Source organism: Lolium rigidum, chromosome 6 (assembly GCF_022539505.1).
Source record: "Lolium rigidum isolate FL_2022 chromosome 6, APGP_CSIRO_Lrig_0.1, whole genome shotgun sequence".
In the NCBI taxonomy this organism is placed as follows: domain Eukaryota; kingdom Viridiplantae; phylum Streptophyta; class Magnoliopsida; order Poales; family Poaceae; genus Lolium; species Lolium rigidum.
This window is the reverse complement of record NC_061513.1, coordinates 293,195,154-293,319,505: the sequence shown is the minus strand read 5'-3', so window position 1 is coordinate 293,319,505 and position 124,352 is coordinate 293,195,154. Positions and strand designations below refer to the sequence as shown.

General features: G+C 45.6%; 8 protein-coding genes and 3 long non-coding RNA genes across 11 annotated transcripts; 2 read left to right on the top strand and 9 right to left on the bottom strand.

Moving 5' to 3' along the window:
• Positions 1-2,841: 2,841 nt before the first annotated feature.
• Positions 2,842-6,043, bottom strand: LOC124664380. The gene is made up of 4 exons (XM_047201915.1): positions 5,824-6,043; positions 5,550-5,680; positions 3,075-3,116; positions 2,842-2,938 (listed from the first exon to the last, which is right to left on the bottom strand). Exons 1-4 carry the CDS (start codon positions 5,905-5,907, stop codon positions 2,842-2,844), a joined length of 354 nt encoding a protein of 117 aa, XP_047057871.1. The 5' UTR covers positions 5,908-6,043.
• Positions 6,044-7,832: 1,789 nt separating this feature from the next.
• LOC124664379 lies at positions 7,833-8,669 on the bottom strand. Its single transcript, XM_047201914.1, has 5 exons — positions 8,546-8,669; positions 8,409-8,474; positions 8,188-8,307; positions 7,970-8,097; positions 7,833-7,886 (listed from the first exon to the last, which is right to left on the bottom strand). The coding sequence occupies exons 1-5, from the start codon at positions 8,667-8,669 to the stop codon at positions 7,833-7,835; spliced, it is 492 nt and encodes a 163-aa protein (XP_047057870.1).
• An 11,335-nt stretch (positions 8,670-20,004) lies between these two features.
• On the bottom strand, positions 20,005-21,094 carry LOC124658857. The gene is made up of 3 exons (XR_006989367.1): positions 21,052-21,094; positions 20,736-20,878; positions 20,005-20,192 (listed from the first exon to the last, which is right to left on the bottom strand). It is a non-coding gene; the product is annotated as an uncharacterized LOC124658857 (long non-coding RNA).
• Positions 21,095-21,443: 349 nt separating this feature from the next.
• Positions 21,444-22,109, bottom strand: LOC124658856. Its single transcript, XR_006989366.1, has 3 exons — positions 22,003-22,109; positions 21,669-21,745; positions 21,444-21,579 (listed from the first exon to the last, which is right to left on the bottom strand). It is a non-coding gene; the product is annotated as an uncharacterized LOC124658856 (long non-coding RNA).
• Positions 22,110-25,448: 3,339 nt separating this feature from the next.
• On the bottom strand, positions 25,449-27,825 carry LOC124666129 (RHOMBOID-like protein 1). Its single transcript, XM_047203484.1, has 7 exons — positions 27,778-27,825; positions 27,656-27,738; positions 27,107-27,270; positions 26,837-27,000; positions 26,493-26,752; positions 26,273-26,399; positions 25,449-25,809 (listed from the first exon to the last, which is right to left on the bottom strand). The coding sequence occupies exons 1-7, from the start codon at positions 27,808-27,810 to the stop codon at positions 25,684-25,686; spliced, it is 957 nt and encodes a 318-aa protein (XP_047059440.1). The 5' UTR covers positions 27,811-27,825; the 3' UTR covers positions 25,449-25,683.
• A 1,533-nt stretch (positions 27,826-29,358) lies between these two features.
• LOC124661518 (protein IWS1 homolog 1) lies at positions 29,359-33,429 on the bottom strand. Its single transcript, XM_047199382.1, has 11 exons — positions 33,407-33,429; positions 32,766-33,321; positions 31,972-32,091; positions 31,200-31,417; positions 30,959-31,088; positions 30,781-30,843; positions 30,610-30,687; positions 30,424-30,518; positions 30,242-30,301; positions 29,979-30,129; positions 29,359-29,881 (listed from the first exon to the last, which is right to left on the bottom strand). Exons 1-11 carry the CDS (start codon positions 33,412-33,414, stop codon positions 29,783-29,785), a joined length of 1,578 nt encoding a protein of 525 aa, XP_047055338.1. The 5' UTR covers positions 33,415-33,429; the 3' UTR covers positions 29,359-29,782.
• A 6,672-nt stretch (positions 33,430-40,101) lies between these two features.
• On the bottom strand, positions 40,102-42,417 carry LOC124666417. The gene is made up of 4 exons (XR_006990896.1): positions 42,199-42,417; positions 41,861-42,108; positions 41,024-41,271; positions 40,102-40,926 (listed from the first exon to the last, which is right to left on the bottom strand). It is a non-coding gene; the product is annotated as an uncharacterized LOC124666417 (long non-coding RNA).
• A 1,631-nt stretch (positions 42,418-44,048) lies between these two features.
• Positions 44,049-51,391, top strand: LOC124664378. Its single transcript, XM_047201913.1, has 15 exons — positions 44,049-44,319; positions 47,077-47,253; positions 47,413-47,540; positions 47,661-47,738; positions 48,102-48,244; positions 48,826-48,878; positions 49,183-49,260; positions 49,342-49,407; positions 49,479-49,544; positions 49,646-49,765; positions 49,857-49,984; positions 50,064-50,339; positions 50,483-50,613; positions 51,118-51,159; positions 51,295-51,391. Exons 1-15 carry the CDS (start codon positions 44,049-44,051, stop codon positions 51,389-51,391), a joined length of 1,854 nt encoding a protein of 617 aa, XP_047057869.1.
• Positions 51,392-53,019: 1,628 nt separating this feature from the next.
• LOC124660720 lies at positions 53,020-58,587 on the bottom strand. Its single transcript, XM_047198534.1, has 16 exons — positions 58,502-58,587; positions 58,258-58,354; positions 58,010-58,156; positions 57,788-57,924; positions 57,438-57,704; positions 57,089-57,228; positions 55,509-55,573; positions 55,145-55,222; positions 55,004-55,069; positions 54,865-54,924; positions 54,639-54,758; positions 54,424-54,551; positions 54,050-54,325; positions 53,791-53,921; positions 53,306-53,338; positions 53,020-53,241 (listed from the first exon to the last, which is right to left on the bottom strand). The coding sequence occupies exons 2-16, from the start codon at positions 58,328-58,330 to the stop codon at positions 53,139-53,141; spliced, it is 1,824 nt and encodes a 607-aa protein (XP_047054490.1). The 5' UTR covers positions 58,331-58,354; positions 58,502-58,587; the 3' UTR covers positions 53,020-53,138.
• A 21,530-nt stretch (positions 58,588-80,117) lies between these two features.
• LOC124665502 (E3 ubiquitin-protein ligase PRT6) lies at positions 80,118-91,712 on the bottom strand. Its single transcript, XM_047202907.1, has 17 exons — positions 91,614-91,712; positions 89,565-90,662; positions 87,715-88,940; positions 87,501-87,641; positions 86,911-87,154; positions 86,062-86,823; positions 85,487-85,681; positions 84,667-85,295; positions 83,960-84,011; positions 83,248-83,890; positions 82,777-82,985; positions 81,819-82,354; positions 81,604-81,708; positions 81,447-81,513; positions 81,259-81,336; positions 80,683-80,751; positions 80,118-80,592 (listed from the first exon to the last, which is right to left on the bottom strand). The coding sequence occupies exons 1-17, from the start codon at positions 91,695-91,697 to the stop codon at positions 80,518-80,520; spliced, it is 6,213 nt and encodes a 2,070-aa protein (XP_047058863.1). The 5' UTR covers positions 91,698-91,712; the 3' UTR covers positions 80,118-80,517.
• Positions 91,713-101,384: 9,672 nt separating this feature from the next.
• On the top strand, positions 101,385-104,472 carry LOC124660956 (triosephosphate isomerase, cytosolic). The gene is made up of 9 exons (XM_047198808.1): positions 101,385-101,507; positions 102,109-102,181; positions 102,375-102,498; positions 102,868-102,952; positions 103,130-103,262; positions 103,685-103,779; positions 103,900-103,978; positions 104,057-104,139; positions 104,230-104,472. Exons 1-9 carry the CDS (start codon positions 101,469-101,471, stop codon positions 104,275-104,277), a joined length of 759 nt encoding a protein of 252 aa, XP_047054764.1. The 5' UTR covers positions 101,385-101,468; the 3' UTR covers positions 104,278-104,472.
• Positions 104,473-124,352: the final 19,880 nt, after the last annotated feature.

Sequence of the window (124,352 nt, the reverse complement as noted above, 5' to 3'; positions counted from 1 at the left end):
TGATGACCCACAAGTATAGGGGTGTATCGTAGTATCTTCGATAAGTAAGAATGTCGATCCCAACGAGGAGCAGTAAGGTGTTGACAGGTAGTTTTGATGAAGGATTCACCGTAAATGCTCACAAACAAGTATTCAGGGGGTTTTGATGTAACGTATGAATAAAGTACGAGTAAGTAAAATGCGAGAGAAATAATTGCAGCGAGTGGCCCAATCCTTTTTAGCACAAAGGACAAGCCGGTTTGTTTACTTATAATGACCAAACGTTCTCGAGGACACACGGGATTTTAGTCTAGTGCTTTCGCTACATACAGCTTGATTAATCTTCATTGTTTTGATAAGTGTTGTGTGGGTGAACCTATGCTAATGTACCGCCCTTCCTAGGACTAATACATACTTGTGATTATACCCCTTGCAAGCATCCGCAACTACAAGAAAGTAATTAAGATAAATCTAACCACAGACCTTAAACTCGAGATCTTGCGATCCCTCCCGCATCGATATACCAACAGGGGTTTAGGTTTCGTCACTCCGGCAACCCCGCAATTGGCAAACGAGTACAAGATGCATTCCCCTAGGCCCATAAATGGTGAAGTGTCGTGTAGTCGACGTTCACACGACACCACTAGAAGAATAACACCACAACTTAAATATCATAACATTGAATATTACTCAACCATAGTTCACTACTAACATTTAGACTTCACCCATGTCCTCAAGAACTAAACGAAATACTCACGAGACATCATATGGAACATGATCAGGGGTGATATGATGATGAATAACAATCTGAACATAGACCTTGGTTCAATGGTTTCACTCAATAGCATCAACAACAAGTAGAAATCAGTATCGGGAGAGTTTCCCCTATCAAACAATCAAGATCAAACCCAAATTGCTACAGCGGTGACGATGTCCAGCGGTGGAGATGGCGGTGATGATGGTGGAGATGATGATGATGGTGATGGAGATGATGTCCAGCTCGATGGCGGTGACGATGGCGTCGATTTCCCCTCCGGGAGGGAATTTCCCCGGCGGATTCCTGCCCGCCGGAGAGCTCTTTTTCTCTCGGTGTTCTCCGCCCGCGCAGGCGGCCGTAACCCTTCGTGAGGATTCCTCTCGTGGCTTAGGTCTTCGGGACGAAGGGTTTCGCGAAGAAAAGGAGGCGAAAGAGGCCGAGGGGGCCCCACACCACATGGTGGCGCGGCCAGTGCCATGGGCCGCGCCACCCTATGGTGTGGGCCCACCTTGGGTCCATCTCGGCTCCCCTTCGGCTTCCTTCGTCATCCGGAAAAATAGGATTTTTGGTAAAACTTCCTTCTTCACGCTTGATCTTCCGAAATATTGCATCCCGACGGTGCTTTTTCCAGACAGAATCCCGGCTCCGGTGCTCGATCTCCAAATAATCATGAAACATGCAAAATAGATGAAATAACATAAGTATTGTGTCCCAATATGAAATATATTAATGAATAACAGCAAATTATGATATATAATAGTGATGCAAATTGGACGTATCAGAGCCCTCTCAGAAGAAATCATTTGCTTGAATATTGCCGTCTTTATGTTGATCATGGATATGTGAAAATATGATGAAGAAGAGGCTCTCCCTTAGTGGAGTATGGGCGCAATCCACAAGACTTTACCAAGCAAGCACAATCAAAAAAAATTGTACCATCTTGGTGCGGTCAAGATCGTTATCATCTAGATCAAGTGGAATTATGCTTGATAGGCTTTCTCTTTTATCGGTCTCTTATTGTTGTTGGGAAACCTTATTTTAGGATCGCAACCATACTATCAAGAGAGCCCTCGAATAAGTAACTTGATGTGAGAGAGATCAAACCCGTACATGTTTGGCATCATATTTCTTGGTTGTTTCTTGATTCTTATCCAAGAGATGCTTTAGATCTTGTGTTTTCTCTCATGACAAGTTATACTTTACCGAAAACGGATTTCGTACAAAAAACTTGTTGCGGTTTCAATATCTGAGTTTTTACCTGTTCTTCGTGATGACATGTTTCACCTCTAAATTCGTGAAAATCTCCCCTACTTTTGTGAGGCAGTTATTTTCGTTATCCTTCCAAAAAAATTGGTTTCACCTCAATCGAAATTTTCATTCTCAAGCTATTGCAGTTTTCGTGAAAAGAGTTTTGAACCAGAAGTTGCTGGTCGCTACTATCGCCCGCTCTTATTTGGCACCTTATTCCTAGGCTTTACATGTGTAGGCCGGTAGTTTTCCGGTACTACCGGTGTCTTGGAAACACCGTTTTTGGCTATGGAATGGTTCTGCGAGCAATTTGTATCTTTCGGACGTTTATAGGTTTCACCTCTAAACGTAGGCCTGTAGTACCTACTTCTGCACCTTGTTTACCGTTGGGCTGCTTTTCTACCTGGTCGGTGGTACCACCCCCTAGAAGGAGAACTTCCGGCCCTACGTTTTCTTTCGAGGTACCTATTTAAGAGGGTTTCTTTCCCAAAGGTATCCATCTTGGAGAGCTTCTTCTCACCCCATTGTTGATTTTCTTTGAGCTTCCTACCTCACTTTTCCTTTCATGATTTTTCTCCCACTTGAGAAAAAAAAAAGAGAAAATCTAGATCTACAATCCTACCAATCCAAAAACCTTGAGTTTCCACAAAACCAAAGGGTGAGAGCAAACAGATTAATCAATATAGACATGGATTTTGCATAGGGAAAAGTCCATTACCATAGTACCACCTGGACTAGTTCACACAAGTCCACATTACGAGTACGCGACGAGGTGACTATTTCAGGATTCAAATTTTCAGAGAGCTAAACAGAGGAGCTTCACTTGAAACAATATAGACATGGCCAAACAAGTCACATTAATCAAATTCTTCCTCAAATAATTCCAATATGTCTACCTCCTCCAGCTCGTCATGCCATGACGGATAACGCCAATACGGCTTAGGCACATGCCACCTGTTAAGATGAATATAAATAAGTTAATGAATAGTGTAAATCTGAATCAACTACATGGCATGCATGGTACTATGGTAGGCTATGTAAAAATCTTGTATATAATAAACCAAGTGCACACTCGATATGGTAAAATTACCTGTTTGGGTTAGGGACTTCAGTAAAATCAGCGTCAACAGTCCTACAAATAAGACAAAAGTAGTTTTAGCATACATGAACATCTCCAGATCATGCGACTTTGACAAAATTCATTCATATGTCCAGACAAGAAGAGGCGAAATGAAAAGCGCAAAATCAAGTTAAGGCTTACGAACCGGCATGAGTTCTTTTTTTAATAGAAGGCCCTCCAGCCCAGCTTTATATATAAAGCCACACATGGGATCATCAAGGTTCGATACAACTCCACACACACGCGCCATCGAATGTTCAAATACCAGTTCTTACACACACCTAGCTCCCAGCAACACATGACATGGTAAAGCACAAACACCCCGGCCCCTCAAAGTAGCCAAAGCCTCGTCGTGTGTGATCACGGTCGAGGTGTCGTCCTCATGTCGACTCAGACCGCGTCCGAGCGTAGAGCCTCCTGACGTCGCCCACCGCCAAGTCCAGCAAGTCCCTGTCCCTCGGTCTGACCAGAACCCTCCAGCACTGCATATGTAAAGACAATTGGTAGAAGATATCAGCCGGGTTGCCGATCAGCTTTCCCTCTATAGCTAGCTTATTCCGTATGTTCCAAAGTGTCCAACATTGCGCCGCAAACGTGAACCAAGCTAGCCTACGGAGGGGGTTACTCAGGCCCTGAGTGAGTGCAATGAAGTCCCCTGCCCCTGCAGGGTTCCAGTCGCAAGAAAGGAGCTCCCTCACCCTAGCCCACATCAGTCTCGCGGTAGGGCAGGTGAAGAAGATATGATTGCAGTCCTCCCATGCACCGCAAAGCGCGCACCTCCCATTGGAAGGTCCATGCCGCTTGAGCAGCTGCTCGCCCGAGGGCAGCCGCCCACGAATCAATTGCCAAAGAAACACCTTTATCTTCGGTGGTACTCTGGTTCTCCAAACATCCTTGAAGGACGCGGTAGTTGCCCCTTGCGCCAAGCTTGCATAAACAGAGCTAGTGGAGAAGATGCCCGAAGGCTCTAGGGCCCAGGACACCTCATCATCCTCCGGGCTAGTGGGGATTCCCTGTACCTCCCTGCATAGGTTGTCCCACTCCATGGTCTCGGCAAGCCCAAACTGCCGCCGGAAGCGGAGGCGCCATTCCCCTGGCACCCCATCGAGCACCCTTGCCCCATCGACGGTGATGAACGGAGACTCACATCAGCTGAAGAGCCTGGGAAATCTCGCCCTAAGTGGGCCGTTCCCAGTCCACCACTCCGTCCAGAAATAGGTCATTCTCCCGTTCCGGACCCTATGCTTAGCCCCCAGCTTGAAGTGCCATTTAACCTTTTGTATCGCATTCCAAAACTGGGATCCGTGGGTTGGGACCCCTCCCGCATAGAGGTCCCTACCCCGCAGATACTTGGCCCTGATCAGGTCTGCCCACAGACCGTCCGCACCTTGATAAAGCTTCCAAATCCATTTCACCATGAGGGCAATATTCATGAACTTGGTGTTCATAACCCCGAGACCCCCCAGCGCCTTAGGTTTACACACCGTGGCCCAATCCACCATGTGATACTTGCGTTTGTCCCCGACGCCCTCCCAGAGGAAGCGTGAACGCGGTCTGTCCATAGCCTTGTGTGTTCCGTCATGAAGCAAGTACATGCTCATGGCGAACAAAGGCAGGCTAGACAAGCAGGAGTTAGTAAGCTCCAGGCGCCCTGCTGCCCCGAGATACAGCCCCTGCCACGGCTCGACCCTCCGAGCAACCACCTCCGGAAGGAAGCCCCAATCCGCTACCCTAAGCGGCTTATCACTGATAGGTAGTCCGAGATAAGTGATAGGGAATTTGCCCAGGCGACAATTCAACAGGTTGGCAACCCGCTGGTCGAGGTCGAGAACCCGCATGTGGTCGTGGAGACCCCCATGACCACGACCTCGCTCTTGTCGAAGTTTATCTTTAGACCCGACATGTTCTCGAAACAGAGTAGCAGGGTCTTCAGATTTGCGATCCCCTCCCCTGTGGGTTCCACCAAAATCATGGTGTCGTCCGCGTATTGCAATTGTGTCACCCCCCGGGATGAGGTGCGGCACAAGCCCCTTGACATGTCCTGCGGCATTGGCCTTGGTAATGCGTTCAAACTAACAGTAACATGAACATGCAAGATATATAAACAAACTACTAAAACCGAGCCCAGATTTAGCCAGTATGAATTCAAGGTAAACTTTTGCTATGCACAGGATACTATCAATATGATATATATGTTCTATCAGACATATTCAGGCTGTAAGCAACAGCCAGTTTATTCATATGATGGCTTAATCGCATTTTATGTAGTTTACAATATGCCACTTCTGTTCCAAGGCGTAATGACCATTCAATTATATAAGATAAAAATGGTAGCAAATATCTTTTGGACGCAAGTGCATTTCACTCAAAGGCCTGAATGTTATGTATGCACATGAAAAACGCATGCATGCTACAAGAGATTCTACATAATTGCAGAAAACATACCCTTCTGCATCAAAATTCGTCAGAAGTTTCAAAATTATATCCTTTGGCATGTATGGAGTTTCTTCCAAGCCATAGAAGTTCATACCAATAAAGTTCCCATTGAAGTCAATAAGAGGCCCTCCAATCCCAGCCTAGCACAAAACAAAGTAATCAGTAGAAATTACGATAATCATAATCTATATACGTATGTTGATGGATTAAGTTTCATCTATTCTGGTGTTACTATTTGTTTCCACCACACATATAAAATATTGTAGAAACTTGCACAGCATACCTTGGAGATTTCACAAGTGGAGATCTTAAGATCATCGCATTCAAGTTCCCTCTTTTTGTCAAACAATGTCCCACTTGCAGCCATTAATTTGCCTGATTCATAAACGCGCCCTATGGCTATTGCCTCCGAAAGAGTGCCAGTTTTCACATTATTGTCGATATTTTCTGTCCGAGTACAGCGAAATTTCTCGATGCTGACCACAGCAACATTATAATGCAGATTGTAAGAGCATCTCCAGTCGTGTCCCCCAAACCGTCCCCCAAAGGGATTTGGGGCGCGCCGGACAAAAAAAGAGTTCCAGCCGCGTCCCCCAAAGCCCATTTTTGTCCGGCGCGGCCCGATACGGTGTCCGGCGCCCCGAGCCCGTCCCCGTCCCCGTCCCCGTCCCACAGGGGACGCTCCGGGGACGCCGGACACAACGAAAAGCGAGGCCAACCGACGCGGGCCCGACCCGTCAGCGGCACGGAAGGCTAAAACCCCGTCGCCTACCTTTGGTCAAGCGACGTTAATGGCGTCCCTGTTTTCCCAGGCGACGCAGGGACGCGTCTCGTCGTGCATGGCCGCGTGGCCGTCCGCGCCGGAGTTATTGCGTGCAACCACCCGCTGCCGCCGCTGTTTTAAGACGCCCGCAGTTATCGCCGCTCACCATAATCCTTCTCGTCGCCGCCGCCTCCCCCCTCCCAGATCCTCTCCTCGCCACTCAAAAAATGTCGAGCTCGTCCTCCCGCAAGATCGCCGCGGCGAACGGCTTCGGACGCGGCAGCCTCACCGTGGCGGAGGCGTGGGCGCTGTACCACGCCCGGTATCCAGTCCCGCCGGACATGCGGCTGCCAAGCAGCGGCGGCTGGAAGATGGCCGTGAACGGCATTGGCGTTCCGCCGCCGCCGAAGCCGAAGACGGACCAATGGAGGGACGCCATCAAGGCCCGTCGGGCTCAACTCACCGCCGAGGAGCGGTTGGATCCGACGTGGGCGGTCAACGACAACGACGCTCGGTGGACGACGTACTTCCAGGCGAAGTACGACGTCGGGATGCACAGCACCGACAACCTCGTCGGCGGCCCCAACAGCTGGAACAGGGAAGGCCGCGCCCTGTTCTGGGGCGTTCTGGGGCGCACCCTCGAGAACATCATCCGCGGCCTCCGCAATGGCGCTCCAAGGCTGGAGATGCCGTCGTCGCCGCCGCCGTCTCCTCAATGGCAGCCGAGGAGGACGACGTACTCGTCCTCCTCGCACTCTTCTTCCTTGGGACCGGCGTGATCGACGCCGTCCTCGTCGTACCGGTCGGCGCCCTACACCGTCCCCAAACGGGAGGTCAAGGAGGAGCCGGCGACGCCCGTCAACACGAGGCGTGGCGGTAGCGGCAGCGGGCGGCAGCAAGGGAGGCGCGGCGGCGCCCTCCTCATCCCGAAGCCGGAGGTGAAGGAGGAGCCGGAGGAAGCGTCGCAGCGGCGCTGCTCGGCGGAGTACGAGCGGCGGCAGCCGGCTCATCGCCAGCAGCCGACGACCCCGAGGACCGCCCAGGGCTGCGGGCGGCATTCTTGGCGTCCATGGACGACAAGGACGCCCTGGAGGGGCGACCTGGACGCGGCGATCGCCATGTCCATCCGCGACTCCGGCAAGCCGCCGGTGGACCTCACCGACGACGGCGAGGCGGGACCAAGCGGCTTGGTGAAGGACGAGCCCGTGGACGAGCCCGTCGACGAGCGCGTCAAGCAGGAGGTCGTCACCGACGAGATGTACAACTTCCAAGCAGTACTACGATGCCTCCGGCCGCCGCAAGTGGTTCTAGATTAGGTTTAGTTTTAAAGTTAGTCAAATTTCGTTCGAATCTATGTAAGTTTGGACGAATCTAATCGAATCTAGTTAAGTTTAAAATTTGCGAAATTTTGTTTGGGGGACGCGACTGGGGAGCGACGTCCCCCAAACGCGGCACGAACGAAACACGTCCCCCAAACGCTCAATCCCGCGCGGTTTGGGGACGGTTTGGGGGACGCGACTGGAGATGCTCTAATGTTGCAACGTCCCTGGGACATGTCGTTTATCTGGAAGGCCCACCTCAATCTGCAATTAATGATATGGGAAGGGTAAACCACTATTCAAATGAACAAGTAAAATGGGTAATTTTTTTTTGGCAGATTAACAACCTTTAAGTCATCAGCAACCTTGCTTTCATGGATACAACTTCTAACCAAACTTCCCGAGGTCAGAACTCTTGTGGTGGACCCGTTGCAGTCTATGGATACACCTGTGCAAGCAAAAAGCCTTGCTCCACCTACAAAAGTAATAATTCTGATCATCAATTACTGATGAAATATAAAAAACAATATAACAAAAGTAATAGGTTTATAATGAGTATGATTACCACTGAATGAAGCCAATGCGACAACACTTCGAGACATATTTGAAGCTACTCTTTTTGCGAGTTTGCTCCAGATATCTTCACTAAATTGATCCTCAAAATTATAACGCAATTCCATGCCACCTGTAACACAAACATGGCACATTAGTTGAGCGAGTGCTGGAAATAGTAGTCAAATGTGCAATAAAATAGAATAATAGGTGATAAAGAAATAACTAACTCACAATCCTCCAAAACTGGTAAGGGGTAACCACGGGACTTGAACTTGTCTATTCTAGACTCCACTGATACTGCGCAACATGGTAAAGATTGATGACCAATGTGTTAATGATAGTGAATAGAACAGAAAGAAACGACTCACCAAAACCCCAGTCATGCGGCCACCGATAAAGTCGAGGCAGCCTCTTCACTAATCTATCCTCTCGAGTTCTGGTGCCACAGGGACAGGGTGAAGCAATCAGTGACACTGGTAGAAAAACGGCCATTGGTCGCGGTTTGCAACTGCCATTAGTCGCGGTTGCGCAACCGCGATCAATTAAGCGCGACTAAAGGCCCCCCCCCCCCCTTTAGTCGCGGTTCCTTACGAACCGCGACTAAAGGCACGTCCACGTGGCCGCCAGCAGTCCGTAGGGGCGGAGGACCTTTAGTCGCGGTTCTCCTGCCAACCGCGACTAAAGGCCGCAGCAGGTTTAGGGTTTTAGCCCCCCCTAAACCTGGTTTTTTTTAATTTGTATTGTTTTATTTCTTTTGGGTTTTAATTTTGAAGGAGTTTTACATATTCTACGGTACTACATACATGTATATGAATGTACAATTTCAAACAAATTTGAAATTAGAACCAAAAAGAATTCAAGAGGAATATACAATATATATTCGATATCGGATGACCATATACAATTTTGAACAAGTTTCCATCCATAATTTAGTGCATATAAAGTTCTACGTCCTCTACGTAGTGTTCTCCTCTAGGATCGATGACTTCCCTCGCGAACCATCCAGCTAGTTTCTCTTGAAGTGGTCGGAAGCGAGCTTCTGGACTAAGCGTCTTCCGGAGGTTATTCCTCTTGATGTTGTTCTCAGACGGCTGGTCCCGCTCATCGGTGTATCTCCGGATCCTCTCACAAACATAGTATCCACATAGATTGATCCCCGGTGGCTGAATATCCCCAGTCCCAGGCACTACCCTTTTAAATTGTAGCTCTTTTTTGAATTCACCGACCTTTTCATTTACGAACCGTCTCCAAACCCTACGAGGCAAAGAAAATTATTTGAACAAGAGAGTTATTAATTAGTTACTTGATATTAGGAAATGAACGAAATATGCCGATCGATATAGAACGCAAATGAATGAAAATAATTACTTTTGCATCATTTTTCTCATGTCGGCCCAAAGCGCCGGATCCATATTCAGAGAGTCGTGGATGAGAACTGTGGAGGTGTGAAATTGAATTACTAGCAGAATCCAGTGGAACCTGCGGACACGATACATGCACAGTCATGCATAACTCATCGATTAGGCACATACCATGCATGGAGTAAACAAAAGAGAATGTGCTCAAGACAGAAACACTCACCCAAAATGGTAAGGAAATAGAATATCACTTTTGAGTTCTTGTTTTCTAAGAAACCGCCACATGTCTTCCTCCACGTCGGCGGGGTGGTGTTCTAACACATATGAATTAACGATGTGTGGGTCAATGAACCCAACATCATGGATGTTCCTTATTCGAATTTCCCGCTTCTTCATTCTGCATAATAGCGTACACAACAACATAGTTAGGACAATATATATATATATATATATATATATATATATATATATATATATATAATGAACGAGATGGGGTAGAAATTAATAATAGCAACTGATGATAGATTTGTCGAGATCGCGCAGATTGAACAGCTGGAACAATTCACTCCGATGAATTGTTATATAGTAATGTTTGAAGTGATGCTCATGTCTAACTTCCGCATAAATATAGTCTTTGGCATTTTTAAGTTTTATGTAACCCTTCTACCAATTTAGCAGACCTTTCATTTGTCGAGGTAGATCCTCTTCCTGCGCAGGCTCGACGAGAGGCCCATTCTGCACATATGTAAATACTACGTCATTCATTGGCGCCTCATCAAGGCCTAACACTGCACGAAGAGTGATACCTAAGTTGGCCGCTTGTTCTCTGGCACTCGTTACAGTCAATCCCTGTGCTGCTGCAGCTGCTATGATATCGGGGGCATCCGGACCGGCGGCTTTCACTATGAGCGGGGCAATCGATTGTTTACTTTGTTCCCCGAGAGCTGGGCAACTGGTTTCCCGCTTTTTGTACTTTCTAATTCTTTCTCGGCCTCCTCCAAGGCTTTCTTCTCCTGCTTCTCCGCCCGCTCTTTCTTCTCCTTCAACATGAGTGCCTGCCTACGAAGTTCACGTGCATAGTCGTCGAGCAGATTCTTCGCGGCTTGGGACGGTGTGCTCAAAAATGACTTAGCCCACTTCTTTTGCTCATCAGAAAATACTGGCTTGGGCTCGGGCTCTCTTTTCTTCTTGCAGTCCGCCTTCCATTTCTCATAATCAGCAGTCGCGACCGCGTTGACTTCCTCGGCACTACGTTCCCAAGACCTTGTGGTGAGAGGCTTCAGTGATGGCTCCGGTACCTTTGTGGTCTTAGGTACATAAGGGTCCGGGTTGATAGTCCAGGACTGCTTCTGCTTCTTCGCCGGAGGTGGATTGGGGGGCGGCGTCTGCTTACCCGCCCAGGGCGGACTGGGGGGCGGCGGCTGCTTACCCGCCGGAGGTGAATTGGGGGGCGGCGTCAGCTCACGTGAAGGAGGTGTAGGTGAAGCACCACCACCACCACCACCACCACCACCACCACCGCCACCACCACCCGAGGGGGGTGGACTTGTTTTCCTTGGCGCCTCGCCTGGAAACTTGATTAACTTCTTTTTCCATAGAATGAACTGGCGCTTGACACCTCCAAGTCTTCTCTCCCCTTCGGGTGTAGGAATGTCAATCTCCAGTTCCTCAAACCCTGGGACTATTTCCTCCACCGTGACACGAGCATAGCCATCCGGAATGGGGTTGTTGTGGTGGAGTGCTCCGAGGCTCACATGGTAAAGCACTGCCGATGGCTACCTTCGTGGACATGTTCCCAATTGGATAATGCAGATGACATTCTTTCATCTCCTTTACATCGTCCACGGGGTAGCGAGGAGGCTCCGGTGCAGTAATTTCGATCGCCGGAGGCTCCGGTGCAGTAATCTCGATCGTCGGTGCATGTGCACTAGCCGGTGGGGCCTCCGTGGAAGCCACGCTGCTTCTCCGCTGCTGGCTTCCGAGATCCAATGGATGATCTTCATGCTGCGCCCGAGCTGCATCTCTTTCGGCTACTAGTACACTCACGGTTTTCTTCATCACATCCATTTCCGATGCCAACCGCGCCACAACATCTGCTTCCCGATCCATCTTTCTCTTACGGCTTCTGTAACCGTACGGGTCATCGTTCTGGGAGAACCCTATTTTCCACGGAATGTGCCCCATGCCTCGTACACGTCCTCCGTGTTCAGGATTCCCGAGGGCTTTTGTCAGCGCGTCGTTCTCTCTGTTGAACTTGATCTTCCCCTCTTGAGTATCCCTCATTGCGTCAATAAGGGCTTGGGTGGGTTTAATTATTTTGCCCCGGTAAACACACTCCCTCGTCTCCGGGTTCAGCGTTCCCCCATGCCCGTACCACCAGCTTTTGGCCCTTGGGTCCCATCCCTCCGTACCTGGACGGATTCCTCGCGCCCTCAGCTCGTTCTCCATCTTCTCCCACCTAGGCTCCCAAAGGCGATACCCTCCCGGCCCCATAATATGATTGTACTCCTTCTTAGCCGCATTTTCCTTATTTTTTCGATATTTGAATGAACTGCTCCGATTTCTTTTGCTTCACAAATTCTGGCCAATCATGTTTCAGTTTCTCATATTGTCCTTTGAAATCCGGAGTCTTGTTCTCGTTGACATAGTCACGGGCTAGATTTTGCTTGAATTTCCGGAATGCGTCGGCCATCTTATGAAGAGCGAACTGTTTGACTAGCCTCCTCCTCTCCTTGTTTTCCTCAATCTTGTTACCCTCCTCATCGAATTTGTTGTATTCCGGAGGTAGAACGAAATGTTCCATAAGCTTTTTGAAGCAATCTTTTTTTGTTCTCTTATCGACAAAAGTGAAACCAATTCGTGCCTTCTTTGGCTCATTCCACTCCTGGACGGTGATCGAGACGTTGTCTCTAACAACGGCTCCGCATTGGTTGATAAACTTGGTGGCGTTCTTGCTGGGCTCCAGCGGCCTGCCGGTTGCACTGTCGACAACCTCGATGGTACATGTTTCTCCTTGTTTCATCGTCTTGGTTGCGCCACGCTTTGACGACATACTCGATTGTTTCGACGATCCGGCCGAGGGCTAAAATAAGAAAGAGAGTCGCGCGCGTTAGTACACACATATTTATTCAAATCAGTTAGTTCACCAGAGGCTCAATGTATATATATACCTCGGCGCCGGAGGTGGTTGCTACTTCCATTTGAAGATCGTCGTTTATCGATGTTTGTTCGGCATCATCTTGCTGACGGCGCCCTTCATCTTCACCGTCAAGGTTCAGATAAGAAGAGATATCATCTTCTTCTTGTTCGGTCGGCACATATATAATATCGCCGTTTATGATGCCGAACATATGGTCTTCAGCGTCCGGATCATAGTTGTCCAGTAATCGGGTCAGCTCTATCGTCCGCCATATGTCGATCCCGAAAACATGTAGTAAAAACAAATTAATTAAGTGAAGAAGGGGGGCGGTGGCGGTGGCGAAAGGGCGGTGGCAAAAGGGGAGTCCGACTACGACTTGGCCAGCATTATCAAATCTCTTCTACATATAAAGAGAGAGGGCGACGAGGGAGACGAGAGGGGGGACGCGTATTAGATGTGTATATGCGGACGATCGACCTCGCCTCGCAGTGACCGCGTGACCGAGAGACCGGTGGAGGTGGCGAAAGGGCGGTGGCGAAAGGGCGGCGGTGGCAAAAGGGCGGTGGCGGTGCCGAGGATAACACACATAACCCTCGCCTCGCAGTGACCGCGTGACCGGTGGCGGTGGCGAAAGGGCGGTGGCGAAAGGGCGGCGGTGGCGAAAGGGCAGTGGCGGTGCCGAGGATAACACACATAACCCTCGCTGCCCCCTCTCGATCCCAAAAAAAAACACCGCGCGTATACAGAGGGGGCGACGAGGGGCTCGCTGCCCCCTCCGTATACGCGCGGTGGTTAAGTCAAATTTGAGTTCTTTTTTAAGTGAATTTTTTGTTCTTTTTTAAGTCAAATTGTAGTTATTTTTTGAGACAAAAATTTCAAGTCAATTTTTAGTTTTTTTTAAGTCAAATTTTAGTTCTTTTTTTACACAATCTTTTTTAAGTCAAATTGTAGTTCTTTTTACACAATCTTTTTTACACAATCAGTACATCATTTTTACACAATCTTTTTTACACAATCAGTACATCAATCTTTTTTACACAATCTTTTTTAAGTCAAAATTTTAAGTCAATTTTTAGTTTATTTTGAGACAAAATTTTTAAGTCAATTTTTAGTTTTTTAAAGTCAAATTGTAGTTTTTTTTTACACAATCATTTTTAAGTCAAATTTTAGTTATTTTTTGTTTTAAAATTAACAAGAAAAAAAACTAAAAAAAGAAAAAACGGCCCGCGGCCCCCTTCTCTCTCTCCTCAGATCTCTCTCTCACCGCGCGCGTCGCGCCCCGGCCCCCTCCTTCTCGCTCTCTGGTCGGCGACGCGGCGGCGGCGCCCCTCTACGGACGGACCGGTGGCGGCGGCGCGTTAGAGTGGCGGCGGCGGCGGCTGTCGGGCACGGCGACGACTCGAGGGCGCGGCGGCGCGGCGGCGGTTGTTTGTTTACGCGCGCGGCGCCGGCGGTATGTTTGCGCACGGCGGAAGACGGGCGCGGCACGTACGGCGAGGGCGCGACGGAGGGCGGCGACGAGGGCGCGCGGCTCTGCAGGCGACGGAGTGACGAGGGCGCGCGGCGAAAACGAGAAGAAGAAGAAGAACTGGCGCGGCCGTTCGCGCCCGCCAGTATATATAGGACCCCCCCCCCCTTTAGTCGCGGTTGGGGGGTACCCCTTTAGTCGCGGTTGGGCACCCCAACCGCGACTAAAGGGTATTTTCGCCGGGTTTTCGTTTCCCGCGGAAAAATACCCTTTAGTCGCGGTTGGCGAGACCAACCGCGACTAAAGGTATTTTTCAAATTATTTTTCTTTTTCAAAATGTTAAAAGTACATATAATATATCAATAAATTCAGAAAAATAAAACTAATTCATTTCAAAATCTGAAAAATACAAATAATGTATCAAAAAGTAAAGAAAAATAAAACTAGTTCATTTAAAAATCTTAAAAATACATATAATATATCAATAAATTCAGAAAAATAAAACTAATTCAATTCAAAATCTTAAAAATACCAATAATATATCAAAAAATTCAGAAAAATAAAACTAATTCAATTCAAAATGTTAAAAATACATATAATATATCAAAAAATTCATAAAAATAAAACTAATTCAATTAAAAATCTTAAAAATACAAATATTATATCAATAAATTCAGAAAAATAAAACTAATTCATTTAAAAATCTTAAAAATTCAAATAATATATCAAAAAATTCAGAAAAATAAAACTAATTCATTTAAAAATCTTTCTGCCTCCCTCTTCCCACCAGTTCTTCCCGGTCGCCTCTGTCTTCTCGTTGGCCCCCTCTTCCCGCCTCTTTCTTTCCGCCGACCCCCTCTTCCCGCCTCGTCTTCCCGCCATTTCTTCCCTGTCTTTCCGCCTCTTTCTTCTCGTCTCTTTCTTCCCGCCACTTTCTTCCCGCCACTTTCTTCCCGCCTCCTGTCTTCCCGCTCCCATTTTTCCCGCCATTTCTCACTACATATATGTAGCCCGGCTTGGCCAGCATTATCACATCTCTACAATCTCTCATCACTCTCTCATGGCTTCCACCGCACCCACTCTAACCTACCAGAAGGTGGAGGAGCTTTGCGCCTCGAACTACCCTTGCCCACCGGGCTACCGCGTCCCCGCCGGCCGGGAGCCTAAGCGCCGGCGGCGTGCCGGTCCCTCCCGTCCCTCGGGTACCGCGCGTCGGCGGCCATCACGAACCACTACTACCTCGACCTCACGCCGAAGCAGCGGATGAATCCCCGCCGGCATCCCGATAACCAGCATACTTGGGACACCTTCTTCATCAACCGGCGTGAGAGGGCGCTCGCCGTGTAGTGAGGAGGACGGTCCGCCTCCCGGGAACTTCCACGAGGCCGGCCGTCGGCTATGGTGGTACGGCCGGACTCCGCAGAGCGTCATGGACTACATCACGGCCGGCGATATCCCCCGCCCGCGCGTACCCTCGCTCGAGCCACGAGCGCCGCCCCGACGACAGCCGACGACAGCAGCGACGACGACGGCGGCAACTTAGAAGGCGACGATTACCGAGACAACGGCGGCGGCTATGAAGACTACGAGTATGCATATTATACGCCTAGGCAGGAGTATGACTAAATCACTCCAAATTTCATGTATCATCGGTGTGGTTTCTCGAATCAATCGAATCATTCGAAAATGGACACCAAACACATCACGGGTAATATAATTCACATGATCCATTCAACAAAGTTTGGTACAATAAATTATTACACATCATTTCTTCCTTGTGTCCCCGCTTGCTTACAATTGTGCCGTATCCATGGAGCATCCTCATCATTTAACTTAATGCTTGGGTCGGTGTTCACTTTGAAGGGCGGAATTTCAGCAAACATATTATAATCTTCTCGACATGTCCGTCTTGTCCTCCACTCCCACGATGTTTCTTTTCCCCGAAAGAACAATGTGGCGCTTTGGATCATCGCATGATGTACCGATCGTTTTCTTATCTTTCCGTTTCCTCGGTTTGCTACTCATGTCCTTCACACAGAAAACCCGAGCGACATCTTTCGCTAGGACGAATGGTTCGTCAAGGTAACCAAGATTGTTGAAATCCACCATTGTCATTCCGTATTGCTGGTCCACCTTTACCCCACCTCCCGTTAGCTTGAACCATTTGCACCGGAACAAAGGGACCTTAAAGGAGGGTCCATAGTCAAGCTCCCATATCTCCTCTATGTAACCATAATATGTGACCTTTTGCCCATTCTCGGTTGCCGCATCAAAGCGGACACCACCGTTTTGGTTGGTGCTCTTTTTATCTTGGGCGATCATGTAAAATGTATTCCCATTTATCTCGTACCCTTGGAAAGTCGTTATAGTCGAAGATGGTGTCTTGGCCAACATGTACAGACTGATCTACAACATGATCGTCATTCATTAAATGTTTTCTCAACCAACCGCCGAAAGTCTCCATGTGGGCCTTCCTAATCCAGGATTCAGTGCTTCCCGGGTTGTCCGAGCGTAAAATATTCTTGTGTTTCTCAAAGTACGAAGCCACCAAGCTGGAATTGGTCAGAACTGGTGTGGTGTGCTTCAGCCGGAGAATGGCCGTCCATACATATCGTTGATTTCCTTCCGATCGTGCCTTTTCCACTTAGTCTCCCCTCGTGCCGCGATCGAGGAAGACCAATCGGCTTAAGGTCAGGAACAAAGTCAACACAAAACTCAATTACCTCCTCATTTCCATAGCCCTTGGTGATGCTTCCTTCTGGCCTAGCACGGTTACGAACATATTTCTTTAATACTCCCATGAACCTCTCGAAGGGGAACATATTGTGTAGAAATACAGGACCGAGAATGGAAATCTCTTCGACTAGGTGAACCAGGAGGTGCGTTATAATGTTGAAGAAGGATGGCGGGAACACCAACTCGAAACTGACAAGACATTGGACCACATCGTTCTGTAACCGTGGTAGAACTTCCGGATTGATTACCTTCTCGAGAGATTGCATTGAGGAATGCACATAGCTTCACAATGGCTACTTGAACATTTTCCGGCAGAGCCCCTCAAAGCAATCGGAAGCAATTGCGTCATAATCACGTGGCGGTCGTGAGACTTCAGGTTTTGGAACTTTTTGTCCGCCATGTTTATTATTCCCTTTATATTGGACGAGAATCCGGACGGGACCTTCATACTCGCTCAGCATTCAAAAAAGATGACCTTCTCTTCTTTGGTCGAGTGTAGCCGGCACGACCTTGAAACCATTCCGGATGCCGGTTATCAGGGTCTTTCAAACGTTGCCGGTCCTGCCGTGCTTCCTTTGTATCATTTGTCTTCCCATACACGCCCAAGAAGCTTAGGAGGTTCACGCAAATATTCTTCGTAACGTGCATCACGTCGATTGCAGAGCGGACATCTAGGACTTTCCAATATTCTAGCTCCCATAATATAGATTTCTTCTTCCACATGGCTGCGTGCCCGTCAGCCTCACTTCGGAACCGATTGTCCGCCAGACCCTTTCCAAAGACGACTTTCAAATCCTTCACCATATCAAATACCTCAAGCACCAAGCAGTGCTCCGCGAGCTTCGGCCGGTGATCTGCCTTGCCGTTGTAATGCTTGCCTTTCTTTCTTATCGGATGAATTTTCGGAAGAAATCGACGATGCCCAAGGTACACGTTCTTCTTACAATTTGGCAAATGTACACTTCCAGCCTCATGTAAGCAAGTGCGTGCATGCATTGTATCCCTTATTTGACAGTCCCGAAAGGTTACTAAGAGCAGGCCAATCGTTGATGGTTACGAAAAGCAACGCTCGTAGGTCAAATTCCTCTTCTTTGTGCTCATCCCACACACGGACACCAGGTCTGCCCCACAGCTGTAAAAGTTCATCAACTAATGGCCTTAGGTACACATCGATGTCGTTGCCGGGTTGCTTCGGACCTTGGATGAGCACCGGCATCATAATGAACTTCCGCTTCATGCACAACCAAGGAGGAAGGTTGTAGATGCATAGAGTCACGGGCCAGTGTGCTATGGCTGGAGCTCGCTCGCCAAAAGGATTCATGCCATCCGTACTTAGACCAAATCTTATGTTCCTTGCGTCAGCTGCAAAATCTTTGAACTCTCTGTCGATCTTTCTCCATTGCGTTCCATCTCGCGGGGTGTCTCAACTCCCCGTCCGACTTACGGTCCTCTTTGTGCCATCGCAACAACTTGGCATGCTCTTTGTTCCCGAACAGACGTTTCAACCGTGGTATTATAGGAGCATACCACATCACCTTGGCGGGAACCCTCTTCCCGGGTTTCTCGCCCTCAACATCGTCACCAGGGTCATCGCCTCTCGATCTTATAACGCAATGCAGTGCATACCGGACATTCATTCAAATTCTCGTATTCACCGCGGTAGAGGATGCAGTCGTTGATGCATGCATGTATCTTCATAACCTCTAAACCTAGAGGGCAGACAACCTTCTTTGTTTCGTACGTACTGGCGGGCAACTCGTTATTCTTTGGAAACATATTCTTCAACATTTTCAGCAAGTTTTCAAATGCCGAGTCAGCTACACCTGTCCGTGCCTTCCATTTCAGCAAATCCAGTGTGCAGCCCAGCTTTTTCAGACCATTATCGCATCCGGGGTACAACGACTTTCTCGTGATCCTCTAACATGCGATCCAAATTCTCCCTCTCCTTTTCAGTTTCGCAGTTGTCTCCGTGCATCAGCAATGGTCCGACCAAGATCATCAACGGGCTCATCACGTGCCTCTTCTTCACCTTCCCCTTCACCTTCAAGCATCCTCCATGAAAGTATCACCGAAATAAGCAAGATAGTTTTCATCGATGAAATCATCCCCTTCTTCATCTTCTTCCATTATAACCCCTCTTTCTCCATGCTTGGTCCAACAATTATAGCTTGGCATGAAACCGTGCCAAAGCAGGTGCAGTGAACTTCTCTTGAGGAAGAGTAACCCTTCGATTCTTACAGCTCAACACATGGACAGATAACAAAACCCTTCGCTTGTTCGCATTATCCACTACGAGGAAATCTTTCAAACCCGTAGTGAACTCGCCGGAGAGTCGGTTACCGTACATCCATTGCCGATTCATCCGCATTATTATAATATAAAATATATAATTAACCATCATGCATTTGTTAAACTAACTAGCTACAAACAATAGAAATTAAACAATGAACTACACACATGCATATTTTATCAATGACACATATATATGAAAGGTTCAAGTTGCTAACCGCGATCGAGGAGGAAAAAATAAATGAGGAAGCTCAAGTGTTGCTCCGACACTTCATATCATGTTTGTTTCATGCTCTTGGGGCATTTCATCAAACACTTTGTGTGCATAAGAGGAGCCAAAAGCAAACCTACACCCCCTTGTGAAGTTTGTGAAGAGAAGTGGCACCAAATGGCTAAGTGATGTGGGCTGAACGGTATATGTAGGGGTGGGGCTTTAGTCGCGGTTGGCCTGGCCAACCGCGACTAAAGCGCCTCACGTGCACCAGCTGGCCACCGAGCGCCCTGGACCCAGGCCTTTAGTCGCGGTTCGGGAGGCGAACCGCGACTAAAGACTCCATTAGTCACGGTTCCTATACTTTTGCGACTAGTGGGGCTGGACGGAAGCCTCTTTTTCTACCAGTGTGACCATGTGCGACCAATGATCAACATGTAACATTAGAAGTGACCCAACCTGATTGGCATTCTGGATCACATATAGTACATATGGAAGGTTTCAGCTTCTTATTTTTCATCTCCAGGCTCAAGCTGCCTAAAATGGAAAAGATGGGATCAGGAATAAACAGAATTTAGAACACTGAAAAGCACTACGCAGAACAATATATGATAGTATTATAAGAAGTACAAGCTTAAAAGAAAATTGTGTACTGCTCGGAAGGACACCAAAATGATCATCGAAAAATAGCATTGATGATGATGAATTGGCTGATAGTGCATACTTTAACTGTCTTTAGGGAATGAGCAGGCCTTCCTCACCTTCTAAATCAGACTCTTAAGATTCAGGAGACTCTCGTGCCCTGCTTTTGTCCCTGCAGAATGTGATAAACTCATGAGTAAATCCACAAAAGTAAGACATGGATCATGTGTACGCATCTTGTCAAACAATGGCAAGATGGAAAAAATAGGGATTGGACCCAGAAGGTACTACAAATTTTATCTACAACAGAAAATATGGAGAAAATCTTATGTCAAGACTAAATGAACTCTGACTAGCTAGTTTTCATTTTTTAAAGTATAATACATTCAACATGGACACCAGAGACAAGACAGGTGTTATGGAAGTAAGTGTTAAGGTAACACTGCTACTTGTTGGACTCAGATGTAGCAAGCAACCAATTTGTTATCAAGACAGATGCTCTCAAATTCAGATCACCTACCAACTGCCGTTATAACCTTAAAATCTTCAAACAGCTAATGAGCCATCGTATTGGCGCATATAGTTCTACAAATTAGTTGTAAGCCCTGCTTCAGTTGGGAGGATAACATGGGGCAGGAGATCAGTGTTCAGGTAAGCAGATATAAGCCAATCAGATATGATATGGCTCAAGCTCAAGTGAGTTCAGAAGGCATACCAGCAGCGCGGAGGTGTAGTCTTAAACCGTGCCAAGAGATCCAGAATTTTATCACTCGGTAGGAAGGGAGTCTCTTCCTTAGCATAAAAGTTCATCCCAACGAAGTCCCCTTTAAAATCGACGAGGGGCCCTCCAACTACAGTCTAGCAATAAGAATAAGTAGAACTCAGACAAGCACATAAATAATTAGCAATGCAGAACAAGGTTTGCTCAACTGGAAAAAGGCCCCCAGACCCCAGTGCATATGGTGGCATATTAAGGCATTATCTATTTATTATTTCACGCAGAGAAGTTAGAAGAGAAATGAACGGCGCACCATGGTGATTTCACAAGTGGAGACCCCAAGCTCCTCGCGATAAGTTAAAGCAGCACAAGATGCATAGACACACACATCAGTTAGGATGAGGATTACCATGCATGATCACAGATAAGCAAGTTACAGAGTATAGAAAAATTGATATCACCAACCCTCAAATCGTGCAAGATCTTGCTGTCATCATCGATAGATCTAACCAGACTCAACGAGGTCAAAAAACTCGTGCTAGTTTTGTTGCTCTTTATGATCACGCCAGTGCATGCGAAAAACAATGAACTTCCTGCATATATTCGCAATGAACTTCCTGCGCAAGATTGCAATCTCAACCACTATCGACTAGTGATGATTAGATGTAAAAATTTGCAACTAATTAACCTGTATGGTCACCAGCGTGGAACGTAGCGACCGATATGACGCTGTCATCTATGTGCTCTGCGACCTCTTTGCTGAGTAGTCTCCAAACGCCTCCGCCGGACTCACTCGCGCTGCCGAACTCCTCCTCGTGAGCGTTGACCCGCACCAAATTTTCTGTCTCATTATGAAGCATATAAATATAAACTATATAAAACACGGTGATGTAGAGAACGAAAGTAGTGAGATTGGAATCGATTCCTCACCGCTAGGTACGCAGATTTTCAGTCTTTTGCCGCGTCGATGGATAAGCATCTTCTTCCTGACCGGCCTAGAGAAAAAGCTGCAGGAAATTTATTACTCAGTACTTAGCAGTGCCACAAAACATTGCAAAGAGTTGGTACACGTGCTAGATACGTTTCTGCAACTTGGACACTGGTATATACGAAATTAAGTCTGCGCATGTGCGCGATTAGACGAGAGAGTATCTAAGCGGGTACTAGCGGCAAAAACCTAAAATTAGGGTTACTTCATTTTAGACGAGAGAGTATCTAGATTGTTGATTAGAGTGAGGAAAGAGCTTAAACTAGGGTGACTTACCAGACGAGTTAATCACGGCGGCGGCGGCGGAGCTGGGGAGCAGATGATGGCCGGAGGAGACCGCGTGGAGGAGGCGCTCGGTCCGGGGTCAGGAGGGTGGAAACCCTTTTTCCGGCTGGAGGCGCCGCTCGCGTTACAGAGCGATTGGCTTACCAGGCTTTGATGACAGTTTGACAAGGCCCCGATGGAGAGGTGCCTGCAAAGCTGCGCGGGCCTAAATTATCATGGTTGGTTAGCACGGTATGTTGTTGGCTACTTTAAATGGTAGTACGTACTTATTTGTGTTTTTATTTTATACTGTTTTTTTAGGAACCGTGAGCTTTATTATTTAGGCAATAGATTCTTAAATCATTTGCAACCAAAGTCGACACAGAAGCCGGCATTGAGTCACATAACACAGTACAATGGCACGATGATCATCTTCCGGTTCTAAGTCACATATTGCACAGGTTGGATCCACAGTAGAGATGCGCCGGTGTAGGCCCTCCTTCACTGCCAAGGAATTAGTTGATGCTCGCCAAGCAAACATTCGCAGCTTTTGTGGGACTTTTGCTTGCCAAACAAAACTCCACACCTTGCGATCGCCATGGATTGGTCGTGCGAGCTCGATCATGATCTGGTTTTTGATGTAAATTTTGGTTTTGGTTGATCCTTCGATTGCTTGCTAGAGCTGAGAACCATGGTTGACAAGATCGTGCTGGAGATGAACTGTGAGGTAGAGGAGAATGGGGAAGATCAAGGCGTCATTGGAGAAATGTGTTCCACAATCTCGGCTGAGAAGGTCTGAAATACAGTTTTACATTTGAATAAATCATGTACAGCATATTCTCAGGATTCAGTAACAGAGAGAGAGCTGCCCTTCTTACAAGCTAACATGGTTCTCACCTCTAGAACAGGTCACTTCCAGCCTTTCAGAGTGCTGTATTTTTACCTGAACTTTCTCAGATGGTCGTTTAAAAATCAATACCGATATCAGTAGTTATAAGAAGAAAATATACTGATAGTAAATATATTAGGCTGAAAAAAGGCACCAAGTGCGTTTTCACAGCCAAATATTTCTGTATAGATCATGGACAGCATATGATCATAGAGACAGTAAAGAAAAAAAAAAGCAGATGTAAACTTGCCCTGCTTACAAGCTAACATAGTGTACATGTAGCTGGTAGAAAAATACAGTATAAATTCAAATAATATATCCTTACTCCCTTTCACTACAGATGCAGCTGCCACTCAGGCAGTGAGCAAATGGTAGGTCATAGTTCCTCTATATATCAGGAATCTTCAGTTTAAGAGGATTTCAGTGTAAATTCTACATATTTATACGAATATTGTCCTTTTGATCTTGATAATTGTTACATTCATACACCTGACATAAACAACAGAATCTCCTCTCTGCGCATATGATCCAAGCTTATCACCATCTTGATCTAACCTGGATTCTTAGAACAGTGTTACTTTCTGTCTTTCAGAGTGCTGAACTTTTACCTGAACTCTGGTGTGGTTTTTGCAAATTTACACCAATGTCGATAGACAATGATAAATACAGATAGTAATGTCGAATGTGCAAAATATGACTGAAAGGGGTGTAAAATGGAATTTTGTAGCCAAGAATCACAACTGAATGTTGAATTATATTCTGTTCAGAGAGTCGGTAACAGTAAGCAATTGTCCTGCTCAAACAAAGCTTACAAGTCAACATGGTACACATGCAGCTCAGCAGCTGGGAGCAAATGAAATGACGTATAGTTTCAATTCATCTATCTCTGCTGTCAATGTAAAATGTTAGGGCAGAATCACCCCAAATTAATACAAGGAAGCTTCAGTTTAAGTGGACTAAGTTTTACAAATTTACACAAATATTGGCCCTTTTTAGCTCGATCATTGGTATATTCACAGCCAGCACTCGGTCCAAATTATGTGTTTGCCATCTTGATCAGGATGCCTTTTATTGTCTCAGGATTCATTGGGCATCAGCACACTGGATCAGGCAGGTCCAGAGTGCAAGGTGGATGGCCATGCTCTGATGCTGCATGAAAAACACAAGGTTTCTTCTCCTCTTTGAACAGAAACCAACCCATACTCATAAAAAAATTCATATATGCATGCGCTTTCTAGCAAGAGATCGAAGCCATTAATGCTAAGAGAGCTGAACTCGAGGAGCAGCTGGAGCAAAGGGAAACATTAACGGAAGCACTAATGTTCGTGACGCAGCAGCTGAACAGGAAACTACAAGCAGGAGAGAAGCTCACAGACACAGTGGCAGACCATCAGCGTATTTACACTTACACTGCAACAATATATCTAGAGGATGAACGAGAAAGGTTGAAAGCTTTAAAAGAAGCAGATGAACCATGAGGAGCTTCAAAAGAATCGCCAAGAGTTGATTCAGGTAAAATATGATAATTTCTAATACTTCTCATTGCTCTCTTTGGGGGGATTTACATTGTTGCTAAAAGTTTTTTCTTATTGAAATGATCATAATTTTGCAGGGTTTTTTTTTTGGAGAATATGCTGATTAGCTGGCGTGTCGCTGTTGGAATCAAACGGATGGGACAACTTGATGAAAGGCCTTTTCAGGTTGCCTGCAAGAGGAATACATGGATGATGATCCAGAGGGCAAAGCTGCAAGCTTGGCCTCAAGTTGGCAGGAGGAAATACAGAAGCCATCCTGCATCCGTTCACAATTGTTCAAGTCGATGGAGAAGTTAAGGTGTCTATCCAATTTTCTCTACAGCATTCATACACTTGTGTTGTGTTAAGAATCAATGGCTCCAACCTCTTGGGTTTCTGGACAACTGCAGGAGGTTATAGATGATGATGATCCAAAACTGAGGCCGCTGCGGCTCGAGTGTGGCGACAACGCCTACCATGCAATGGTGGCTGCCCTAAGCGAGCTCAACAAGTATAGTCCTCACGGACGGCAAATCATGAATGAGATCTGGAAATTCCAGGAAGGCAGAAGGCAACGATGACCAAGGCGATCACGTTCATTTTGGAGCAGCTAACAGTGGCAGACACAGGACTGGGAGGATGGGAATTCAATGTTCCCCCAGGAAATGTTCAGCTTCAATCTGACCAGCTAGTTACGGCTGCTTTGTTGTATAATCCGGTACCAGTGAGATACATGCTTGGCGAGTGAAGAATAGGACTGATACCACTAACCTATACATGCATATGAGCAGCTCAATGACAGAAGTTGTAGTTTTCTACAGCATAGGATTGATACCGCAAACATAAATCGACACTACTATGGTCTAGACATAGTATTGATGTAATTGATTGGTTTAAATTTAATCGGCAGTTTATACTTAATATGTTTTCCATGCAGTTTTCCTCTCTCTGTAGTTAATATATTGGACAATAATATTAGACATGGTGTAGCTCATCTAGTGTTAAATTTTGTTCACCAAATTTTCCTTCTCTTGACACAACAGTTTAAGCTCAACATTCATAACGCAAGATAAAAATGCAAGTGATCAGTTAAGATTTCAGAAACTACTGCCTCAAAGCATTCATCTTTCATAACTGCCAACTGACATTTGCAATACACGGTGTACAGTGAAGGGAACTATTAGAAGCCCAAAAGCATTACCCGAGGTCTCACTGAACATTTGGCTTCTACTTGCCTTCCAAAAGTCTGCTGATATCAATCACTTTTCATGAAAATCCATGCATTTTCCATCAACTGCAAAGGCCAAGACAGAGGTGTTTTAACGCTTCCGCATTGGCTGGGCTGTTGATAACATATGTTTCAGTCTTCCCAGTGCTTTGACAGGTCAGATTTAATTGATCTCCAAGCTGTGAGGACTGCAGGAGAAGTTTAGTATTAGTAAACTGATTGTAAAACTAAAATAAAAACTCTAGTTATGATTACAGATTGAACAGCCAAAAAACAATGCCAGGTATTTGTTTCACACAAAAAAAAGCTAGTCAATTATACAGAAAAATAATGCTAAAACATAGTCCTATGTAGTCTGCTGATGGCACGATAGTTGAAAGCCAACTGAGGCAACCATTTTACTGTAATAATATGGCATTGGCTCATAGCAGCATGCACTCATTGATGCTCTAGTTGTTTTCATTCAAGATATTTTTATGAAGATAAAACTTCTCAGAAGTATGTGAATATCCGGTGTTTATATAGTAATTTTTATTTACCATTAGACACATCTATCTTGAATGCCACAAAAGAACTACTATATAGCAACTAGTGATTGCCACATCAGATGCTATACAAGGGTTGATGACATTTCTTATATAAAGAACTTACTACGCAATAGTTACTCGGTGCTTTGCAACTCCACTTTGAAGTAGGAACACAGCTCAGATAATGGCACCAAGAACATTGCTCGCTAGCATTGAACCCTTTCATTAGCAATACAAAGCCAATGATGAACCTGCCAATAATAATAAAGCTTTAGCAAAGGCAGTTGAAACCTAGTGAACAAATAGATCATTATTTTGGTTCTGCCGACGGGGAAGATACTTACCCACAAATTAATATCACCAGAGCAATCACCAAAAGTATAATCTGATATATCTTGTACTTGCGTTTAGCTGTGCCTGAGGAAACTCCAAGAGGAGAGTTCTTTTGGTTGATGTATTGGAACTGGGGCCGGATTAGGAGAACAAAACCAAGAAAGAAACCCGATATAAATCCTCCGATATGAGCAAAGTTGTCAACGTGTGGAAGGATCCCGACAGCTAAGTTGATAGCAATGATTATAACAAGAGTCAATAGAGCCGCAAACTGTATTTTTAAACAAACAATGAAATTAGACACAAAAGATATAGTAAAGCTTGTAAAACCATTTCTATAGATTTTAGAACCGGCCTTATTCTCGTATATTGTCCAGTTTGTTATCAGCTCCGACAGCATGGAGCCCAGTAATCCAAACAGTGCACCTGAGGCGCCAACAGAGATATTTGACACCATAAATAGAGCAGACAACAAGCTGCCACCAACCCCCGAGATCAAATAGAGTGTGCCAATCCTCACTGCAATAAACAAATATTGATCCATGGTCAAGTTATATATAGGCACTAACTCTTCAGTGGAACTAAGAATTGAAGAAGTTTGATGCAAAATTATCATGACACTTACAGAAACCAAATTCCTTCTCGAGCCTGATTCCAATCAATAGGAGACTCAACATATTGGCGAGTATGTGGATGACACCGGCATGCAACCAAATGCAGGTGATGAGGCGATACCATTCGTGATCTTTTGCAACTTTACTCGTTTCTAGCGCCCCCATTTCCAGCAGCCTGTGAAATTGGTGTACATGTCAGTTGCCATTTATCAGACAATACCAACTAGCAAGGGTGAAAATAACATGTTGCAGATTTTTTTTCATATACTATTATCAGACAAGAAGTGACAATGAAGGAACACCATCTGAATTATGCAATAGTTAGTAATAGCAAATTTTTAAACCGTTGCAGTAGTAAGAAAGAAAAAATATATCATACGAAATCACGAGCTCCTAAATTTGTTTGGAAAATTGGAAATTAACTGCAGAATCTATTTTGAAAGTGATGCACAAAACGATCAAAATTAGGCGCATATCTGAACAGTTCCAAGCAATGAAGGAAGCAAATGCAACAACAGGAGGACTCAATGATCCGAACTTTATCGGCAGCATTTTCTTACGTTGCGGAGGAGGGCCCGACGAGGGGGTTCTCCCTGTATGGCTGGAAGGCGAACCTGCCGAGGTCCTGCTGGAGCAGGCACCCCTGCGCCTGCGCGGCCCCGCCGATCGCGGCGTCGGCGGCGGCGGCGTGTGCGGGGCAGTCGTTCACGTACATGGTGAGGACGAAGAGCCCGACGTTGGCGGCCACGAAGAGCGGGACCAGGAACGGGAACCAGCGCCTGAACGGCCGGAACTCCTGCGCCGGCGGGCGCGGACGGTGGCCGTTCTTGGGCCTCCTGTGGCCGGCGCCGTCCGCGTCGATGGGGACCACCGCCGTGTCGCCCCGCCGCGGCATGGCGCCGCCGCCGGCTCGTGCGGGGAGCGTGGAATGCGCGCAGGGAATGCGGGATTCTGCGGCGAAGGAGGGTTGAGCTCGTGGAAAATGAGATGGTTTTGGAGGTGGAGGAGAGGCCGGCGAGAGGTGGAAGAAACAGGAGAGACCACTCTATTCTTAGTATTTTTCCCAAAAGGGAAACAAATACAGCTTTCAGATAGCAGGGGATTTCTTTCTGTCTTGCCCAAATGTGGATCCTTTTTCACTGCTGCAGAAATTTTGAGAGGAATTTATGAAGCTATCAATCAATTGAATATGTTTCCAAGTTCCACCGACTACATCTGCCTTGTGATTTTTATTCTGAAACTGAGCTAATATGAAGTGTGCACATGTTATCATACTCGGACATAATTTGTACACAAACATTAAGGATATTTTTGGGCTTCTATATCATGAAATGGGATCTTCATCTTTTTCTTCAACAAACTAGCAGTGCACCTTTCCTTGAACGGTTCGATCCTCTTCTTTCTCTCGGACATGCGGATGACACACCACTGTTGTTATCTCTCTATCGTCAGAGCTAGTCAGTCATTGTTGGTTTGGGACGGGAAGTCACCAAGGCCAAAGTCATGGACCTGCGGAAAAATCGATAGATTCAAGATCCCAACCTCCAAAAAAAATCCACATATGTCTTAATTGACAGGATAAAGGTAGAAGAAGAAAAAGGTGAGACCTGGTTCAGATGACAGGAATTTTCTATTTGTATTGCTGCATCTGGGATTGCTTTGGTTGCACTCTCCGCTCACAAACTTGGCCGCCGCCGGAGCCGCCACGAGCAGAGAGGACCAGCGCGAGCACCGCCTCTGTCTAACCACCGATTGGGATCGAGCGAGCTGTGTACTCAGGAATCAGGACTATACGAGCTAGGTAGGAGATGGATGACAGAGCGAGGTCGCCGGGCGAGAGGCGCCTGTCTAAATAGCTAAGCAAGGCCGGGCGACTGGCTGGAGATTTTTCAAATTTCAATTGTTGTGGAGAGATGGAGTTAGCTGTGAGGACTGACTATTGCGTTCCTCGCGATGGCGTTACCTAGTACAGTACTGATTTGGAGTAGATGAGATTACGTACAAGTATCCTAGCCTCTCACTTCAACCTCACATGCACCTACGCATGGGTTTCTCTTTCCTTCTACACCAAGCATGATTCTGAACTCCATAGTCCACCATCAGTTCAGAGTTTGCACCACCATGCATGCAAGCATACATGTAAATATCAGATCAGGTCAGGTCAACATGCATCCATACCATTTCAACTCTGACCAACAACCCAATCAGGCCCGTCAATTCCATACATTTTGTGTACAGTAAAAACAACACAGCAAACAGCAAGTTGAGAAAAGTTTCATTCATCTTATATCTTCATCTTGGAAACGCTAAACAACAAGCAGTCTGTTATTGATTTAATATTTCGATTCCACAGTAATGTGTTGGGTCCTTCAAACACAGCTAGGGGCACATCGCCAGACAGTTCCGGCTCAGCTCACGGCCCAGTCATGGCACAGCATTTGTACAGTAAAGGCGCCCGCAACTCTGACTGAAACAAGCTATAAATCAATCCATAATAACAGGCAGCATCTACAAGCCTCTGGTAAATACACAAAGCACCTAAGTCTCAGAAGCTTGCCCAATGTACCCTGCCACGCTTTGCAAATTTTTGGAACAAGAATACTATGTTTGGCAATCAATTCGAACGACTACCCTCCTGCTGAAGAGCGCACCGTCGGGCGCATCGCGGGACTGTTGGAGTGGGAAGTTCACAAGTACTTCACCATCCCACGGCCTTCCACGCTGAGCTTTGAAGCCTGGAGGTTCTTCTTCTTTGGCGCCTTCAGCTGCTGCAGTTTCTTGTTCATCTGCATGCCCAAGATGAAGTGATTAGCCATGTTGTACATAACACACGCCAGCTTATAAAGAAAAGCAATCAATGCAGAAGGTGGGGGCAGACAGAACCTTGAGCCGGCGCTGGTCTTGGACAACTTGCTTGGCACGAGCCCGTATCTGTTCGGGGTCAACCTTGGACTGCGGACGGATGACGAAGTCCAGAGGCGATGCTTCTGGCCTAGACGCATGTTGCCTAGAACCACTTTGCCCAGACTTGCGCCTGTTGTCAGAGGACAGAACAAATTAGTGAAGAAAAGGGAATGGCGTGCACCCTGCACAAGATGGCAATCGTGGCATATTCAACAAAAAATATGACATGTGACAAGACTTACTGAGAGAAGTCAGCATCAAGATCATCATCTCTAGCTTCCATTCCAGAACTACTCGAAGGCCTAAATGAGAAGAAAGCGTAACCAAGAACGAATTGAGTTAGAACAGAGAACTCAAATTAGAATATTGCCATTTGGATGATATTGCCATCTTATAGTGCATAATAAAAAAGTGCACTACTCACTTCTTCATTTGAGGCCTCCTGTAAGGAGGAGGTCTTTCATCATCATATCTCCTCATATCCTCAAATCGTGTGCTCTTTTGGAATATTGGTCGACTCTGTTTTTTTTTCACAGTTAGTCATATATAGATAGATAGACCAAGAACCTTCAGCATCAAATGCAAATGGTTAGAAAGAACAAGAAATTACCCATTTATCAACCAGTTCCTTGGCTAATTTTCTATTCGAAGTAGTCTCCTCATCAGATTTTGACAAAAACATGATAACCTGCATATCAATAATGAGATACAGTTGGCAGTTAAGTACATTGTAGATAATCTGCAAGAACCATCCAGAATGCAATTTTTTTCTAAGCATTACCTTTCCCAGGCCACTTTTCTTAAGCTGCTCTCTTCTGTCGAATTGTTCAAGATCAATTGGGAACTGTGTAAATAGACAGAAACATTCAATAAGAAAGTAGGTCCAGAAGTAAAGCAGTGCTTCTATGCTACAAATAATGTGATTCCACACTTCAGAAGGGAAAAAATATTTCGCCTACATCAGATAGTAACTTCAGTACAGCAGTTCGAATATTCATATTCGGCATGCTTCCATCAGGTAAAGGTTCAAGCCAGTTTTTCAGAAGAGTGAGAATTCCATGATCAAGGAATTCCTGCTGGAGATTCTTCCTGCAAGGAGTCATACACAAATGATAATAATCAGAACTAGCTGCAATAGACAGGAAATGGATTCACTAGAGAAGTTTTGATGCCAGTAATGCCTACATACAAATATCTTACTTTGAGAGAACCTCTATGAGCAGTGGAAGCTTCATAAGTTTGTTAATGGCCGGTTTGGATTGCCTATTTAGGTTTGCATCTTCTTCAGATGCTACTTCGAACTCAGCAATGAACTGCTCAACGATAAGACCAATATCTGCTCGTGGCCGATCATTCTTCTTCTTTTTCTTACTACTAAAGAGCCGCTCAATTTCATCATCCTCTTCAGCTTCCTCTGCCTATAATAAAAGTAAGAATTTCACATCGTGCTTACACAAGCAAGAAACAAATATAGGATCAATACAATATTCACTAATAACTCATATGAAATGTAAAGCATGTCATTTTTATTGGGAAGAGAGCAAGGCCCCTATACTGCCTGAAACTACTACTCCATATATATTCCCACAGGGTTATGCCATTACATATCAGGTCTATAGTATACTAAACATCATTCTTCTAACTGAATACCAGCACTCCTTAAATGAATTATAGCACATGACCATATGTATATTCAACTATTCAAAGAGGGGTTCAATAATCTTCCCAGCTCAGAAGTCACATTATAAGCCCATTGAAGGGATGACTTCAGTAAAGAACACAATATTATATGGCATATTCATTATCTTCTCATTTCATTAGTAATACACTTGGTTTAGAGCAATTTTGTTAATGGTGGGAATCACCTAGAACTAATGAGACGTTTGATATTTGACCCTTGTGATAATTTGTCCAAAAAAAAAATGGAAGTGACAGAATTACAAATGGCACATGAGCAATTTAGTACGAGCACCTGTGCATAATGTCGAGGAGAGTGGCCATCATTATCATTGTCATAACGGTCAGCTGGATCAACCCCAGTATCATCGATGAAGTTATCATCATCTAGAGTTCTAACACCTTCTTGATCATCCTGTTCCGTGAGAATCAGTCAGTTCATTTGTCCAAGGCTATGCTTACATAATGGAGCAAAGACGAACTCAATTGTCATAGCATGCATGAGTAAGAGATTAGCAAAGAAAGCACCATTTGAAAAAACAAAATCAGCATGTAGAATTCACTTGAGAATAAAATGTTGGCGCAGTTAGTTAAGTTGCCCAAGGCTGTCTCACTAAAAATGGGGCGAAAATGAACTCAACTATCATGGCATGAGTACGAGATTAGCAAGCAAGCATCATTGAAAGACATTATTTGAACAGCGTTCCAAAGTAGTAGCACCAGAGCAGCAGTTGAAAAAACAGTCTTGGCATCCAGTAGCATCAGAACAGATCAAGGAGAACAGTTTGCTATCCTAAGCAGAAACGTGGCATGGTGATGGACCCAGAAAAGATGCCTTGCCTATGCACAGCTGATTCGTCAAAGTTAAGCAAGCATTTTAAGTTTTTTTTTAACTCAGAAACAACCCCAATTAAATCATGTTCAACCGATAGAACCATCACTCACACAGCCAGTAGTATAATCAAAATTGACCAAGAACCCTTGGAACCCGATCTCGTGAGAATTAACAGCAAACAAGAGTGGTTTTTCCTACTGCAACGTACGCGATCCTGCATCATGTAAAAGAAGATTGGGAGCAAGGGTGGTTACCTCTGAGCCGCCTTCCCCGGCGATGGTATCCCAGAGCTCCCGGATCTCCCTCTCCCCTTCATCATCCTCCCCGCCACCACCACCACCGCCGCCCTTCCCGCCGGATGACGACCCCGAGCCCCTCTTCTCCCTGACCATGCCGCCCCTATCCTCCTTCCTCCGCTTCTTCTCGTGCCTCTCCTTGCCGCCGCTCCCGCCCTTGGCGAGGTCCCTGAGGCTGGACGACCCCTTCCTTTTCCCCGCCGCGTCCGGGTCCGGCAGCCCGTCCGCGCCCCAGTCCTCGAGCTCGTCCGCGGGCGTACCGCCGGCGCCGCCGGAGTCCCCCTTGCCGCCCTTCTTGAGGAGGCGCTTGCGGGGCCTGGCGGAGGACCCGGCGCCGTCGCCGTCGCCGTGGACGGGGGTAGGCGAGCGGTCGCGGTTCCAGCCGGCGTCGTTGACGTCGGCGTCGCCGAGGTCGTCCTCGAGGTCGTCGTAGGGCTGCGGCTGCGGCTCCGGGGAGGGGGAGGGGTCCCGCGCGTCCGGGTCCATGAGCTGCTCGCCGTCCTCGTCGTAGAAGCTGCGAGAGATCGGAGAGGGGGTTAGCGTCGGAGGGGAGTAGGGAGATGGATGGGGAGTGGGGGAAGAGGTGCGCGCGTGCTTACTCGTCCATGGCGGCGACGGCGGCGGCGGCTGGCGAGATGCGGATCGGAACCCTAGGCTGGTCGTGGGGTGGGTGGCAGGGGAGGAGCTGGAGAGGAAGAAGGAGGAAGAAGAGGGGATTGGGAGGGGGAGACTGGGCCGGGCCCTGGGCTTTGGCCTACTTAGAGCATCTCTAGCAGGGTCCCTATTTTTTTGAACCGGAAACTCGGAGTTCCGTCTCCCGAATTTTTTTCAGTTTCGATATGTCGCCGCGCAGAATAGAAACCGAGAACGCGGGAAACTCAAAACGGAACTCAGGTCCAGATGCTCCCTATATTTGCGCCAATCAATTGCTGCCAGATGGGTGCTGGTAGGTGTATTTTGTGTTGTACTAGTTGAATGCCCGTGCGTTGCTACGGGTTCTCAATTTTTTTTATGTACCACGTGGTTATAAATTACCGATAAAATTGAATAAAAAAGCAAATTCAACATAGAAAATCAACTTTTGTCTTTGGTAAATTTTAATACTCCATCCATCTACTAATGTAGGATGTTTTAGCTTTTTAAAAATTGTTTATTTTTATCCGTATCTAGTGTAATTTTAGTATTTAGATAGATTCACTTATTTTGATCCATACCTAGTTCACTTTAAAATATCTATAAGGTCTTACATTTGTGAACCAAGGGAGTATTATCTTATTATTCTCTTGCTTTTTGGAGTTTTAGTTAGACTTTTGTATGTACTATTTTGGCGGTTTCATAATATTATTTTCGTGATTATTTTTTGCTTGTTCTTGTATTCTCGCATATTCTCTAACCAAATGTATCTGGCATATACATACGACAAAAAAATACAGGTGGTGATGGATATTGCATTGTTTTCTATCTACAACCCGGTTTCCAAAACAAGGAAATGTTATATAGACAAGCACACGTCATTTTCCAGAGCAACATGACTAACCTTTTATCCTTCACTCCAAAGTAACATAAGGATGAAGATACTATTGCTGGAAGATAAATAAAATGCATAACACTTTCATATAATAGGCCAAAAATACCAATTAAAAATATTTTAGATGTCGGATATCTTAACTAAACTGTGTAAAGCATAACATGAGAGCCGATAGTTCACCTCATAAAACAACTCCCGACATAGGATTAAGCTAATCCATGCAGAAAGAAATCCCTTGACAAAAAATATTCTCCTAATCTTTTATTTTAACCCTCTAACAACCACACACTAACTTAGATTAATTTTACAGAAGATAACTTTATTAACTGAAAGAACTACTAAAACCTTTATGAACATAAACAAAAGGAAAATAAGGAGCTAATATTCAAGCCAAAGCATTTATTGAACATAATCTCTGCATACATCCTAATTTCACTTTTGCACATGCTTTGCTTATTGCAGTACATGTATTATATATTCATCTTCATTTAATCATATACACTCGATTATGAAATCTTCTATTTTCCTGTTTTTCTAGATGTGTTTGTGTTTTCAACAGATCTACAACAACCATTTAGACACTGGGTAGCATATAAGGTAGCAAATTTCGAGAGTATATTTTATTCATAATTTTCTCTCAACAATGACGCCTTACATTGGTATCTCAACTCACAAAGGCTATATCATTATTTTGTATGATTCCTGTCTAATGAACTCTTTCTCTGCCACCTCAAGAAAGGTGCATGCATCACCCAGCAGCCTTTCCTTTCCAGGGATTGCTGAGTCCTTGCCAAATATGTTGTAGGCTTCGATCACTTGGATGTAACTAAAGCCCTTTCCTAGAAGAAACTGCATGTTGCGAGATGGCACGGTGTCAGGTAGTACAAAACAATTATCAGTACCTTTATCCACCACCGCGGCCAAACAAGAGGACCCACTAACTACAGACTTAGAAAGCATCCTAGTTTCAGGTAAACGGCTAATCAGTAGAACATTACAAATTTCATTAGTCGGCGAGAGAACTATGCTCACTTACATTAGAAGATGTATGTGCCACTTACCTTGATGATCCTACGAACTTAACCTACTATCCATTACGATACTATTCTCTGAGAGACCTCCATCACAGTCCCTGAAAGTCAAGCTAATAGGGCAGCACAAATTTCCCTGAAATTGATAAAGCTGACTTAGTGAACTATAGTTGGAGCCTACAAATGAAATAAGGTCCAAGCCAAACGAGCACATGTGAAAGCATAATTCAGTTATGGATAACCAAATATCAACATTTGTCACTGAAGACATTCTTTGATGAAGGTGGCATAAAAAATCTGTAAGGTATCTTCATGCTCTCCAAATAAAGTCATGTGAGTTGTATAAAACTTCTAAAACTGTTTTTCCCAAAATAAAACTTCAAATTTTTTTCTCACTCAAATAGCAGTGCAATCTAAGTATTATAAACCCCCTGACTTTCATGGCATGCAAAATTAAGAGAATAAATGTAACAGTGCTTGCTGCTACTATTGTTTGAATTTCACGTGCATAAAATAAGAGATTTATATGCTGGACTTATTCAATGTCATATGTAAGAACAAAATAATACACCTTTGCTTAATTTTGAATGTTAAAACCTGGAAAAGAGCTTGGATTGCAGTATATTAGTCATTCGGATAAAAAAAGAATTCTATAGACAGCTACAAGATCACACTCAGGCCGTCGGCTGCCTAGACCCCATATTTGGAATTCCCATCTCCCATAGAAAACCAATATTCTCCTGCACCACACACTCTGCAGTAGCACAACGAAACAGAGGAAGCCGGGTCATATTTGCGGATGACAACACAATTATGAATTCTTCCATCACATTGACTATTAGACATGATTCTGTATACAACAATATTGTTGTGCCTCAGGTTGTTTTCAAGAAATTGGAAATTTCTAACCCTGCATGATGATTAAAAAAAATCAGAACTGCCAATCAACAATATTATTTTTATCCAACTTGATTCCAAGTACATGACAAACTCAGATCACTTAGGAGAACAGCTCTCGTTGGATACCCCTTCTCTTCTTCACCCAAAGCTCCATGCATTATTTCAAACAATTCGATCTTGCATGAGAGTAGAGATCACAATGCCTCTGATTGGAATAAGCTAAATTGCTATAACATCATCGGGCACAAATTCTTGTAAAAATGGTCAAATAGCTAAATTGTCTGGTGTGAACTCTTTAAATGAAAAAGAAATCATAATAATCGTTTATGACCTACAACAAACGCAAGGATCATGAAAATCAGTAACAAAGAAAAATCACCAAATAAATCAAGAAAGTTCTAGACCTAACATAGAGCTTACAACCAAGACATACGCTAGGCACACAGCCTTATCTCGACAGCAAGAGAACACGAGCACTACTGAAGTATGAATAGAATGATAGAAGATCAAACCTGAAGTGCAGCTTTTTGTGGGATAATACATTTGGTAACAAGTTGAAACTTGAAATATCCCATAAGATCTCCCTCCTGACTTTTAAATCCTCGTTTTCTCTCCCCATGAGTTCCTCCTCCTATAAGAAATTTTAGAAATAAGGCAAAGATTCATACAAGAAAACTGGTTAACAATCTTGAGAAAGTTTTAGAGGACGGCACCAAATTGCAAACTCAAGAACTGTTGAACTCTTAGCGTTGGGAATTGTAACGGACACACTCGCTTGATCCCATTAGACAGGTGTGGGACTACAACCTGCTGTGGGTAGATGGGGTCGTCGAAGTTGAACCAATTCTGGCTTTCTTTTATCTCATCTCCCTCTGGCCGCTTATCCGCCTTTCCCGCATGTAGGTGCTGGAGCACACCATAACTGCAAGGACCTATACCTGCAATCTTCCCTTGCAGAGGTCGATACATAAGCAAATTTTAGTCCTACAATATAAGCTACATACATAAGTGAAGCTTTGACGTCCTGCAATATAAGCTAGTACATACGTAAGTGAAGCTTTGACGTTTTCCTCCTCCCTGATGCTGAACCATGAGTCCAAATTTGTTGGTTCCTCCATTATGAAGCTAGCTGGAACATACTTTTTTTTGACAAACCATACATATACAATTTGAAAAATACATCATTAAATCGAAGAGTTATCTGATCCAAATTAAATGTCAGCCGAATTTATACTAAATTGACCTTCATCAAACCTATTTTAGTGGAAGCGACATAATTACTTTGCTGGTTATAAAAATAGGGTGGGGAAATGAATGGCATCACTACGTACCATGGAGGGGATCATGAGCGCCTATGAAAGACGATGCAGAACGGAACCTTCGCCTCATCGTCAATCTCAGATCTTGGAAAGGGAAGATGGCGATAGGGACCTGGACGGGAGAGAACATGGCTCTGGAGGGGGAGGTGGTGCAGTCCTATACGGGAGGCGGCGGGCTTCATCGGAGACAGCGGCCGCGACCTTCAAACGAGGCGGCGTCAGGCGATGGAGACGTACATGGAAGAGTGGCGCCACCGGGCTGAATGGGGAGAGGAGGTCATAGCTTCAACATGGACGAGGGGAGACCTGGTAGAAGAGAACGGAGGCGGGGGCGGGGGTGGCGGCGGCGGCCATGCTATGGCATGACCTAGAGGAGAGAAAGACGACCGTGGGTCGATCGGATCCAAAATGGCAGATCCGTATGAGCAGACTCGGGTGTGCATTACGAATGGCATCAGCGGGTAATTTTTCATAAGCGGAGGACAGCACGGGATCGGACGGTTCTTTTTGTCTACACAAAATTGAACGGACATGATGCTTTCAATGACGACCACCAAAGTGCGTTGAGTGTCAAACGACCAACTCTCATTTAATAGTAAAGATTTTCAGCTGCAGCCAGAATTAGGAATAGTAAGGTGGCCCACCAACTGAAACACATTTATTGCATTTTTCCGTTGCGACATGCACGGTACAAATGGAGAGGCAACATCCTAGACCTGATTGCTGGACACCGGACCGTGATTTCCTGCTGAATTATTTGCTGGCTGAACTTTCAACGACTTGTTCAATCACCGTTCGCTGACAGATATGTTTCGCTCGCAACAATCCTTCCAGGAGCTAGCGGCAAAAATTGTTTTGCGCAGATCCATAATTTGCTACTGGTAAGAGCATCTCCAGTGGCAGCCAGCCCCGATAGCTATTTAAGGACCGGCGCTATTTTCTGGCTCACACCGTCACGTTCTAAAAAGCATCGACGCGGGTTCGAGCCCAATAGAATTGTCGGTAATCCCGTGCCGACCACTTGGCAAAGGGCGTGAATCAGGCGCGCCAGTGCCAAGTGGCTCTGCCGTTTTCGTAGGTGGGACCGCCTTGACAATGAAAGAAGGCGACGGGTCACGTTAAAAACGACGCGTGCTGGACGGTAGTCGCTTCGCTCAGAAACCGAGGCGGTGACAAGGATGGCGGTGACGGCGAGGAGGCAACTTGCCATGCGGCGTCCCCCCACCTCCCCCACGCGCCTTCAGTGCATGTCTGCCGCCTTTAAAAACCCAGCGACATGTTGTTCTTCTCCCCCGTGGTCCAACCCTAGGCGCCGCCACCAATCTCGGACGCAGCGCGACACATCCACCACCACCTCGCGATGGCGCACAACGCGGAGGCCAACGGCAGCGGGCTTCGGTCGCTGCAGCTGAGCCTCGATGAGCCGACGTCCTCTACTGGTCGTGCATCCCGGTACCGCTGGAGTTCAAGCTGCCGCACGGGTGGCACCTCTCCAACGTCGGTTATGTTGTGCCACCACCGCTTGGATCGGAGATGCGCGCCCTCATCACCGATAGGCGGCTGCACATGACGACGGCCGAGCGAAGCCAGCCGAGCAACGCGCAAAAAAGCCCGGCGTGGACGCGACGTTTCCAAGACGAGTGCGACATCGGCCCCCGAGGCTGGTGGCAAGGCCGTGACATCGGCGTGAACCTGGCGGAGTACGGCTACCGCTCGCGCATCCACGACATCGACCCCATGCGCCTGTCGCTCTTCTACCCCTAGGCGCAAAGCATGGCGCCGAAGGCCCCGCCGCTACAGAGGCCACCAACAAGGACAACATCGGGCCACTCATGCTCCGGGTGTGGCCGCACGCGCTTAGCCGCGTATCCGCCTCCTTCGGGCTGCGTTGTCATCCACGACGACCGACGGCCATCGGGGTCACTTCAACACCGCCGCCCCAAGGAGGAGGACGATGCTGACTCACCACCGCCTCCGCCGACGAGGAAGGAATGGTGGGAGATGTAGGCGGAGGCGGCCTTCTGTGGCGGCGACGGCCCGGAGTTCATGGGGCAACACCTCAACGTCGGCCGGTCCGTTGAGGAAGACTACCGGCAGATCACGCTTAACCAGCGGCAGTCCGAGGTGTGGTGCGCCATGGACCACGACGAGAACTTCGTAGACCTCGCCCGTCCTTCTCAGCCGCCGGCACCAAAGGAGGAGGACGACTGGTCCTTCGGCTTCTCCGACAAGGACGACGGTAGCGATGACGTGGACAACCTCAACTACAGCGCCTTTCGGGGACACCGCTAGTTTTTTTTTTTTGAAGTTTTTAGTTCAAATTCTAGTCACTTTTGTATAAACTAGTCTAAATTCGTTTAAATTTTTTAAAAAATGTTTTTATATTTCAATTTTTTGAGAACTAGGAGGGGTCGGTGGAAAACAGCATCCCCAAATGAAGAATAAATGGAGAATTTTGTACGCGCCGCCCCACGGCCCCAGCCCGCGCAATGGCACCTCAACTTGTCCGCACAAAGCAAACTAATTCATCTCACATTTTTCAGTTTTTCGATGTTACAAAATAAACCAAATTTTTGTCGGAACAATTTACATTCACACCTAGTTACGAGCTAACATTTTCATTACTTATTGTGTTCACAGGAGTGGACACACACAATGTTCTTCGTCAACTGTAACGGAACCCAGGCACCTTACTTACATTTGCTAAGGAATCCAAACTATTTCAAATCTAAATCATTCCCTCACATCCCCACAGATTCGATGATACAGCCGGACACACAAAAAGGAAATATTAGGACGCGGATTGTCCTGACATTTCAGAACATGGTCCACACAACTACACAATTATTCAGAACCCGGCGTTTGTTGATTGTCCTGCCGAGTTGATTCCGCGGAATCAGCGGCCAATGGTACCTCTCCAGGCCAGCCATGCAGCTCCATTGCCCACACCATTCCTGTCCATCAGGTTCCCAAGCACGGCCACACCTGCCGCCACCGGACCAGCGTTCTGCTGACCGAGTCCTCCCCTTGCAGATTCAGCACTGTTGCCTCAGCTGGATACGGCGCATAGATAGGCATATTACGTTTCTGTTGCACAATCAGTAAATTAGCCTCCCCCATGATTCATACCTTTCCCTAAAAATAGATAGGCATATTGCGGTTCCCCCTGGATCATTTTGGAAACGCCAGAATGTTGTCTCACCCCACGTTTTTGTCAGCACATGGTTGTGATTCACCCGATGTTCAGCGATATACCAACCGTTGTCTGCAGATCTCAACAGCCGAATCATCGCAGGGCATTCACAACGACAAGACCTAGTATTTTCGCCTGTTGGCTTCCCCTATAGCAGGATACAAAAAGTCAAATGTACATCACGGATTTTTCTAATTGAGAAAAAAACAAGCATCAAATTCACAGTGGTCGATATAGATACTCACCGAGCACCCACAGACTATATCCTGCATGCATTTCGTCTTCTCCAAATTATTTAACCAGCTCTTTCCATACATGATCCCAAATCCATGTTCCCAGGAATAAAGATTGTAGAAATCTTATGCCTCGCCTATCGAGTCAAAAGTTGTACCCGGATCAATGACTTTTCTACGAAACATCTGACAGATTTCTCCAATGCGCTTTGCCGCTCCGCCCAGCGAGTTTTATCTGGTGGTGCACGCCCGACACAGACCTGCAAAACATAGTTCTTTCCTTAGACAACATAGTTTCCAACTGCTGTCCGCCAGCTTACGAGCTATCACACGCAAGCCAAGTCATACCACAAACTATCCACTTACTGAATAAAACACAAGCAGAGACAGAGAGTAACATGAGCAAAAAAGGCGCATCATTTTTTCTCTCATGTTTTGTTATTACAAAGTTTTTTGGCCATCAGGCGTTTCACAAATCACACACAAAAAAAAAAAGATAACTAAAAATCCAAGCTGCTCTCAGGTGATTACCAAGACACATTGGAAGGTTTATTCTCTTAACGCTCACTGAAATGCAAAACCAACAACCAGTTGTTGTGTTCTGATGCGGTACACGCCACCGTTTAATTCAGAAAACTATACAAGTCCCAGTTATCAAGTGCCATGCAACTGGAACTGCTACGAAGCGCCATGTGCTACTGGTGCGGTAGCGGTACACGCTGCCGTTTAATTCAGAAAATAAGCGAAGTTCAGTTAACTAAACGTAGTTCAACAAACTGCCAAAACGAATTCTCGCACACGATCATTATCAGGGATGAAGAACTACAGCTGAATTTACAAAATGCTTACCTCTTCGTCCAGCCAGGCGACTGAGGATTGCCCTGTCCGGTTGACTCCGCGGAATCTGCAGGCACAGGGCCATCCGCGCCATCCAGTCCGCTTGCAAGATCGCCCACACTCGTCCCCTCCAGGAGGTCCCCCAGCACGGTCAGTCGGTCACACCCGCCGCCGCCGGGCCTGCATTGCTACTGACGCAATCCCTGCCTTGCAAACTCCCCAGTGCTGCCTCAGCCGGGGACGCATCGTATATGGGCAGGCTGCGATTTGGTTCCGAATTTTTTTCATTAGAATCAATCTACGATTCACACACCACGCACCCCGCCAAACAAAAACAAAAAACCGCGCACCTGCTAACCGGATCCAGTGGGAAATCCATGGCTGCGCAGTCCGTCTCTCTCCCGGCGGCGAACAAGAAGAAGTGAAGCCCACTCGAGAATCTGCCCCCGGCCGCCGTCGAGAGGATGGACACAGGAGGAGGGGAGGCGAGGGGAGCACGCGGCCTCTCTCCTGGTCAAAATCGTCCCGGCTGCCGCACGCGAAGAAGAAAGCAGGAGAAGGGAAATTTCATTTATTCGGGGTCTACCCGAATCCTGGACCACGGTCCTCCAACACATGATTAACATGTCCCACTGGTCCAGCTCGGCATCCACGCGGCGAGCCACCAAGAGCCGGCGCGGGCACACGTCCGTCCGTATACGCAGGCCCACCGCCATTATTGCCTACCGTATTTGTTCTGTACCACGATTTTTCGCACGCCGTATCTGCACATGGAACTCTGCTGACATGAATCCCCACATGCAAACAAGCGGTGCAGATAAAAAGATCATCTGAACCCATGTTCCAAAACGTCTCTCCCCCGAGAACGCGAACTGAAAAACGGAATCAAAAGTCGCGGGAAAATTTTCTCCGACGATCATGCGAAATGAAACCAAATCTTGCTCCGATCGAGCTACATTCGAACATAATTTACAGATACTGCTCAAAATACTTCGCTAAACCTACTCCGCCTCGCTAATTTGAGTAGTAAAACCACGAAATTAGCCCCGGGATTGTCACCGGGGCTGTTCTTGCGACGGAGGAGGGTTTTTCCGCGCCGGCGACGCCTATGCCAGGACAAGCGCGGCCACCTCGAACGGCGCCGCCTCCGCTGAGCTCCCGCGGGTGAGAGGCGGCCCATCTACGTCGTCTTCGTCGTTGCCGTCGCGCGTGCGGCGGAAGCGCCGGCAGCGGCGGGCACCTCTGCTTCCCCTTCGCGCGAACCTATGCGGCCACTTGCGTGTCGCCCGCTTCCAAGCTCAGTCGGAGCGCGCCCACCTCGTGCAGTCCGCCTCCGACCGCACACCCGGTGGACGCGGTGGCGACTTCCCGCCGCCGATTCGGCCCCCTCCTCTACCGGCTCGTCTTACGCGCGCCATTGCGGAGGGAGGGGTAGTGGCGGCGGACCGAAAGACACGAAGAAGGCGACGGAATTGCTCATCGGAGGTGGAGCGGAGCGGCGGCAGCGGCGACGGGGGAGTAGGTTTTGGAACCCAACTTGCCCCCGTGCCCTGTATAAATACGGGGAGGCCGTCGATTTTCTCGGTGCCCCGAACTTTGTTTACAGGCCGTGCCGTGAGTTCGGGCTCTATTCTGGGCCTATTTCGGCCCGAACCCGTAAACTCGCCGGAATTTTTCTGTTAGAGTTGCTCTAAGCAGGACAAGTTTACCTCTGCTTTTTTTCTTTACTGTCTCTATGATCATATGCTGTCCATGATCTATACTGAAATACGTGGCTGTGAAAATGCAGTTGGTGCCTTTTTCAGCCGAATATACTTACTATCAGTATATTTTCTTCTTACAACTACTGATATCGGTATTGATTTTTAAACGACCATCTGAATAAAGTTCAGGTAAAAATACGGCACTCTGAAAGAGTGACCTGTTCTGCAGGCTCCTCAAAACGTGTATAATTTCGGCGGTATAGGGGATGAGGGCATTTTGGGCCATCTAGCAGGCCCCGTATTCGGGTCGGCCCGTATCGGCGAAATACGGGGCCCATCAAACCCACCCCGCCGCCCCCTACAAATACAGGGTGTAGGTGCGAGTGAGGGGATCCCTCACTCGCAACCCTAGCATCGCCGTGCGCCGCCGCCTCCCCGCACACACTCCGGCGAGCAATTCGCAGCCGCACGCCGCAGCATTTGCACTGCCGCCGGCCATGTCCGCACGATGGAGGAGTAGCTTGTCGCCCGCCTCCGGATCAAAGCGATCCCGCTCGCCGGACACGCTCGAGGAGGCGTGGCAGCGCCACTGCAAGCTCTCCGCAGACGGGAGTCGGCGTGCGGCGTGCAAGTACGCTGGCGCCCTCTACGTGCCTCCGAAGCTCCGCGAGTTCGCGGTGGGCAGGCACTACTACAAGGCCGATCCGCCGCTCAAGCCGATGAGCGGCGGCGATTTCGACAAATGGCGGAGGGATTGGGAGCAGCAGCGTGCGTGGAAGGCGGCATGGGAGAAGAGCACCAGCGGCGGAGGAGCGCCGCGAGCCGGCGAGGAGGAAGAGGAAACGGAGGAGGGGGAGGACCCCCTCTACTTGCAGGAGGTGGCCGCGTCCATGAAGGATGCCGCCGACAAGGCTCGGGCGGAGGAAGACAAGGCGGCGCAGGCCATCGCCGCCGTGGAGGAGATGGAGGCGCGGGAGGCCGTCGGCAATGCGACAATCGTCATCCTCGACGAATAGGTCGCTTCGTAGAAGTCGCGATCAGGTAGGATCGCGCAATTTTGTAAAATCTCTATCTATGATTTATCTATGAACATGATGAACAATCGAAGAATTTTTCCGGGGTTTGCAATTTTCAAACATACGGGGTGAAATACGGGGTCTGTTAGACGAAATGGTTCTTGCATGAGCATTTTTTGATACAGGGCTCTCTACTCGCGTTTTACGGGGCAGGAAAATAGGGGGTCTGTTAGACGTGCTCTAAGAAAGGCAGCTCTCTCTGTTACTGAATCTTGAGCATATGATGTACATGATCTATACAAATGTAAAACTGTATTTCAGACCTTCTCAGCCGCGATTGCGGTACGCATTTAAACTTTCTAGAATTTCTGATACTGATGCTGATTTGTAAAATGATAGCCTGGAGTTCATGTAAAATTCAGAACTCTCAAAAGACAGAAAGTAGCCCTGTTCTACAATTTAGGTAAGATGTGACGAGAACCTACATTCTCAGATTTTGTAGCTATAAAATCTTCTCCTCCTTCAGCTCGATCTCTTTCATTGCCAACTCCAATGCCGCCTTGCTCTTCCCCATTCTCCTCCTCCACCTCACGGTTCATCTCCTCCCCCCTCCACCTCTAGCAAGCAATTGAAGGATCAACCAAAACCAAAATTTACGTCAAAAACCAGATCATGATCGAGCTCACACGACCAATCCATGGCGCGCGATCGCAAGGTGTCGAGTCTGGTTTGGCAAGCAAAAGTCCCACAAAAGCTGCGAATATTTGCTTGGCGAGCATCAACTCGTTCCTTGGCAGTGAAGGAGGGGCGCATCTCTACTGTGGATCCAACATGTGCAATCTGTGGCTTAGAACCGGAAGATGATCATCATGCCATTGCACTATGTGTCATGCGACTCAATGCCGGCTTCTGTGTCGGCTGGGTCACGGTTCCTGAAAAAACAGTATATAAGACTTGAAAAGAAAACAAATACAGTACGTACTACCTTTTAAAGTAGCTTTGCAGGCACCTCACCATCGGGGGCTTCTCAAACTGCCATCACAGCCTGGTAAGCGAATCGCTCTGTAACGCGCGCGAGCGGCGCCTCCCGCCGGAAAAAGGGTTCCACCCTCCTCACCCCCGACGCTCTCTCCGACCGAGCGCCCTCCTCCATTATCTGCTCCCCAGCTCCGCCGCCGCGATCAACACGCCTGGTACGTAACCCTAGCTAGCAGTTTACGCTCTTTCCTCGCTATAATCACCAATCTAGAAATTTTAGGTTTTTGCCGCAAGTACGGGCTAATACTCTCGATCTCGTCTAATCGCGCACATGCGCATGCCGACTACGTTCACGCGCGGCTTAATTTCGTACATACCAGCAGGTGTTCAAGTTGCAGAAACGTATCTAGTACGTACGTGCACCAACTGCTTTGCAATGTTTTGTAGCACTGCTGATGATCTAGTACCAAACTCTGTTTAAAATATAGCTAGATCGAGGCTTCAAAGGCTGAAACAGAAATAGCCGCTAATAGCCCGACTAAGTCTATTTAGCTCCATAGTTGCTAACTTCTCGCTCCACGAGCCCAAAAGTTTTGGACCGGAAATTTCAGTAGGGCGGCCCATTTGCTCGGCAAAATAGCCACCAAGCTAACCCTAGCGACAAAAATCCCCGTCCCTTGTCTCAAACTAGGCAGGACACGAGGCTACCAGAGCCGACCATGGCGGCGCGTCGTCGCCCATGAAACCAGACGTCCCCGCTGCTGGAGGTGCTCAATCTAGTCACCACGCTGCTAAACATGGAGGTGGCGAGGTTCTCAAGCTCTCCTCGCCGCGATGATGACATTCTCTCCGATGCTTTTTAGCTGACCCAGATTGATTGCATGCATATCTTACTGTGAAGCTGTTGTTAACTTGTTGTATCTGTGAAGACCTTGATCTAGTTATGTAATTTATAGATTATGTCCTGAACCACATAATGATATTGTAATATTTGGACAAAACTATGTATATTTATCTGTGTGTACTATTTCTTGATTATGTGTATCTCTTATGTGAAGATCTTATTTTTTGAAGCACTCACTGAGTTTCCTCACTGCATATTTTTATTTATTTTTGTAAGGGTAAGTAGTGCATGTACAGGCCAAGTGCTATGTGAAGATGTTATTATGTTATGAATTTGTGAATTATTGATATATATATATATATTTATTTATTCATATATTTATATATATATATATATGCTACTATTTTTTCATTATTTACCAAATTGGCTATATGGCTTGAGCCCATTATAGACCGGCTATAGCCCTTCATAGCTTCAAAAATTGTCGCGGCTATCGGCTATAGCCCGCTATTTTAACCAGAGGTAGTAAGTAGTGAGTAATGAATTTCCTGCTTTTTCTCTAGGCCGGTCGGGAAGAAGATGCTTATCCCGCGACGCGGCAAAAGGCTGAAAATCTGCGTACCTAGCGGTGAGGCATCGATTCCGATCTCACCACTTTCCTTCTCTACATTGCCATGTTTTATGTAGTTTATATGCTTCATAATGCGCCAGAAAATTTGGACCGGGTCAATGCCCACGAGGAGGAGTTTGGAAGCGGGAGCGAGTCCGGCGAAGGCGTTTGGCGCCTACTCAGCAAGGAGGTCGCAGAGCACATAGATGACAGCATCATATCGCTCGCTTCGTTCCACCCTGGTGGCCACATAGGTTAGTTGGCTTTAATTAGTTGCAGATTCTCACATCTATAATCATCAATAGTCGATAGTGGTTGAGATTGCAATCTTGTGCAGGAAGTTCATTGCGAATTTCTGCATCTAATCATCGCTAGTAGTGATCATGATTGGAATTACAATCTTGTGCATGTAGGAAGTTCGTTGTTCTTCGCGTGCACTGGCGTGATCATAAAGAGCAATGAAGCTAGCACAAGCTTTGTGACCTCGTTGAGCCTGGTTAGATCTATCGATGATGACAGCAAGATCTTGCACGATTTGAGGGTTGGTGATACCAATTTTTCTATACTCTGTACCTTGCTTATCTGTGATCATGGTAATCATCCTCCTAATTGATGTGTGTGTGTTTATGCATCTCCTGCTGCTTTAACGTTCTTACTACAGATCGAAGTGCGCCTTCCCAACAACTACCTCTGCATTGGAATGCTGGAGCACTACGACTTGGAACACAATGTCGCCGTTGTCAGCGTTCAGCCCTTCTTTGTTTTTTGCACGGCACGTCTGGATTGTCGGCGGCGGTTCAAGATTGGTAGTGAAGTGGTTGCGCTAGGGCGTTGCTTCAACTCGGGCAAATTAATGGCCACCACCGGGGTGTTGACGGAAAATCGGGGGAGGATTTACCACGAGGAGCTTGGGGTCTCCACTTGTGAAATCACTATGGTGCACCGTTTGTTTCTCTTCTTACTTCTCTGCATGAAATAAATAGATGATGCCTTCATATACCACCATATGCACTGGGGTTCTTTTTAAACTTGAGCAAACCTTGTTCTGCATTGCCAGTTATTTATGTGCTTGTCTGAGTTCCACTTTTATTCTTATTGCTAGACTGGAGTTGGAGGACCCCTCGTCGATTTTAAAGGGGACTTTGTTGGGATGAACTTCTATGCTAAGGAAGAGTCTCCCTTCCTACCGAGGGATAAAATTCTGGATCTTTTGACGCGGTTTAAGACTACACCTCCGCGCTGCTGGTATGCCTTCTGAACTCACTTGAGCTTGAGCCACATCATATCTGATTGGCTTATATCTTTTTGTCTGAGCATTGATCTTTTGTCCCATGTTAGTCTCCTTACTGGAGCTTACAACTAGTTTGTATGCACTGAACTATGTGCGCCAATACGATGACTCATTAGCTGTTTCAAGATTATAAGGTTATAACGGCATTTGGTAGGTGATCTGAATTGAAGAGCATCTGACTTGATAACAAATTGGTTGTTTGCTACATCTGAGCTCAACAAGTAGCAGTGTTACCTTAACACTTGCATCCATACCACCTGTCTTGTCTGGCCTGTCTTACAGTTACATACTTACATGTACTCGTCTACTGGTGTCCATGTTGAACGTATTATACTTTTTAAAATTAAAACTAGCTAGTCAGAGTTCATTTAGTCCTTCTGGGTCCAATCCCCTTTTTTCCATCTTGCCATTGTTTTTTTTAGGAGCCATTGTTTAACACCTCAGTTTTTATAGTTTTTTGTTTGTTTGATGCATACATATGATCCATGTCTTACTTTTGTGGATTTACTCATGAGTTTATCACATTCTGCTGCAGGGACAAAAGCAAGGCACGAGAGTCCCATGAATCTCACGAGTCTGATTTAGAAGGTGAGGAAGGCCCGCTCATTCCCTAAAGACGGTTATAGTATGCACTATCGGCCAATTCATCATCATCAATGTTATTTTTCGATGATCATTTTGGAGTCCTTAGGAGCAGCACACATTTTTATTTTCAGCTTGTACTTCTTATCATACTATCATACATTATTCTTTTTTTTTACGGAACCTTGTCAGAGGGCCAGGCATTGCATTGATAGAAGAAAGAGGGTGATCCCGTTTATAAGGAAAACCGTATAGCACTTTTCAGTGTTCTAAATTCTGCTTATTCCTGATGCCAACTTTTCCATTTTAGGCAGTTCGAGCCCGGAGATGAAAAATAAGAAGCTGAAACCTTCCATATGTACTATATGTGATCCAGAATGCCAATCAGGTTGGGTCACTTCTAATGTTATATGTTGATCATTGGTCGCATATGGTCACTGATTGCTTCACCCTGTCCCTATGGCAACAGAACTCGAGGATAGATTAGTGAAGAGGCTGCCCCGAATTTATCGGTGGCCGCATGACTGGGGTTTTGGTGAGTCGTTGCTTTCTGTTCTATTCACTATCATTAACACATTGGTGATCAATCTTTACCATGTTGCGCAGTATCAGTGGAGTCTAGAATAGACAAGTTCAAGTCCCGTGGTTACCCCTTACCAGTTTTGGAGGATTGTGAGTTAGTTATTTCTTTGTCACCGATTATTCTATTTTATTGCACATTTGACTACTAGTTGCAGCACTCGCTCAACTAATGTGCCATGTTTGTGTTACAGGTGGCATGAAATTGCGTTATAATTTTGAGGATCAATTTAGTGAAGATATCTGGAGCAAACTCGCAAAAAGAGTAGCTTCAAATATGTCTCGAAGTGTTGTCGCATTGGCTTCATTCAGTGGTAATCATAATCATTATAAGCCTATTACTTTTATTATATTGTTTTTTTATATTTCATCACTAATTGATGATCGAAATTATTACTTTTGTAGGTGGAGCAAGGCTTTTTGCTTGCACAGGTGTATCCATAGACTGCAACGGGTCCACCACAAGAGTTCTGACCTCGGGAAGTTTGGTTAGAAGTTGTTTCCATGAAAGCAAGGTTGCTGATGACTTAAAGGTTGTTAATCTGCCAAAAAAAAACCATTTTACTTGTTCATTTGAATAGTGGTTTACCCTTGCCGTATCATTAATTGCAGATTGAGGTGCGCCTTCCAGATAAACGACATGTCCCAGGGACGTTGCAACATTACAATATGCATTATAATGTTGCTGTCGTCATCATCGAGAAATTTCGCTGTACTCGGACAGCAAATATCGACAATAATGTGAAAACTGATACTCTTTCGGAGGCAATAGCCATAGGGCGAATTTATGAATCAGGCAAATTAATGGCTGCAAGTGGGACATTGTTTGACAAAAAGAGGGAACTTGACTGCGATGATCTTAAGATCTCCACTTGTGAAATCACCAAGGTATGCTGTGCTAGTTTCAACAATATTTTATATGTGTGGTGGAAACAAATAGTAACACCAGAATAGATGAAACTTAATCCATCAACATACGTGTATAGATTATGATTATCGTAATTTCTACTGATTACTTTGTTTTGTGCTAGGCTGGGATTGGAGGGCCTCTTATTGACTTCAATGGGAACTTTATTGGTATGAACTTCTATGGCTTGGAAGAAACTCCATACATGCCAAAGGATATAATTTTGAAACTTCTGACGAATTTTGATGCAGAAGGGTATGTTTTCTGGAATTATGTAGATTGTCTTGTAGCATACAAGCGTTTTTCATGTGCATACATAACATTCAGGCCTTTGAGTGAAATGCACTTGCGTCCACAAGATATTTGTTACCATTTTTATATTATAATTGAACTTTGGTCATTACGCCTTGGAACAGAAGTGGCATATGGTGGTAAACTACATAAACTGCGATTAGGCCATCATATGAATAAACTGTCTGTTGCTTACAACCTGAATATGTCTGATAGAACATATGCATCATATGATAGTATCCTGTGCATAGCAAAAGTTTACCTGGAATTCATACTGGCTAAATCTGGGCTCGGTTTTAGTAGTTTGTTTATATATCTTGCATGTTCATATTACTGTTAGTTTGAACTCATGCCGGTTCGTAAGCCTTAACTTGATTTTGCGCTTTTCACTTCATGAATGAATTTTGTCAAAGTCGCATGATCTGGAGATGTTCCTATATGCTAAAACTACTTTTGTCTTATTTGTAGGACTGTTGACGCTGATTTTACTGAAGTCCCTAACCCAAACAGGTAATTATACCATATCGAGTGTGCACTTGGTTTATATATACAAGATTTTTGCATAGCCTACCATAGTACCATGCATACAATGTAGTTGATTCAGATTTACACTATTCATTAACTTATTTATATTCATCTTAACAGGTGGCATGTGCCTAAGCCGTATTGGTGTTATCCGTCATGGCACGACGTGATGGAGGAGGTAGACATATTGGAATTATTTGGGGCAGAATTTGATTAGTGTGACTTGTTTGGCCATGTCTATATTGTCTCAAGTGAAGCTCCTCTGTCTAGCACTCTGAAAATTTGAATCCTGAAATAGCCACCTCGTCGCATACGTAATGGACTTGTGTGAACTAGTCCAGGTATGCATGTCATGTTGTTTGTTTAAGTGTTAACATGTAAATATGTAGTTTATTAGATCAACTTGTTGTTGGTCTGGGAAGGACGCAACACTTGCAAACAATAAAATTTCCCTATGCGAAATCCCTGTCTATAGTGATTAATCCGTTTGCTCTCGCCCTTTGGTTTTGTGTCAACTCAAGATTTTTGGATTGGTAGGATTGTAGATCTAGATTTTCTCTCTTTTTTCTCAAGTGAGAGCAAGAATCATGAAAGGGAAAGTGAGGTAGCAAACTCAAAGAAAGTCCACAATAAGGGTAGGAAGAAGCTCTCGAATATGGGATATCTTAATGAAATGACAATTGATATCTGGTTATAATGGAAAAGAATTTGTTAGCACTAATTATGCATTAAGATTTTTGCCATTGATATACACGTGTATCTGACAAGGCAAAATATAGTGCCACCCTCTATCTGCGCACAAAAGTAAATTTTGCGACGTTTGTTCCTCAGGTTCCAACGGCACCACCAATTCGGTCCGCTAGCTATTTGGCATGCTCACCGGAGATAAACAATTTCATTAAGCTGGATGCAATTTACATTAAATTTGATAGAAATTTCATTAAACTGAACCTAATTTACATAGTCTAGAAATAAAATCTATACCCTAGTTTCCAGCGCCGCCGTCCTCTTCATCGTCGGAGAAGAGGTCGACGAAGGGCGGGGGCGTCCACAGCTGCGCCCAAGCAGGGACCTCCAGCGGCTGCGACACGTACTGTGGCTGCTGCGGCGGTTGCACATGATATGGAAGAGGTGGGACCATCTGGCCATCCCATGCTGCATGTGGTGGCGCGTGTGGCGGCAATGGTGGTGGTGGTGGTAGAGAGGCAGCGTGCTCCGCCACCATTGCCGAGAGCTGGACAACGTCCTCCAGCCCTGGCTGGGACCACTACGAGTCCTCGTCAGCCTTTGACGCGACCGGGGCTATGGACGTGCGCCTCCATTCAAAGTGGTTGGAGGCACATCCTCCATCTCGTCGTCCTCCGGCCTCACGTGGTGATTGACTAGGGGATGTTGCCTCCATGAGGTGGGCTTGGCCTTGAAGACATGGTCGTCGTGGAGCAGCTTGAGTAGGCATGGTTGGAGCTGGGAGGATTCTACGGCGTGGTCGCTGGGGCGAGTTGTCCGCGTGGGTGGTGCCGCAAGAACACCTATGCATCGACGAATCCTGGTCGCGATGTCAACGAGATGCTCTGGTGTGTCGCGGCAACACGTGGAGGCAACACGTGGAGGCAGAGCCAGTGGCATCAGAGTGGGGTCTTGTCAGTGAGACACGGCAGCGAGGAATCCTACTCACGCTCACTCCGCGTGACAGGAAGAGAAAAGTCAGGTAGAGAGACGGAAAATTTCTGGTGCTCTTAACAATGCGTGCATTCTGTACATCTTACATTTTCAATGCTATTGTCATATATCTTGGGACGATAATATTTTTTTGCTTCGTCTCATTAGCAAGGAAAATGCTGGTGCTTAGTTAATTAGTTGAAACCAACCTAAAATGATACAATCGTCAACACTGTATAAAGGCAATCCTGCAACGGAAGCGATGGCCTGCTACAAGGGAGCTTAGCTTATCTACATCTATTTCATCAACAGAGGACACGCATTTCGGCTAAAAGTTCATCGAGATCTATTTCTTCATTAGCCTCGTGCCATGTCGGATAGCACCAAAATGGCTTGGGAACGGGCCACCTGTTAAAGAGTTAAAACACAAGAAATCTGAATTTAACAACTTGTTACTGAATATAAACAATACCTGTTCGAGATATGATCGTCAATAGCAACAGTCCTACAGGGAAACCAAAATTGGTTTTAATAATAAAGAATATTGCAAATTGGTAAACCAATCACAAAGGGAATGCATAAATGGGTAAAAGGATTTATTGGCATCGAAGACGGAAAAAAAATGCAGAAGCACTAAGTTGTAGTCTACGGCTAAATTGAATAGCAACCATATTATAACTACAAGCATGTCAATTTTCGGCTGTTATAGATCATTTTTCAGGTACGATTGAACCCACTTCTCAATTCACCTGATTTTGACAAGATTAATTAAGTACCGATTTTCTTAGAATACATTTTTTCAAGTAATGTTCAACTGTAACATTTTCCAACATTACATAATCTTGTGAATTTCAAACGCATTATCGAGGCAAGTAAACTCATCAAGCTTTAATATTATGCACATGAAAAACAATTGCATATTGTACAAATTTTAACACAAATGCAAAAAAAGCATACCCTTCTGCATCAAACTTCCTCAAGAGTTTCAGAATTATATTCATTGGTAGGTACGGAGTTCCTCCCAAGCCATAGAAGTTTATGCCAATTAAATTCCCAGCAAAATCTATAAGAGGCCCTCCAATCCCAGCCTAGCACAAATGCAGAAGTAACAAACATGAAGACATTATTTGTAAGCCACACAGATGTGGTGATGGATTTAATTACTAATATTCTGATGCAACTGTTTATTTCCACCATACCAAAAAACACAACATACCTTGGTGATTTTGCAAGTAGAGATCACAAGCTCTTTGCAACTAAGCTCACTTGTCTTGTCAGTCACTACCCCACTTGTGGCTATTAATTTACCTGAATTGTGGACACGCCCTACAGCCACTACTTCTCCACAAGGTTTAATTTGCACCTTATCATTGATTTGTGCAATCTGAGTGCAGCAGAAATCCGTGATAGTGATGACAGCAATGTTATAATTTAGACTATAATGTTGCAACGTCCCTGAGATATGTCGATTATCCGGAAGGCAGACTACAATCTGCAATGAGTGATATGTTGAGATTAAACCAGCGTTGTAATGAATGAATAATGAATGAATAAAATGGGGAATTACACGATTATTAGCAGAGTAAGAACCTTCAACTTATCATCAACCATGTTTTCGTTGTTGGGAGTTCTAATCAAACTTGCGGAGGTCAAAACTCTTGTTGTGGACTTGTTGGATTCTATGACTACGCCTGTGCAAGCAAAACATCTTCTTTTGCCTACAAGAGTAATGATTCACATGATTTACTGACAAAATAGGAAAAAGATACCAAAAGTAGGTGGGGGCTTAGAGGGAATGCAATTACGAATGAATGAAGCCAGTGCCACAACACTCTGAGGCATATTTGAAGCAACTTTTCTTTTGAGTTTGGTTGACACATCTTCACAAAATTCCTCTTCGAAAGTATTAACCAAACGTCTGCGGACTGGCCACATCAATAAAGGTTCAGTAGTTGAAGGGTGCAAGAAAGAGCAGTCAAATGTTCGACAGAACAGAGCTAACATAAAAAAAGACAAAAGAAATAAACTCACAATCCTCCCAGAGTGGAAAGGGATAACCATTGGACCTCAGCTCAATTTTTTCGTCATCACCTGATCATTACAACATAGTAAAGCGACTGATGACACCATGTGTTAATAATAATTAGGAAAACTGAAAGCAACGACTCACCATAAGGAGAAGAATACGGCCATCGGGCATTAAAATGCTTACAATTTAATATTTTATCCTTGAGTCCTGGTGCCACAGGGTAAAACATCAATCAAGGACTGTGACCAACAATCAATACCCAAACATTAAAAGTGACCAAACCTGGTTGACATTCTGGATCACAGAGAGTACATATGGAAGGTTTCTGGCCCTTATTGTTTTGCTCTCCCCTTGAGCTGCCTATAATGGAGAAGATTGGTGAAGGGGAATGAGCAGAATTTAGAACATGGAAAAGCATTATGATAGAGAGGCGTATATTCTCATATAGCATACCCATGTACTTCGTATGAAATAAGTACGTAGCACACCACGTATATTAGGATGATAATAGGTACAACCATAAAAGTACAGAACTAAATGCATACGGGGATTCTACAAATGGTCATTGAAAATTAACATTGGTGGTGATGAGTTGCTTGATAGCACACTTCTTACCAATCTTAAGGAGTGAGTGTGTTTTTCTCACCTTGTGAATCAGACTCATGAGGTATGGGAAATCTTTTGATTGTGATATCAGGTCCTTTCTTAGCACTGCAGCAGAATGGGATAAACTCGTCAGAGTAACAGAGACACCCACAAACTAACTCACATTCCCTCAGTATTACTACATCCAATCTTGATTAAGGCCATTACTAATTTTTCTTAATCATGTGCAGAAAAATAATAAGATCAATTAGGAGAGGGTAAAAAAAGGGCAGAAGAGTGTAAGGAGACACATACATAAGACATTTAGAGTAATCTTTGCTTAGGAGTTAATCTAGTACCTTCTAGTAGGACTAGCAGGTTCTAGTATTGTAGGTGCTAGTATGTTCTAGTACTATTCATATATAAGCCTTAGGCAGTAGCAGACCCTGCTTAGCAGTAAAAAGTTGTAGAACGTCAGCGGTAGAAAGCTCTAGAAGTCTTTTGAAATCTAGCTGTTGCATCTAGCTTGTATCCTATAAATAGGACAATGCAATACAAGTTGCAGTAGCTTTTGGCAGCCACACTAACAGTGACCTAGCCAGCAACATTGACACCAGGAAGAGCACGAGCGGCACACTATTCTTCCTCGACAACTGCTTGGTGAGTTTGCAATCTCTCAAGCAAAGGGTGGTTTCTCCGTCTTCCTGTGAGGCATAGTATGTCGCAGCCACAATGGCAGCAACTCAAGGAATTTGGCTGGCTTGACTTCTTGGAGAACTTAATGCAAGAAAAACTGAGACAGTTGAGCTAATGATGGACAACTAGTCTGCCCTGGCATTAGCCAAAAATCCAGTCTTCCATTAGCGCAGCAAACATATTGATATTCGTTATCACTTCATCAAAGGTTGCTTGGAAGATGGAAGCATCAGCGCCAGCTTCATCAATACTTCAGATCAGCTCGCTGACATTTTGACAAAGTCACTTGGGCGAGTAAAGTTTCAAAATCTACGTTCTAGAATTGGAATGGTCTAGATCAAGTCAAGCATGAAGAGCAAGGATTAGGAGGAGAACTGTTAGAGTAATCCTTGCTTAGGAGTTAATCTAGTACCTTCTAATAGGACCAGCAGGTTCTAGTAGTATTGTAGGTGCTAGTATGTTCTAGTAGTACTAGTCATATATAAGCCTTAGGCAGTAGCAAACCCTGGTTAGCAGTAAAAAGCTCTAGAAGGCTTTAGAAATCTAGCTGTTGTACCTAGTTTATATCTCATAAATAGGACTATGCAATACAAGTTGCAGTAACTTTTGGCAGCAACATATAGGGTTTGTTTGGATCGTAGCCGGCCATCGCCGAACCAAAATTTTGGCGTTGACTACGGGCGTGGGCGCTCGTTTGGATTGAGACCAACTTTCCGGATCCCTGCCAAAATTTTGGTTCCTGCGTTCACTTTTCAGCCAGCTCCTGGGCGAAACCGCGGCGGCAAAAAGCTTCGCCAAAATATTGGACCGCCCCAATTTTGGTAAGGCTAACGCGGGCACCATCCAAACAGATCCATAGGCTACTTCCTACACACTACCTATGAGCTAACAAGACTAATAAGACAATCGGAAATCTTTGGCTCACCAGGAGTATCAAGGACATACCAGAGCGGGACTCTTTCATTAAACTGCTTCAAGAGTTCAATAATTTTAGTCCTTGGTAAGAATGGAGTCTCTTCCTTGGCATAAAAGTTCATCCCAACGAAGTCCCCGTTAGAATCAATGAGGGCCCCTCCAACTCCAGTCTAGAAAAAGAATAAAGTGGCACTTAGCCAAGCACAAGATTTTGGTGACACTGAAGGAAGATTCTCTAACTGAAAAAGGGAGTAAACTTCAGTGCCCCCCAGAAAATAGTTGAGTGCATATATGATAAATTTAGCCACTCATATCATGACACCATTATTTATTTTTGCTATGTATAGAAATTAAAGAGAGAAATCAACAGTGGACTCACCATAGTAATTTGGCATGTGGAGACCGCACGATAATCTCCACTTGGATTGGCAGTCAACATTCCAGCTGTGGCCATTAATTTTCCAGAGTTGAAGCAACGCCCTACAGCAACTACTTTGCTATGACTCTCGAATTGCCGCTGATTATCTAGACAGGCTACTTGAAGAGTACGGAAGCGAGGTATGTTGATAACAGCAAGGTTGTGTTGTAAATCCCAGAAGTTCAACCATCCCAGCTCAACATTGTTATCTGGAAGGCGCACTTGAATCTGCAACGATAAAGCCAGACAACAAGTATGTCAAAAAGCAAGCAATAGAGAGCAAAAAAAAAAACCAATTTGGCAGTTCCAACCGTCATGTTGTGAAAGATCTTGCTGTCATCTTCAATAGATCTAGCCAAACTTAATGAAGTCAGAAAGCTCGTCATCTTAGTCTCTGGGTCGTTTTTTATAATTATGCCCGTACATGCAAAGAACATCACGTCTCCTGCTACACAAGATGACATTTTCAATCATGGACTAGCGACAATGTATTAGATGGAAATATAAATCCAGGGCTGATTGTGTATAATCACCTTCATCGAATGAAGCGATCGATACAACAGTGTTTGCTAAGTTGGACGCGACTCCTTCGCTCAGTTCCGCCCAGACACCTTGGCCGGAATCGCTTGAGCTGCCGAATTCCTCTTCGAAAGGATTGTCCGGGTCCGGACACGAAGTTCCTTGTTTCAGTAAAGCATTATATTATATGTGGCTGTATATAATAAATCGATCGTGCGAGAAGGGAAAAAAAAAGTAGCGAAATTGAGAATCGGCGGCTCACCTCCGTCGTCTGTGCCAGCCTTTTGCTTTTTGTACGAGCTTCTCGTGCGCACGCCTCCTCGCTTGTTCTTCATCTCTCCGGCCTAGAGGAGGAGCTACAGATCAAGAGAAAGGGTTCAGCACTAGCACAGCGCGGATCTGGTCTAGACTGTGATCAAAAGAAATCGCTTTATCGCAAGAAAAGGGTTTCAGAAATCACTCCATCGCGACCAAAAAGGGGGTTCAACTAATCACCGGATGGAAAGAAACTCGAATAGCCAAAAAAATGGCGCCGGGGCGGATAGCGGCGAGGAACGGCGGATGCCGGTGAGGGTTGGGGGTGGGGAATTGAGGCGTCAGTTCTAGAGCACGCCGTGGTGGCTCGGGTCGGGTCGGCTTGGTATGTCCGGACCCACGGACTCACCTCACGGCAGAGACGACTGTATCCGAGTTTCAAAAACGTGACACAAAAAGTGATTAAACAAAATAATCACTTTTAAATGACTGCTGGTGTATCTGAGTGTAGTTGTGGTTTTTGAAATGAGTTCTTTTAAATGACTGCAGGTGTTGCTTTAATCCCTTTTTGTGTCGTTGTGGTTTTTGAAATTAGTTTTAAGTGCATTTTACAATGTCAAAATAATTCGACAATATGCACGCCACGTAGCAATGTTATCTGGTAAAGTAGGAGTACTTTTGACATGAAAACAATTTCGCCTTTGGAAACACTCCAACCCTAGCCTCCCGCACCCCGCCTCCCAACCCTCCCTTTGGAGTAAAATAACACAACTTGTTAACTTTGATCGATACCGTCACTAGCACTACACCACTGCAGAAGCTTGCTAACCTTGTTGGCATATGGTACTTTTGCCGACAATTATTTAATAGTAAAGGCATATGCCGACAAAAGATAAAGAGTCGGGACAAGAGCAGTCAGCTACTCAAGACATAAGATTTGAGGCATACGGGGATCTCAGAAAACATGTTGACCGAGTTCCGAGGCTCCCTCACCTTTTCTTCCAAGTTCCGAGGCTCGCTCTCTCGGCCGGCCCTCCATCCAAAGTTGTTGGACCTAGGAGGATGACCGCGAGGTTGCCGTATCAGACCTGCCTGCCGGCCCAAGGTATGGTGTTTCTTTTGGGGGAGGGGTATAGAGTAGCCTCGAGAGAGTTGCAACGTCGGGAAGGGAGGTCTGGCCGAGCGACGTCCTCGCCAGCGTTGCTTAGGAGCTCTAGCCGTGCGGCGTCCTCGCCAGCATCGCGCAGGAGCTCTGTCGAGCGGCTCACTCGTGTTTTCTAGAACGAAGATGCGATGACATGTAGCTAGAACTGTTGGTATCTCTAAATATTTATAGTTCCTTGCTCAACCGAGGAGATAGAGAGTAAGAGATATGTGGAAACTTAACTTGATTCTATTCACACAGTGCTTTGTCTCTCCATATTTACTGGTGTTTGTTTAAAAAAATTATTTGGTAGATCGATTGTAGGAGACTAATGTTGCCTTGGGAATTATTGAACTCTGCGGGGGCGCACACAAGAACAACCGGATAATATACAAATATATTGTAGTGAGAATATATATAGATGGATGCTTTTACACTACATCGGCCAGTTTGGTCGTCATTCCAAGGCTTTATTAAGCAGTTCCTCGGGAATGATGGTAAGAATTTCCTCCACTGCTCTCCATTACCGATATATTCATCAAAGCCCTCGTACATCCATAGTTGGTCGTCTCCAAGATATGGCGAATGATGTGGACTGGCGCACTCTCCCCGGCAACCTTATCAAGAAGATCGGTGACATCTTCTTGTCCACACAAGACCTCGACTACTACACCTCCTTTCGTGTAGTCTACGGTTGCTGGCGTTGCACCATACGAGCGCCCAAATTTAAGCCTACCAAGTGGATAAGTTTAGATCACTCCCTTTCTGATGTGCACGATGGTGGCGTCGCATTTTTGCATCTGATCACTGGCCGCTGCCTGCGGTAGAAGATCTTTGGTGCCATTCGTAGGTGATTCTTCGACATATGCAACAACTTCACATATATAGCTTAATTTGCATCTGCACGACTGCAGATTATTGAGTTAATTATTGTTCTATGTTACCTTCAGTTTTGCTTCTTCTTCTAAGATCTGGATGTTCATTTTATTATATATTTATCAATATCAATATTTTTCTTCGAGTAAAGCTCTAATGCTCACCTATATAAATAGGTAGTTTTTTTGTCGGCAAAACGGACGACCTTGTTGTGCTAGGGCAGAGACTGCAGCCATACAAGACTCGGGTGCGGATGACGTTGGGACTCGAAGTGCATAGTGTTGTGCCAACAGAGTATTTTTTCCATAAGAGGTGACTCGAGGGTTTATATCGAACTCTCGGAAAATAGCATAAATAGTTATATCTCCCTCTTTTCTTTTAGCAATCCTGCAAAATAAAATAAAGCCTTATTTTCCCAACTCAACCGTGTGGTTATGAAGCAAAATGTTTCGTGTAAGTAAAAATAAATAAAGTAATAACTTAAGTAAAATAAACTAAGCAACTAAAATAAACTAAGTAAAAGCGTAAAGATTTGTTTGTTTTGGGGTTTTGATTATAAATAAATAAAACACATTTTTATATTTTTTGGATTAAAATAAAGCTATAAATAAAAAGTAAAATAAAAGTGATGGAAAGGTTGACTATTCTCTCTTTTAAGTTGCAGCGGACAATAACAATTCATTATTGAGATATGAAGACAATAACTTCAACATGTAGAAGATAAGCATTCATATAGGCATCCCGTCCTAACATAGAGATGATGCAACACATATCTCTTACACTCCGCAAAGATAGGAATAAACTTCAAACAATCTTGTATTAAGAACTAACAGAGCATAACTATAAAAACTTTGACATGATAACTTTGACATGATGTTTGAATATCAAATATTCTACCTTGAACAAACAAGATCATTATTTTTGTCACATACTAAACATAGCACATGCATTCACTTTATCCCTAGTGAGATAACAAAAGAAAAGGCAAATCCATAATAGATCATGAATTTATTGTCACTATTCAATCAGTAAAACCATGCTATTCCATCTAACACACATCACCCCATACACATTCTTATATACAAGTTGGATCAGAACCAATACTTAAGAACGGGGTACATAATATGCATCTATCAATACATCTTACACAAATTATAGCAAAATCTCATATTATCATATCATAAAATAAAGATCCACCACATAGGTGAAAGGATTGTATGCCGCACCTAGAGGGGGTGATTAGGTGCTACCCAATTTTTCTTTCTTTTTCAATTTAGGCTTGACACAAAGGTAAATTTTCTAGATATGCAACTATGTAAATTTACCTATATGACAGAGTAAACAACTAAGTAAGATATAGCTAGACAAGATATAATAGTGCAATCAAGGGTGGAGGTGACCGAGAGTGGAGCACGCGGAGACACAGAGATGATTCCCGTAGTTCCTTTCTTTTGAGGGAAAGTACGTCTACGTTTGGAGGAGTGTGGTCGCCACAAAGGCCGGACCAACACCATGAATGCCTCACTCGGGTCTCCTGTGAGCAGCGCCACAAAGGCCTAACCCACTTTCACTAAGGGAATTCCTCAAGGCAGAAAACAGGCCTTTATAAAGTTCTTGGGGCACACATCACTAAATTGGAGGCTCTCAATTATCTATAACAACACAACAATAATAACAAGAACAAATCAATCACAAGCAATTAGAGTTTCCAAATGAAACACTAGTAAAGGGGCCCTCAAGCAAATGAGGGGGAAATGTAAATCCCTTCGCAGCGTGTTTGGTTGGAGGGAATTGGAGTTAGGAAATGGGAGTTAGCCAGCGTGGGACTTAAATTCCTATGATTGGTTTGTGGGTTTGGGAGTTCAAGGGGTAAGAGGAAAGGAAATTGAGGAGGTGAACTCCCGCTAATCTATTACCTGGGAGGGGGTAGGTAATTCAGCCGGGGTTAGGGAATTGGATAGTTCTAGCACAAGTTCGACCTCTGCTGCATCATCGTCTACCTCTGTCCTGCCTGTATGCATCAGCGTGGCATTTCACACGACACACCAGTACAGTTACACCGTGCCTTCGCCGGTCTAGCTCGTCCCGGCTGGGTATGACGAGGAGCACGTTGAGCCTCCAGCGCATGGGTCACGCGCCACTAGACGACCGTGCGAGGAGCTAAAATCTGACAAGATGATCTGATCCAAATCGTTCGCTTGTGATTGAATCAAGCAGAAACCTTACAAAGTTACAAGGATCTTTGTGTGTGCCTCGCCGTGCACGTCGGTCTATCTAGTTCTAGTATGACAAGCTACAAGAGCAGCGTCGACACGCCCGGCGGTGAGGCCTCGTCAGCGACTTGCGGCTCTAGATGTTTGTTGTTAGAGGTAACCTACAACACGGACGTCTAAACATGCGTCTAAACTTGCGAACGTCAGAGAAGAAATAGCATGTGTCAAATTCCCTACTAATTCCCACCACCCACCAAATGTGGGACTGGGACTAATCATCAATTTCCCTAACCCAATCCCTTGAAAAACTCCCTCCTCCACACTCCCAATTCCATTCCCACAAAGTTACCAAACACGCTGTCGGTGAAGATGTAGATCGGGGTCTTCTCCTTCAATTCACCAAAGATCATGAGCTTTAGATGGTTGGAGGAGGAGATCTAGTGAATCTTGTGCTTTCTTGTGTGGCTCCAATGGTGGATGAACTTGGGATCAAATGGTCAGCTTGAGCTTGGGTATTTATACCCCTCTCCAAATCAAGCCGTTGCAGGAACCTGGGGCCGGATAATCCGGCCTAAGTATGGGCTAGATAATCCGGCCACCCCGGAATATCTGGGCCTCGACTAAAATATCCGGCAAGAGTCTAGGGGCTTCGGCGCGTAAGGTCCTTAGCCGTTTTTCAGGGGCTGGATATTCTGTAAATATCCGGTCCCAGATTATCCGGCCTGGAGCTCCATTCCTGCTTCCTTCCTTCTTGTTTCTCAACACAAATTCTACCACAACTAATTGCTGCACTATATAAATGCACATTAGTGTATCACATATATTATCATCAAACACACAAAACAGTAATCCGAGAGATGTTCTTTCAATATGTATTACAAATATAATCATAATCATGTTGGAAAGCTCATATGGCACTAAGAACAATAAAAAAAACATGAGAGAAATAGATCAAGCTACTGCCACAAACTCGTAATCCAGGGGTGGACCACTCCTCCTTGATCATGGTGATGATGAGAAAGACGTTGGAGAAGGTGGAGATCCTTCTGGTGGAGATTCCGACGGAGTTTCCCCTTCCAATCTTCGCTGATGTGACCTCTGTTTTTGTGTTTATCTCTTCTTGCGTCCCTCTCCTCCCAAGAACTCTTTGGGGTCATATATAGTGGTTTTTAGGTTAAAATACGTTGGTGGGCAAAAGAATCAAGCAATTTTGATGATCGGTGGCCAAAAAAGAGGGGCGGCGCGCTTGATACCTTCGATTCAGATTACAGATTGTAGCATGATAAGTTTTTTCCCTAGAAGATCTAGGTTTAATCGAACCTTGGAAAGCACTGCTAAATGGTGTGAAGGAAACATCTACAAGACTTGCTAGCGTTGGAACTTCGGTTTTGCACCACGAGTGCAGTTGTGGCTAAAAGCCTTTTCTCACTAGTGGGGGGTCTTTCTTGTAGTGCATGGAGGAGCATAATGTGGATGACGGGTTCATTTACGACTGGGCGAACTAAGAAGATCTAAGAAGATCTCTCGGTCACGTGCATGTAGGTTAAGACATGATTTGCGAGTTTTTTTGTGGAGTTTTCACTGCATTTTATTTGGTCTTTTGCCCATTTAGGTTTAACGTAAGACTTGGCCATGTTGGCCATATTTGTAAGACTTTCAATTTGGTATGAATTATGTTCCACAACACGGTCAGCGGCGCATCCAATGAGGGTGTATAAGAACTCTTTTACCTAGTAGTATTTGGGCAAATAATTTGTGAGGTCAAAACTTCAAACTAGTCAAACAGCCCGTCTATTTTAGACCAAGCGTGAACCGGAATAGGGAATCTTTTTATCTTGGCACCCCCTGATATTGTCCTACATCCGTCACTGGACAGTGGACACAGTGATTATGGGATCATGGTTGTATTCATAGGCGGTATTTCAGACATCTAGTGCAGGATCCCCACAGTCGAATAGCGAGTCAAACAATAAAAGCATGGTTGTTAGCTGAGGTCAATTTATGGCTGTTCAGATGAAAAACGGGGGAAACAACAGATGAGAAGAATTAACAATAATGAAAACTGAAGCATGAATTATTACATACATCGATCTAATGTAGGATCGATGGATGCATATCTTATTTGACAGCGGCAGGCAGCGCATGTGCCTGTAGCTAAAGGGAAGATAACAATAGTACTAGCAGGTAGGAAAACGTAGCAGCAACAAGCAAACGTACAACCGCAACTAGGAACATGTGCATCTTTCTTTAGAGATTCGAGCATTTGAGTCTAATGCACTCGTCTATGGATCTAAATAGACCCCTATCCACTTCGAAATCGCAATTGGCAACGCATGCGACGCATGCGTCGCTTGATTGCTGCAGGAGGGTGCATGCCGCCGCCGGCTCTGCTATCAGCAGCTGTCCGCCGAAGAGGACAAGTAGGAACACGGCAGCCATCTTCACCACCACGGCACAAGCCATTGCGATCAGTCAGAGCGACTGGGAGAGTACTACGCTATGCTTTCAGAAGTGGGTTGCTAGATGGATTGACATGAGCGAACAGGTGATGCTCCTATTTATATACTACCCCCAGCCTAAGCTAGGCTAGGCGCCCAGCCGGCCAGTGATCAGATCTGCCCTAGATCGAGATCACTAGACGATTAATTAAACTAAATTATTGCAGCGAGAGTCAGCGGCATTGATTAACGCGGTCGGTGCCGCGTTTCTCACGATGGAAGAGCTTAAACTATTCGTATTGGTGGTAAATTATATCAAAGAACTGGAGATTCGTTTTGTTCCTTCAAAAGATTAAATTGCTGATGGATTCAAAAAACCTCTTCCAGTTTAAACATAATCTCAACTTGAAAATGTTGTGATTAAGGGAGGGTGATAGAAATAGTTTCAATATAAGGTTTAGGAAACCGTATTAGATTCAGTTTACTTTTCCTCTACCTGGACGACTCGTTTTGTAAAGCTTGATGCCGCAATGCATTGCTAATATAAATAAACATCAAACATGGCTCAATATGTCATCGAGTAAACGCTTCCAAAAAATTCTTCAGGAAGAGTCGCAAGTGATAAATAAGATAAAACATAAATGTCCAAAAAGTAGCATGAACATCATTAAAACACACTAATTATTCGATAAAAATAAATGATTCCATAGTTTCAGCATGGCATTGCAGAGATTCAAAGTAAGCAATTTCTGCAAGTTCTTCAGTACTTCTTGAGGTAATTGAAGATGCAGCTGAGCGCCTCTACAACCGTTGCCTTTCGCCCTTCTCCGAAGTTCCAGAGTTCAGGACAACCATCAGCGGTACTATACTCCCGAAGCTCAGCAGCAGCCACCGTCACCGCACCGAACACGACGTCATCATACTCGTTTCGCAGCTGCATTAGCTTGGCATCATCTACATCCACCACTACCTGCAACAACCAGGATATCCATACTTTCGGTTATGGTTTACAATTAAACAAGGCAATAATTTATCTTTCTGATAATTACCTGAGTTTTGCCATCACCTTCGACGGTCTTGAAAGGTCGCCATGATGGGTCCTTCAGTTATTTCTGCCAAACTGAGAGCAGCATGGAAGCCTTGGCCTCTAGGTCATCTTCATTCCCATACTTTATCCTGCAAGCACATTTGAATGGCAGTTCTTCAAGGAATCCCATCATTTTGATCCCAATGTCTGCTGACTCCTTGCTGATCAGCTTGTACTTCAAAAAGCCCTACGCATATCGTTCAAGATAGATTGATCAACATTTAGTTACACAAACAATAGATGGCGGAAAATGATATATATACCTCTATCAGTGCTTTTCGGGCATCTTGTAGCTCTTCACATGTACAGACTCCCACAAGTTCATTCTGCTTTATTCCGTTCTACGATTATTGCAGACTGAAGGTGTTTCTACATGGTTGAAAATCGAAAGCTTAAAATAGTACCAATGTGGTACTATATATGTACCATGTAACAAAGTGTTATGCAATGGATCATCAAATTTTGGTGCCATTTCTCAAATAAATGAATGAATATGAAAAAGCAACAGGTAATTAATTGACGATATTATTAGATTCATTTCGAGATTACGCACATAAAAAAATATCCTGAAAATTGATGCCTCAACTAATTTTTTATGTTAGCATGCATGTGCCTCCACACATCATTCCTGAAATTGATCTCGATTAAGTTACCGATTCAACTATTTCCTGAAAGAAGAAAATCGCACCTCACGGTCCTCCTTCATCGGTGAGGCGGTGTATCCAAACGATTTTTCCGCCGCCTCGAGATCAGTTACAGCTGACAATACCTCCTCCACCGCCGCTGCCGCCTTCCCTATCACCTCCTTCGACCTATTGAGCACTGCTGCCAACTTCTCCAATTTTTTATCCCTGGGCTCGGCCAGTGCTTTCCTCTTCCCAAGACGTACAGCCTTAAATTGGTCGGCATCATGACCTGTTGTATCTGTGAAATCATCATGGTGTAGTCTACATGTTCACTCAAATATCCAATTTTAATCTACCTCAACCTTCAACAGAGATGGTTATTAACAGGAAAGGGAAACCAAAGATATGACGACCAACTTGCTGACCTCTAGGTATCTCGTCGCTAGCATCGGCCATGGCTGGAAGGGAGAGGGAGATACTTTCGGTTGCAGTTTTTTATTGTTGATTTACTAGCTGAATGCCCGTGCGTTGCCACGGGTTTCATATTTTATTTTGCCACCACAATTTAAACATTATAGCTACATAATGTAGACTTTATATGTATATTATTTTTCTCATCTCTCGGCCGTTTGGTGACTGGATGGCACCCAAGCCCTAAAATAATTGAGGAAATATAACAATGTGCTACTTTCTCTTATTCAAAAAAATTGTCAAAATGGCACCCAGCCCTAAAATAGTTGAGGTCATATAACTATGTGGTACTTTCTCCTATTCAAAATTATTGACAAAAAATGGATGTATTTGCAGGAGGGAGTACTAAATCTTACCATGTCTCACTGTTACCCTCTTCCTAAATCTACCATGAAATTCACCCATATGGATGCTTCTCCCTAGCATCAATGCGATGAAGTTTATCACAATCATATCTCTATCAGCAGTTCTCGTGCTTCTCCCCTGCCACCATCTAAAAAAGACCTTGAATTCCTAAGGATATTTCACCTCCTAGTGGGAACTCCGGGCAGCAAACTTCACTCACCCCTCGGTTGTCCCATCTCTGTCGCTGTTGAGGTAAGGAACGATGTGGGGCTCGGCCTCCAGACCTGTTGCGATCTCGATGGTGCATGAACCTTAGTCTCTTCCTTCCAAACCCTAGGTCTTCGTCTTCTTGGTTGTGGCCGTTGAGTTCTCCTCAGTCCGAGGTTCACCCAGCCGCACTCGATCTTCTGCCTGAATTTTAGGTCGTCGTCTAACAGACGTCGTCACTACAGGTCTAGATCACATCCATGATTTTTGCCTCTTTTTGTTTGGTTTGTTGCTCAAATGTTTTGATTGTAATTTGACTATAAATGACCGATTGTAAGGTGGTTATTACAACCAAAATAGAAACAACTCTAGCATTTGGAATGAAGATAGCTATCTCTCAAGTATTAGTAATTTTTAGCGTTTAATTAGCTCGGCCGTTCCCCGCGCCGCCCTCGCCCGCCACCGCGACCCGCGCCGCCCGCCACGCGGGGGCTCACCAGTCGCGCCGTCCTGGCCCGCGGAGTGCCGCGCGGGGCGCCGTCGCAGGGGCTTGCCGTGCCGCGCCCTCGCCGCCCGCCACGGCCGTGCTCCCATGGCCGCGCCCACCATGGCCGCGCAGGGGCTCGCCGGCCTCGCCACGCCCGCCATGGCCGTGCAGCGCGCGAGGGGCTCCTCGCCAAGCTCGTCTCTGCCTGCCCCGTGTGCGTGTTCGCGCGGAGGTCGCGTGGGCGTCGACGGAGGCCGCCGGGGCGGGGGCGGGGCCGGAGCTGGCTAGGTCTGGTAGTACTAGTAGTTGGCGAAGATGAATAGTAATTTGGGTATCTCTGCGTGTTGGGAAACAAAAACAGCCACGGACGTTCTGGTCTATCCACGTCTCCAGAGGCCGACCCAAACAGCGAAAATCGGACGACCGAATACGTTTGTTTGGATCGTAGCGTTGGAGATGCCCTTACTACCTTCTTTCAATGCCTTCCTTCAATGGTGTTGTAACGCTCTACCACTTCTCCTCCCAGATCCACTATTGCGGTTGGTGCCCGCTCCACCTCGTCCCAGAACATTTCTACGTCTGAGTCTCCTTCCAAGAAAATACTGGAGATGCCTCTTGCTACCTTCCTCTTCCTCACTAATGACCTATGGTTCCACCTTCCCAGATCATTGCACCTCTTTCTTCTACTCTGATTTATTTTTGTTGGTGTAAAAGGTTGAGTCTCCTCCGCGTTTTAATTAACAGGGCGGAACAAGAAAGCCATGGACGATCATTCGCAAAAGATAGAAAGAAATCCCTAGACGATGGCAGCTTCCCTGTATTCACGCATAGGACACCTCGCAGGCTGTTTTTTTTTTAATTTACCTCGCAGGATGTTTTGAAGGCTGGCCACACCAAGACTTTATATTGAAATCTTCGTTAGTATGAAGGGATCTGTTTGGATCAAATCTATTTATAATTTTTCAACTGTTGTACGATGTGCAGGATAAGGTGCAGGTCAGATGTGCTTTAAATTTTGGCTCATTCTGCTTGGGATTTCGGTTCTCTGTATGAATGAAGGAAGGCCACAAAGCTTCTTGGAAAAGGAAGAAAGAGGGTCAGTGTGAGACACGTCGATGTTGCCGGCAACTATTTTATTTTATTGCTATCTGTTCAAGATGATAGTGTGGTAATTAGTACCTAAATCTTGGTGGCGAATATGTTTGGTTATGCTACAACTCCTACACGCACAAAATTTCTGGTACGTCAGTCCCGCTTCTTTTCCAGTCTTTTGCAGGAGAATTTCAGACAGTAGATCCTGCTCTTTTCAGGAACATGTATTCAGTTCTTCTAAACCTCTCCCTGAAATCTAGGGGAGCTCAAATACACCTCTTGGACTATGAAGATTATTATATGCTTCCTCTGAACCTGGCACAGTGGTTATTTTTGTGTATAAATATTTTGAACTGGTGGTTCGCTCTTCTGCCATGTTTCAGAAAATGAATTGGAGTATCACTGTAGTAAGTATTGTAATCTTTGGCTCATTTGTATATTTTTGGTGAACATGCTATTTATTTTTGTATTTATATTTGGCATGGCTAATTGATAATTATATCTTAATTACTGTATTTGGATTATCGTTGTTCACTGAACGGATGTATTTGGATTATCGTTGTTCACTGCATGGAAGTAGACAAGGTGGAGTATCTCTTAATTTTCTGAGCGAGCAAGATGTTTCAGCTGTGACAGTAGACAGTGCATGGAGAAATCAAATCGAATTTAGAATGCTGAATTACCAACAGCGTAGGCAAGTTTTCATAGATGTGTTGGGCTCACCTCAGGAACAAATCTTTTGTTAATAAAAATCCTCTTTATCGAAAAACGGACAAACTATTTGTTCACTCAATTATCATACTCTGTACTTAATTACTTCGAAAAGAGTTTTTATAGGCTAAACATAGTACATTATGGAACAATGGTAGTAGGTTTCATTTCAATTTTATCTAGACAAATATATTTCTACAAGTTCCCGCAGCAACGCGCGGAGCATTATCTATTATCTCTACTTTTCAACACCATGTAACGTCACCCCCATCATTATGCAGCCATTGATCAGCGCTCGGAAGTCTGGCTTTTGAAATATTCCGTGAAGTGAACATTTAGCGGCAACACCATATGGATAATTCACTGTTTCGCAGATTGTATCATAGCGAACTTACTTTTCAATATTGGTGACTTTATACTGGAACTTGAGTGTTCATGTACAAACTGCTGTGTGAGGAAACGAGTATCTTTTGTCTAAGAATTTTTACATGAGACTGCCAAAGATAAAGCATGTTACATTCTAAGTGCATATAACACATTTAATTAAGTTAATTGACGCATAGGTGTGGCGGATGCCAACTTTTTAACGGACTTGATGTTTGGTTGGTGTTGTTGGTAAACTTGCATTTAAGCAAAGTAATGTTTTCTTGTCTAGCTTTCCTTGGAAATATATTGCCGGTAATGCACCTTTCAAATATGTATTGCTTGAGCCTATATATTTCTTTCTTTTGGTTCTTCGCAGAACATTTTTCGTTCAAGCAAGTCCATGCAGAATGGAAGGAGGCGCTACCAAATACACTGTATTTATGAAAGCCTACCTTGAGAAATTAAGTTGTTTCTTTTCCTACGTCCAAGCGATGATAATAAATGGTCATGGTGCATGTAGTGTTGGATTCTCATCATTTGTATTTGACATCTAATCTCCTGGAAAATATTTTTTTAGAAGAGAAGTTCTGGATCTATAATGTATTGTTGTTAGCAATTCATATTAGAAGCATATTATTTGTTGTATCAACAATATTATCTTCTGGAAAATATATTTTAGAAGAGAAGTATTGGATCTATAATTTATTGTTGTTAGCAATTCATATTAGAAGCATATTATTTGTTGTATGAACAATATTGGTAGTGTGTGCTACATGCAAGATTTTACAACTACTATTTTAATCATAATAAGACACACCTTTTTACAGGGCCGTTATTAAGAATTGTTGATATTCGAGCCATGGGATCTTTATATCTTCTCTGTTTGTTATCACCAGAATTTGACCGAGTCAGAGGTGGGCCGCGATCAAGATGAACTTGAAAATATATATATAGAAGAAATACGTGAATCGGCCTTACATGCAAAGTTTGGGCTAGTTTGCCCTTGTATCTGTAACATATTAGATTACGTGTCGATTAGGAGTTAGAGTTTTACCCGTGCACGGTTAGGTGCACGCTTGAGTTAGAAAGTCCCCTGGACTATAAATATGTATCTAGGGTTTATGAAATAAACAACAACCAACGTTCAACACAAACAAATCTCGGCGCATCGCCAACTCCTTCGTCTCGAGGGTTTCTCCGGTAAGCATCATGCTGCCTAGATCGCGATCTAGGCAGCACAAGCCTATCTCGTTGTTCATGCGTTGCTCGTGCTGAAGCCTTTTTGATGGCGAGCAACGTAGTTATCTTAGATGTGTTAGGGTTAGCATTGTTCTTCGTATCATATGCTGTCGTAGTGCAACCCTTATACATCTAGCCGCCCTTACACCTATCTTAGGTGTAGGGGCGGCACCCCGCTTGATCATAGTTTAGTAGATCCGATCCGTTACGGTTGCTCCTTGTTCTGCAAGGATTAGTTTAATATCTGCAATAGTTAGGCCTTACAAAGGGTTGGAGGATCCAGCGGCGTGTAGGGTGTAGTTTGCTAGCCCTAGACAGGATGTTCCGGGGATCAACCTCGTGTTGGTTTTTAGACCCTATCTAGGATCGGCTTACGGACACCGTACGCGAGCGTGAGGCCCAATCGTGAGTAGGATGATCCGATTATGCGGTGAAAACCCTAAATCGTCGTAGATCGTTTTAACTTTATCTTGATCAAGCAGGACCACCATATATTCGGACACCTTGTACGAATCATGGGTGGATCGGCTCTTTGAGCCGATTCACAGGATAACCTCGAGAGCCGATCGAGGCTCGTATTTAACGTTTACGTGTATGCCATGCAGGAAACTAAGCGAGGCATCATCCAACACCTTCCCGACCAGGTATAGGTCAGGTGGCACGCCCTTGCGATAGCATCGGACGTGTGACCGAGGAGGCTTTGCGGGCCGTCGCTGCGAGGGACCGGGGCCAGCCGCAGCCCTAGTTGTTCCCGGCTCTACGGTGTTGCCGGTCGCTGCCCGCCGGTGGGTTTCGACCGCAACACATTCTGGCACGCCCGGTGGGACAATCTCCGACATCCACCGCATCGCCATCTACATCCGAGATGGCGGAAAGCACTCCGGTCAAGTACGAGGATCTGACTGACGAGCTCAAGAAGAAGCATGACGAAATCAAGGCAATCCTCGAAGCCGAACTCATCGGCTCTTTCCACAGAACCCGCTCCCATGGCGTCAGGTGGAAGAGGTTCTCACCTGAAGGCGCACTCGATGGAGTGGACCTGTCCGCCCCGTTAGAAGAATGCACCAGGTCGCTGCGTCAGGAGATCAACTACATGGTGGCTCATTCGCTGCACCGCCACTCTGAGAGCCTGGTGAACACTTTGGAGCGTGTCGCTCTGCGCGTGATCCAGGAAATCATGAGCCACCGGTATTCTCCGTCGGGACCAGCTCTGGGGACTTACAAAGGAGAGGTGCCACTCCAGTCCCGTCCACCGTTGCCATGCACATCAGCAGCACTGGAAGTGCCGAGTTCACCGGCATACGCCGTTAACATGGTGGAGTGTACTCACCATGGAGGGTGCCAGCCAGATTTCTCGTGCAATATCAACATGGTGGGACCTGGGCACCACTCTGGTAAGGACGGAGATGAGGGCAGCTGCTCTCATAGAAAAGACACAGAGGAAGCCGCTCCACGCGATCGGCTCCGCCAAGACGGCAAGCGCTACGTCACAGAGGGAGAAGTGAAGAACATAAGATATCAACGACCTCTCTCTGATCACCTCCTCAACAAGTATGTGAGTCCGTATGACCAACGCCGGCGATACAATGACGATGATGAAGAAGATCGTCTGGCTAGGGACGACAGGAGACGTCGTCGGCATGATCACGACGAGGAGCGATACGAGCGCCACGCCAAGGAAAAGTCGAGGGAGCAAGACGACGTGGATAGGCACTGGGACTGCCCCTTCTTCGGTACACTGCTGGGATTCAGGAATGAGCCGATTGCCAACAATCGGCAACTGCCCAGAATGCAAACAAAGGAAGAAGGATGCAGCTAACGTGTCCGTGTTCAAGCGTCTAGGGCCTCTCCCGCCTCGAAACAAGCATGCTGAGTCCGCTCGGGTGGAACATCTCGAGGAACTAGAGGACAATGATGAAGAAGATAAGTATCATCGGCCAAGGTGGTTCCCTGATGGGCTCAGCCGTTCCCAGAAGCGAAGGGTTCAGCGTCTGCGTGGGTTGGAGGAAGCTGAAAGATTATACCTGCACACGTTGAGGAAGGCACGGCCTGATCCGGCCGCCAAAATTCAGCGAACCTCGGACGAAGAAGGTCGGCCACAAAGAAAAGAGTGGCGCCCCAAGCAAAGGAAAGCCGATGATGAGACATCGGCTGGCACAAACATGGTCTTCATCCTTCCAACAGAGTTTAGCGCTCCAAGATTATATGAAGCACCTGTGGCACAATTGGACTGCGGCCCACGGCCGGTCATCTTTGAGAAGCCGCGAGAAAGAAGTTACAGGCATCTGAAGGCCATGTACTTGCGAGGATACATCAATGGGCAGCCTGTCAACAAGATGTTGGTAGACACCGGAGCAGCAGTCAATATTATGCCATACTCCATGCTACGTCGGTTGGGACGCTCTAGCTCAGATCTGATCAAGACCAATGTGACACTGAGCGATTTCAACGGCCAAGCATCTGACGCACAAGGTGTTCTGAATGTGGATCTGACCGTAGGAAGGAAAACCGTCCCTACGACGTTCTTTATTGTCGACAGCAAGAGCACATATGCTGTACTACTAGGGAGAGATTGGATCCACGCCAACTGTTGCATTCCATCCACGATGCACCAATGCCTAATACAGTGGGATGGAGATGAAGTAGAAGTCGTCCACGCAGATGATTCAGCCGAGATTTCAACAGCCGGCATGGACGTTTGGGAGACATCAGGCCAAGAGCCACTCTCAGGCATCAATTTGGACGACTGCGAGCGCATCGACGTGACAAAGAACGGGGTTAGGCTGGTTTTATCCACCGGACTGACCGTGTAACAAGAGCAACATCGATGGACAAATGTGACGAGGCTGATCCTTGTGATCGGCCCCAAAAAAAATGTATGGAGGGATATTACAAAACCTTCATCGAACAAGCAACGTGGAGGCCGATTCCAGCAATCGGCCAAAATTATCCTCACCATCCATTCTCGCTCGGGTTCAACATTTAATCCAACAGAGCCGATACCATCAAGTTCCTTGAAAGAATCGGCTCGGGGGGGCACCCAGGTGGATAAAACACGAGGATATTCAGTAGAAGCGTCCTGCAAATGCCCAGCAGCCTAAGATATCCTTTGATGATGGGCATTTGAAGTATGGGGGCCGATACATGAATCGGCCGTAAAAAATTCGAAAATTTTTAAGCACAGCCGATGCGCAGACATCGACTTAAGGATAGAAAGCCGATGCATGGCCATCGACTTATAAGGGGTTCAATGGAGCAGGAAGTGAGCCACGAAGAGAGATTCTAATGGAAGAGCTCCTCAATGGAGTGGTTGGCTCAGATCCTCTCTTCAAGAACCTCTGGATTCTTTTTGCGAGTATTCGAGTTCGCAGTATCAGTCGGGGCAGGTTTGAGGATCATGACCCCGACCAATGCCAAGAGCAGCATGAACGTGCGAGATCGGGTTAAGGATGGGTTGCATCAAATCCGCCAAAGGAAAGGAGCCGATCTGACCAGCAAGGCGCAAGAAGTGGACTGAAGAAGCTCGGGGGGCAGCTCACCCTGAAGGTTCTCTGCTCTGGGGAGCCGATTTTGTTGAAATCGGCTGGCTCTGCATTGTGACGTGAGGCCAATGGCGGCACGTTTGGCTATTTCACTACCTTTCTCGCCTTGACTAAGGCTCGGGGGGCAACTAACTTGGGAGGTGCTCTATTTTTGAGAGCCGGTTGGAGTTGCATCGGCTGACCCTGCATCATGATCTTCTCCAAAAGCGGGAGCTGTTTGCAGAAGAAGATTGTTAAAGCTACTGGGAGGAGCTGGAAAGGGAAGCCGTCGTCTTGTACAGGGTTTGGGCCGTCCCGGTGCTGCAAGAAAAGGAAGGAGACTGGATTCTCAAATTAGCCGATGAACAGTCATCGGCTATAGGATTGCAAAATATCACGGTCAGGTATCAAAATTGCAACCCGAATTTGAGAAGTGCTTGACTGACGGTCTAATCGATATCTGAGTCCGGCTTCATGGGCGTCTAAAGGGAAAAAATCCGATTCATTGCTATCGGTCTTGGTGTGGCAAGCGGAAGGATTGAAATTGGATTAATGGAAAGATAAATTGGAAGAACAATTCTCATTAATTCAAAGGAGCGGCTTTACAGAAAGAGCCGATTGGCTCTCAAAAGGGGGATCGGGTGCCTAGTGCACTGCTACTCCTAGGCCTACTCTACTAGTCGTCGCTGTCCTCATCGTCGCCGTTGCCGATGTCATCGGCGCTGCTCCCGGGAAGTTCCTCGTCGCTGCTGCCCCAGCCCTCGGCCGGAGCTTCTTCTTCCTCGTCATCATCATCATCCTCGCTGTCCGCCCAAGAGCGGAAGGGCTTCGTCGGCGGGTACCCAGCTGAAGAGGAGGAATCATCTTCCTCCTCCTCTTCTCCTTCCTCGTCATCATCTTCGTCCTCGCTGTCCGCCCACATGCGGGAACGCTTCTTCGGCGGGATCTTGGTGGAGGGGGAGGCCTTGGCCTTCGCTACTTCTCCTGCTTTCTTCTCCTTGTCGGAGGAGATGGGGTTCGCCCCGGAGTGAAGGTCGTCCTCATTCTTGATCTTCGGCGAGGATTGGAGGGGGAGGCCTGAGGGGGAAGAGGAAGAGGAGGACATTGCTACAGGAGGAGAGGGTTTTTTGGTGCCAACCGCTAGAACAGAGGAAGGGGATGAAGAGGACTGATCAATCAGCACGGTTAAATAATGGGGAGCCTAGTGGAGATTTAATGCCATTGTAGTTTCCGAGGAAGTGATGCTAAAGCTATCGAATTTTACAGTGGAGTTGGGAAGACAAAGTGTCATGATGAAGGATGCTACAACAGTTCTGCTCTGCCATGACATGACCCGACGAAAGAAAGCATAATGATTTTGGAAATGACATTTCCAAAACCAGGGGGGCATGTGTTATCACCAGAATTTGACCGAGTCAGAGGTGGGCCGCGATCAAGATGGACTTGAAAAAATATATATAGAAGAAATACGTGAATCGGCCTTACATGCAAAGTTTGGGCTAGTTTGCCCTTGTATCTGTAACATATTAGATTACGTGTCGATTAGGAGTTAGAGTTTTACCCGTGCACGGTTAGGTGCACGCTTGAGTTAGAAAGTCCCCTGGACTATAAATATGTATCTAGGGTTTATGAAATAAACAACAACCAACGTTCAACACAAACAAATCTCGGCGCATCGCCAACTCCTTCGTCTCGAGGGTTTCTCCGGTAAGCATCATGCTGCCTAGATCGCGATCTAGGCAGCACAAGCCTATCTCGTTGTTCATGTGTTGCTCGTGCTGAAGCCTTTTTGATGGCGAGCAACGTAGTTATCTTAGATGTGTTAGGGTTAGCATTGTTCTTCGTATCATATCCTGTCGTAGTGCAACCCTTATACATCTAGCCGCCCTTACACCTATCTTAGGTGTAGGGGCGGCACCCGCTTGATCATAGTTTAGTAGATCCGATCCGTTACGGTTGCTCCTTGTTCCGCAAGGATTAGTTTAATATCTGCAATAGTTAGGCCTTACAAAGGGTTGGAGGATCCAGCGGCGTGTAGGGTGTAGTTTGCTAGCCCTAGACAGGATGTTCCGGGGATCAACCTCGTGTTGGTTTTTAGGCCCTATCGAGGATCGGCTTACGGACACCGTACGCGAGCGTGAGGCCCAATCGTGAGTAGGATGATCCGATTATGCGGTGAAAACCCTAAATCGTCGTAGATCGTTTTAACTTTATCTTGATCAAGCAGGACCACCATATATTCGGACACCTTGTACGAATCATGGGTGGATCGGCTCTTTGAGCCGATTCACGAGATAACTCGAGAGCCGATCGAGGCTCGTATTTAACGTTTACGTGTATGCCATGCAGGAAACTAAGCGAGGCATCATCCAACACCTTCCCGACCAGGTATAGGTCAGGTGGCACGCCCTTGCGATAGCATCGGACGTGTGACCAGGAGGCTTTGCGGGCCGTCGCTCTGAGGGACTGGGGCCAGCCGCAGCCCTAGTTGTTCCCGGCTCTACGGTGTTGCAAGTCGCTGCCCGCCGGTGGGTTTCTGACTGCAACACTGTTAGCATGTTATTTCAGATTAATTTGGCTGTATCTACTAACTAAAATTTGCATATCACTCAATCAAGTAATGGATGATAATTTACCATGGTTGATTATTTGTTAGTTTTTGTGCTCAGTATGTACACATGCGGATTTTTTTTCCTCCCAATACTTTGTACCGCATAGACAATATTAAAATTTATTATAATGGAATTAACCATACACTAAAAAATCTTAATCTAAAATTCGTTATCATAGAAAATCCTTTGAATGTCCCGCAACAACGTGCGGGTTATCATCTAGTTCTCACAATTTTGCATGACTGAAAATACAAACAACATCATTCCAGCAATAGTAGACCACTAAGTTTGTTGTTTGAACTACACGTTCTCATGTTTTGGGCTACACAAGTACATACTAGTATCATTGCAGTGAATTTCCTAATATGAAGTCATTTGATATTTATTTTCTCTATCATGTGCGAATGAGAGGCTCGTGGAAAAGAAAGCAAGGGGCCAGGATTTGGTGGACATGTGTGTAGGCGCACCCGTTTATCAAAAAATAAATAAAAATGTTATTTTAAAGTTTTGATTTATTTGAAATAATGCACGCATGTATGTATTACGTTGGCACTTATTTTTGCAAATTTTCAAGGCAAAATACGGCCATATGTGGCCTACACAAAAAAAAATGGAAATTCTATTTCTTTTAGCAGTACAAATCCAATCATTATAGTGTCGTTTGGACGTTTTTTCATTTTCATATAGGCCACACACAATCATATTTTTCTGTAAAAACTCACAGGAGTAAGTATCAAGATAATGCATATATGCAAAAATTTATGTCATTTTTTTGAATCTTTAAAATAGATTTTTTTTTCGATATCACTAAGTTTAAAAATTAATGTTGTTAGTCTTTCACCAAGACATGTTAAGACATGCCAAATTTGCCAAAACAAAATACGAACAGATTGAGAAACCTTAATGAAAACTACTGACTGAGAAATCACAGCAGGCAAGTTTCCAATTGTTTATTTTCTCTATCATGTGCGCATGAGAGGCTCGTGGACAAGAAAGCAAGCGACCAGGATTTGGTGGACATGGGTGTAGGCACACCTGTTTATTAGAAAATAATAAAAAATGCTATTTTAAAGTTTTTTTTTTGAAATAATGCACACATGTATGTATTACGTTGATACTTATTTGTGAAAATTTTCAAGGCAAAATACAGCCATATGTAGCCTACACACAAAAAAAACTGGAAATTCTATTTCTTTTAGCAGTACAAATCCAATCATTATAGTGTCGTTTGGACGTTTTTTAATTTTCATATAGGCCACATACAGTCATATTTTTTTGTAAAAGCTCACACGAGTAAGTATCAAGATAATACACACTCCCTCCGGTCTCTTTTAATTGACTCGAGTTTAGTATAGTTTTGTACTAAATTTGAGTTAATTAAAAAGGACCGCATGGAGTATATGCAAGAAAAAAATTTCATCTTTTTTGAATCTTTTAAATAGAAATTTCTGTTCGATTTTTTAATAAGCGGGTGCGCCTACACCTACATTCCATTAGGTATTTCCGCAAAGTTTGGTATCTAATTAATATGCCTTTTTTCAGAATCCAAGAGGTATCCAATTATAAAATGTATCAAACATGTGCCACGCATCATCTTATTTATTAAGAAACTGAGAGAGAAGATACTCATATATCAAAAAGGATAAATTTACCTAGCCTGGTTCAACCAACGTAGCACATTAGAAGATATCATGTGTTCAAAGTTTCAGGTCCATCCGTTTCCACTCAGCCTTCCTTCCTTGAAACAATAGAAGTCCAATAAACCAGTTGAATGAATGAGAAGGTATGTTGTGCAAACAATTACATATTCATGTTACTGGAGAGGGGAAGTAGTTCTTGTGACAGTAATAAGGACCGCACATCTATTACTAAGTTTAAACATTAATGTTGTTAGTCCTTCACCAAGACATGTTAAGACATGCCCAATTTGCCAAAACAAAATATGAACAGATTGAGAAACCTTAATGAAAACTACTGACTGAGAAATCACAGCAGGCAAGTTTCCAATTGTTTAGGTATCAGATATCACCACACCGATAGAAAAATAAACAAGCAATCAATTTATTCTTATAGATCTAGTCCTTCCGTAATCAAACGTAACTAACTAGGTTGTATGTCAAGAAAAAGAAACTAATTCAGGTCATGGCGTCACTGTTCTGGTGATACACCAAGAGAATCGAAAGTAAAGAACAGACGAGAGACATGGTCTATTTTGGCGCGCATTTGTGGCCGTGCATACATACCTTTCGTCTCTTTGCAACCTTCTTAATTTGTTTCGAGCAGAGGTGTTGGTGTTTGCTAAGTAAAGTCACCCGCTGGCTTCTCATTGTAACTTTACAGGTTAGTTAGGCCTTTGCTTGTACAGTGTAGCCTCCCTTTCGGACCAGCAATTAAGTTGAAGACTTTTCCAATCAGGTCAAGTGACTGCGCCATTTGCACAAATATGAACCATATGTCGAAGCGTTTAACTATTTTTATAATACAAGGCATATCCCACCATTAACGACCAAGTTAATATGGACGCAAAGTCAAAAGAAACAGCCCAATGAGAGAAAACACTCATAAGATTTCATCAATTAACACTTTTCCTGTGGCTTTAATTAACACGACCAATTTCTGGTGACACCAGTTGACACTTAAAGCACTACTGCACCTAAATTTTTACAAAGCTATGGCAGCGACCACCAGTGTCGGGCAAGCCAGCCGATAGACGAGCTTTTGAATCCCCATATCCACCTCCCCCTAACCACCACACTCGCAGGCACATTGGTTGTTTGAACATCCGTCTCCCTGTCTGCATCCAACAGGTACGTGCCTTCTCCAGCAATGCACTCAATCAGATGTATAAAAGCTGATAGTCGTCTGCCGAAGAACTTCTGAAGTCCGGTCAAGGCTATGAGATGCCACCTATCGCATCAGAAGAGAGCATGTTATCCCATCTGCGACGTACATCCCACGATGATAAAGGGTAAATATAGAGGAAAGGCGGACGGTTACCAGATATGTGAGGGCTGCATATCTTTCTTGGCTCAGGTATAAGGGCTTTCCTCTGTGCATTTCATGATCCTGCATCCAAAAGGGCATGCGTAAGCACCCATCCCAAATAAGCGAAAAACAAACCATTATTTTTTGTAGACAGAAAATGGAACACACGCTTCAACAGAATTATAGCAAGAAAATTGATAATTCACTCTACGTGCAATGCTAATATCCTCACCGTAGACGATTACGTAACAAGGTTTAATCACAATTACATCCCATCATGGTGCCACACATATTCTATGATGGTGCTGGTGATGCAATATACTGCAGTAAAGGTGTGTGCTGGATTCTTTAATACAACCCTAGTACACCGCCAACAGACGGCATCTATTGGTCACAACTGTTCTTAATGTACAAACAGATACCACATTCCCTATATTCTTAGGGTTGATTTGGCAATGGGTATTGACATCAAGGCACTACCTAACCCTGTGGCTCACCGTGGATACATTCTGGGATGAATGAATTTAGTGGCATGCAAAAAAAAGGTCCAAGTACTGAAAAAATGTACATTAGTAAGTTAGACAATACCTCCTCGCCGAAGGCGTCGAGGTACAGAGATGGCCAAAATGCAAGACGAGCCGATCGTTGCAACAGGATCGTTGTTTTCTGCAAAGAGAATCTATCAAAACTGACGAAAATGATCTTGGAATCGCAAGAACAACAGAAAATTGTTGACAAAAATATCATTGGATGAAGAGGGGTGATCTGACACATACCCTCACCAGAAGAAATATACCAACACCAGCACCGCACTGGGATGCATGATTTAGGCATTTACCCGTCCTACATAGAAGAAAGGGAACATGTTTAATTAACATTTCAGAAATTATAAAAGAACAAACACCGCTGAAATGGGGAGTACAAAAACTGAACCTGCAGCATGGTTTCCAACTAGGTGAACAAAGTTTGCCGCAAAGCAAACATAACGCCGGTTCATCAGGCACTGAACCACAATCAGGGCATTGCATCTTGACATATCTAGTGGATAAAAAAGCAAGTCATTAGGTTTCAAACAAAAGTCTATTTCCTAAGTAACTGAACCCACACACACACATACAAAAAGGAACTCCAACTTAGAAGATTCAAACCTTTCTAGGAGAACTTGGTAAACAGCCGGCAACTGCATCAGCCTAAATGGGACTGCCGGGGTAGAAAAGAGTGTGCCTCTGTATTTACGAGATCTGTAGTCTTCACAGAAATGTTGAGACCATCTTAAGGCAAGCATATGTACACGCCCATCTTTGACTATCAGGTCCAGTGGCTCAATTTGAAATAGGTCTTCCAGTTCTCGTACTTCATCCAGCTCCACTGCCAGTGAAGTATTGCCTTCTGCTGAGCTACTATCCGAGTAAAGATGTGACCCTTCCCAAATATTCGAGCTGTCATATAAGGGTGCTGAAGAAGACGATTTTAGCAGCTCCCAAAGCAACGCACACCTCCGAAGATAAGGATGTGTTAATCTCCGTACAACATCTTTTGGATTACACGAGGGATCGATGTACTTGGATACAAAATATTCTCTAGCAATATCATATCCTGACATCTCCTGGCAAACATCGTTAAGAAGGCAGTTGCGGAAGCTTGATCGGTCAAAAGATTCTTCTCCGTAACACGTTATTAGTGCCTGCAGCACAATGTATATGTTACAGAAGAATACAGGGAAGGGTAAACAGATCTCGTGAATTTTGAACATATTTAAAAATGTCAGAAAAATACAAAAAAAAAATACAGGGAAGGGTAAACCGACATGTTTTGTGCCCTGTGTAAAAAAGAAAAAAAAATTGGTGCTAAAATACTCTATTTCTTGAGACATTTTTTGTCTTTTTTACACAGGGCACAAAAATTGTCTGTTTTACGTGAAACTTTACGTGCACACATAGAACATGTTCCTCTACATGCAAAAAAAAAATCCCTAAATTTTTTAACTTTTTGAAATATGTTTTATAGATACCGGGGTGCATATGCACCCGGGATCAGTTTTGAGTTTCGCAGGAATACACCTTAACAGACATATGTAGGCTGTGGGAGAATGCAAAATCAGCATACCTGAATGACGCAAACAGTATAGAATAGATGCACAACAGGGACGAAGAATTCTGTGGATGCTAGAACTTGAACAGGCAGACAGAAAAGTGCTGACATCAATGAAGAAAATGGATCTTGAGCAAGGACTGGATCAGCACATTGCTTCCAAAATTGAATATCAGGAAATATTTCACCCTCACTTTCTCGGTCAACCACAGGTAGCAAAGTTCCTGTCAAAAACAGAATGTGAGAAAGAGGATGACATGCAAGATATATAGTTATTTGAGTTTCCAGTAAACAAGATTAATGTCCCAAAGTTAAGTGTACGATAGAAGTTGACAATTTCATCTTTATATAATTTATCATGATACCTATGACAATTCAAAAGACGAAGTAGGGAGTGGATGATACCAAGAAACGACAGTGAAAGAATCTAAGATCTAGGAAATTATGGAAATAGACCCTGGAAACAACAGTTGGATGCCTATATACCTTTTCTCTTTGTAGCATCTATAAGATCTTTATCGCCAGAAATACCAGAGCAAATAGACCCTGCCAACAGTTGGATGCCTTCGTATCTCAAAAGAACCTCACGGCGATTAAGAACACGTGCTGAGTGAGAAACTCGAAACAATAGGGACAATATGAATCCACTGGATGAATTCAACTCGCTCCGCAGAGATTCTAAGCAAGATGTTGATTGAGCGGAATAGCTTGACATTCTACCGCGAGAAGCAATCTCCGTAGAAACGACAGAGTACCGAAGTGTTTCCCAGAGAAAAAGGGATGGGCTTAGCCTTTCAGATTGTGAAAAACTGCTTTTGCTGCGAGGATAGTAAAGCATAGTAAGTCTTCGAAGGGAAGGATCTAAAGCTGGCTCCATAGTGTCATTAACATTCCCAGGAAAAGCTTTTAAAAATGTGCTTTGTCCAACAATTTTTCTAGCACTCTCAAGGAGAGCCAATGCACGAGAGAACTGTAAGTAATTTATAGTCACATCTGATGTAGTTGCAGCAGCTTCACGTGGCATGGTTTGAACAGCTGGCATCACCATCCTTGTTATACTAGAGAAATCCGGTGATGCTGGAAGAATGGAATTTGCAAATCGGCGACACACCGGACACAGCAACTCTCCCTGTACAAAGAAAGGTGTAAGTACAGAATTAACAGACGACAAAATTGTAAATGCATCAATAGAACATACCCGATCGGGGTCGACAATATGGCCTCCTTCAAAACCAAGTCTCCTGATATATCTATAAAGAAACATAAAAGTCAAGTTACTGCAATCAGATTGTAGGTCCAATAAACAGAAGTATGAGAAGACATCATAGAACATACTCCCTCCATACCGGTTTATTAGGGTAATATGCACTTTGAGAAAAAACTTTGATCATTTGTTTGGTCAACAAAATATTATATATAAGCCACAAAAAAATTATATCAATGGATTCATATTCGAAAGAAGTTTCCAACGGTATAATTTTTGTGGCATATATCTCATATTTTGTTGACAAATTAATGGTCAAAGCATTTTCTCGAAGTGCTTATTACCCTAATAAACCGGTATGGAGGGAGTAAGACACTGATTAATGCAGGCTCCCGAAACTACAAGGTGTATAAATGGAACATGAAGAAGCAGGATGGGATTCGCAAATCCGATGGGATGTAAAAGGTAATTATTTGGTGAAATTATGGGTATCTGTGCACAAAGGGGGATAAATGTCTTCAAAACGTAAGAGGGTGACTAGTGCGTTAATGTTTACAAGACAGGTCTCAACTGATTGGATCAAACATATTTGTACGGATAACTGCGAGATTCCAATTCAAACAGAAAACCGGTCAAAATTGCATATCCTATTTGAACTGTCTAATAACGAATTCAAGGTGAGTGGCAACCATGCAGCATACCGTTGTTTCAAGGAAAACAAATATCGGTCATGACATTCTTGATGTACAGCATGTCCACAAGAAGAGATGTGGATGCCATCACAATCAACAGGACCAAATCTGTTTCTTATTGTTGCTGAGGCAGATGATCTGGAGGCCTCGTCAGAGAGAGAAGACAGACGGTATTTTGTTGAAAGACAAGTAACATACGTTCCAAGCACAGAACTTCTCGGACTTCTGTTTTTCTTGGAGCCAGCTACAAGATTCGAAGTAGGCAAAGTCTCTTCACCATCTTGAATACCAACCAGATCATTTACAATAGACTTGTATACATCAGCCTCAATTGTCTCAAGAGAGATGTTGTCATCTGCATTGCCGCTATTGTGTCCACTTGGAAAACATGATATATATCTGATCAGTGGATGTTGCTCATTTGAGAAATCAAATGATGCCTCAACTTCCATGTTGTCTAAATCAGTGGATACAACTTCGACAGTTTCATCCATGACAAGTTCCTCCGAACTAGAAGACCCAGCGCCAGAGGAATCAGTTGATTTTTCCCGTCTGATGGACCCAGATGTCTTGTTTGCTTGACTCAAATTATCCCAAGATGGATTACCCATCTCAACAAAAGTTGCAAGTCGTGATTTCTGGATTATAAACAAATAAGAATCAACATCTGAGATAATACTAAAATTTGTGGCTGGTCCTATTGCCATGCTTAAACATGGGGAGGAGAAAAGTACTTTATGTTTTCAAACTACAACAGATAAGAGAATCACCAATTCATGTACCTATATCATTGGATAAAGCAAGCCATTGTCAAGTCAAGGTTAATTACCTGAAGAAGAATCAAATAGCAGAGTGGACTTTTCGAATCTGAATCCCGGCATAGAGAGCAAACTGGTCGTGACTCCTCAGAGGCAACGGCAGTTGAACTGGATGCATCTGGCTCAAATGTTGGAACAGTATGCGCTTCAGTTCCGGATGACTTCATACTTTCAGCAAACTTTGACTGCTCTGCTCTCATTCTCGCCTAAGACATACAGATTCAGGTAAGAAACTAACAATAACAAAATGAGAAAAGTTCAAAATCAAAAAAGCAACATCTGACGGCGAACTGTCGACAAATTAACAAAGCTACATACATGAACAGCTAATCAAGGAAACTATACACCTAGCTTTCGTAACATAAAGGAAACTATACAAGCTCACCAGGTTTTGTAAGTGCATCCAAACAAACACCTTATATTAACTAAAGCTGAAATTTAAAATCCCTTCAGAATATAATTAGGCTAGTGAACTTGTATAGTTAAGCTCCTACCATGATTGCACACCTTATATTAACTAAAGCTGAAATTTAAAATGCCTTCAGAATATAATTAGGCTAGTGAACTTGTATAGTTAAGCTCCTACCATGATTGCAGCTTGGCGTTGGCGCGCTTTTGCCTTCTTGTCCATCGATTCTGAAGATCCTAAACTTGGTTTGGTGCTAGCATGATCCGGAATAGATGGAAGTACTTGTGGTGCCATTTGTCTTAATACAGACGTGCACTGCTTACTTAACTTGGCAAATCTCTTCAACAAACTCTCTACTAGAGATGGAATATTGCAGTACTTGGATCCAGAAAAGGTGCTGTCATTCTCTTCCTTGTACTTGCGCATTAGTGAAACAAGCAAGGTTAGCAAGCTCTCATTCTTTCCTTTGTCAGACTCAGTAGAGACTGGTTCAGTAGAGTAGATCAATATAGGAAAAGCCTCATCTGCGTAGGATGACAGAACAACCCATGATTCAGCATCATGCTGCACTATGTCCATCCCATGTTGGTCCGCATACATTTGACTCTCTGATTCGCATATGTCAAGTGCCAACGAAAGCAGGTGTAAACCCATCACAAGAACATTGTCAGGGGCGCGTGATGCCGACAATGCGTCAGTGTGAACAGCATAAAAGAGAACAGCACGAACAATCTGAAGGACAGCTTTAGAGGTAGCTATGTTAGAAATACTGCGCAGGGGGGCAAAAACAGGAGTCCACTGAGGTAGCTGAGCGTTAAGAGCAGAAACTTTGCAAAAACGGTGATATCTCTCTTCAGCAATCTGTATTTCCCTGGAATTCCAGCGCGGGTGATATAAATCCAATTCCTTCCAGAATGTTTTGCGAAGCACATACTTTCCCTGTGATAACTTCCATGATTAATCATGCATTCAAACATAAAAAAAGGAATTTACAGAAGCATGTAATCTAATTTCAATGATTAAAACCTGTTTCATTCCAGATGGATTAGAATAAACTGCGAGTGAATCTAGAACATTTTTAAGTTGTTCACTTGACGAAAGGTCACGGGGAAGAGATTTCACAATCTGGCTATGGGTGGCATCTCCAACAGCTAACTTATAAATCAATTCTCTCTTCAAGTTGTCTGCTGTGGAACGCCCACAAAATCTGCGTTCTTTGACTAGTTGTACAAGAAAAATCAGCATTTCTTGCATCAGAACTGGCTCATGCCTGAAAACGCAATCAAATGGCAATGGTTGTGAGTATAGCCTACTGGTAATGAGTTAGAAAATAGGATTAATGGATATAAAACTGAGCACACTCCACAAGAGACAAAGATAAAATAAGAAGTAATATGTGATTACAGAAAAAAAGTATGTTGATGAAGGCAGGGTTAGAGGTCATTTTAACTTCTGATAATTGAATACCTTGATTTAGCAAGTAGTGATACAAGAAAGAATGAGGTTGACTGGATTATCAACGCAAAAGTATATACATGTAGCACTAAAACTTTAAGAAGGAATATGTTAACAGAAACAAAAATTGATACAGCATGATAAAACAACTTGGAGCTTACTCATTCTGTTCCGCGAGTTCCAAAGATGTATAATTCGATAAACCAAATCTCTCTTGAATGGTCCTCACAAAGAACTCTGGCGAAGATAATGCAGCACAGCACTGAAGCAGAAACAGATCCGACTCCAAGCCCTGTTCAAGCCTGGAAAGAGGTAACAATATAACTTCAGGACTGTTATTGACTAGCAATGTATATGGGATCAGCAAAAAATTACCATTGCACCGAGCGGTACCACTCAGCACTCAGTATAGCTGCATCTCCATTCTTACGCCACATTCCAGCACGCACTTGTGCACAAAATACTCTCACTCTTAAAGGATGCTCCATCACAACTGAAGCAAACCCGTAAGGCTCACAACCTCTAAGTACCTGAGAGAAGAACTCACTGGACTGCACACCTGAACATTCCTCTTGTTTGGCATCCTCTCCAAAACATTTCTTCATTGCTTTCCGCAATAGCAAAGAAAGCAAACGGTGTAATGGGATATGAAAAGATGTTTCTTGTGAACTAACATCAAAGACAACACGAGGCCAGCCTGTCATGTTGAGTATGCCTACTTCATCAATTTTTGAATCTGGGTGAGCATATAAAAGGCTGCCATCAGTTAGAGTAACAGAAATGGCATTTTCAGAGTGCAGTTGTATATCTGGTGCATTGCTACTTTCTTGAATCTTTCCCTTGCCGGCGACGTTACCAGTCATCCCTCCTTGATCTATCTGCATCGCATCGTCAGACTCTTGGACAGGAGAACCAAATACATCATAATCTGCAACATCGTCTGATGGGGTTCCTTCATTCACCTTCACACCCACCTCACCAATCTGTTTACTGGATCCACCCTTGTTAAAAGTCAAAGTATCCTCAAGCAAAGCAAGAAAATTGCGAGCATCACTGCTGCTAGCATCGAGGGACGACAACTTTTTCCTCCGAGGACCAGGTTCCAGCCAGCTATCGATAGCTTTCAAGCACTGACTAATTAAACAGGCAGCAGGTGATGGCAATCCACTGCTCAAAGAAGTCTCCCTCGTACTTAAATTGCATCCCGAGCTCCCCTGGGAGACCCTTCCAACTTTTGCATGGCGCTGGTTCTCAGCACTTTCCATGCCTTTTATCGCAGTGGAGCACACAGTTACATCAGTCGACTCTTGTTGCTCAGGAGAAGAAAATGCTCCTTTCATCAAAAGATTATGAATGATCCCAAGATACTGTCCTAGCATGAAAGGTGCAGATAGATTCTCATTCTCATCCTCAGCATGAATACTCGTCACTCTCTTCTGAGGATCCATTCCTTGAACAAGTGACAACAGCTTAATCCATGATCTTAATAGATCAGGCCTCTCATAAGCAACATACTTAGAAACCTCCTCATGACTCAGAACATAGCGTGTATCTTCCAGTAATCTAATTGAAGAATCATATAAATTTGTCCATTTGCTTGTCTGTAAATAAAAGGTGAAAATATTCAGGTGATCGTATGAAATCAGTCCAATGTACAAATCATAATATATTAAGTTCTTCCATGTATAGGAGCAGAATACCCAAGTGAAACCATATGTGGAATCTGTTTCATAAGCTGCCTATAAGTCAGTCCTATCTATCAATTTTTTTTCTGGGATCAATTAACATATGTAACAACAACAACAACAACAAAGCCTTTATTCCCAAACAAGTTGGGGTAGGCAATTAACATATGTAAACACATATATTTATAAGAAAACAACAAAACAAGTCCTGAAGTGTCTACTGTTCATCCGTCCCCAGTAATACAGGTTAGTGGGCATGCTATTATTAGTCTCTTTTCTTGTGAACAGTTGAAGAGATGCTAGGTGTGTAATGTCTGATGACAAGCCTACATTCCGGGCCTATGCCCCGCTATTGACTTATTATTGTCATGCCATTGATAATAAAACAAGAGAAATATGTTCAACACGAATTGTACCAACAGCTTTGACAAAATAGCAATTATGCTCGAAAAGCAAAAATATCCCATCAGTGCATAGTAACTGGGTAAAGCATAAGCATTTAAGTTTTCTTGAGCAACGGAAAGGAGAAGCTAGGCATACCTGTAAGCGACCATCCTCGCCAACGCAAGAAAGAAACAGAACCGTCAAACTTTCAAGCAGAACACCCAACAAATTGTGCTCGCGCACGAGCCTTGTAGTCAGAGGAGGCACGGTAAATATTTGGACAGAAAAGGTTGGTATCAGTCGATACTCCTCCAGCAGAGAATCACTGCTCCCTTTAATAACTTCAGAAATTGTAACAGGGTAGTAGCGTATAAAGGCTTTCGCAAACTCGAACTTAAAAGCTGGTTCAGTGATAAGCTTCAGTAGCAACTCATGCAGTTTTTTCACAACTTTCTTGTCCAGCACCCTTTCTGTCCTCGTGAGTGCCTCCAAGAGGTCCGGGCACTCACGGAACCTCTGGGACACAAAACTCAGAAGGCTTTCACTAGACGTGCAGAAGCGAAGCAGCATGTCAGAAATAGAATCCGTCAACTCTTCGGCAACACTCTTGCAGGAGGTCTTTGAACGAAGCGGTGGGGCATCCACGAGGCATATCCTCTCCTTCCAGAACAGCAATAGCTCGTCCAACACAGGTCCTACAGAACCCGCGAGCTCCTCGGGGAGAGGCTTAATCTGTTCGGCCCCCTTGTGCCTCGAGCAGAACCCCTCGCGCTTCCAAGCGGTCGCATCCCCGCAATCGCAGCACCCGCCGCCCGTGTACATGATGGAGTAGTCGTGGTCCTCGTGGTTCCCGTTCTGGAAGCACGGGACGCAGATGGCGCACGTGGAGTCGTTCTCGCAGGTCCTGCAGCGGTACGCGAGGTCGTTCTGGCCCCAGACGGAGCCGCAGACGGCGCGCTCCTCCGCGCAGGCGGCCTCCATGTCGTCGAGCACCGCGTCCGGCTCGCTGTCGAACATCATCCACTGCAGCCACGACATGCTCTCGCCGTACATGCCGTCGCCGCCCTCGCTGCTAGAACTGCTGTCGTCGTCTTTCCTGGAGGAGGGCTTGCGGGACTCGGCGAGCTCCGTGCCTGCAGACAGGATGGCCGCGGTGATCTCCGAGACCCTGCCCCTGTGCTCCTCCAGATACATGAGCAGGCCTTCCTGGTGCTCCTGCAGCTGCTCCTCCGGGACCCCGCAGGCGATCAGCTTCTGCAGGGAGGACACAGCACAGTGGACAGTACACATTAGAAACGTCGAAAGAATTGCAGGTGCTTCTAGTACACTACTGAATAACTGTGACTTTTTCCATCAAAAGCAAGTCTTATGAAATCATTTGCAATGAGAGAACTACAATGGGGTTTTTAGCAACTCGAGAACACAGCCTATGCTGGAAATTCATGTGCCTTGGCACAAAACAAAACTGCATATCCAATTGTTAGTGTGTTTCCTAACATCGACCAGTGAATATTACGATTCCATTGAGGTGGATCGCGAGCAAACAATCCAGGAACAAATCCTGCTGCCTGCGAAATCCCTGTTGCTCACAGAACTGAGAGAACCAACCAATCATCACGGCAATGGGAGTAGCGCAGGCAGTAGGACAGATCAGAGCAGCCCAGAGCACCGTAGGATACAATGGCAGTTACATTATCAAAGTTGGAAGAAATTGTAGATGCTTCTACAGGTTCTACTACCCTACTGAACATTTTTGAATTATCAGTAAGCAAGACTTGTCAAACCATCGCACAGAGAGAACTACAGTTGTCAACGGCAGTACACTATCAAAGTTGGAAGGGTGGAAAATTTGACTGTCTCGAACAATTTGCTGTTTAGCCAGTATATAGAGCACGGGCAACAGTGAAAATCCATGCGATCGACACAGACCGCAGAGCAAAACCACATATCCTATCCTAGTGCGCGTGTTTTGTAGCATATCGAGCAGTGAACAACGCCTGTCAGGCAAATCGCACAATCTAGCAACCAATCCTACCGCCTGTGCAAATCCTCGTTGGACGCCGAACCCAGAGGGCTAAGCGATGGCCACCGGGGCACGGGCAGTCATACACGGACGGGGACGACTCCAGGCAACCGCCGGTGGGCATCGGCACGGAATAGATTACGAGAGGAGGAGGAGTGGGGTAGGGGGAGGGGGAGGCGGACCTGCTGGACGCGCTCCATGGGCGTCAACTCGGGGTGCCCGTCGGAGGCGGCGTTCCCGTCCGCGGCGTCGTGGATCCCGGCCATGGCCCGGAACCAGGTCCAGTGGCCCGAGCGGCCGGCCCCGCGCCCCAGCCTCGCCGAATCGAGCCCCGCCCGCCTCCTCGCGAATCACGCGCCCGCACGGTTGGCGCGGAGATGGACCGATCGATCGCCGAGGAGGCGACTCCTCCGGCGGCGAGCGGGGGAGCGGGCCGGGGAGGAATCTGGCGGGCTAGGGTTTGCGCGATTTACGAATTGATGATGATGGGTGCGACTGGAGAGGGGAAGAGGATGAAGTGGCTGGAGTCGAGTCGAGGCGAGACGATTCGTCCTCTCCGCCTCGTGGGGAGTAAGTAATCTGCCGCGTGGGACCAATGGTAACTCGTGTGAAGAGGAATGCGCCGTCTGGATTCCACGCCTTTTTTGGTTGGTTTTCTGATTTTGATGGGTAGTAATAGTAATAGGAGTAGGATGAAGGGTAGATGCAAAATAGACACATCTTCTCAATACCCAAAAAAAAATTTGAATTATTTTGGCACTTGGATAGATTTTTTATAAGTGGTATCACGGTACAATGTGTTTCCACTAACAATAGGGTTATTGTAATACTTGTAGCAGCAACTATTTATCCACCCATTCGATCGGCCTAATCAGAATCGTCTACTGGGGTCAACGCTCTCGTCCCACAAAAAAAAAAGGAAAAACACACCCCCACGAGGGATCTAGCAGTGCATCCCAGCCGCCAGCGCCGGTAGAATCGCGCTTGCATCGGCAATACCGTGGTTGCGCCTCGCAGCACTGCCACCCTCGCCGGCAACATCGGTACCCTGATGGTGCTCCAGTGATGGCGCCAGACAATCTTGGTGGAGGTTGTTGTGGAAGCGGTTGGGAACCCCAAAAGGAAGGTGTGATGAGCACATCAGCAAGTTTTTCCGTCAGTACGAAACCAAGGTTTAATCAACTAGTAGGAGAAAGGCGTGACTTCTAAAGGTGTTGCTAGCTGACTAGTGGCAGGGCGCACTACCGCCGTCAGCAACAACGTGGAACCTGCACACAACACAACTAAAGTACTAACTTACAGTAAGGTTATCAATCTCACCGGTTTGTTGAACATAAAGGATTAGACGTATCAAGTGTAAAGAGATGTTTGCATTAGTTAAAGAGAATAGAGCTTGCAGAAAGTAAACATAACATGATGTTTTTATCAGTGTAAAATAAAGGACCGGAGTCCAGTTCACTAGAGGTGTGTCTCCATAAAGAGAAATAGCATGTTGGGTGAACAAATTACAGGTGGGCAATTGCCAGAATATCGACCATACATGACAAGATGATTACTATGAGATTCGTTTGGGCATTACAACATAATACATAGACCGTAATCAAACTACGTCTATGACTAATAATCCACCATCCGGTTATCGTCCGAACCCCTTTCAGTATTAAGTTGTAAGCAACAGATTATCGCATTAAGCAATGTGTGCAAAGTAAACAATAGAATTACTCTCGGATAAAACATTGTTGTTTTGTCCCTAGTAGCAACAGCACATCTACAATCTTAGAAGTTATTGTCACTCTTGCAGAAAATTAGAGGCATGAAACTACTATCAAGCATAAATACCCCCTCTTGGAGTCACAAGGATCTACTTGGCCAGAGTATCTACTAGCAACGGAGAGCATGCAAGATCACAAATAACATATGACATAAATATATAATCGACCTCAACATAGTATACAATATTCATCGGATCCCAGCAAACACAACATATAAGATTACATAAGGATGATCTTATCATGTAGGGCAACTCACAAGATCTATACATGAAGCACAAATTGGAGAAGACAACCATCTAGCTACTGTTATGGACCCATAGTCCATGGATGAACTACTCACACATCACTTCAAAGGCGGGCATGGCAATGTAGATGCCTCCGGCGGGGTGCCGGGAAGAGCTTCAGAACCCCCCGAGATGGGTTCTGCAATTGCGGCCGCGATGGAACTTTTCATGGATGGAGGCTCGGGTTTCAGGGTTTTACTGAGATCGTGAATAAATAGGCGGAGGGGCGATGTCGGTGGCCACCTGGGTAGGCCACACCATGCCTTGATCCGACGGTTTTGAGATTGAAAAAGTCACCGTAGACGTCTCGCTATAGACGTCGCATACCACTGAAATATTTTGCTTTTATGACACACCAAAAATATCAAACCTCGGGTTTTATCCCTAGTGGCTTAGGATTTCGTTGCCGATGTATGTGTTCCTGCACCAACAATAGGGCTATTGTAATACTTGTAGCAGCAAACATTTATCCAACCATCCGATCGGCCCAAACAGAAACGTCTATTTGGGATCAACACTCTCGTCCCACCAAAACAAAAAGGAAAAACACACCCCACGAGGGATCTAGCAGCGGGTCCCAGCCACCAGCGTCAGTGGCACCGTGGTTGCGCCTCGCAGCACTGCCAACCTCGCTGGCAGCATCACCGGCAACATTGTCACCCCCACCTTCGAGCTCGCTCCGGCTTGGAAACACCATCGTCCGCGTGATGCATGCAAAACGCATACATGAACTCTATCCTTTATTAACATGAATTCCCACATATTTGAAACACATATATGATGATAATACCATATTTTACATTGATTTATGGGGATTTACCAATGATCCCCTTTAATTTGGTTTATAACTTTGCAGAACAAGAATTCACTATTTTCCGTATTTTTCACTTCCATGGACCTATACGGAGTCAAATTCAGCTTGGATTTCTGAAGGGTCATTTTTTCATCTCGAGAAGAAGCAAGTGCTTTGAAGCACACCTGGAGGGGCGTGAGGACCAAAAGGAACCAGGTGGTGCGTCCTCCCTACTAGGGCACGCCACCCTCATCTTTCGGCCATTGATCATCCAAATCACTTGATTCCTTTGTGAACCGGCGTATTTTGACCTAAAAACCACTATATTTATGACCCCTGAGGGTTCTTAGGAGGAGAGCGCCGCAGAAACACGAAAACATAGGTTGCATCAGCAAAGATTGGAGGGGGAAACTGTGTCGGAGCACCAAATGGCCTACTCCAGCTAGCCCATCAATAGATCGGGGTTCCCTTTGATCCCTTCTACATCTAGGATGAAATTTTCGTGGAAAATAGCTCCAAAATTGAATCAAAACGGTGGCTCTTGTTTGTTGTTTTTTTTAGAGAGAGAGAGAGAGAGAGAGAGAGAGAGAGAGAGAGAGAGAGAGAGAGAGAGAGAGGGAGAGGAAGAAGGAGTGGGCGAGTGGAGGAAGACGAGGCCCGGGCGACCTGATTTATTCTGGTTCGACTACCTTTCGGTGCAGGGATGGCCAAAAGGCCTTTCGGCGTGGACAAATCCAAAAGGAGATTGTGGCCGATAGGTATGCCGAATAGGCATGTCGAATAAAGCACCCGGGTTATCTGGAGAAGACGTGAAGCCCCCGACCCGAAGCTTTGGAGGCCCAGAAGCCCAGGGAACTTCGGATAAGGGAAGTAGAGTTGTAATAAGAATAATTGTAGCAATATAGGAAAGGCTCAATATGCCTCTCGCAGTTTGTAACTTATACGGCACGAAAAGCCTCGGCTCCACCTCCTGTATGAAGGGGAGCCGAGGGAAAAGCAAGGGATCGAATCTATTTTCAACAAAACCATCTACGAAAAGAAAAACAAAACGAAGTACAAGTTGGTCTACTTGACCTCTGTTTGGGCAGCGCTAGCAGAGGCTGAAGACTTTGGGTCAAGGAAGGCGATAAGCTTCTTCGAGTAAAGCTTTGCGTCCTTCACCAGCGCCTTCCACTTCTCGGAATTCAAACCCTTGGGAGCAGCAGCCTTCACCCAGTCGACTTTTTGGCCGCTGGCCGCCACAAGAGCGATGGTCCCTTCGACTCCAATCTTCAGGCTCGCTTGACGATAGGCCAAAGCCGGATCATCTTTTGTCAGAAATTGCTGGGCGAGCTGAGACAAAATCTCGGGCTGAGTGTCCTTCGGGAAGAAGTGGGGGAAGATGCGCTTCATTGCATTGCGCGCAGCCGTCAGGCACTTGCGCGCCAGGTCGTAGTTTAACTCGAGAATGTCGAGAGTGTCCAGGACACGGTCTTCCAATTCTTGGTTCAAGGTGTAATGCTCACCCATCTTCCCTGCTGAAGAAAAGAGAAACTTCATCAGCATCAAAGACATGTTTAGCACAAGGAAAAATTGAATGACAAAGGGAGAGATAGTATTACTTGAGAATTTGCGGGATTGCATCTCGAGGCGCGTGATTATATCATTATCGCGTTGGACGATCTGGGCCTCTTTGTCGCTCAAGGCCTCTTCGGCAGCTTGAAGCCTTTGCCGAAGATCTGCGACACCGGCAGCATCCTCCTCAGCCTTTTCACGAGCTTCCTCACTAGCTCTGAGCTTTTCCTCCAAGTCGTTGACGATCTTCGGCACGGCGCAACGCCTCTGGAAGAACAGATAAATGAAGATACAAAAGCAATACAAGAATATATAAAATGCCAAGTGCGGAAAAGTCTTACCTCTCAAGGTGTCGGCCTCGTCGCGGGACCCGATAAAACAGGAGCCTAAGTTGACCAACTCCTTCATCAAGAGCTATAAAACGTCGACAATAAAGAGATATAGTATCAAGAAGCAGAAAATTGTTCGATGAAACAAGAAAAGCGACACATAGGAAAAAGTAACTTACATCGTCAAGGAGCGGAGTCGACATACTCCCGACGTCAAGATCTCGTTTGCCAGCAAGTCCGATTTTAGCCCTCTTCTTTTTCGACGCTCGGGGGCTGGGCGCTGGAGTCGATGCTTCTGGATCATCTTGTGGGGGAGCCGAAGCTTCTGGCACAACACGACAATCCTCAGAAAGGACCAACGTGTTGGAGGTGCTCGTGTTGGAGTTGTGAATAACTTGCAGGGTTGAGAGCTGTTGCATTGGTGATAGGGACCAATCGAGAGATCTCGTTCCGTCATACAAGTTATCATCCACTTCATCATCAAGTTATCCCCGCCGTGTTCATCCCGTGATCATCATCACCACCGTTGCTTACTGAGAAGATCGGGCCACCCCTTATCACTCTCGTAGTTTGTAACTTATACGATACGAAAAGTCTCGGCTCCACCTCCTATATAAAGGGGAGCCGAGGGAAAAAAACAAGGGATCGAATCTTTAGTCGAGCATCTTTGTCGGCTGAAACCTTCGAGATCTACTTGCTATCTACTTCTTACGAAATCCTAAATCTACAACCTGTAGCCTTTGACGAGTTAATCCCTCATCAGGCCTGTCGGCCGACAACCGGGAAACGCGACACGACCTGATCGGCGCAGGCGTGGCCAATATGAACTGATCGGCGTGCGGTCTACCGAAAGGAGCCGGGCGGCGTACCGGTGGTCAAGGTTGTATTATTTTTGAAATGTTTTAAGATTTACATATTATTCTTGGAAACTAATAAAAAAATTATTTATAAAAAAATATAGGATCAACAGGGGAACATGCACCCATGTACCGCCATGGATCGCCAATAGATCCCCCAAATCAAGGCAATTGTTTGGGACGATCAATAATCAAACCATCGTGGAGGAAGAGCGAAATGACGTAGGATTAGCCGCCGTACCGTATGTCGCAGTCACCTAAATCAGAACTAGAGCTGAGTGTCGTCGGAACTCGGAAGAAATAATGAAATGGCCGGCTTTCCATTTTCGCGACTATCGATCGCTGAAATTTATAGCTACAAAGGTAACGTTGGTGAAGCTAGCTAGCGTACCTACGAGGGAGGCACGTTCAGTCCGAGTCTGGTCTTTGAAGATGACCTTATATATAAAGAGAGGAAGAAGATAACTAGTAGAAGAAGGTTCGATATTGTTAATTAGATAAGCATCAACCAAAAGTACTCTACTACTTAACTGTCGTGGTCATGAGTCACCATATTACATGGAGTACTATATATATCAGGAGTTGTCGCTGAACCAACCGAACCGATTTTTCAAGAATATGCACAATCTACTGAAGTGACTGAACATACTCCCGCTGTATATAAAAAGATGTTAGAGATTTTTATCTAAATTTAGATGTATCTATATAAGAGTATATCAAGATACGATTTCAAAAAAAAAAGTATATCAAGATACAATTTAGATAAATATACACCATTATTTTATAAGCAAAGATATAGTACTAAAAGTGATTGAACCTAATGTGAAAGTGATTCTTGTCTGGTCTTTAGGATGACCTAGCTAGCTAAAAAAGAAGAAAAGAACAGGATTAGTAGTAGGAGAAGAAGGTTCGGCATTAGTTGTCTTTTATATATTTATATATGCATCAAAGTTACTTAGCTGTTAGCTGTCGTGGTCTTGCATGAATCACGCACATACTTTCTGCAGGGTTACGACGCGACATCATACACACCTCGGGCAGCTAGCATTACATGTAACCAAACTGCTGGAGTTGTCGTTGTTGAACCACTACTGAATTAAGCTGCTGATTCTTGGAATCAGCTCGAGTTCAGACACACGAATAGGCAAGCATGCTTTCCACCGCAAAGAGAGGAAAAGGAGCAAAATGAAACATCCTGTCGTATGCACACGCTCCCTATACACCCTGCAACTCGAGCAGGGGAAGTGTATAGTAGCTGGATTTTGGATCCACGACTCCATCTCGATCGTTTTGTAATTCCCAAATCTACCATGCACCCAGCATTTGAGATTCTTTTTTTTAATCAAAGTCTGGATGGAGCTAGCAATTTTTGTTTTCAATAGGACCGACTCTCTTCAAAGTCTGGATTCACCTTTTTTTTTTCTTGGTCGACTTGAAGCGAGTCGATGGAGGACGATGAGTGCGGATGGGTTTGAAGTGGTGACCGAATCGATCCGCTGACATGTCATCGGACGATTCCTACTGGAAAATTTTGTACATCCAAGATATTTTTCTGTAAGTTTTGTAGTAGATTTTTTTGAAATTCGTTCTAGCAAAAAATTCTTTTTCGGACAGAGGCAAAAAAAAAAAAAATCAAGCTAACCGTCCGGGTGGAAGAAATGGGCATCATGGGTTCCATCGTTGGCGAGACTAGCCGAGGCGTCGGCCTGTTTAGCCCTTCTATTTTCGCGAAAATTCTAGAAAAAGGCCGACCTTCGCGAAAGGAACAGAACTCGCTCCGCACGTGACAAGTGGCGCGCTGTGGTGCCAGAAAATCTCTGGGAAGTGGTCTCTCTGCTCGCCACGTGTCGCGAGGGAAGACGAGGTGGGGATGAGGGAGGAGAGAGAAGATCGGGTTCTCTCGGTTTTTCCCTTTTTCTTCTAGATTCGTTTTTTTAAAATGAAATATCTTGAGAACCGTAAGTCCAAATTGCGAACCGTTTTCACTTTTGAGATATTCGCGTCGAGTTCTTCAAAACTAGATCCCATGTTGATAGGTTTGGAGATACTTTTTTTTCGTACTTCCAATAATATTATGACTGTACCTGTGATGTGTATCTAACTGTACCTGTGTTTCAACTGATAAGTACTTCTGTTTTTAGTGTATTTGATGCAATTTTTCCCTTTACTCGCTAATCGTACTCGCCGTGTGCGGGATCGTACTGTACTTACGCGTGATCGTATCACGCTGCGTGTGCGTCCATCTGTACTTAGTACATGTACTTGCTCGTGTTCTCGATCGTACCTGCTCGTGTGCGCGTTTATGCCTGCTCGTGTGCGTGATCTGTACTTGTACTCGCTCGTGTTCAACTCGTACTCGTGTGTTGTGCGTGATTGTACTGCTTCGTGTGTGCAATCTGTACCTGCTCGTGTGCGTGATCATACTTATCTTCGCTACGTGTTCCACTGTACTTCGTGTGTTGTGCGTGTGTATCATCTGCCTGTCGTGTGTCGCGGTATCTGTGCTTGTTATCGCTGCGACCGTACCTATGTTTTGATAATAAAAAAAACAAAAACATACACGTAGTGAGCTAGCTGCATCGTTTTGTACTTGATATGGTGAGAGTTGGCTGGCTAGCTCGCGGCGTACTCGCGTGGCAGTGCACGTACTAGCTAGCTGGGGACGTGTGGAGCGAGCGCGCGTATAGGGCGCGGCAGTGCGCGTACATGAGGAGCAAGTACTCGCGTCGTACGAAGCGCGTACTCGTGCACGCGGCTTCGCGCGGAACGGACTCACGCGCGTACTCGCGCAGGTGGCTTCGCGCGGGACGGCAGTCACGACACGTGTCAGTTTCTCGTACGTTTCGCGGGATACGGTTTCCCTTCGCGAAGGTTGGTCTTTTTCTAGTGCTACCCCTATTTTCGTCAAGAACTCAAGATAGTGAAGCTAACCAGCCGGGCCGAGGAATGGGCAGTACATACATAGGCCCGTCGTGTGGGCCTTATTGGCCCTTCCCTTTTTCCGGAGTAATACTAGTGGGCTGTATTGCTAACATGTTATCGGCCCTCTCGCTCGCAGACAAAGGCCCAAGGAATCGTCGAGATGCGGATCGGATCACCGTCAGCACGCACGCGCAGCATATGCCGCCCCACTGTTTGCGCCCGCCCAATGTTCTCGTCTCGTCTCTCGTGTTGCTACGGCCACCCGTCCCTTTCCTCAAGCAAAAGCACAACATAGGTTTATTCAGGAGCTTTCTTTATTGGAAAACAAGTCATACTTTGGGGCCTCCCTTTACAAAAACACCTAATCACTGTGCAATATTAAAAGTAGAGGCTGTACTGTTTCTCCACCTAGTTTTAGCATGAATGAACACTTGATTTATTTGAAAACAAGTCATACTTTGATGCCTTAGTTGCAAAAGTGGTTTTTGCAACGTAGTTGTTTACATACTCAATGTGCGTGTCATGGTTCTTAAGTGGAGAGTGAAGGTAGAGTGACAAAGAGACACATTGCATCGTACCCAACAAGACAACCTACAAATTCTAAAAAAAAGACACCCTAAATTAAATATAGAAACTGGTCCTATGGAATTATGCAGTAATCACTGTTTTGTAGGAGACCGTATCCTGACTTGCTAGTACCGTACTTCAGTTGACGTTTACTCGAACTTGTATTCGAATCATATAACAGAATTTTGGTACCACAAATCCATGTTCCGAGATACTTTCACATGATCTTAAATATGTACCGTATAAACAATATCAGCAACCAACGAAGGGTTTATTATTGTGCTTATCGCACTTTGTACAACAGAAACAATACAACCAGAGTTGGTGTCTCGTAAAAAGGTGGAATTATTCTTTTAGCGGGAGGCAACATTATTGTCGACAACAAGATGCTTCTTGTGACTTCAACAATCTTAAGATCCGTCAGTTCAAATTTTTGGCAATCTCTAGAGGATGCTCATAAAGATAAGGTGTGTGTTCATAGTGATGAGTGTATGTAACTTTTTATTAGCGGTTTCAAAAGTACTTTATTTCATAAAAAAAACTATGATTTGTAGCCTTTCATTTTTTAATTAAAATGCGCTGAAATGGATGGGGAAAGTTATGTCACTAGCCAATAAGTATTTGGAGAACCCAAAGCAAAAGGGGACAGATTGGCAAGGTATAATTTAAAACACAAAGATTTTTCTATCTTGGAGCACACGACGTAGCTGTCAAACCCATTTCTTTTCTTTCTTGACCCCCAATAATAGCTGTGCAAGAAAGAGGCCTAGAAAACTCGACGGTGTCGGCGGGCCCACCTGTCACGGGCAACCGAGGCCGGCCGCTCCCCTTTATATCCCTCTCTCTTCTCCGCCCACCATCCCGTCTTTCTTCCTCCACAAGAACGAACGATCTCGATCTCCCTCTTCCCATCCGCCACCCGAACCCAATCCGATCCGATCCCGCTCCTCGCCGTCGCCATGGGCCGCACTTTCTTCGTCGGCGGCAACTGGAAATGCGTGAGTCATCTTCCCCCTTCTCCTCTCTTGTATCCCTCGCCGTAGATGGGTGGATGGGGGCTGGATCAGTGTTCGGAGCAATCGGCTTTGTGTTTATTTTCCTGCGCTGATCGGGGGATCTCGATGCTTACCGAGCGTGCTAGGTGGATTCCCCCTCCTTAGGAGATGAACAATCTCACTGATCTCGATTCAGATCGGTGGAAATATTAGCTGTTTTGCTGCGTGGTTCCGTTTTTAATTGGGGAAACTGAACCCAATTGCTCGAAGGCCAGGTTCTATTTTTGAGATCTGGGCGTGAATTCCCATGATTTCGTCATGCTGCTTACCCCTGCCCTGAGGCTCCTTCGCTAAACGATTAGCCGCGCTATTTTTTTTAGGGGTCCTCTCTATTCTCAGTGTGCACTGTACATCGAGCTTGGGATCGTCGGATTACAGGCAATTTTCGTCCTTGGGTCTGTAGACGACATGCATCTAGGGTGGAGCTGTTTGAATCATGCTTGCTACCTGTTACCTCTAGGTTGCCATAGTTTAGCATGTGTGGTATTCCATCACTTTGAGTTCCTTGCTGAATCCTGACATGGTTGCTGTTGGTTGTGCGCAGAACGGAACCACCGAGCAGGTGGAGAAGATCGTCAAGACCCTCAACGACGGAAAGATCACCGCTACCAATGTCGGTATGTCGCGATTCCCTAGAAAGATATCACGACCCCCTGTGGAAAAAAGAAAGAATTTGTTGAGATGGAAGTATAATAGATATATGCCTGCTCTGCCTCTTCTTGGGAGCATTCATCTGAATTCTTGCCAAAAAGCTTAAAAGAGACATTGCAAGGTGTGCTTACTGTTTCGTGACTGTTGTTATTGCTGCAGAGACCGTCGTCAGCCCGCCGTACGTGTTCCTCCCCACCGTCAAGGCCAGCCTGCGTCCCGAGATCCAGGTCGCTGCACAGAACTGCTGGGTGAAGAAGGGCGGCGCTTTCACCGGTGAAGTCAGGTTAGTGTTTGGTTCTCCCTCCTTTCTGTCCGGCTTTATCAGTGTGATGATGGAATGGTATGCCATGGATTAACTACAAATTTGTAGTGCAAACACTTGCGGTCTTATGCTGTGATCCGAAATTTCTTGTTAACTTGTACAGAAATGAAATGTCATGTTCGCTTTTAACATGGTCCAGAATGAGTACTCCCATTTCTAAACCAGAATTCCCTAGCTTTCTTTGCACACTCAGTATTAATGTTGGATTTGTTTAGTCGCTGTTGTCTAGTTCAGATTAATAACTCTTGTTTTGTATATATCATCTGTTTTGTTTAAGTTCACTCTGTCACTGAACTTATGTGTTGGTTTTAAAATCTGTTTCTAATGCAGTGCTGAGATGCTTGCCAACCTTGGCGTTCCATGGGTTATTCTTGGACACTCTGAGAGGAGGGCCTTGTTGGGTGAATCGAACGAGGTATGCCGCTGCTTATATATTCTCATCATGTATCCTAAACAGACACAGTTCAAATTCTCAAATAGATTTGCTGCGTATATTCTGGTGGATAATGCAGTGTAGCTGATTTTTTAGAGATTTTATTTACTCGACTGATCTAAACAGTCTAACCGTTGCCTCCCCTTTCTTGAATGACAGTTTGTTGGAGACAAAGTTGCATATGCACTCGCTCAGGGGTTGAAGGTCATTGCATGTGTTGGTGAGACCCTTGAGCAGCGAGAAGCTGGATCAACTATGGAAGTTGTTGCTGCACAGACAAAGGCAATTGCTGGTACTGAACTTCTGTCTGATGGATATATACATTTTTTCCCCTGAATTGTTATTATTATTGTGTCTTCTCTGGATTTCTGTACCAGCGGTCTGGACTGTTTCTTGTGAGGGACTGCATACGAGTTCAAATTTTTGGATTAACTTCCTGGCATGACAATTTTGACTTGCAAACACTATCTATGTTCAGTTCAGCAGTCTTACTACCCTATATTCATGTCAGTTAAATACTAACAGAAGACTTAAAAGTAACAAAATCAACTTCCATTATCAGCAATTCCATTACTATTTTGTTTAAAACAGCTGCATGAAACCATCCACATGTTGTGCGTTTGCCGTGCTGTTTTTAGTGACTAGTGCAGACTTTGTTTAGAGTATTATGTCACATGAAAAAAATGTGCTGACGGTTGATGCTTTGTTTTGCAGACAAGATCACAGACTGGAAGAACGTGGTCATTGCGTACGAGCCAGTGTGGGCCATCGGCACCGGCAAGGTTGCGACACCGGCTCAGGCTCAGGAAGTAAGTTCCTTAATAACACCCAAGCACAGCAACGTTATTTCTAAGACTGGTCTATTATGCTCCTGTAGTTCCAAATGTATTGTCTGTTGCCTAAGACTCTGATTTGCTGTGTTTGTCCAGGTGCATGCCAACCTGAGGGAGTGGCTCAAGACCAACGTGAGCCCTGAGGTTGCTGAAACCACACGGATCATCTATGGAGGTATGTACATACATCTCTTGAACGAATGTCTTATGCACAAACTGCCAACTCTTAATATAGGATGATCATGTGCTGCAGGTTCTGTGACCGGCGCAAGTGCCAACGAGTTGGCCGCGCAGCCCGACGTCGACGGATTCCTTGTTGGAGGAGCTTCCTTGAAGGTAAAAACAGAGCGCGGCTGTAGTAGAATGCCCATCTTGGGTCTGCTTTTCACTGTCACTAAACTTTGTTCTTCTCCTTTGCTCGTGCAGCCCGAGTTCATCGACATCATCAACGCCGCCTCCGTGAAGTCCGCCTAAGAACATCCTCTTCGCCCGCGCCCCTTTGTTGCGGAAAAGGACAATTTCAACTGGAGATGAAGAGACTCTTTTTTTCCTTTGGCTGTGTCTATTATTACTGTGTACGCCTGTAGTAATTATGTGGTGGAGCAGCTGCTACTATCGTTTTCCTCCCCTGCCTGACTTGAGCTGGCAAGCCAATAAATCGTGATAATGTTTACTACTGAACATGTATATCAGCAATCCTATTTAGCTCAGCTTACTTGCTGGTTTTTGTCTGATTCAGTTGGCCCTGTTAATTATCAACATGCCATGTTTTGGCCCTGCGGCGCATGGCACGCATGAGCTCCTGGACGAAACCAAATGTTTGCACGGATTGATCCAAAATTCCCTCCCCTTTCCCACGTCGGTAGATTGATGACGACTCGGGTTGTAGTGTTGGCGTATAAAAAGCTCGGGCAATTTACAAATTAAAAATATGTCTAGCTTGGGCAATTTACAAATTACAAATGTCTAGATACAACCGTATCTAGATGAACTTTAGCAACTTATTTTAGAAAGGAGGGAGTAAGAAACATTAATATTTACTCATAAATGTTTGGTCCGTTTGGGGAAAATTATAATACATTTCAGAGTTATTTGTTCAAACTGGATCAATTTATGTAGTACAAAAATTGGTTTAGTGCATCCTACAACGCACCTAATAAAGTTTTTAACTTTTGGACTGACAATTATTTTCTTATGATTTAGTGTGTTACAAAAAATCAATGGACCAAATGTTTTGAGTAAATATCGATGCTTCTTAGTGCTACTACAGCCTAGAGTGCATCCACACAAAAAATCATAATTATAAAAATGATAATCAATTCATAAGCTTTCTACTTGGACAATCTTCTTGTATAAAACGTAGCATTTAAATTGGAGCCCACATGCTGGCTAAATCGTTGATTAGATCACCAACTAATGGAAATTGGACAACTGATGAAATGTGCAAACAAAACGTTCAACTAAAAAAAAATTCACCCAGCCACCGTTCTCACTTTCTCAGTCACTACTGCAGCTAGCAGGGGGGACGGGGAAACAATAACGGCGCCGGCATGGCCGCGACCGCCGAGGCAGTCCCCGACGAGGTCAGAAGGCGGTGGTGGGAGGCCTTCAGCCACGGATTCGCCGTCGACCAAGGGGAGTACGAGGAGCCGGAGGTGGACGTGGACGCCGGCTCCGATTTCGAGAGGGTGGCGGGGGTGAAGGAGCGGAACGCCCACGGGCGCGTCGACGAGCAGAGCATCGCCTCCGCCGCCGCCGCCGCCCGGCACTGCGAGGGTAATCAATCGGCGATACTCGCATCCTTTAATTTTGGGCGCGCCTACTACTGCCCAGTCCCCACCGGCCATCTCCTACCTCTAGGGTTCTTGCCACCATCGCGCGCGTCTTGCTCGGATTTAAGAAATCACACCTCTAATTTAGCGCTAGATTCCTTCCCGCACGGTTCCATCTTGAGTGGAGTCGGCGCTTTACCTGTGCCCAATCGCTAGAAGGTGCATCTCTTATGTATCCGGTGATATTCTGAGCTGTGTTGCCAATGAGATGACTGTTGAAATGCAGATGAGGAGGAGCTTCCTGGGGATGGCCATGTTCAGCTTCGAGGCGAGCTATTGGCCGAGACGAAGAGGAAAGCGGCCGCGGCACATGCTGAGCCGCGGACTACCAAAGCGGCGACCCAGGACGAAAAAGGTCAAACCTTGTTGCGATTCGTACTAGTTGGAGCACAATGTTCGTGCCTTCTGAGGCAGTTTTCGGCATGAGTGTAGAATGCATGCTTTCTTATATAATGTAGATGAGATCGGTTGCATTTTGAGCTCTTTGTAGTAAAACTGTGAATGGAATGCTCAAATGCAGGTGTGCACACTGCTGAGGATAGCTATGCTCTGATCGTAGGTGGGCTGCTGCAAGGAAGGATGATGGAATCACCTGCACCACCTGAAAAACAACTGCAGCCGACAACTGGAACTGAGATCCATGACAAAAAATGCTCAAGTTATAAAAAGGGTCATCAGTTGGTGGCGGCGGAGGAGAATTCGGGCGTGTCGGTTAGCGAGAGCGACAGCAAGATGAAGGCGGCTTCCCAAGCGCCCGTCGAGGAGCCGAGCAGCGGCGGCGCCGCCAACCGTCATTCTGATGGTAACTAAGCGGGATACTCACCCCCTTGAGAGCATTTATTTTGATTATTCGCTGTGATTATCTTGTATGGCTCACACGGTTTCCCAGTATCAAGTAGCCCTTCTTAGAACCCTTCGCAGATTGTGAAATTTTCTGGGGGTTCAGTTATCAATTAGGAGACCTTATCTAGGGCTTAGTCCAAGACCGAATCAATCCGCAGTTTGAATCCTAACAAACGATCTCCCAGTTGAATAGCTAGGCACGCAGACTATTGCAGTCAAACACAGTTTCCAGGCCTTGTAAAAAATATCAGTTTCCAGGAGCAGAGCATTGTGGTACATTTAAATGTTCCTGCAATTACTGTACATTAAGTGGGTTTTCAGAAATGGTACTAATGTAGACATACACTGTACTTGTCTTCCAATACAGTTTCATCCTGAGTAGAGTTGATACTTTATATGTGAACTTTATTGAATATCTTCTGAGTGGTGATGCAATGGAATGTCTTTCAGATGCAGATGAATATGTTCCTGATCATTACTATGTTCAGCTTCAAGGTGGGCTACTTGGGAGGAAGTGGAACGCAATTGCGACACATGTTGAACCACAGACTACCGGAAAAAAGATCCAAGACGAACAAGGTCACGTTACTACCCCTTGTTGCAATTGCTACTAGTATCGCACAATGTTTATGTCTTCTGATGGACTGATGCTGTTTTCATCATGAGTAGAATGCATGCTATCTTATGTAGTATAGATGAGGTTGATCACATTTTGAGTTGTGTGTAAAACTGTAAATGGGATGTTTCAAATGCAGAGGAGTACATTACTGAAAACTACTACATTGGGAAATTTTCTGGGGGTTTGGTTATGAAGCGGGTGACCTTATCTAGGGTTTAGTGCAGAGAGTTATCCAATCAATCGAATTAAGCCACTGTTTGATTTCTAATCAGTGACCACCCAACTGAATAACTGATTAGCTAGGAACACAGACCATTGCAGTCAAACATGGTTTCCAGGCCTTCAAAATAATTCAGTTCCCACTTTCCAGGAGCAGAGCCTGTGGTTGTAGCGCTGTATCGTATATTCACATGTTCCTGAAATTACTGCACACGAGATGGAATTGGTATTTGTTGCAGTGTAGACAGGCACTGTTCTTGTCATGCCATACAGTTCCATCGTGAGTGCAACTGATGCGTTACATGTGAGCTTTATTGAATTCTTCTGAATGATGTTGCAAATATGATGTTGTTCAAATGCAGATGGAGCGGTTTCTGGGGATTGCTATGTTCGGCTTCAAGGTGGATTGCTCGGGAGGAAGAGGAAAGCAAGTGCGACAGATTCTGAATCGCAGATTACCAGAACAGATATCCAGGACAAACAAGGACAAGGTATAAAGACGTATCGACTACCCCTTGTTGCAATTAGCACTTGTACAACACAATAGTCTTCTCTTCCAAGTTTTGGTGCAGTTTTATTGTGAGAAGAATGCTTGCTTAGTTATCCCTGTGATTGATTGTATTCTGGAGCGGTGTGTAAATAGAAGGTTAAAATGCAGGGGAGCACATTTCTGATGAAGTTGGGCTGCATGGAAGGAAGAGGCGAGCAACTGTGACACCCGTGAAAGTGCAGAGGACAATTGGACATGACAAAGTTGCTCAAGGTAGAAAAGCATATCAATAGTTCTTACTCGCTTTTTTCAAAATGCACCATGCGATTTCTTGGTGATATCACGTAATGCAGGTGAATCTCTGAGAGCCGAGAACGAGATGCTGAGGCAGCAGCTCGTGCGCAAGACGAAAGAGCTCGAGGCTGAGCAGATTCGGAGACTCGAACTTGAGTTGGATAAGGATAAGGAGATCGAGTCCCTGGAGAAGCAGAATGAAGAGCTGAGAGCTGAGAATGAGTGCTACAGGAAAGACCGTAAGCTCTACAAACAATCCTAGTTGTACCATCATGCCAACTCTAGATTGTTTACTTCAGAGGGAAATTTGCAAAATCTGCTTAATTAAGTAATGCTATTGTCTCGAGCAAGCTCGTACTGTGTATGGAAATTAATTTCAAACCATGGCGAATACTGAATTATGTCTCGCCTTTATTTTCCTACGTACAGTACATTTAGTTTCAAGCAGATGCTATTTGTCCTGCTGCTATCTTTCTTTTGTAGAATTAAATCCCGCCATCTACCTATCATATGACGTTGACATTACCTCCTTTAGAAACATTTTTCCACTCACAAGCAGTTAGCTGTATCTATTTAATTATGTACTGACTAGTTCTTTGTGTTTGCCAGGCAAAGCCACCGAGAAACCCAAGGCTGTCCCGTGACGAATCTGTACTCGGGCACTGCCCCGAGAGAGGTGCTTCTGTTTCTTCTGAACAAGGAGAAGACGGTTCCCACTAACGCTTGTGAAGTTATGTCGCTGCTGTCTGGAGCCAAGAAGCTGATATGCCTTTTGTTACTTCACTCTTTAGGCTATACCAGCTGTAATGCCAGTTGATAGTTAGTTTCCTAAGAATGGATTTGCTGCAGAACATGAAGATGTCTGCACTGTACTCCTCTGATGGCTATGTGAACTTGAAGGTGTTATCTGACTAGTGCTGAATCTTGTGGGCAACGACTGACTAGTAAGGAATGTATATGGGGATCCAGTGAATTTTTTTTGTCAACAAGATGGAATTGATTGGACTGGTCGTGATTAACTTCCTGTGTGATCTGTTGACAACAGATCATAGACTGATGAATATTGGTGAGTTTGGGAATGACTAGCATTACTTAGATGCAAATATCACAAAGTACATAAGAAGAGGGAATTGTTGCTGCAGTTTTTTATATGTGATTATTTGTTCTTCTCTCCACCCAATTTCAGTTAAATAAGTTTTTGTTTGCACAATGGAGCCCCTTTTCCACCTAGTAGTGACTACAATATTTGCACCAGGAAGTCCATTGTGTAGTCTTTAACTAGGAGGAAGTAGCAAGTTAAAATCGAGTGAAGAAACAAAAGCCAAACGAGTGAAAATATGCACAAGATTTCGTCAATTAACACTCATCTAGTGCCACAGATTAACAACAGAGCACTGGTAGCTGCACTTACAATTGCTACAAGGTCAATGCAGAAACCACCGGGGTTGGGTACGCCAGCAGACGAGACCGGCCGACGAGCTTGTAACTCCTCCTATGACTTCGCTTAACCACCACACTAGCCAGTGCGTCGTTTGTCTCGCCGTTGGCGTCGACCACCTTCACATCGTAGGTACTCTGAACAACGAACACCTTCTTCAGCGCGCCACCCTCGTTCACAGGATCCTTGAACCGAACGTCGAACGTGCATAACCTTCCCGCACCGGAAAAGGAGAATACTTGTCCTTGAATGATGCGGCGGCCCTCCATGGGCAGCTCGAGGATGCTCAACTGGGTCTTCTTTGTCGAGTCGCACGTCAGGATCTCGATGTGGTACACGGCGGTGGCCCCGTCGCTGGAGCGGGCGGCGGCGAAGAGGTGGCCGCTCCCGCCAAGGGGACGTGCCTCGCCGACGAAAGGCAGGTTCTTGCTGTCGACCATCTCCCACTCCCTCGTGCCCACGTCGAAGGCGCATGTCCCTTTCTCCTCCGGCTCCGGAGGGATCTGCATCATCTGTAGTTGCTGCCGCAACCGCAAGGAGTCGGACGCGGCGGCGTAGGAGACGGAGAGCAGGATGTGGGAGCCCACGACGGCGTGGGCGGCGTAGCGCACGTCCGGCGGGTGGAGGTACTCGAGCGGGTCGATGCAGTACGGGAAGATGGGGGGCGGCGGGAGCTTACGGGAGGGGACACAGCCCATCTGAGGAACGCGGCCGTCCCTGAAGATGATCCCCTCGAACCAGGGCAGGAAATCGGCACCGTCGTCGATCTTGGGGCGGCTGGAGAGGATGTACAGCATGTCGCGGTGCGGAATCAGGACGGGGTTCACCTTGTTCGTGTAGAGCCAAGGCCCACCTGACTCCGTGGAGGTGGTTAGGTCGTAGATGGTGAAGTGGCAACGGTAGTCTCCGCCGACGCCGACGATCCACCGGCAGTCCACCACCGCGAAGGACATGCCGCGCTTGGCGTGGCGCAGGGGAATCATCACCTGCGTCGTCGTTGTGCCGGCGATGACGATGGAGTGGGAGGGCTCCTTGACCTTGTGCTCCACCACAAGGTACACCGGTTGGTCGCCTGCATCTTCCTCTGCTACGCTCTTACGCTTGCGAGTCATCTCTCTCGTCGGGCCGGCGGGGGTGGCCGGCTGGCAGCCCTAGGCGGCGGCGCGCGGGGGCGTGTGACGTTCTCTTTATTTTTGGGCGACCAAGAAAGAACCTGGTGGTGAGCTCGTGATGGATACAAAAACTAGCGGGAGGCCCATGTAATATATAACTAAAACTAGCGGGCCTGCAAAGACGAAGGTAAGCTTCAGGATTGTCTCCAAAAAGAAGAGGTAAACTTCCGACTTCAGTCAGGAAGAAAAGAAGCCTAACTTCTGCTCATCGCGATCGGCGGCGACGGCGGCGGAGATGCCGCGCGGGAGGAAGAAGCCAAAGCTTGAGGAGACGGAAGAACAAGGAGACCCCGCTTGTAAGATTGATCGTAGCAGCGGCAGTGGTGCGGCAGCCCCGCCGGTGTACCTGCTGGTAGGCCACGGTTGCGTGCGGCCTGCCTACTCCGTGTTCAAGGTGGACCCTTACGCCGGCGGCGGCAAAGGCGCCCCGGGCCGCCCCCTCGCGCGCCTCAAGTGCAAGCACGCCAAGTCTTTCGTCCCCGTGAGATCCAAGCACGGCGCGTGGATCGTCGGCGTCGGCGGCAGCTTGACCACGAGCCGCTACGGCGCGGAGGAGACCATCATCTTCGACACCGAGTCGCATGCGGTGATCAAGGGACCCAAGCCCGGGTCGACCAAGAGTTACCCGGTCCTGCTAACTGTCGGGGAAAGGATCTACGCCATGGCCCAATGCCCCTCCATCAATGGCAGGGTCGACGACGCCTTCGACGGGCGTCTCAACTTCCTGCCCTGGTTCGAGGTCCTTGATCTGTCCCAGGCAAATGTGGTCGGCGGTTGCTTGACGGGCTGCGAATGGAAGGCCCTGCCGAGTCCACCCTTCTTCCCCAGGGTCCAAAACCTGCATCGGTACATCAGCCGCACGACGAGTGATTTCGCAGTCAGGTCCTACGCCGCTGTCGGCTCCTACCTACTGTTCTCCGTCGCTGGACAGGCAGGCACTTGGGCGTTCGACACGGAGACGGAGCAGTGGACGACCGTGGACGAGAAGAATGATCTGCCATTCATCCAGGTCGCCATCCCGCACGGCCCAGAGCTCTTCCTCGGCATCTCAAGGGCCACTCGGGCCATTACCGCATACAAGATCAGTGTTATCGCTGGTGTGTCCCTGGCCATCATGGAGATCCCGGTCTTGTCTGACCTGCCAGGTGACGAGGAGGTAATGACCACCCATAACTTCTTGTCCCTGGGAATCGACCGTGGTTTTTGTTCAGTGGCTAGCTGGAGGGTTGACGAATCATGGGATCCTCCGTACTTGCGTGCGCACATCAAGATGATAGCTTATGGAACGGAGGATTTCGAGGGGAGATGTCTAGCCGTGTCCAAGCGGTGGAAGCAGCTTTACAAGATCCATGATCCAGTACGAACGCTAGATTCGCCTTGTGTGGCTGGCGTCTTCTCCATATGAGTAAGCACCATAATTCGGCACAGCACGCTGTAAACATCCATTTGCACCTTCTAACTGGTTGTGACCATGAGTTTATTAGGTTTAGTGCATGTAGTTCTGGATTTTCATGGTAACTTCTCGCATCTTCTACTGTGGCCATCATGATGTATCCCTTCTCTGATCATAATTTGGCACAGCGGTTGGCCATGTCCCTATACTTAAGCAGCCAACTGTACACATGCATCTCAATTTCATATGACTAGCTATGTTACATGGTACGGGGATACGGATACGACGATACGGAAAACGGCATTTTCTCAACATGGCCCTACGGGGGATACTGCGCATGTATGAGTGCATAAAAAATAACAGCAGCCAGAACAATTTTTACATAAGGCGAGAAAGTTGATGTCAGCTAGCACGGTTTTTTCAGCCCCAACTCTTTGTATGCAGTCCTGGGATTCCTTTACAATTTCCTTGTGACGGCAACTTGGAGAGAGGAGTCCAGGCGATTGGGCTATTGGTCGAGTGGTAACAGGCCCGGCCCTGTGTATCCCTCAGGTTTATCCCAGCTATGTTTTGATTTCTTTTATTTTTTTAATCAGGAAAATGAGAATACTTGGAGATACGCGTATTCAATAGACTTAAATTTCATCCCACCTTTCTGCTAATAAATATGAATTATTAACCTTGCTAAAATAAAAATGTAAAACTTACTGCTCCGTTCCTTTTCAAAACCTAGTAAATTAGCTGTACCAGCTGGACTGACCCTATTAACCACATTTCCCTCCTTTTTCGGCATTTTATACTAGCATAATTGATTCGAGGACTCACATTTATTTGTTTGTATTCCTCAAACGATTCATAAAATTTCTGCCACTCGTGACACTGTTTGTGCTTCCCTTAAGGATAAAGTTTTGTTATTCTTGTTATTGCTGGAGTTGGCATTGATCTTGTGAACTCAACTAGGGGTTGCGCTTCTGTTATTTCGGGATGCATGTACATGTGGCTTTTCCATGCTGCATATGCATTGGGAAGAGATTATCGTTTTTTCCTTGTCTCTTGTATGTGACTCGAGCTTGAATCCTCAAACATCAGTTTGTTCATGACACCTTTTATATGCTGTTTCGTGGTAGTGTGACCGGAGCTCAAATCCTCAAAAATAATTCTTTTTTTTTAACAGAAAAGGCCCCAAAGGACCTGGAAGCTTCATTAGTCGGTGGGAACAATTACAAGGAGGACCTTGGCTTTGAGAACAATAGCACAAGAGTCCAATTTTTTTACAAAAAGGAACCCAGAAAGATAAAAAAGAAAGCGATCGGGTCCTTCTTCTCCACCGCGTCGACTGGATCTTGGGCCGTCTCTGGTGGCGACGCCGGGGACTGCGCCACTTGGTTCGTCACCAGGATGGATTACCACGCCAAGATCGGAGATCTTCCCCTTCAGCTCTTCGGCCTGGAGGAAGTAGATACTCCCGGGAGCAGGATCCTCTGAGGTGCGGAGAGGCCCCCTTGGCCAAGAATAGCGGCGGCGGACGACGCCGGCGCTTGAAATCTGCCGCCTGAAGAAAGCTTCCAACATGGTGAGCACCGCACGCTCACCCATGTGCCTCTCGACTCTAGATCGACGAGCACTGGGCCTTCCCCCTCCTGCCTGTCTCCACTACCACAAGGAGCAGGAAGAACAACCCAAACACTCAGCAGATCCAGAGCCAGAGAGAAGAACCTGGATCTCTGCTCCGCCGGGGAGAGCACCCAGCAAAGCTTCTCCTCCTCGCCTCCACGGCCGGCCAGAAGAAGCTCCACTGTGTGCCGCAGAAAGCCTCGCCCCTCCCCCTCGCCTCCATGGCCGGCCAGGGGGGGCTCCGCTTCGCAGCTCCTCAGCATCAACAACAGCTCCGAGATGACAACTTTATTGACGGAGACGGTGGCTCCCTCCTCGCTCGCATGCTCCGACCACCGAAGACATGGCTGCAAGGAAAAGAACCCTAATCCGCCTAGATCTGAGGCACAACTCCAAGACGCCACTAGGGGACCAAAGCTAGAAGAGAAGCCTACATATATACAGCCGGCGCATACTCCTCTCCATCTCCAGCCGGCTAATCCGGCGGAGAGGAGGAAGGAGCAGCCCGGAGAAGAAGAGAGGAGGGGCAGCTATCTGCATAAGGGATAATTAAATTGGTTGGATTAGTTTCTTGTATGATGTTTGAAGCCTTGCAGGTACATTTATTATTGCTCCAACTCTTTTGGTGTAAATATGTTCCATAAAATCATACCCTCCGGCCTCAGACAAATACTTAATTGTCTGTAATTAAGTGCAAGAAAAGTTTCAGCTTATGTATATTGAAGCTAAAATTCAATGGGGTACCAAGACTGTCATTTAACTTTTTATGCTGAAAAATATTGGTAACTAATGCGACACCTTTTACGTGCTAGGAGACTGTCATTTAACTTTTTATGCTGAAAAATAATGGTTGTCTCGCCGTTGGCGTCCGCCACCGTCACACTGTAGGTACTGTGAACAACGGACACCTTCTTCAGCGCGCCACCGTTCACGGCATCCTTGAACCGAACGTCGAATGTGCATAACCTTCCCGCACCGGAAATGAAGGATAGTTGTCCTTGAATGGTGCGGAGGCCCTCCATGGGTAGCTCGAGGATGCTCAAATGGGTCTTCTTTGTCGAGTCGCAGGTCAGGATTTCGATGTGGTACACGACGGTGGCCCCGTCGTTGGAGCGGGCGGCAGCGAAGAGGTGGCCGCCAACTCCAAGGGGACGTGCCTCGCCGAGGAAAGGCAGTTTCTTGCTGTCGACCATCTCCCACTCCCTCGTGTCCACATCGAAGTCGCATGTCCCTTTCTCTACCGGCTCCGGAGGGATCTGCATATCCTGTAGTTGCTGCCACAACCGCAAGGAGTCGGAGGCGGCAGTGTAGGAGACGGAGAGCAGGATGTGGGAGCCCACGACGGCGTGGGCGGTGTAGCGCACGTCCGGCGGGTGGAGGTACTCAAGCGGGTTGATGCAGTACAGGAAGATTGGGGGCGGCGAGAGCTTGCGGGAGGCGAAACAACCCATCTGAGGAGCGCGGCCGTCCCTGAAGATGATCCCCTCGAACCAGGGCAGGAAATCGGCATCGTCGTCGATTTTGGGGCGGCTGGAGAGGATGTAGAGCATGTCGCGATGCGGAATCAGGACGGGGTTCACCTTGTTCGTATAGAGCCAAGGCCCCCTGACTCCGTGGAGGTCGTTAGGTCGTAGATGGTGAAGTGGCAACGGTAGTCTCCGCCGACGCCGACGATCCACCGGGAGTCCACCACCGCAAAGGACATGCCGCGCTTGGCGTGGCACAGGGAAATCATCACTTGCGGCGTCTTTGTGCCGACAATGACGATGGAATGGGAGGGCTCCTCGACCTTGTGCTCCACCACAAGGTACACGGGCTGGTCGCCTGCATCTTCCGCTGCTATGTTCTTCCGCTTGCGAGACATCTGTCTCGTCTGGACGGCGGCGGGGTGTTAGCCCTGGGGGCGGCGAGGGCGAGGCCATGTCCGTGTGAATTCTCTCTATTTTGGGGCGACCAAGAAAGAACGTGGTGTTGGGCTCCTGCTGGTAAACTTGAGCTGCGTTGAAAACGGAATGGAATCGGACGGAAACATCATTATCGTTTTTGTTTCCACCTATCTCGTTGGAATCGAAAACGAAAGCAGAAACCTCAAAGACGAATATGAAAACGAAAATCACCGGAGATGACTATGGAGCCTGGGATACGAGACGAATATGTTATGAAAACGGATATTTGTCACAACACAATGGAGACGTAATACTTGATCTATAGACTGAAAGACGAGTCGTCGAGGGGAGGACTTTAGGTGGCGGTCTGGCTGCACACGGCTGCATGCACACGCAATTATACTCGGGGTGATTAGGGTTAGTATTTAGTGGACCTAGTACGTGGCTAGGTCTGGTTTTATGTGTAAATGTAGGCCTACAAAAAACAGTGGCCTCTCTGAATTATTTTTCCGAAAACATTTCGTATTTATTTTTCCAGAATTTTCTCTGCCGTGTTCGTTTCCGTCGGAAACGACTTCCTCATTTTCTTTTTCGTTTCCGTTTATGGTTTATCCGTTTCCATTTCTTTTCTGCAAAATGCCGCTTCCTTTTCCTTTTTAGCTCTCCATTTCCTTTTTCTACGAAAACAGACAGAAATTTCCTCTTCCTTTTTGAACCCTAAAAGAAAAAAAAAAGAATCTGACCATCCAAACCCTACCTCTGCCTATTGCGATCGGCGGCGGTGGGCTTATAAACCACGTATCCAATACGTAGTAAGTACCAAATTTGAAAAACCAGCCCAATTGGACATCGTTTGCCTGTCTAAACTATTCATCTCCCAAAAATGTTGTGTGCTAAAACTTCAGCAAGACCGCTCTCAAATTTGATTCTCCACTAACCTAAATGTCAAACCAGCTAACGAGATCAAAGTACGCAAAGTAAGGAACAAGCTCAAAAAGTTCGTAATCAAACCAACAAAACACTAACTCTGCCCATTGTGTGGTTAGAAACAGAAATATCTGCATCGATACAATTGGTTCTAAATATGCTGCCCCCCTGCCCCCCTAATTGCTTCAAGCTATTGCATATGGGACTAAGCTACTTTTTAAAGATGATATCCTACCATCCCAAGAAGATATCGCGATCACCACAAGGTACACCGGCTTGGGCCCGACATCTTCCGTTGCTACGCTCTTACGCTTGCGAGGCATCTCTCTTTGTCGGGACGGGAACGGCGACAGGGGTGCAAACCCTAGGTACTAAGGGCAAAACTGGTGGTGGGCTCACCCTGCAAAAAGCAAGAAAGAATGTAACCTTGTGTACTGGCCACACGGCTCATGTAAGATTTGCCTTGATGAAGATTTGCCTTTGTTTACTCGGAAGAATTCTGATTTTGACATAATGAAATCAACATATGTGGAGGATTGAAAAAAAATACTTGGGTAGCTCAAACTCCTAATGTTTGGGGAAAAAGTCGCTCCACTGCCAACTTACTTAAGTTAGTGAGGACGTCTTATGTAGATTGTTTAATCCTTCGGTCTTTTTGTCTATCAGAAATGATATTGCAAATGAGATACACCGTCTCAGTGCTTCGATTTCATTTGCTGCTAAATTTGTCTACATCACCCTAGACTGCATCGTAAATCCGAGATTACCAATCTAGGAAAAGGAACCACAGGTTGTCACGACAAATCAAAATGCAATGCTGACAAACTAGATAGCACTTGCTACACCATAACCATATGTACCCTAATTATACACCCTAAACCATATATACTTTGAATATGCTCCTCACACTGCCACCATCGACAACTTATAGGATATAAAATGATACTACGCCACAAAGGGCTGGCTTAACCTAATCCAAGATGTCGATTTTCAAGGGATCCTTCAAGCGCAACACAGCATGTCCTTGCAAAGCATCATTCTCAATCCCTGTCATGATACAAAAGAAAACCGTCAAAATTTAATAGAGTATATAACCTGGAAAGTGATTTACTATACCATGCAAAATTTAATGGTCAAATGTGCAAAGAACTTATCCCTGCTCCTAGTATTTCACCAGACAATCATCTCGAAGGGAATGTGCAAACTAGGAAAACTGTAACAAGACTTCCGCTGCAACAAATTAACTAATAAGAAATACTGTAGGCTTATACTAATCCTCACTAAAAATACAACTGAAAAGTAACAAAGCTAGCTCAACAAGTGTTCACTTCAGTCTACTGCAACCTGTACAAAAATAAAAGGTGCAATGATGGACTTGAGTAGTTCAACAACAAACTAAGTTAAGGGCACCATTGAGCAAATTCAGGTAGAACATGCATACATGATAATATGACTATGGATGATTGGATGCCCTATTCTCATAATATAATACAATTGCAATGTGCATACAGCTGATCTGACTTATCATAAGTAGTAGAAGAAAGTGCAGCTAGAGTTTGAAATAACATGAGCGCTAGCATAAGTAAAATTAGGTCTGTGATCACATGCTTACATTGTAAAAGCAGCTACCACCGGTGCAGGGCGAGCAAAAAAATAAGATTGATCAAGCAGTTCAAAACTCCGCCTCTCCCCCTTCACTACTTCAGGATTGGCGCTAGTATCATCCGCCTTCACCAAAGAGTATGTGCGCTGAATAACACGTGCTTTCTCAAAGACGGTATCTGGACTGGGATCGACAGATCGAACATGAAAGGAAGAGAAACTGCCCATCCCCAGAGCACAAAGATGCTGCCCTGGAACAATGCGGCCCTTTGGAAGGTCCAGCGGCAACTCAACAATGGACAGCTCTTTCTTGCTGGTGGATGTATCCTTTGCCGGGAATACAGCCATGTAGTATACTGCTGCAGCAGTGCCGCCACTTCTCTCTTTGGAGCGGGCGACGAAGAGGTTATTGCCGAGGGGTATGGCCTGGCCGACGAATGGCAAGCTCTTGTCATACACCATATCCCACACTTTTTTGTCCATGTCGAAGGCGCAGGTCCCCTTCTCCTGCTCCTGCTCCTCCTCCTCCTCCTCCTCGTGGTGGTGCTGCTGATAGTAGACGGAGAGCAGGATGTGGGAGTCGACGACGGCGTACGCAGCGACGCGCACGTCCGGCGGGTTGAGGTACTCGAGCGGGTTGATGTGGTACGGGAAGATAGGGGGCGGCGGGAGATCATATGAAGCACAGCCGTCGAACTGGGGAAGGCTGCCGTTCCTGAAGCTGATCATCTCGAACCAGGGCAGGAAATCGGCACCCATGTCGACTTTGGGGCGGCTCGAGAGGATGTAGAGCATGCCGCTGTGCGGGATCAGGATCGGGTTCACCTTGTTCTGGAGCAGCCTGGGGCCTCCAGACTCCTTGGAGGTGGTTAGGTCGTAGATGGAGAAGGGACACCGGTAGTCCCCTCCGACGCCGACGATCCACCGGGAGTCCACCGCCGCGAAGGACATGCCGCGCTTGGCGTAGCGCAGGGGGACCATCACCGGCGGCGTCCTTGTGCCGGCGATGACGATGGAGTGGGAGGGATCCTTGACCTCGTGCTCCACAACGAGGTACACCGGCTTGTCGACGGCATATTCCTCTGCTACGATCTTACGCTTGCGAGGCATCTGCATCTCTCTCGTCTGGACGGCGCAGGCCGGCGGGGATGGCAGCCTAGGTGGCGGCGTGGGCGTGTGGGACCTTCTCTTTATTTTTGGGCGACCAAGAAAGAACCTGGTGGTGCGCTCGTGCTGGATACCAAAACGAAAACTAGCGAGAGGCCCATGTAATATAACGAAAACTAGCGGGCCTGAAAAGACGAAGGTAAGCTTCAGGATTGTCTCCAAAAAGAAGAGGTAAACTTCTTTTTTTTTTTGCGGGGGAAAGAAAGCTTTATTATGCAGTTCTGAGAGCAATTGACATGGCCGTAAGACTTGGTTTTGGTCGTATTATTATTGCAACAGACTGCCAGAACCTGCAAAGAGCAATTACGTCTTCTGAATTTGACCTGGCCGAGTTGGGAGTCCTCTTCTGTGAAGTTAAATTCCTGCTACAAACTGAATTTATTGAGCATCGTGTCGTCTTTGTACCCCGTGTCTGTAATAAGCCTGCCCATGAACTGGCAACGTTAGGCCTGAATGGGGTGTCAAATGAACACCAAGTGTGGTTAGATCAGGTTCCTGTTGATGTAAGCAGGGCTCTGTACGGTTATTCTACCGTTCAAATTTAATGGAATGACAGTGTTCCAAGGTCAAAAAAAAAAAAGGTTACAATCAGAGGCTAGTGTTCCCACAATTGCCGGGGGGGAAACACCAAGCCAGAATTCAGTCTGACCCTGGATCCTACCAAGTTGTGCTAGCTCATGACTAGCTCTATTGGCTTCTCTACTTATTTTCACTAGTTTACTCTCTCTTTCCCTTAACATATCTCTAATAATCTCGTTTACCCTAAAAGCATAGGCTGATATATTTGGTGCAGCACCATTGATTAGTTCGACAGCCTCAGAACAGTCCGACTCGATGATGAATCTCAGTTGCGTCCATTGTAAGGCGAGCCTCATTCCCTCCTCAATTGCTGCTACTTCCGCTTCAGTAGCGTCTTTGCAATGCCGTAGTGGCCGGCATGCTGCGAAGACCACAGCTCCTTGGTGATCACGGCCAATCATACCAACTCCTGCCCGATCATCGCATGAGAAGGCGCCGTCCACATTCAGCTTAACTACATTTTCGCTTGGTGGTTCCCACTTCCGTCGTGCCTGTTTTCTACCATCCCCAGGCTTCCGTTGCTTCATAAAACCTTGGCTCTCATCCAAGACCATCTTCCCCTTTTGTAATATCTGCATCAGGAAATTGTTTAATCATTAGGAGAGAATTCAGATAACTTACTAGAAACCTTCGAGAGCCTTCAATTGACGGACAGGGTTTATGATGCGTTATTTCATTATGTGCATGCCAAATCCTCCAGATTGTCATAAGTGTCATCGCTTGCTGATTTAAAGGAATGGCTTGTAGTAGATGAATGAGCCAATCTGGTCCAGTGGGCTGCAGTAGGGAGTCCGGCGGTAGCTCCCATACTTCGGACATTGCACGCCAGAGGTCGCGTGCGTGCGGGCAGCGCATGAAGACGTAGAACGTATCCTCATCTTCATGGCCGCAGACTGGACACAGACCACAGGCGGCCATACCTCTTCGCCGCAAGTTCAACTGTGTGGCTAGTGCATTGCGGCAAATTTTCCACCCCAAGGTTCGCACCTTGGGTGGAACTGGGCATTGCCAAATCAACTTCCAGCTTGGTTGCTTCCCATCCGGTCTTACACTTGTTGCACCGCAATCTTGTTGCATCATTACTCGATTGAGGGCGAGTCGATATGCGCTCTTAACCGTGAACATGCCTCGTTTGTCAGGGAACCATGCAGGAAAATCCTCCTCATGGCTCGTTGATGTTTTGATTTGGATTATTTCATGGATGTCCTCCTGGTGGAAATATTGCTCAAGGCGTTGCATGTCCCAGGATCCATCAGGACGCAAGAAATCAGCCACCCACCTATACCTGCATCTGCCTTGGCTTGTCTTCGGATGGTGGTCGGCTTCTCTGGGTATCCAGGGGTCGCGCCATACACGTATCTGCGCGCCGTTACCAACCCGCCATATTATACCTTGCTTTAGTAGCTCAAGCCCGTACTCGATTGCGTGCCATGTGGAGGAGCCATTTCCTGAAAAAACAGTGTCCAGAAGGAAGCCGTTAGGGTAGTACTTGGCTTTAAGAATTTGCGCACATAGGGTATTAGGATGTTGTATTAGGCGCCATGCTTGACGGGCTAGCAAGGCCTGATTAAAGAGTCTCATATCTCGGAATCCCATGCCGCCATAATCTTTAGGCCGCAACATGATATCCCATGCCACCTAGTGTGTTTTTCGCTTCCCATTTTCCGCTCCCCACCAATACCTGCGGATCATCTTTGTTAGCTCATCGCATAGGCCAAGTGGCAATTTGAAAACACTCATCACATATACCGGAATTGCCTGGGCAATTGCTTTAATTAGGATCTCTTTTGCAGCCTGGGATTTATGGTTATCGTCCCACTCCACTAAACACTTCGCCAATTTTGCCTGGAGGCTTTGGAATTTGTCCCTGCCCATCCGACCTTCAGGTGTTGGGAGGCCAAGGTACTTTGATTCAAAAGTTTCTTGTTCTATCTGTAGCACTTGCTTCACTTCTGTGCGCTTGAGCAGCGGGCATGCATCACCAAATAAAACCGAACATTTGGATGGATTGATAAGTTGCCCAGTACTGGTTGCATAAGTGTCTAAAATCTCCTTAACTTTAAGAGCCTGTACCTCATGTGACTTAAAAAATAGTAAGCTATCATCTGCAAATAAAAGATGAGACACACCTGGGGCATTGCGGCATACTTTTAGCGGTTCCAAAGTATTATTATCCACTGCATTTTGTAGGAGTGTAGATAGTCCATCTGCGATGAATAAGAACAAAAATGGAGAGAGAGGATCACCTTGTCGGAGGCCCCGAGAAGGAGAAAATGAATCTAGGAGGTTCCCATTAAATTTTACCCTGTAGTTCACCGATGTGACACATGACATTATCCAGTCTACCCATCGGTGCGAGAAACCCATCCTTTGCATCACTTTCTTCAGAAAATCCCAATCCACTCTGTCATAAGCCTTACATAGATCTAGCTTATAAGCACAAAAATCTTTTGTTTTGTTCACGTTGTGTTCAATGAAATGGAGGCATTCGAAGGCAACCAAAGCATTGTCAGTGATTAACCTTCCCGGAACAAACACACTTTGGTTGATGGACACAATATCACCCAAAATGGGGCGGAGTCTATTCACCATACATTTCGCTATGACTTTATATATTACCGTACATAGACTGATAGGCCTGAAATCTTTGAGTGTTTCAGGTTGGTCGGTTTTTGGTATCAAAACAATAGCCGTGTCATTCACCCCATCCGGCATCTTCCCTGTGACAAAGAATAATTTAACTGCGTTAATTACTTCCTCCTTAATAGTCCCCCAATTTCGTTGATAGAACCTGGCTGGAAATCCATCTACACCCGGTGCCTTGAGAGGGCCTATTTGGAACATGGCATCACCAATCTCCTCGTCTGTGAACTCCCTGCACAACTCAACATTCATATCAGCAATTACCTTTTCTTTTGTCAGCGCTATCAAATCTTCGGAATTAAGTGATGGATCACGTGTGAAGAGTTCCTTAAAATAGGATGTCGCCATTCGCTCCATGTCAGTTGGAGCTTCTTCCCATACTCCTTCACTATCTTTTAATCTTTTAATTTTATTTCGTCTTGCCCGCCATACCGCTTTTTGGTGAAAAAACCTTGTATTTCGGTCCCCCACTTTAAGCCAAGTAACCCTTGATCTCTGTAGCCATAGCAGTTCTTCTTTATAAAGCAGCTCTTGCATTCGATCAGTAGCACGCCGTATGGACGTTTGGTCAGCATTATTTAGCTTTAAAATTTCCAAGTCACTACGTGCCTTACCCAGTTCTCTGATAATATTCCCAAAGCGCTTCTTACTCCACATTTGCAACATGGTCATGACCTGATCAAGTCCATTCATCACATCAGCTAGATTGTTCTTTTGTCCCGCTTCCCGCCATGCCGCTGTAATCCGTTCAGTGAGGTCTGACTCCCGCTCCCATAGAATCTCGTACTGGCGCCTGGGTTAGCGACTTGGTACTCTGGTCTCTCGTTCTAATTGAACAAGGATGGGGCAATGGTCTGATACTGGTGAAGTTAGGTGCTGCACCCTGGTTTCTGCAAATTGATCTCGCCAAGCCGGGCAGGCCACAGCTCTGTCGAGCCGAACCCGTACGTTCGCTCTCCCCACTCTTTTATTATCATATGTATACGGCACACCTGAAAAACCAAGATCCGTTAAATCGCATTCATATAAAACTTCACGAAAAGCATCCATTTGAGGTACTGATCTTGGGGTATTAGATAGATGTTCCTCTTGCCAAAGCGCTTCATTAAAATCTCCTACTACAAGCCAAGGAAGGTTAGAAGAAGATTTTAGGTTACGGAGTTTGTCCCACATACGGTGGCGATCTTCCACCCTCGGTTCTGCATAGACACAAGTAAGGCGCTATTGGGGATCACTCGGGGACTCACGCACATACGCATCAATATATCTTTCATTTATTTCTTGCACCTCTACAATTATTTGATCATGCCAAAATAAAGCTAAACCACCACTTAAACCATCACTACTAAAACCAGCAAAACCTCCTAAACCTAACCTATGACGCAACCGACGCATTTTATTCTTACTTTGCCTAGTCTCACATAAGAAAACAAGACGCGGACTCCAAACTTGGGAAAGAGTAGCTAGTTCACGCACTGTCGGGTTATTCCCGGCACCCCGACGAGTTGAACGAGAGGCAATTCATTGCCCCTGACGTGGCCGTCCATTCGGCCTCGTCAGGTTACCAGGTGCTGCGTGCCCGGTCGCGATCTTCCTCCTTGTCCTTGCCGCCACGCTGTCCGCCGACGTCTCCTTCGTCTCATCCTGCACATCTGCTGCTCCCATCTTCTTTCCTTTTTTCTGTTTACCACTGGATAGTGCAGTGTAGTTGAGGGCTAAGGAAAGGTCAAGTTTTTGCCCAGGAACTTCATTGACTTCAGGGGGTCTCTTGCCTAAAACCGAGTCAGCTGCAGCCATGGAGACATCTGATCCACTTCCACTAGGAATTTCA

What these genes read in the sequence shown, in the direction of transcription:
- LOC124664380 (XM_047201915.1), bottom strand. Translation starts at nt 5,907, where the DNA reads ATGGCTGCAAGTGGGACATTGTTTGACAAAAAGAGGGAACTTGAATGC. An exon ending in CCACTTGTGAAATCTCCAAG is followed by an intron (nt 5,681 to 5,823) that starts GTATGCTGTGCA and finishes GTTTTGTGCTAG; the next exon opens with GCTGGGATTGGAGGGCCTCT. An exon ending in ACGAATTTTGATGCAGAAGG is followed by an intron (nt 3,117 to 5,549) that starts GTATGTTTTCTG and finishes TCTTATTTGTAG; the next exon opens with GACTGTTGACGCTGATTTTA.
- LOC124664379 (XM_047201914.1), bottom strand. Translation starts at nt 8,669, where the DNA reads ATGGCCGTTTTTCTACCAGTGTCACTGATTGCTTCACCCTGTCCCTGT. An exon ending in CGCATTGGCTTCATTCAGTG is followed by an intron (nt 8,098 to 8,187) that starts GTAATCATACTC and finishes TTACTTTTGTAG; the next exon opens with GTGGAGCAAGGCTTTTTGCT. An exon ending in AGGTTGCTGATGACTTAAAG is followed by an intron (nt 7,887 to 7,969) that starts GTTGTTAATCTG and finishes CATTAATTGCAG; the next exon opens with ATTGAGGTGGGCCTTCCAGA.
- LOC124666129 (XM_047203484.1), bottom strand. Translation starts at nt 27,810, where the DNA reads ATGTACGTGAACGACTGCCCCGCACACGCCGCC. An exon ending in ACTGCCCCGCACACGCCGCC is followed by an intron (nt 27,739 to 27,777) that starts GCCGCCGACGCC and finishes GCGCAGGCGCAG; the next exon opens with GGGTGCCTGCTCCAGCAGGA. An exon ending in CGAGAAGGAATTTGGTTTCT is followed by an intron (nt 27,001 to 27,106) that starts GTAAGTGTCATG and finishes TGTTTATTGCAG; the next exon opens with TGAGGATTGGCACACTCTAT.
- LOC124661518 (XM_047199382.1), bottom strand. An exon ending in CCGGGGAAGGCGGCTCAGAG is followed by an intron (nt 32,092 to 32,765) that starts GTAACCACCCTT and finishes CTCACGGAACAG; the next exon opens with GATGATCAAGAAGGTGTTAG. An exon ending in AAGACCAGCGCCGGCTCAAG is followed by an intron (nt 29,882 to 29,978) that starts GTTCTGTCTGCC and finishes TTGGGCATGCAG; the next exon opens with ATGAACAAGAAACTGCAGCA.
- LOC124664378 (XM_047201913.1), top strand. Translation starts at nt 44,049, where the DNA reads ATGTCCGCACGATGGAGGAGTAGCTTGTCGCCCGCCTCCGGATCAAAG. An exon ending in GAGGGATTGGGAGCAGCAGC is followed by an intron (nt 44,320 to 47,076) that starts GTGCGTGGAAGG and finishes TGTTTTATGTAG; the next exon opens with TTTATATGCTTCATAATGCG. An exon ending in TGATCCAGAATGCCAATCAG is followed by an intron (nt 49,261 to 49,341) that starts GTTGGGTCACTT and finishes CTATGGCAACAG; the next exon opens with AACTCGAGGATAGATTAGTG.
- LOC124660720 (XM_047198534.1), bottom strand. Translation starts at nt 58,330, where the DNA reads ATGAAGAACAAGCGAGGAGGCGTGCGCACGAGAAGCTCGTACAAAAAG. An exon ending in GGCTGGCACAGACGACGGAG is followed by an intron (nt 58,157 to 58,257) that starts GTGAGCCGCCGA and finishes TACTGAAACAAG; the next exon opens with GAACTTCGTGTCCGGACCCG. An exon ending in AGATCTTTCACAACATGACG is followed by an intron (nt 57,705 to 57,787) that starts GTTGGAACTGCC and finishes TTATCGTTGCAG; the next exon opens with ATTCAAGTGCGCCTTCCAGA.
- LOC124665502 (XM_047202907.1), bottom strand. Translation starts at nt 91,697, where the DNA reads ATGGCCGGGATCCACGACGCCGCGGACGGGAACGCCGCCTCCGACGGG. An exon ending in TACCAAGTTCTCCTAGAAAG is followed by an intron (nt 81,709 to 81,818) that starts GTTTGAATCTTC and finishes TTTATCCACTAG; the next exon opens with ATATGTCAAGATGCAATGCC. An exon ending in GTATATTTCTTCTGGTGAGG is followed by an intron (nt 81,337 to 81,446) that starts GTATGTGTCAGA and finishes TTCTCTTTGCAG; the next exon opens with AAAACAACGATCCTGTTGCA.
- LOC124660956 (XM_047198808.1), top strand. Translation starts at nt 101,469, where the DNA reads ATGGGCCGCACTTTCTTCGTCGGCGGCAACTGGAAATGC. An exon ending in GCTTTCACCGGTGAAGTCAG is followed by an intron (nt 102,499 to 102,867) that starts GTTAGTGTTTGG and finishes TTTCTAATGCAG; the next exon opens with TGCTGAGATGCTTGCCAACC. An exon ending in CACACGGATCATCTATGGAG is followed by an intron (nt 103,979 to 104,056) that starts GTATGTACATAC and finishes CATGTGCTGCAG; the next exon opens with GTTCTGTGACCGGCGCAAGT.